Raw genomic sequence first — 112,920 nt, 5'->3', positions numbered from 1 at the left:
AGAGCCATGTGTGCACCTGCTGCCACTGTGCCCTCACAACACTGACCTGAGACCAGTTCTACAAGACAGTGCCACATAGGCAGCCTCATAGGAGAAGGCTTTTATTTCTCAGCATAAATCCACTGCCTGTCACTATCTGTCCACTGAGGTAACCATTAAAACAACCAGGTAATGTCGCAGCTTTTGATAGTAAACAGAGCTACTGTTCCCATAGAGCTGTCCCTGATTTAGAGTGACCCCTGTCAGAGGTCAGTTAGTGGCTTTCAGCAGATGCTCCTCCCACAGCTGTGGCCCCAGCGGGATGAGGAGTGTGTCCATTGTGTGTTCGCGTGGCTAACATAACAACAAACACAGCCGCGGGGGTCAAGAGTGTGAGTCGTGTGACAGGGGTCAGTGGGGCCAGAGGTCGAGGTGACCACAAAGGCCACCCCACTCTGCTGAGGTTAGCAGTCCCTGGGGCCAGCCTGTGGCTTTCATAAGCTTTTACTGGTCAGAGTGCAGGTGACCTGGCATTTATAAGCCTATCCCTTCAGATTTAAAGGACAAACCCACCGGATAAACTGCAGTTAATAAATAAAGGCTCCATTGCCCCCAGCATCACCACCAAAAATAAATAAATATAAATGATCCCAGCACATTTCTCCTTTCAATGCAATGTGTTGTAGCGTATGAGATGGGATGTGAAGCGAGGGAGATATGAAGGTTATAAAGGTAAGGAGCCATAATTTAAGACAGACAAATATCTCTTGTTCATAAATTTTATATACTTTTTAGTGCCTTGTTAGTTCAGGACCAAGGGCATATTAATCACAATATCAGCCCATTTACAAGACGTAATATTTGTTTTATGCAATACTCCCTCAAGTTGTAATGGAAATTGCACCACCTCACCATGCACGAGTGTGAAAGATGCGCATTAACGAACAAGATCACTAGCGTCTGTGGTGTTAATGCCCATTTGGAACGCTTTACTTTAAACATGAGTGAGTGAGTGAATGGGTGAATGAGTGAGTGAGTGAAAATTATAATTATAATTTAAAAAGTTCAAAGAAAAACTAATGCTTTTTTCGAGACAACAGGAAACGTATGTCCCTAGTGTTATCAAGGTGTAATGAAATTTGTCGTGTATCTAAAATGCCTTCTTGGTTACATCACCACACACTGGTGCAGAATATCAACATTCATTAATTCATTCATTATCTGTAACCTCTTATCCAATTCAGGGTCGCGGTGGGTCCAGAGCCTACCTGGAATCATTGGGCGCAAGGCGGGAATACACCCTGGAGGGGGCGCCAGTCCTTCACAGGGCAACACACACACACACATTCACTCACACCTACGGACACATTTAAGTCGCCAATCCACCTACCAACGTGTGTTTTTGGACTGTGGGAGGAAACCGGAGCACCCGGAGGAAACCCACGCGGACACGGGGAGAACACACCAACTCCTCACAGACAGTCACCCGGAGCGGGAAACGAACCCACAACCTCCAGGCCCCTGGAGCTGTGTGACTGAGACACTACCTGCTGCGCCACCATGCCGCCCCAGAATATCAACATTAAACATCAAAGTCACACTGTGTCACTTTGTCAGCAGTGAAGGCCTCTTATGAAGCACTTTGTTAAACATGAGCGATTTAGTGAGTTACAAGCCATTTGAATGTAATACTTGTATCTAAAACATAGTGAACCTGTCTATTCCCCACCACCCCTGTGAAAAGGTTAAAGAACCACAAAGTTAAAGAAACACTCAGAGAAACCATCATTACTGCCACACAAGTCTCTGAATGTTATGTTAAGCTTAGGTCAACACATTTGTTGTAGAGGCTTCTGTTTGTTGTATCTACTATTCTATGTGGTTATATGTCCAGGGAAGTGAAGTGAACAGAAATGTGTGTGTGTGTGTGTGTGTGTGTGTGTCCTCTGGTAAAACTTTATCTCTCCTGCATTCTCCTGGTCTCATCTCCAGTCTGGAATCCTCGCTCCAGGCTCAGACGCCACATTCCTTCCCAGTGACATCAGTTTGAGCTGCACATGCTTTGTAGCCCGTTTTTGAGGCTGGTTTGTTTAAGGTAAAGCTCTGGTAGTGGCGTCACCAGGCCAGCAGCAGTGCCAGGCTGGAACAACAGGCTACTGGTATGTGCAGAATGCTGAAAAACATGGATTAGCTCATCCGCTCCTAGCACCAGGGCCTGGGTTTGTGATTGTTCCCTCCATTAAAAGTTCCACAGGGATTGAGGGGTCAGTTTTTAAACTATTGACCTGCATGACTGAATACAGTAGGAAAGCTTTCAGTTGTGTTTTCATGACTTACGTGACTGACTGAGCTCACTTGTTGATGCAGTATGCAGTGGACTCTGTGTATTTTTTATACCCTTCTTAAGTGTTTCACTGTTGTTTTTCTACACTTTACTGTAAAAACTGTTATATTCATTGATGTTGAACATGTTCCATAGAGTTCTGAATATCATGACCTAACTGCAGCAGCACACCATCATCTTAATGAAAAATATGTGTCGTTTTCAAAGATAAGATTTGAAGGAGTCTAATGTCTAAGCTTATGTAACACTGCCATCTACTGGTGGGAGTATTTACAGTGTAATTGCAATTCTCGAGGACAGGTCGTACTATACCCACCTTTTCAAACCTCTGGAATGACATAGAAAATTCAGACTCCATTAAGATTTTATGTTTATTCATTCATTGTTTTGTCTAGTTATAACAACATATATCATTTAAAATAAATTAATCTTTCTTTCCTGTTGAAAACATATAGTCAATGTCTACCTTTAAAATGTTTTGTATTTATTACATCACCAGGCAACAGCAAACAAGGAAAAATAATTTTAATCAATTAAATATTTCACCTCTCCTCCCAACATCCCAACATATCATTAAAGGCCAACACACTTTATACAATTCATGGACCATTTCCTCACCACTTCATAGCTTCTGTTTTTTATTTTCTTTTATTTTTCTGTTGTTTTATATTGCTGTAGAGACATAATCCATAATCTAGTTTGTGGCTCAGATGTGGATTTCTATATTTCTAACTTTTACTGCAATAGATTTTGAGTGTTCAAATTTTATTTATTTAATATTTATCAAATACACATTTGGTGAAATATGTGGTGTCTCAAAGTGTTCTTTTTGGGTTTCTTATTCCAAATTCAAGAAACCAACATCTGCTTGAAAGTAAACACATACTGAAAGTGCTACAAATCAGTTCGAGTTGCAAATGAGTTTCTGTGGTGATTCAATCTGAGAATAAAAACCTACAGACAAATTAAACTTCAACCACATACTACAGTCAGTTTCTTACTAAAACATACCATTCCACCTTAAAAGATGCAGAAATTTTGAATGAACACAAACTGGAGGGGGAGTGTATTCTCGTGAAACGGTAGTTCTCCTGCTTTAAGTAGTTGTTAAAGACCCCCCCCCCCCTATAATAAGTTTTATGATGGAATATATTATGCAATAATTAATAAATGGCGGTGGTTACATTTATTTAGTCCTTTTCTTCACACTCAAATCATATTACATGTTTTTGGAACATTAGGTAGTCGCCTCAACTCATCAGGGCTGATATGGGAATAAACACAAGTGCAAAAAGAAACATCGCCAAAGAGGAAACTAGAAAGAATAACTGAGCCAATTTATTTGGGATGGAAAAAGTTCGAAGGCTGGAAGTGACCACAGTGGCAGATTTGCCCAAGGAAATGCCCAGGGATCTTTTTATGACCTCAGAAATCAGGACCTCGGTTCACAGCACTCAGCCGTTGGGATCCACAAAAATCACAGGGATATCACTCACTGTTGGCCCCACCATCATCCCTTCCAATTGCCATCCAGGCTTTCTTTGGAGGCCTACTGGTAAAAAAAACAAAAACAAAAAAAACTTGTAAAGTTTGTGTCGACTAAAAGTGTTTGTATTGCTTGTTAAGTGTGACCCCACATGTGATGTTTTATCATTTCCAGGTCCATTCATGCCTTTGGTCCCATGTCATACATTCATAAGATGTGTTTACGGTTTGAATTAAGCTGAATGTCTCTATCAATTCTGTTTTCCTGATTTAGGGGTTCATTAAAAGGAATATATTAAACGTAAAACAGAAGTAAACCTGTCTTTGGTAGCACTGTTTGTACATTCGCAGCTCATTCAGACCTGTGTGATCTGCTGTGCAGAATGACTGCGCTGTTCCGTCTCTGGGAGCAGAGAATCTGCGTAAAGAGAGCTGTGGTTCTTGCAGTTCCGTTTCTGGGAGCCGAGGAATTGAGGAGACAGAGAGCTGTGTCTCCTACAGCTTACTACAGAACTTATACTGAACAGCAGTTTAAGCACAGATGTGATGTTGCACAAGATCTATACATCACAATTTAACAATCGGATACAGTTTGTCATGTTGTTTCAACTCAATTACATAAGAAATTACAAAGTTTTGACGTAGATTACATTTGGCGTCTGTTTATATATGTATTGGCCAGAGGCCCTCCGGATGCTCCAGTTTCCTCCCTCAGTCCAAAAACACATTGGTAGGTGGATTTGTCACTCGAAAGTGTTGATAGGTGTGAGTAAACGTGTGAGTGTGTGTAGCCCTGTGAAGAACTGGTGCGTGGTTTGGACTCACTGTGCTGTTTTTTTATGTAAAGAAACTGCAAAATCAAATAAAATTGCCAGACAAGAAAGGTCACACAAGGATACACGTTCCATCCAAATGACATCACAGTTTTGTTGTTAATTGTAAATTAAATTTAAACCTTTGTTCACATGTAAACAGTGAATCTATGGATACTCTTGCTGTTGACTAATACAGTCTTGATTTATAAGTTGGCACATAACTGATTGTTGTTTTATTTCAAATCATTCATTTTATGGTACGACAGATAGCTCAGGTTAAGACATGAGACCATTATTTTGTACAGAAAATATTTTAAATGTTTTAGCCTCTAGCTGTTTCAGCCTGTGAGAACAGTTAAGTCAGTTTTCTACATAATCCATCATGTCCTTAATTGTTTGACAACCTGAGACGTAGGGTAAATGATACTGCTGTTCATTTGCAGGTCATATAAAAAAATCTCTATTCATTATTACACAGTATGTAGTTTAGCTCATACAGTTAATTACACTGCTCTTATATAGGTTTAAATTGTACAGTTACTGTTCTGTTCTTAGACTCTATAGCACAAAGGTACATTTATCAGTTGGTCAAAAGGGGGCAGTATGTTGTAATAATTTAAATTTGCCATGTCTCTCTTAAACAATATTACACATCCATAAATGACCATAGTTTGATCCAGTGATGAAAAATGGTGTTTAAACAAATCCCAGAATTTCTCAGATTTGAGCTGAAAATTCAACAACGTAAACAGGGATATGCTAATTATACAAAACATTTTTTGTTTTGCCAAGGCTTAGTAACATTTCAAATGAAGGTTTCCATTGAAGGATGTTATCAGAAAATTCATCATCTGTCAGAAAATTGGTCACTGTTTTGGTACCATTTGCTGTTACTCTGGTGTTAGCCTCACGTGTACATTTCAGTACCTTTTGTTAGGGAAAATAAATGTACCATATTCTAAGTTAATTGAAACATTTAAAGTGTTGATTTCATATGCTACATTTTATCTCCAGGACATATATATTATGGTTTTATTTTACACAGCTATAATGAAATCCTACAAATATTCAGGTCTTATTCTAGATAACAGAATGAAATGTACCTTTAGCGCACGGTGGCGCAGCAGGTAGTGTCGCAGTCACACAGCTCCAGGGGCCTGGAGGTTGTGGGTTTGATTCCTGCTCTGGGTGACTGTCTGTGAGGAGTTGATGTGTTCTCCCTGTGTCCACGTGGGTTTCCTCCGGGTGCTCCAGTTTCCACCCACAGTCCAAAAACACATGTTGCAGGTGGATTGGCGACTCAAAAGTGTCCAGAGTGAGTGAATGTGTGTGCCTGTGTTGCCCTGTGAAGGACTGGCACCCCCTCCAGGGTGTATTCCTGCCTTGCGCCCAATGATTCCAGGTAGGCTCTGGACCCATCGTGACCCTAAATTGGATAAGGGTTACAGATAATGAATAAATAAATGTTATATACAGTTGCAAAATAAGCCCAACTTCATAAAGTTTTTTTAAGTTAATATAACACAACCACAAAAAAACTACATAAACACTGATGTGAAGAACTAATGCTTCAGATGTCTTGCATAAGCATTTGGAAATGTCTACTCAGAGTTACTAAGAAACACATCTGTGTTTATCAAAGGTTTTATAACATATACATGAAGTAGCATTTAAATGCCATCTCACTCAGATGTGGGTTTTTTAAACTAAACAAAATACTCACACAAAGGCTTTAACTCACTCACACATAATGCTCTGCGATATGAGCACAAATTAATATCACGATAAATTTTACCACAATTACAAATAATAAAAGATTATTTTGTTTTTGTATTTTTGACCCACATAGTTCAGTGACAAGGCTTCTACTGTAAATATGCTCCAGTATTTAAGTGGGGATATTTTTCTAATGTTGCTCAGAGCTTGTTCCTCTCTTTTTTTCTGAGTATTGTTTATGTTTGGTGTGTGATTGTGCTTTGATCACTAAAAGTGTTTTTTCTCAGAATTTACACTTCTTTTTTCGTGAGTGTCGTCTTAACTGTAGTCAAAATACAGCACGTCCAAGCCACAGACGCTGTGTTTGTCTTTGGTACAAGCTGCTCAAGTTACTTGCTCTGTCTCAGCATTTAGGTTGCTCCCATGTGGCAGATAGTGGCAGAAACACATGACTACAGCTTGGTAGTGTGGTTTTAAAGGGACAGTACATGAACAAACAGTGGAGACATAACAGAATATAAATAATCAATATAGACAAGACTATATCGATTAGAAGTTCTGAATGTCAGTTTCGATTAATTTTCTATTAATTGCCCAGCCCCACTCACACATATGCACAGAGTTCATAAAACAGTATCAGATTGGCAGTGTGACTGTTTCCTTACTGCAATCTTCCGTTTACTGTTTGCAGTGTTTAAGATAAGGAGAACTTGATTAATCCCAGAGGGAAATTCATTTGTCCTTCATATTAATATACGACAGATAACAATAAGTAAAAATAGATAAGCTAGAAAAGTAAAATTTTACTAACTTTGTGGCAAGTGTCCTCTTAGTCAGTGCACAATCTCATTTGGGATTTTGTTGTAAAGTGAAATAGATGAAAGAAAATGTGATTTGCTAATCCTGTAGGATGTTTACTTAAATGACAATAGCAAAAATAGACATATTTTCATAAATTCCACTGCTTCCAGCAACTTGATAATATAACATCCTTAAAAAAAACATCATTTGCAGGGCAGAGGCATTTTTATTTCTGTATTACATCACTTTTATTTTTAATCATTTGGGAACTGGGGATACATATTGTTGTAGTTTTTCAAGTTGAATTTGTGCCCATTCTTGTCCATGTTCAACAGTCTGTGGATGTCATCATTTCACATCAAGATATGCATGAGCTTTTCTTCATAACATAGGAAGAAATGCTCACAGTTCTGTACAGCAGGCAGGCCGGTTTATAAACCTACATTGTTGTATGCATTGCTGAAACAAACATGAACTTTCCAAGAAACAATGTTGAAGTGATAGCTGGGAATGTCTTTCTAAAATCCAGATATACACCTCAGAGTCACATATGTATTAACTTGGTAGCAGTTCTATGCAAAATTGATGTGTGGATCAGAGGGCTCAAAGTATTTCGAATCACCCAAATTTAACTGAATATGTTGCAGGCATTCAACTAATTATTATTTGTTTATATTTGCATAGTACAGCAAAAAGGTTTAATGAAAACATTGGAAAACTTACTCTTTTCCAGTTTAATAAAGGTACAAAATAATGAACAAGATATTAGTTTTTAAATAACTTTTTAAAAATCCCATTTATATTTACAGGTTTTATCATGTAAGGCACAAGACAAGGAGGGAAAAGCAATGGCAGAGGTGGGGATTTAATACACACACACACACACACACACACACACAGAGGAGAAAAGGACCACAAACTCGGAAGCAAATTACAACAAACAAGCACAAACAATGAATGGCAAGCTAAGGAACACAAAAAGAGAGCTAATAAAAGGAAAACCATTAAGAACACCTGTGAGCACTGTCACATGACTTAGGGCTCACAGATGCTTGGCATGGCTAAAGAACACATGAGGGAGTGATTAACCACACGAAGAACCACTTGGCAAGAAGACCAACAATGGATCTTTAGAGGTTTGTATAATTTGTATATATATTTTTTATTACTTCACCATTGTTCAAGATTTCTTTTGGTGAGACAGCTGAGGTAATATTACTTCAAATATATAGAGCTGTTGTGTTCTTTTAAAAAACATTTTGATTTAATAATTTTCTGTCACAACAATTCTGGAAATCCCTCTGATAAACCTCTGAAATAGACATGTCTTGTTTTCTCTTTAAGAAAGAGGGACATTCCATAAGGTGGTTGTTTTAAAAGGGTAAACAGTGCCAGTAGTAAAGGAGCTAAAACATGTTAAATTATTTTTAAGTTAAGTCATTGCCTGCTCTACCCATTTGGACTCTCCCCACCACATTCTTAGTATTACAAAAAGTAAAATTCACAATGTCAAGTCAATCAAAGGTTCCAGGGTAGTTCTAGCAACCCTAGTATAACATTACACTTTATGGGGAGTTTTATTTGACATAAGGGTTTAACACACACTTTTATTCCTTTACTTTTATCTGTATGAAGTCATGATAATTCACCACACATAAATATAGTTTCACAAACTGCCATGTTGATTTTGCAAGCTCTGCTGTAATTGTAATCAGCCTCCAACAGTGACCCAGAAACACATTTACAATGGTGTGGTTTTGCTGTGTTTGGACACCTGAGCCTTCCTTTTTTTTCCTTTATTGTCTTTCAGTAGTGTTATCAAAAGTCCATGACTGGAACATCATTAGTGATGTTGCTTAATCTGGCTAGAATATCAACATGGGGAAAGACAGAGAAGTAATATCAGGGAAACAAAAAAGACATTGCCCTAATTTTAGACCTTTTTTGTGTGAAAACATGGAGAAGAATTCCAGACAGAATGCTTTAAGCCTAGTATAAAGCTTAAATGTCTGAGGCTGCGTTCATCAATGGAGCATAAACTCTGAAGTGTTTAAAGAAATTTTGCATGCAATCCAGTTGAAGTCTGATGAAAATATCTTTATAATTTTTCATGTAGACAGTACGATAGACAGAACTTTTGAGACCACATCTAATATTACAGTACATTTTCTAGACTCAGCTCTGGCATGCCAGGAGGATTTGAACAGAAAAAAACGTCATCAGTAAGGAAGTCCCATTAATATTTGGTTGCATATCCTGGTAGCATGTAAGGACATCCCCAAGTATGTGACACAATGAAACTGAGAGCTTTGTAGTGCATTCTAAGTTTTGGCATGTGAAACATGTGCCCTTTTGTACTTCAAGTGGCTAGCCTATGTTAGTCATGAGAATTCCCATAGGCTTTTTCCCAACAGCACTTTCTTACCTGTCAATTCTGTGGAAAGCAGATATGAGCTTCTAAGCTCTAATCAAAAATACTTAACAAATCCAGTGCCGCTATCTAGCTTATGACTAAGCACAAAATGGGTCTCCTATTAATCTATTCGTAAACTTACACAGGCAGACTATGATCCTTATGTTCCTCCCTCTCATGTATAACTGTTATGACTCATTACATAACGAGCCCTGATAATACTGCATATCTCTTTACATTTACATCTTGATATTACTAAATTACTGTGGTACTGGATAACTTACTGATAATGCCATTCTTGGGTAAAAACAAATTGCATTTTAAAGTTCGGCAAGCATCACTGAACCTGAAACACACTTCAAAGCCTTCATTTGGAAGCACACATTTCACTTTTCCTATTAAATTATAAACCCATGCTTATAATTTTCACAAGCTCTTGGTGAGTATAACTAATAAGCCCCTTAGCCAGGGAACACAAAACAACATTATGGTGACAAACAAAATATATGGAAAACAGGTACAAATATAACCAAAAGAAGTACAACACACCTGTAAACCAGAACTGTGAAAACATCAAAATCCCCAAAATAAACACACACACACACACACACACACACACACACACAAAGTTTATTACATCTACAACTTTAGATCATTAAATAAATAAAATAAAACAAAATTAAATAACTCCAATGGGATGAAATGTCGTCAACAAACTTCTTATCGTCAACAAACAATTACTCAGCATTGTTCCTCATATTTGCATTCATTGTTAATTACAGTACTATAAATATCTGAAGATTTATAGCACTACATTTTTATTTCCCTGTTCACTTGACAGCTTACCATACTACATACGTTACATAGATACATCAGTTCCCACAACATCAAAATTAGGGAGGAGCACTAAACTAAATCCAGACAGGTCACATGTGTACAAGCACAATTTCTTTTATGAGGGTTTGTGAATAAAAGCAAAAATAGTTTAAAAGCGCATTAGTAATATATTAGTGCCTGAATAGTTCTACACCACATGGCATGCCATATTTACTTTAGAGGCACATATTTCACATCACAAAACCGAAAATGTTTCAGGAACCTCTGAAAACTCCCTAGTCTCACTATGTTTCTAAAGCTACAGAATGTAATGTTAAGCTCATACACTACTGTGTCAAAGTCAGAGTCTTCCTTTAACTTCATTTCCAGTGAGCATGACCATCAAAAGCAATCATTCTTTTTTCCATGTCAGAAACCATAAAATTCATTCATTCACTCATTCATCCTCAGTAACTTCTTCAACCTGTCCAGGGAGTATGAAGCCTGCAAGGAATCACTGGACATTATACACTCATCTAGTCACACATATGGATAATTTTACAAAGTCAGTCCACCTATCGGCATGTTTTGTGTTTGAACTTTGGGATAAAACTGGAGCAGCTGACACTGTGCACAAACATGTGCAATATGTGCTTTACCATGGCACTGGGTGGGGAATTCAGAACAGTTCATGATCAGTCTTAAGATCAATGCACTCTAACTTGAAAGTTAAAGTGGTGCTTTTGTTTTGAATTACTTCTCATGGTTTAAGGAGATTTTGATTAAATTTTTTCAGGAGGCATTTCTGGTTAGTTACAGTATATAATATTCCACTTTCAAAATGGTTTGAAAGCACCACTTTTACTTTCAAGTTACAGTGCAGTTACAGTTGATCTTAAGACTGATAATGAATTATTCTGAATTTCCCACCCAGTGTCATGGTAAAGCAGATAGTACACATGTTTGTGCACAGTGTCTGTGTTTTCTTTGCCACTAAAATGTGAAATACACATTCAACTACTGTTAAATGCAACCTAGAACCTAAATACTAACTCTTACCACCAACTCTAACATTTACACTGACATCATCTTGACTATAATACTAACCGTAAACTCTTCACAATTTAGTGGTCTAAAAAACTGGAACTGACACATTGGTATAGGAAGGAATGTGTCTATAGCCCCATTTGGGTTAGATATTTTTTTAGGGGGATGTCTGTAATAAACATTTCACATGTTTCCTCTCAAACAAAACACTCACATCTTGACGGTAATAAAAAAGTAGAGGATGTCCAAGTTTCTAGTTCCCGAATTGTATCACATTGCACATGATCTCGAGCGAGGTTCTAAGTTTCCAAATGATTTTATATGAATTAAAATGTAACACTATATACCATCAGCTGCCATTATAATCCCTCATTTTATCAGGACACCTCTGTGTCCTGTCTTTTCTCATTGACTTTATTCTATTGTATTATTCTTCTAATACTTCTAATAATGCTTTCAGGTGAAGTCCAGAGGACTTTTTAACACCTATTCCAAGTAACCGGTTCAATTCCATATTGTTTTTCCTGCTCTGAAAATATTTTCTGGGACTATTTATGGAAACACATACTCAGAGGCTAGATATTGGGATGCATCAGGACAGTTTGTAATTCAGTCTGTAATTCACTCGAAGTAAGAAATTTGCATTCTGATTCTTGGCTATCTGTCATGCCAAAATAGCAGACTTGCGAGTGGTCCTTTTGCATGTCAGTCAAATTTGTTTTCTGAAGTAGTAGGCAATTCTTTACCATGGTAAGTGCTGAAAAGTACCAGACTCACCCTAGAGAGTCTGGCAATGCAAGACTAGGAAAACACAGATATGATCAGTTCGGAGGGAAACTACACATGAACTACAGATGTAATTATGAATGTGCTAAATAGTTAAATGGCTCAAAAATCAATTTAGGACTCTCTTCTGATTAACTGCCTCATCTAAATTTTTCAGCTTTGTTTTTAACAAATAGCATTGGCATGTCTAATGTCTTGACAGATTCTCTATTGCTATTCTGTGGTGTTTTCCAGGAAGTGATTTCTGATATGGTTTTCACTTTTGGAAGTTAAAAAAGAAATTGTGATGCCTGAGGTATGATGAATGTACTATGGGTCTGTGTTAGACACTTGATGGGAAGGAAACAATATATGTTCTATCACGTTTTTACATATTGCCACTTATACTCTTTACCTGGATCTTAATTCCTTCAGCTCCAATAACAGATCAGATAAGGAAATTAGGCCTCTGTTATCAGTTTACAGCTAACAGGAAGCTCCTGACATTCCCCAGTGTTTAAAACCTGAGCACCGCATTAGCCTGAACATTGTCATTGTGCTCAAGGTACGTCATTTGAGCGTTCAGATAAATTCTCTTCCTCATGTGGCTTCAGCGAAACCAACAAATTTGTTTAGCCTATGGCACAGGGTGTTAACCACACATGTTGTAGTGAAGGATGAATAGTAAACAAGCTCCTAAATACGCCAAACTAAATACGTCACTACGGCATTAGAATGCCTCTAATATTTGTTTACTATGCAGAAGAATGAGGACACACTCTGTTCTAAATTCTACAACAGCATGACTTCAGCATAAACATAACAAGAATAGTGCAGCAGACCAGAACAGTGCTAGACCCAAATAGTCTGATGTTAAAATAGCTGCCATCGGAATTGATCAAAACCAAGCACATATTCTTTGGCTATTTTACAATACAAGTAACTACATGTAACTTTACAGATTCTTTGAATTAGTTTTTCATCATGGCCTGAAAGACCATTCCCAGTTCACTGAAAGACCATTCCCAGGATTTGTGCCATGTGTATAAATTATTCTGATGCCTACCTTGCATGAAAAATCTGCCCTAGACCTACCCTTAACCCTAAATATATACGTAATCTAAACCTATATTTCAAAAGTGAATTCACTTCACTTTTTGACATAATCAGATGTTGTTGTGCTTTGACATTCTTAGTTACCTGAGGAACAACAGCTATTCAGCTATATACTTATACTTTATACTATTATATAATTTATACTACTTCAAAGCATCACATTCATTGAATGTATACTTTCAAACATAATTTTCCATTGAACTTTAGCTACCGCTTTTATTGAAACATTGGCTCTTTGAACAGTGTTATTTCCTGCCATATGTTCCTCAAATATGATCGCTCAAAATCACTTTGATCTTTTCTTATTGTTAAAGGCTCAGCATTGGCATGAGCTAGGCTCGATGACAGCTGATGACTTGTATTTTGCACTGCAGCTGTCTGTAAACATTAGCACTTTTCTTTCTCTTTTTTTCCACTGCATGATTGATGTTTCCTTTGCTTAAATGTGAAAAATGAAACAAGATTGTCAAACAAGCCTAGAAAAGATTAGGTGTCTAATTACAACTTATGCAACCTCTTGTCGGATGAGTAGTAAATCTCTAAATCCTGTATATTGAATGTATAATTTACCTGGCATATAATCCTAAGCATCTGAGCACCCTTGTATGTAATGTCACAGTCACATTGCTCCAGGGACCTGCAGACTGTGGATTCAAGTCCCACTCCGGGTGACTGTGAGTAGTTCTCTGGAGGGTGCTCTTCCTCCCACAGTCCAAAAGCGGATGGTAGGCAGACTGGCTCAAAAGGTGTTGATAGATGTGATTGTGTGAATGAATGTGTGAATGTGTGTCACCCTGTGAAGGACTGGTGCCTCCTTGAAAGTGTGCTCCAGACCCAGGACTAAAGTGTACTGTTCATAGTTGTGTCACCTTGTGAAGAACTGGCGCGCCATCCAGTGTGTGTTCCTGCCTTGCACCCAGTGACTCCGGGTAGGCTCTAGACCCACTGTGATCCTGAAATGGATAAGCGGTTGCAGACAATGAATGATTGAATGAATGGCTTTGATTCCTAAGAAATATTAATGTGAGTCAAAATACTTTCCAAAACTTTTCAGAGTTTGTCTATTTATAAACATTGATATTTCTTGTATCAAGCAACACATGTTAATCAAAATGTTTGACAAAGTTGTTTAAAAAGATAAGACCTTCATAGCTGAACATAGCTGGTCAATATAGGTCAAATGTAGTTCATTCTGTACAGAGTGGTGCTCTGAAAACCCAGAGGAAAAGGAGCAAAAGTGTATATTAAATTGTATATTTAACCATCCTTCACTTTCTAAAAATATGCCTACTCACCTGCTCACAGATTCAAAAGGATATCTGTAGGCAACCAATGATCATGTCTATTCTATTCATCTTTTACTTCCACACACTTTTCTAATGCTATGAAAATGCTTATGAAGCCTGTGCTCAATGTGTGCCTGTAATTGTATAGCAATAGAACATATGAAAATAATACAATGTTAATAATCCTGTCAAGTCTGTGATGCAGATGGAGGCAGTGTTTTTCTATATGATACAGCATAACATGAGATATATATTAATTACTACAAACCGGATTCCAAAAAAGTTCGGACACAAATTGTGAATAAAAACTGAATGCAATGATGTGGAGGTGCCAACATCTAATATTTTATTCAGAATAGAACACAAATCTCAGATCAAACGTTTAAACTGAGAGAATGTATCATTTTAAGGGAAAAATATGTTGTTTCAAAATTTCATGGCGTCAACAAATCCCAAAAAAGTTGGGACAAGGCCATTTTTTACCACTGTGTGGCATCCCCCCTTCTTCTTACAACACTCAACAGATGTATGGGGGCAGAGGAGACCAGTTTCTCAAGTTTAGAAATAGGAATGCTCTCCCATTCATGTCTAATACAGACCTCTAACTGTTCAATCGTCTTGGGCCTTCTTTGTCGCACCTTCCTCTTTATGATGAACCAAAGGTTCTCTATAGGTGAAAGATCTGGACTGCAGGCTGGCCATTTCAGTACCCGGATCCTTCTCCTACGTAGCCATGATGTTGTGATTGCTGCAGAATGTGGTCTGGCATTATCTTGTTGAAAAATGCAGGGTCTTCCCTGAAAGAGATGACGTCTAGATGGGAGCATATGTTGTTCTAGAACCCGAACATAGTTCTCTGCATTAATGGTGCCTTTCCAGATATGCACGCTGCCCATGCCACAAGCACTCTTGCAACCCCATACCATCAGTGATGGAGGCTTCTGAACGGAGCGTTGATAACAACTTGGGTTATCCTTGTCCTCTCTGGTCCGGATGACATGGCGTCCCAGTTTTCTATAAAGAACTTCAAATCGTGACTCATCTGAGCACAGAACAGTCTTCCATTTTGCCACATTCCATTTTAAAAGACCCCTGGCCCAGTGCAAATGTAAGAGTTGTGGAGCTTGCTTAGAAATGGCTTCCTCTTTGCACTGTACAGTTTCAGCTGGCAACAGCAGATAGCACGGTGGATTGAGTTCACTGACAATGCTTTCTGGAAGTATTCCTGAGCCCATTCTGTTATTTCCTTGACAGTGGCATTCCTGTTTGAGGTGCAATGACGTTTAGAGGCTGGGAGATCACGAGCATCCAGTAGAGTTTTACGGCCTTGACCCTTACGCTCAGCAATTGTTCCAGATTCTCTGAATCTTTTGATGATGTTATGCATGATTGATGATGATAACTTTTTAGTTAGGTAAGTCTTTGCTATTTCACGCTGGGTAACACCATTCTGGTATCTTTCTGCGCAACAATGGTGGAATTGGTGATCCTCTTACCATCTTGGCTTCAGAGAGACACTGACACTCTGAGAAGCACTTTTTATACCCAATCATGTTGTCAATTGACCTAATTAGTATTAATTGGTCTTCCAGCTGTTCATTATATGCTCAATTTTCTTTTTCCAGCCACTTATTGCTACTTGTCCCAACTTTTTTGGGATTTGTTGACACTGTGAAATTTTAAATCAACATATTTTTCCTTTAAAATGTTACATTTACTCAGATTAAACATTTCATCTGTCATCTATGTTCTATTATGAATAGAATATTGACATTTGCCATCTCCACATCATTGCATTCAGTTTTTATTCACAATTTGTTTAGTGTCTAACTTTTTTGGAATCCAGTTTGTACTTTAAGGTCAGAAAGCCCCTCCAATTGACTGTCCTCAAGTACAAGCATGTCTGAAATGCAACAGATTTGACAGGCTTTTACAGACTATTATCATAGTGAAAGACATGTGCAACTCAGACATGTTTGCTCTTATCTTGTTGAAGCTTGATGGTTGCGAGTGCCCCTGAGGCTTTAAAGGGAACATAAAACAGCAGAAGGGGATGTGCTTTGTAAAAGAAAATGTCATGAACATTGCAAGAATGATATATAAATGCACGTGTGGTCTTTCTCCTCCTTCTGTTATGACAGCAGAAGGTTTAATGCAGGTGTGGCACAAGGAGTATATAGACCCACCCTTAGTGCTGAAGTAGGGAAGAGGTAATCAGAGTGTATAGAGCTATAGAAAGTTTTGGACTGTAGAAAATTACTTATCCAAAATTTCTTTTCAAATAATGGGTATTCATTTGAAAGTTGATCACCCTTTGCTGAAATAAGAGTTTCTAATTTTCTGGAAGGATTTCAGAATAGATGTTGTAACATTTCTGTGGCAATAAAACATGTGACATTAATGAGGTTATGTGCTTATGTTGTGATTAGGATTGTCTAGGGTGTGATATGGCCTTGTGCCCAGTGATTTCATGCAGGTTCTGCACTCACCGTGACCCCGAACAGATGAAGTTGTTACAGAAGATGAAAAAGAGCAAGAGAGAGAGAGAGAGAGAGAGAGAGAGAGAGAGAGAGAGAGAGAGAGAGAAAGAAAGAAAGAAAGAAAGAAAGAAAAAAAGAAAGGTGCTTATTTTGTATTAATTGTTCAAAACTATTCCAACTGTATTTACTCCAAAGTGTAGTAAATTATGTTCCCTCAGCACCGTTCGTCTTCTTTCATATTCTTCAGCAAGTGCTTAACATTGGCCAAAGTGATTTTAAGCTTTTTATATATAGGAAAACCATATGAGGTTAATAACTACTTCCCACCAGGTCATTTAACCTCTAAATGACACTAATTATAATCATACACAGGATAAGATGTAAAATATCCTATGCCAATTCATTTGAGCTTCACACAGGGCCCACCACACTCTTCCTACATGCAGCTACAAAATTGTTCCTACACCTCAACACTAAGGTTTCTGTGGTCGTTTATCATCTGATCAGCAACCAGCTACACATCTAGCAACATTTTATAGTCTCTTACACCTACCCTCTAGGGTTGCTGTGGACATTTATGATTCGATCAGCAAACAGCTATCCTTAACAACTATGGTTACTCATTGAGCCCAACACATGAGTACCCAAACCACCTACTGCATCACTAGCTCTTCACAGGGGTCATCAGTTAGACACCTCCCCTTGTCTGTGTTTTGCTGAATTAAGCCCACGACACCTCCAGAAGGCTCAACAGTGAAGTCTGATGTCCCAGACCCACCCCCCTCAAAGCCAGCTTTATAGTCCTACCTCACACTTTACCATCAACAATCATAAATTCACACTGACCTTCCAGGTGACTAAGGCTACACCTAGCCCCACTGTCACCGTTAATGTATGTTCAGTGCCACCAGTTCCATGTGAATTTTACGTGCTACATCATCAACAACCACAATAGCACCTCTACAGTGCATTTCCCCAAGTAATCTGTGCTCTCCTTATCTACAACAACCTTTCAGCTATTTCTGATAACTCCTTCACAGCTGCCCTTAGTTTCCAGCCCCTGAGGCCAAATTGCACAAACAGGGATGAGACAGACTTAGCTACAAATCCCCTAACACCTACATCCACCATGTGCCTGCCACTCACGTCTCCTCACCTCATCCACCAAGTCTGCGTATTTCAGCTTCTTCCTTTTGAATGCTGAAGTAGAATTAATCTACTGCATCTTCAAATGGAACTGTTAACTCTATGAAATAGAGCACTATGGCTGGCCTCAGTGTAGTTAACACAATGCACTGTGGGTTTTTTATCCATGTCCACCAGCAATTTCTAAACTTGTGGTTCCCTCATCTACCAATATTTGTAGCCTGCACACATTCTGAAAATATTCCCCCTCATGCACAACAAAAAACAGCCTATTATATTACTACAGCCACTCGCCAATTCATTAACCTCTATGTGTTAGCTGCCTAATAAACTTACTAAAACCCTTAGCACATGATTGTTTCCATGTATACTGACCCTGTGACAAGCTAAACTTACAAGCTGATAGAATATGCTTCAGCGTGCCAACCCCTATACATAATCCACAACTAGGGTCTAAGCCTATCCACTTTTCGTGATTTTTGAGTTGGAAGGATGTCATAAGTTTCTCCTGTCAAATATTTAATATGATTTGTCTCCATCGCCCACAACTCTCGCCAGGAAATCTTCTGCTTCTCTAGATTCTCCCATTGAAGCCACTAGCCTTGTTTTGCCTGTGATGCTGCTGTTGTGCACCATGCCTCCTTTTCCTCTTTGCGAATAAAACTAGTCATTACACAATAGAATAAGTTTTATTCTAAAGTAAGGTTTTCAGTTAATATGTGGGAAAGAAAAATTTACTGAAAACCCTGATTTTGTCTGTACTATATACATGACGTACCATGTTAAATGCCAAAATTATCATCTGTAACTCAACAAGATTTAGTGTATTCCAACCATTTGCTTTTATTTTTTATTTTTTTAAACATATTTTCTGTGCATGTGCACATTTATTCGGGGATTTGGATACCAACAAACAAACTGTGAAATAAGACCACCCAGTAAGTTATTTTTGTTTGCAGTATATTGTGAAAAAAAAATGTAAAACAAAACATAGATAAAATAAATGTGTCCATTTTGTGGTGCTACTTATGTAAAAGGCAGAGACCTTAGAATTAATTATCTCCAATCACAGTGCTGGACCTGTGCTTTTGTGTAATGTTCAAAGGTGAGGAGAAATGGTGCAAAACACACAAGTGCAGAGAAACAAAAAGTAAAAATTATTACAAATTACAACGTCTGCTCTTCATTCCTCACTCCTGGGCTCTAGCAGTGAATTGAGCTGTGGCTGATTCTCATTTAAAGGAGCAAGTGCTGAAACCTGCATTTAATCCAGGAGTTGAAAGTTGTTGTGTTTTTTTATGCTTCTGGTAATTTGACCAAAGCATGTCACCAAAGACCCCAGGGGACTGTGCTAGCTTGTGGAAGAGGGTTATAATTTGTCCCCTTTAAGACAAAATGTTGCAAAAAAAACCTAAAGTAGTGTGTAATTATATGATAAGTGCACCCTTCAATTAGGGATTTAATGATGGTTTTGGAGAGCAATTTTTGTGTTGTGTGTGCTGCTTGTTTGTGGAGAATATGGTGAAGGATTACATTCAAACATAGTTCGTATCTCTGTAGATCATTGCCTAAATTCATCACATCAGTGATGCAAATCTTTATAATATCCTCCTCTCAGCCTGGCCTCAACATGAATTTGTAATTATTTGATTATGTTGTATTATAAAATGATACATAGTTCTTCATTCATGGATACATACATACATTTCTGATGCTTTCCCAGCATAGAAAAATCAGCTTTAACCCTACCCCCAACTGACTCTGCTCCTGTTCTTAAACTTAATACTAACCTTAATCCTATAGTGGAAGCTGCAATTTCTATATAGCCTGATAAACCTGATTATTTTAACTGAACAATACAGAAAGTATCTCATTGTTATCTCCAAAATATATTTTCTCATTTAAATATAAATCATGAATAATTTAACACTTACTATATTTTCAAATGGTACATACTCCATTTTGTTTATATTCAAATGCATTGAATTGTAAGTATAAAAAGGCCATGTACCATATTATTTGGCTATTTGGCTTGATTTTGCAAACAATTTTGTTTGATTTTACATCTCTTTCCTTGTTTACCTCTCGATAACATGTGAACTCATACTGTACTTGTGATAAAAAAGCAGAATATTTGGACATGGCACTGAAAGCCACTCCTTCTCACAACCAGAGTAACAACACCAAACAAAACAAAACCATACATGTGTATGAGCTTGTAGAAGCACATGAAGCATTGCATGTGATAAGTGCTCAAATTATATGAAATATGATATACTCATAAAGTTAAACAGGTCTTTCAGGAGTTCGGAGGTAACACTATCTGAAAGTTGCAGTATTTAAATTACTTTCAAAGCTGGGTTTCAGGAAATAAAACTGCACAAAACATTATAGTCATAGGAGCAAGGAGAAAATGTATGTGTTATTTTTAGATGTTGCACAAAATTTCAGCAATAAAAAAAGTTAAATATTCAGTACTTTATTGAGAATATTCTCATACAAAATGGCAGTGTTGCAGCATATTTACAAATGACCTATACTATATTTACATAAAGATATAAAAAATATCAACAAATGAAAAAAAAATACAAACCACAGTGAATATAATGAAATCCAGGAGATGCATGTAAACACACAATATAAATAAATGCATTCTACACTACATAGGGTAAAGAAATGTTTTAATACATGGCAGTTTCAGCATGAAAATTATTTTGTGTAACAATGGACTTGGACCCTGTTTGTAAGAATCACATAACAATGCTATAAACATGTCATAGCAGATGTCATGCTGCAGTCAGTTGTTTTTGAAAGACTTTGTCCAGTAATAAAACTGTTATCTGATATCAGACACCGATATAAGCCCTTCATGATATAAACACTTTCATTAAGCCAAAGGCAGTATAAATTATATTGTTCAGACAAGCTTATGAATGTTCCACCCAACTTTATGAACCCTCATGCAGTCATTTCATCTTGTTTACAGTTTTACTGTAACATGACACTGTTATCTTACTAGATATCTGTCATAACAGTATATAATATTTGATACAACATGATATAACATGGTTATATCAATGTTATGAAGCAGAGGTCAAGTCTTAACTTTTTTGTTTTTGTTTATTATTTTGAAATAACTGTTGATGTAATGTACTTTATCAGTATAGAAATGATATACATATATGAAACAAGTAGAATCAAGTACTGTTTTCAGTGTACTGCAAACTGTATATAAATAAGGAAATATACATAAAATTAAGTAAATAAACAAAACCAAAACTCAACTTTCCTTCTCAACACAGAGTTACACCTCTAAGAGTTCTGTGGAATCTTTGAGTAGATTGGATGTCTCACAGTGTTTTAACTGAGAGCTTCCTGAGCTGCAGATGTCAAACAGGACCGATGTACTAAGCGGAGCTTTGGAGATGGACTCTTCAGTCATTGGAGAGAAAGAGGCTGTAAAACAGATCAACGATTTAGACAATTTACTGACCTAATAGGTTGTTTGCAGGTGATGTCATGTCACAGCCTGAACCACAGATGGAGGGCAGGAAGTGATTTTCTACAATGGGATCTCTATGACACGCTCTAATAAAGCCTGTGTTTTGCTTTGTGTACGGTCACTTAAAATAATTTCAAACAATAAATCTATGAGGAGAGATTATTTTATTGTGCTCATTTCTATGGGTGTGTAAAAATATATTTTACCTTAAATAAACAGCCATAATGTTAATGAGGCATCACAGCCTTGAATGTTGTTGTTGCTTGGTTAATCCACAGGACAATAAAAGACAACCACACGAGGGTCATTGTGGAGCACCATGATAGTGAGGTCAACCAGTTGCTAAAAAGCAAGTTGTGTGGCCCAATACTTTTGTAAAATTTCATTAGTGCCCTTTAGTTAAAGGGCATCTGGAAAATCTTTGGAACTACGTAACTGAAAACAACCTGTTATTTTAATATTTTTCTCAATTATCATGTCATGAATTTGTGCAAATAGACGAATAACATATTAATAACTTTATATAAGAAGGGTTCATTTTAGTAAAATATAATACTTTTGTCGCAACTGATGTGATACAGACTGTATGGGTAAATCTGTTTGGTAAAATGCACCTAGATGGTTATTTTTTCAATAAAGTGGCCAATTGATAGATGAGAGAGAGTAGTAATAAAATCTGCAAATTTAACAAGAATTAAATGATTGCAAGCAGTAAATACACTACATGTAAAAACCTACATGCAGGTGCATATTTAATGATACAAAAACTTACTCACCTCTGTGAGGCCTTGGTAAGAGTACACTTCCCCTTGTTTTCTTTATCCCTGTAAGCTGGAAAGCTGGAAGTAAAAATCAAAGCATATATAAGAATATGTAACATTCAGAAGGGATTTGGTTTCTCATTCAGTCTTGCATGTTACTTTGCTTCAATGACTGTGTTGAAATATAAATATAAAGAGCCAAAACTCCAAAAATATTAAAGCATCTCCTCTGTTTATGTGTTAGCAACCTCATTGGAGTCAAGAAGGTGTAGGTACTAGATATGAAGTATGGGGAAAAAAAAAGATTTTATCTTCAGGCCTTATAAGAAGAGGCAGTCTATTGAAGCATTTCTTAAAATGTTTGGCAACCAAACTGCAATTAGTGCTTTCACTATCTGCTTTCTGTTCTTTGGTACTGAAAGAAAGATTTGCATCACATCTTCACTTATGCAGAAATAAAGGTGGTGCTTTGAAGTGATCCTGAAGGACCCACCAATGTCTAGGGGTCCCTGAGGAATTAGTTGCCCAAAGAAGCTCTCAGATAACCATGTTTGGAAATGAGGTGTGCAGAAGTGTGAAGAACCTAATATAAACATGAACACACATAAGCTGGGTTGTGTACTGTTCGGGGCCTTGCTGAAGCAATCTAGTTCTTTCCCAAGCAGAGAAACAAACCCTTCTTTACTCAGCACAGGGCAGTGCTGATATCAAAAACAACACACCCTCACTACAATGTTAAAACCAGTGTTTATTTATTATATATGCTAGTGATAATTGTTCAGTAGAAATGACAACAGTGGCATCATTTTTCTGCTATATTGAACATTTGGATAGTATAGTGGGTATTAATCAGTACAGTCATTTTCCCTTAAAACAAAAACAAAAAAAAAAACATTCAGCCTAACAGGCAGCCTAAGCCTGGGTGATCAGAGAAACTGGGTCACCCAACAAATATTTCAAGGATGGCAAAGACAAAGCTGCTACTGGACAAACTTAAAAACATATTTTATCCCAGATTTGCCATATTTAGTCCTGGCTAATTTTTTCCATTAGAAAGGATCCCTCCAGAGACCTGCATTGGCTGGCAGCATGCTGAATGATGGGGTAAGAGGAAGGATATCCTTTGTCTTGCATGCCTTAAGAACAAATGCGTTGTTCTCGTGATTATTGATGATCTCCAACAGCTCAGAACCAGTTTTAAGATTGAGCAAACATGCAAAACAGCTCACCTATCACTGCAATTCCTGTCACAACAGCTACCACGACCATTGCTGTAGTCAGTGTCACAATTGGCACCACAATGTACATTAACTGCCATTCACTATCACCAGGTGTGGATTTGGAGACAGTGATTGCTGCAGGGAACAGAAGAAAACTTACATGAAGTTCACCACAATGTAATCCCGCAGCTTTGTTTACATACTTTTCAAAGGAAGTAAATCAGATTTAATGTTTAAACAATAGTGTGCTTATTGTTTGTGCATGGGGCAAGACAGGAGATGAAAATATGTTGGCTTGGTGTTCTCTAAAAAGAGAAGACTTTCATGAGAGCTTTGACTTGGATGATCTCACCTATAGTCAAATTAGAAATTGTTGGGCAAGTTGGGTCCTGCTCAGCAAGACAAACACTAGTAGTGCTAAATGTCACACACCACCCTTGACAGAAGAGGTGTAATGTTACAGTAGCTTTTCACAGGGATGTTTTGAATGTTTAAAAGTGAAAGTGTTTTTTTTTTTATTTATACTTGGAAAATTTTGTTCTTACTTGAACTTTTAGCATTTACTGTCACAGTTACTGCCACTGAATTAAAAATCAAGTTAAGATGAGGATTCTCAATAAAAACTTACCACATGGGAGATGACAATAGACTGTAGTCACTCCATATTTCACATCAGCTCGCTTTGCCTGGGTGGGTAGAGGAATGAATTATAACTATCATTAAAGGATGGGTAAGTCAGATTTTAGACTCTCAACAGAGAGTCAACAGTCAGCAAACCATCCACAGCCTGTCCACAACCCATATGGTTACAGTCATGAACCAGGTTATCAATTACAACTTGTAAATAGATCCTTAGGTTAAATTTAATTTGTACAGTCCCATCTAAATTTAAAGATGTTTAGTAGATATGCTCTATACTATTAACATTGCCATTTATTATTTTACTTTATTTGGATAGTCCAATTTATAGTTGTTGACATGGAGGAAATATTCCTTAGAGTGGTTGCTCTAGTGCTATCATAGTATTACTTGTCCAATTGATAGATGTACATTTTCAGTAAAGAGGTCATATGCAAAAAATGATCTGGTGTGACAACATTTACTAGATAGGAATAGAAACAGGGATTTATTTGTTTGCATTTGGCAGTTATAATTAGTTGAATGCTGACTGAAATTTGATTGGCATTACAACATAATTGCACCAGAATTAATATGAAGGAATTGAACTGTTGCTAATACAAACTCTGCAGTAGATAAATTGTTGACAATCATTTTAACGTCTTGCATTCTCATATAGTAGACTATATAAGATCTGTTGGTTGAGATTAAGACGTTTGTTGAAAGATCTATTCCCATATTGTTGAGAATCAACTGATAAACTGATTCACAATTGTTGACTGGCAGGTTGTCTACTCAGAACTTCACTACTTAAATAAAGCATGTCAACCATAAACCAAATGATGGCTTAAAGGAGCAAAGCATAGGGCTATACACATATATCTTACTGAAAAATAAAATCTAAACTTGCTAAGCAAATCTATCATCCATAGCATTGTGTGATGTGCATGGAGAAGATTCTGCATTCGAATTGGAATTTGGAATAAAAGCATTCTAAAGTTGATGACCACTGTATTCAGCTATTCACTGAAGTAATGCTTTATTGTTAAGTAAGTCATAACATGTTCTGCACCATTGCCAAGTCTGCAAAGCCCTAATTAAATATTGGACAGGAAAGTGTTCTTAGAAGTTTTGGAGATATATTTACTGAAAAGATTTGGGTGAATATTGACTTTTGTTAAAATAAAATCTTTCTGTCTCTCCCAGTCTCTGAGTGTTTGAACTCTGCATGTGTGTGTTGGGGCAACGTGGCGAGGTGGTGCAAGAGAAGTGAATTTGGAAAAAAAAAACTGGAGTATTAAACTGTACCTTGGGCATTGAAATTTTGCAAATGAGAACATTAGTCAACATTTTGTCTGGCTTACCTTGATGCAGTGTTTAGGTTCACAGAGATCCATGTTCAGATCTGGGCCCACAGACTGAAATTTCTCCTGTAAATGTGGCAAATAAGACCTTGGGTTTAACAAGTATCACATTTTAACACAATAATCCAGCACTTTTCTATTTTGTTAGGTCAATTACTGTGCACAAGAACTTAAAATATACTTATAATTGAAGCCAGTGTCTGGTGGATTCAGTATGTGGTGTTAGCTATGGTCTAAAGATTAAACAACAAGTTTGGGGCCGCAAGGTCTCTGGATTTTTGCCTTGGACTTGCATGAAAAATGAGGAAGGAGAAGTGAAAGAACAGCCCTTTCTTCTTTCCCATTACTGACAGCTAAAATTCCATTAAGCAAGACTCTGAACATGAAGTCAACATGCTTCAGTCAACAAGAAATAAACAAAAAATTGTCCATTAAAACTAACCATGAGGTTGGCATGACAAAACCTCTAAATTGGTAAATTAACATAATAATAATAATAATGTTTTGTTTTCATTCATTCATTCATTCATTCATCTGTAACTGTCTCCAAGAAAACCCACAGAGACACAAGGAGAACACACTACACAGAGTGTCAGCCTAAGCAAGGTTTTAACTCACAACCCCAAGACCTGTTTTGACAGCAACCAAAAGCTACTGATGCAGTAGATATTGGTTAAAAAAATAACTGGGGTTTTCCCTTAAATCTTGATTGCCGTATTGTGACTGCTTCTTTTTTGGAAGAGATCACACTGATTTCCAAGCTTTACTTTCATTTCACATGACTCACTGCCTGTTATCTTATAGAGTTGATGAATACGGTGCAACTTCAAAAAGGCCAAGATTGTGACAGTTAAAAACGGTAGACTGAGCAACAATGATGTCATTGTTTTCTTATGTCATTGTGTCTTATGTGATATTTAAGTTTTACCAACTGCACATTTGTTATAATTGCATTTGACACTTAGTAAAACAAGAGTACATGACTATAATATGAGGTTTTACAACAAATTATAACTAGTTATATTTTTAATATGATGAAACATAATTATTAAAAATATATTACTTTCTAAGCACTACATACATTTTCTGGTTTAGTATCCTAATGAATATGCATATGTGAATATATTGCACATCTAGATATTATACAGCATCATATATGCCAAATAATAACTATTAAATGCCATTTTAAAATCTTATGAATATTGCTTTCATAGGAAGTATTACCAAAATATTTTCCAAAATATTGCCATGCTGTATATTTTTGTCAAAATTAAAAGAAAGAAAAGAAACAGTGTGTTATGTGATGTTTTCCAGGCAATTTTCTGCTTGTCGATTTGATATTGCCAGCTTGTACTTGTGAGCATAACCTAAAAATAACCTCATTAGATCATCTTTGTTCCAACTGTGCTGGAAATGCTGGTCTTTTTAATATGTTCTGTAGCAGTTCCAGAAATATATATTAAAATATTCCAAATATATTTTCCTGTTTTTTCTGGTCATAATTTGACTTTTATAACCACACAAAGATTTACAATTAAAACAACTCATGATAGTCATTAATCCGCACTTACATGCAATGTGCTGTCTGTATCATACTTTTATTCATAAAATGTGAATAATTGACTTTTTGAGTAAATTGAAAGAGCTATTGCAGAAAGGTGCTACAAAAGATTATTTGAGCAATGTCATAGAAGGATGACTTTTGTTTCCATAAAGAACCATTTTTTGCTAATACATTTAAATGGGTAAAGAACATTAAGTTTGAGTGATTGGTTTTTAAACATTTGAAAGTTTTTTCACACTCCGATATCTCTTAAACAAATGTGTATTCAATGGTTTTTCTAAGGCATCAATCAAATAACCCTTTGTAGCACCTTTATTTTTAAGAGTCTACAAAAAACAATCTGTAACCACAGATACACGATTAAGAAGATTAAGAAGATTAAGATTGCAGAAGGAGGTAAATGTAGTGTTAGGAGTCTTGCCCATGGACATGGATTGATATTGCATGGTGATCCCACCCAAGCTGGGAATCAAAATTTAGTCTGCCTATTCTAAAAAGTCCACATAACCATGCATTTCTGCAGCTTCAGTTAAATATGTGACATTACCACTAGAATACAGTCACAGTAAAAGCCAATATGCTACCAATTGATTGGAGAATGTAGAGGCAGGCATGAATAAATGTGAGGTCATTTTTACACATGTGGTATAAATTGGTGCAGTTAACGATGTTATCCTTGTAAGTGGAAAAATACATTCCTATGACTGGATTACACCTACCACTTCAACTATGGTGGTGTGTATGTCCTCACACTCAGTGCCCACAGTTTTCACACACTTGCTCAGAGAGAGGCTGGTTTTTACTCGTGATGTCACAAGCAGCTGTGGATGACCCTCTTCTGTGGCCACTTCTACACTCCAGGCTTAAAGAAAGAACAGAGCAGTTTATGAGTACATATGTACACAGAGTTAAAATATGAACTGAAATTTGATACAAAAAGCCACTTGACAGATCAACATGCTTAGGAACAGATGCTATTCCAGCTAACAGACACCTGTGCTAGTTAGCACTGTGCTTGTAATGAGGGACGAAGGGACCTTCATCTCTCACACTCCAGCCTTGGATGGCTGAAGCATCATTGGGGTCCCACCAGCAATTAGACCATTACATTAATCAGGAGCTCAGCACATATTTTTTTCACACATTTTTGCCATAATTTAGTCTAAAATTTGTGAGGTGGTATTTGTCCCATTCATTCCCCTGATGGTATTTTGAAACAGACACTCTCGAAATTATGACTTAACTGACTTGGACATGGAAAAAGAATTTAATGTCAATTCATTCATTGTTTATAACCTCTTATCCAGTTTGTAATCACCTTTATCCTACCTGGGATCGCTCGCTGCAAGGCAGGATCCCACCCTGGATGAGATACCAGTCCATCAAACGACACCACACACTCACACCTATGGATACTTTTAATGCATGGCCAATCCACCTACACAAGTGTTTTTGGAATTTGGGAGGAAGCCAAAGCACCCGAGCACAACCAAACTCCACAAAGTGACCCAAGGCAGAATTCGAACAAACAACCCCAGAACCCTGGAGCTGTGTAACACTATGCATTGCACCACTGTGCTGCCCTGAATTTAATGTTGTCCAGATTATTTTTTTAAAGACAGTGACTAAAAAGATTTGTCATGTACATGACCTCACAGTGTTAATCACATTACAAAAAAACTATTCAGTACTGTCAGACTTTGCATCACTGCTAAATTTAATACTTCCCACCTTCCATATGATTCAACACATCAACTTATCAGGCATGTTAGAGCAGGGAAAACACTAAGTAATGCAAGACAGGAGTTATTCCAGGAGTAGGACTTGAAATAGGACTCACAGAAGGACACGCAATCGTTGACTAAACTATTTTAGTAATTTGCCTACTACCCATGCACAAAAGCATGAATATACTTTAATCATGTTCCTGTCACTTATATTCACCAACCTGGAGATTTCCAGTGTTTTATTATACCCACAAGTGTTTGTAGTTTTCATTTATTTTAAGGTGCATATCATCAAATGAAAAACATTTAACTGTCAAAATAGTTACTTTACATGAAAGGGAAAAACTTTCTTAACTTCAGTGGAAGTCAATGTAAAAAGATGTTTTCCAAATATATTTGGTGCATTTCTATTGATCCATTGATCATTATATCTCCACACAGCTTCTCTGTTTATGTGATTTATTAAAGTAAAGATCCACAAAAATAGTGATGCAGGATTTTTCAAAAAGATTACCTTGAACTTAATCTCCATAGAAAGACTGGCAGCAGAATGTGATATTGTGGAGCAGCCACACACAAATTTGCCATGTCCAATTTTGTTGAATGTAAAATTTTAAATCTCCCAGTTCTGGATATATATATATATATATATATGAATTTTTCAAACCTGGGGTTGGATCCAGTTTCCAGTCCTAAATTTTGCAGTTATTAATAAGCATGTGCTTAAGTTATTAAGCCATTAATAACCATAATAAACATTAGCATTGTTTAATAAATCAGTATATTATTCAAAATTGATTGTGTTTGTTTATTTTTCATATTATATTTAACTTTGGTGAGCTTTGAAGAATTTTCCATGATGCTGTCAAGGTACATGAACACAAAAAAATATCTAAATGGCTAAAAAAATATCATAGCCACCGATCTAAAGAAATCAAAACAAATGATGTCACAGACAAAACAGGGTGCACAGTTATGACATTTAAAATTTACGTCTTTCTTTGTTGATCCATTCACTGTCGGTTGGCAAGTTTCATGGGGCAGGATTGTGATAAGATAAAAAAACAAACAAAACATGGTAAAACTTCCCCTAACTTTTCAAATGCATCTATAAAGAATTAGAAAGTACATTATATCATCTCTTAATATGAGATTGCTATTTTGACTTATAACATTTATAATGTTCTTATGAACTAATATTCAAAATGCATTCAAGCCTGATTTGTAAGGCTTATGGGCTTACAGAGAACTCATGGCACATGTTACCAACAAATGAACCACAGTTCACTCTAAAATAGAAAAATGAGATCTGTTTTACCTTGGAAAAGATTCCAGGAAGAATCCTGAGGTTTTGCAAGTGGGGTAAATATTCATTCATTTATTGTCTGCAACCGCTTATCCAGTTCAGTATCATGGTGGGCCTGGAGCCTACCCAGAATCACTGGGCGCAAGGTAGGATCACACCCTGGAGGATGTGCCAGTCCTTCACAGGGCGACACACACACACACCTTCACACCTATGGACACCTACCCACTTGTGTTTTTGGACTGAACTCAGAGGAAACCTACACAGACACGGGGAGAACACACCAAACTCCTCACATACAGTCACCTGGAGTGGGCCTAGAACCCACAACCTCCAGGTCCCTGAAGCTGTGTGACGGCGACACTACCTGCTGCGCCACCGATTCTAATTTTAGCATAAGGAAGCATATGTTTCTAGAACATTAATTGCTAAATTACCTGGGAAATTCCCTTCTGAAAATGGGCACTTAACCCATTCTCCATCTTCTGTGATGAACTGAAAAAAAAACCACATATTGTCTTACTAATGAGTGGGTGGATCATTTTCATTTTCCACAGCGATGTCTGTGGTAAAGTAATGATATAGGAAACTGTAAACATTGCCCTTGGCAAATAAGAAAAGATTAAAGACACAGATATGACGTGATAATTACCTTGAGGCAAAGCCGGGGATGGGGATCAACTGGAGAATATGACACCTGTTAAGAGATGCACAGTTGGGTTCAAATGAAATGATGATGATCTTTTTCTTGTTTCTTTTGTTACTAATACTAAAAATGTATTCATGTATTCTTAAAAGGGAACTTACTCTTCCTTTGATGTACTTCTGTGAAGAATTCAAGAGGTCTTGGCACACTCCTCCATCTTGCCGCTCACACAGACTAATTGTAGCTTTAACGTTGCATGAAGCTTCCCATGAGAGTGTCTCTTCCACAGGGTCAAAAGTAATACCAGACCATAACTCTTCAATACCTATGGAAAAATTAGAGTCAGTTATTCCACAGCTTTCAAAGAAGCAAAACAGAACCACCTTTTACAAGCACAGATATTTGAGAATATATAAGATATATGAGATTTATATAAGAAATTATATTCTGAAAATTTAATTAATACTGAGAATAAAAAAACAATATTTTGGTTTGTAACAATATTTTTGTATTTAATCCTTTATTTTGTATTTGTGCTTTTCATTGTGCTTCTTCTCTGTTATGCTTCTCTGTCTCTCGGTCTCTACAAGTTCAAAGAGATTCTCACTTTATATATGGCACTTAGGATATATAGGACCTATTTATCCCTAGCATCTCTGAGCCAACTTCAGGTTCAGTGTAGACTGTGTAGCTTCACCCACAACAATATCTTATGGCTACATGTAAAAAAAATCTTCCCGTTCCACTTCTTATCTTATTACTTGCTTATTATCTCACTCATTGGAAACCATTCCCTGATATTTTCCCTTTTTGCTGCAGGAATTTATGACATTGACAGGGACATAGTATAATTTATAGTAACTGTGTGGACATCAGGTCCAGTGAAATTAAATAGTAAAATTTAACGTAAGAAATGTGTATGTTATTGTAAAACTTATGTAGTACTTACGATTTTTGAAAGGACAGACTTGAACCCGAAGTGCATCCGTCATGATTGACCAACCCTATGTAACAAATACACATTTTTACCAGTGCCAAAGTATAATCATACTCTTATGAATCACTATAATAAGGCCATTAAAACCAAAAAGTAGGTCAAATAGCATATTTTTGCATTTTGTTTCCTGGATAATTTTCATTGCCAAAATTTACAGCATTTAGCAGATGCTCTCATTGAGAGTGACTCAGAAAAAGTGCTTAGTGTTCAGATTGAGCAAGAAATTACCTCAATACACAAGCAGGGCAGGGGTCTGGAATATTTCAGAGTGACGTTTTTTAAGGGATTCTCCTTTTTCAGCTGTAAAAGGAAATAGAACTGAAAGACCTGTCTGATTGGAAGTCACATGACACACTTTCTGTCCTACTTTAGATTCCAACAAAGATCATGAAATATATTTTCCTGGGAAAATTTAGTGTAGTGTAATCTTCTCAGTACTTATGATCCAAGTAATCCCAAACACATTCTCCACATAGACCCAGACCCATAGATTTGAGCTGGCATTTCATAGCTGAGAAAGGACTGAAAAGTCAGACAAAAAAATGTCTTTTCAGATTTGGAGGCAGAGTAACGCTTGTCTCTCTCCTGTCTTGGAAAGCTGCAGCTTCTACACTTTATCTAATGGGCACAGTTTTTGTGGTTTACCCGATCCTGAACTGTGGTTAGGATTCCCCATGTGCAAGCTTCACCTAAAGATTTGGAAGGTGTTTCTGTGCAAGTCTTTATGACTCACCAGGGCTTGAGCTCCGGTGCCTATGCAGATGTAGCCCTTGTGGCAGAGTCTCAGCTGATAGTCTTTATCCTCCAGCATCTCAGAAACAGTCACAGTCAGCTCCTTCTTTTCAAGGTCTACATCATATTGAATCTTCCCCGCTGATTACATAAACAGAAACAGACCTGATGCATTCTGTTTAACAGTCTAACCTGTAAACCATTTATAGTTCCCCAAAGGTTTTAGCACACTACAAAGAACATTTCTTGGACCTTTATATTTGCAGTCCTACAGTTAACAGATTCATAGCTCTGAGTTGGGAATCAGCTGATAATGCAAACTTACTGATGCATTCAGGGACACTTCTTTGTATGTCCTGGTTGCTGCAGTCTGCCAAAAACAATAAAGATATCAGTTAATTTAAATGTGTCAGTAGACTTCTCTAAGAACATTTCAAAGAAGGAGAAAGTAGTTCTCAGGTAATGTATTTAGTATGTACAATGTATTTAGTATGGCATGTTGTCCTTAAATTATGGTATGAAATCTGAAATTTGATGTGCATGATTATAGTATACTGTACAATTTACTGTGAGTTTCTTTAAGAAGCATATCCCAGAATGTTCTGTAATTTTAAACCAAACTATGCAAGATGTTTTGTGGTTTGAAGGCTGCAGAAGTACTGTGAAATGACTGTATAATATCATACAGTACAATACTTTATTTTAATAGTACATGTTGCTAATCTGGATAATAATATGGATATTTGTAGTTCAAGAACAGAAAATTGTTGAAACAATGATTATTACTACTCCTACTACTACCCCATAACTTGGATACTACTAGTAACACACTCTCTCTCACCTGGGACATGATACGACTTAGAAACAGCCCTGTCACAGATGTGTGGCCAGGTTTTAAGAGTCACATGCACATCTTGTCCAGTGCGCACTTCAAGGCAATCATCCTGAACATTCACCTTAGAAAAGCACAAAAACCTACAGTTTCATTTGAAATTCCAAGAAAGGCACACTGCAGGGTACTTCTTAGAAATGCAGAAAAGCATCCAGAGCCTTTATCCCACAAAGAACTGAGTGAACTGACTTGTACTGGCAGGTCAGAGCATTGAAAATCGGCTGCTTTTCATTTTCAACAACAGACAAACTTACTATGAAAAGATACACCATGTACGGTCATGTCCATTAAAATTTACAGTTACAGACAGCAACAAACAACATATTACGTGAATTTCGTTTAGCACTCATTGAAATAAGCAGAGTCTGTGTAAAGTGTGAATACTACAACTTTGCATTGCTGCCAAATCACCTAACATAAACAATACCTGCTGCACTGCTGATTTGTCTTTCCCTGGTCTTAAGATAGTCACAGTTCTGCAGCGTTCCATCATTCCTGCTGTAACCACACACACATAGATACCACGGATGTTCTCTGTAAAAGATAAATTCCCTAGGTTATTCATCTAAACAAATTTCTAAATAATCTATTTCCAGCTGACCCACATTGCTTGAACCATTCAGCTAAACCAGACAGGAAGCATGTGTTGGAGAGGGATTGGGAAATAACTGCAGTAGAACTTCCAGTGAATTTTTCTTAAACTGCACTCTGTTAAAACCCCACTTGCATAACAGTTTATAGCTACTTAAGTGTTGTGGATTGAATCACTCAGATTCTACTCTACAGGAAATCATTCAACCCAGGTTCATTTTTCATATTTAGAATTGACTTAGACACATTTGCAGTACAGCGCAACATTTAGAGAGCATTGTTTATTTCATATCCAGTCCATGACACCAGTTTTTCTAAGGCAGGGGATATGTCTGAAGAGATCAGATATGTGATAATCCACTTGCATATTGATGGGGAGAGCTAAAATAACATGCATGATAATACACAAGACCTGCCAGAATTCCACACTGCCCCCAATCAGATAAAAAGCACTTAAAGATTTTGAGAAATCTTTGAGAGAAATGAGAAAATTAACCCCCACTCTTGCTTCAGAACTTTGGACTGTGGACAAAAATCCCTGCAGAATACTTTGAGAAATATTAAGCAGGTTTCCTAGTGAAAAACCAGTCACATTTATGTTTTTTTTTTAAAAACAAAATCTCAATTGTCTATTGATGATATGCTCATAGCATGACAAGCACAGGCACTTGCTTCTGTCATGTCATTGTTTTGTTTAGAACTACAGTCAGTAACTGTAATCCTATGACGTTCATGCTTGGTGTTTCTGTTAAAGTCCAAGCCAAAAGTGCCTCATTTACATTTGCATTTACATATACGACATTCAGCAGACATCCAGTGAGACTTACAAATGCGTTTTGTTGTATACTTAGTGAGTGCATCCTTGCCAGAACAAACAGGTTCGTGTTCAAATAACCTTGAAATTACGCCCTAACAAATTAGACACAGGAGTCAATTCTGATATGTAAAGAACACATATGTAAAGGCACAGTCAAAGAGGACTTACAAATTACCAGCACCAGGCAGAGGACCAGCTCAAAACAAAAACACACGATCACCTAAAACACACAGCTTGGTGTAAATGCGAGGAGCTGCTTACTGCTGAGCAGTAGTCCAGTGCTGACACGTAGATGAAGGGAACACTTCTGTCTTTCTTCACACTTCATCACTGTGGAAATGCTGGTGTTGCTGAAGACATCTCTGTTGACATCACCTGGCAAGGTCTTGCATTTGTCAAAAGACACTGCAAAACAGCGACACAGATTCATCAGATACAGTTTTCCCATACCAGCTTAGCAGTGATTATTTTATTCTTTTTTGTGGAACAATGGTACTGTATGATGACTGTATTTTAAAAAAGACAATTTAAAAGCCCTAAGACAATTTAATACAAATGTTAATTATTATTAACATTTTAACATTATTATTGGTATATTCTGATTGTTTAGAATTCATAATTCTTGTTATTTGACTAAGTGATCTCTTGTCATTTGGTGGCGCTGTTTAATTAATACACTCAGAAGAACTACAGGTATAGTGTTGTTGCTGTTGTTAGGTGATGAATGTTAAGTTCAGGGTTTAATTTAAGCTTATGTTACATTTTGGGGTAAGTTTCAAGGCTGATTTTCAACACTTCAGCCAGACATTCAAGTGAACATTCACAAATATAATAAGTACATATAATAAGTGCCAGATATACTTAATACACATTGTACAAATCCAGGTAGTAGTTTTTAGTAATATATCTATGATTTTACCTTGAGAGCAGCCTGGCTAGAAACACAGTTTTTCTCCCAATTTATTCTTTGTCTTTAGATTAAAATCAGGTTTTTATTGTTAAAAGCAAAAATGATGATGTCCTTGAAAGCGTAATGGAATCATGCATTTGCATCAAATCATGTTCAGCCGGGAAGTAATCTAAAAGTAGCATATCAGACTTCTTGATATTGTGTTCATTACAGTGTCATGGGAGATTGCATTGTAGAATAATGACTTGTGCATGCAGGTTACACAATGTTAATTGGGGGCTATAAGTTTTAATGACCTCCAAAAAGAGGGAAGTCGATGTAACACTGACAACACTGTTTAACAGTCATAACTGAGGTGATGAGATCACCTCACACATTTTTGTTCTGTTTTGTTTTAAACACATTCCACATAAATATAGCAATTGAGAAATTAAATGCTATGATATTATAAAGAATAAATATTCTATCTGAGTCATTTGCAGGGCTGTAAATAACCTATGAAGCCGTAAATAAATATGCAATATCATTTGGATGGTATGGAATGGTCTAATGCTCTGTTTAACTACTGAGTTCAGAACCTGCCCGCATATGTACATTTGCAGCCTATGCCTGTACTCAATTGTGCATAGTCCTTCACACAGCTCTGCATACACCATGAAAAATGTTAGTGAGCTATGGAGTTGCACAAAAAAAAAATAGCAAAGAAATTACCATACTTATAAGAGCTTGAAGAGCTTGCACTGCTTAACAAATAAAGAGACAATATAATGTGTTACACCTCTATTCAACCCTTTCCTAGACTTCATGACTTCTTCTTGTGCCTTGATTTGTTTTCCCCATGTTATCTGTGTCTGTTTTCATCATGTCCTTTCCTTACGCCTTTGTTACAAATCTTTGATTGTTGTCCAAATATTTTGAATTGCCTAGAGATACTTTATTAAAGGAAATGTTTATATTTAGAACCCTGAACACTCAAAGAAAATTTGTATGACGAAAGGGTTCTTTGCATCATGAAGGAGTTCTTCAGACTGAGGAAGAATGTGCTGTAGATGGCACCATAAATTGTTCTTCTATTGTTACAATGTCAAGCTTTTTACAAAAGAGGAACTGCTTTTGGTGCCATATAAAATCATTTTCTAAAAGGTTTTAGATCCATCAACAGCACATTCTCCATCAGTCTGAAGAACACATTCACGGTGCAAAGAACCCTTCAATCATGCAAGAGTTCTTCGGTTGTTCTAGAACAAGTTCAGGGTTCTATATAAAATCATTTGCTTTACTAATAAACATTTGTATAATCATATTTTTTTTAGGGTGTTCTGGTATTCTACGCTTGTTTTTCAATAAAACACTTTATCCATTTTCCATGTCTCATGATTCCATGCCATCCTTAAATCTCATGTGACACACATCCAGCTGTTGTCAGGCAGTGGAAATTAGCTGGAGCTTATTTTCTGAATTTGACAATATATTGAGAAATTCTGACATAAATATACATTTATAGTAGATTTTACAAAACTCATTCCATATATATATATATATATATATATATATATATATATATATATATATATATATATATATATATATATATATATATATCCTGAGTATATTTATTTTAAATTTATCAGTTCAGACAAATAGCCATAGCACTACAAACATCAATACAATGCAAAACAAAATCATAATACTCACATTGGTAGCTGGCTTCACAAGCCAATCCCTGTAAAAAGAGGCAACAAAAATTCTGGTTTAGCATCAGGCCTAGTGATATGAGGTGGGTAGCCAATAATTACATTTACTCAGTATTTTCGGTTTCCATTTCCAGTTTGAATCTAGTTAAGTTTTATTTATAGCACTTTTTTACAACTCACTTAACAAAGAACTCCAGCAGCAACTGAGCAAGCTGAAGAGAAACATTACTGAGAAGACGTAAGGCACAAAGGGGGCCTCGTCCTTCTCTGGTTCATATCAGGACAAAACAACAAACAAAGAATGTGCAGTGAGTATCTGAGTGTTCAGTAGTCCAGTGGTCCCCAATCATTTTTACTTGGGTCCACTATGAGTATCTAAGGAAGACACCCCACCCAGCCTGCACCAACAGACCAAATTATTAAAATAATTCACTGAAAACCTTTAATTGCAGTAAATGTAACATTTATTTGCAACAATTAACTGAAGCAAGAGCAGTTTGTTAAAACTGTGTAATAAGAATCACAAAGCATTAATTTTATATACATGTAAATTATATTATATTATATTATATTATATTATATTATATTATATATATATTGTATACAGTAAATGTGTTAATTTAATTTCACTGAACAATTTGCAAATATTATTTTGCATTTAAAATCTGTTTAAATAAAGTAAACTATGATGTCTCCTAATACATCTGATCCCAGGTTTTAATTCTGTTAAGGTTTAGCCATTCATGTTAGGCAACTCTATTACGCTCTGCTTATGATATTTATAGCACTTTACAATCACATGTTTATGATTATGTTTGGAGGGATGTCTCAGTAATAGAGGATCATGCCTGGCATGAGGAAGCTGAGAACAGTAGGGGTTTGCCCAGAATTCACTGTACAGGGCAACATCCTGGTTCCATTCATACACTAGCGCAACTATAGCTCACTCCCTTATCAATGAAGTCCACTGACCCTTTGTGCACTAAAAGTGAAGAGGATCTGTTTGTAAACTGAAGCAAAATGCTTCCTTTAACAGCATTAGTTATTCTTCGTGCCTTCCAACTTTTTCCAGCTTTAAACTGCTGACTATCATAAATGTTTAGCACAGAAAAGATCAAAAGGCTATGTTCGGTAAACACATGACTTTGGTTACTGTATGCCACTAAAACTCAGGAATGAAACAGGAACAGGAAATATGCAAAGTAGCATTTTCTTTTTTTTCCATGTGTATGTATCCATTGGAGTTATTTATATATAACAGTGGAGGAAGTTCTGTATTCAAGGTAATATATGGATCCACCCACGTGAAAAATACTATTATTTGTAACAATAGTGTACAGACAGCAAAATATATATTATACATAATTTAAAGATAACAATTAAAAAGCTATTTTAAATCTTGACATATTAACAAATATATGCATTTTGTCTTCTCCAAAAAGTTCCTTTTTTAAATTTTATTGTAAATATGAGGTCTTGTTTTGATTGACAGGCAAATGCAAATGGAACGGGGTATGTGCAAATTGTTTCTAGTGTGTGTATCCTCTAATATTTATATTTCATACTAGAGGAAGTTTGGGAAACTGATGTCACCATCCACATGTAAAATATCACTCCCTTTGAATTGAAAGGACACCATGTGTCATTATGATTTATCTGTGTACCTGTGTAAATCATTATTCAAATTGTATATTTAAGCCCCTCAGGACTGACACCTGATAGCTGAAATGTGTCCCCAGATATAGCTTTAAAAGGAATCTGAGTGCACTTAATTTCATGCATGTTACAGTAAATTACCCAGTGTTAAAGTGTAGGGAAGAATGCAGTATAACGTCATGCTCTGCCGCTTTCGCAACACCTGCGTCATTTTCCATTTCATTCTTTACACATCAGTCAGAAATTGTTTGATCTTTCTCTAAGGGTTTATCATTACATTAAAGCCTTGGATCTGTACTGTGTGCACAAAGGTGACTACACAATTAGAGCAACAATTACACAATTTGTTGCACTCATATAATAATACAGAAACAATGCACATTCATATGCATATGTGCAAATAGACACACACACACATAAACAAACTAACACAAACACACAATATCCTACAGAACAAAATGTGTAAATGTGTAAATTAAGACATATAGTTTTTAAAGGGTTATAAAGTCATGGGTTAAGACTGTCCTAAACCTGTAAATGTATGAAAATGATTAGACATGCACCCATTTACCCAAAGCAGATATTTAACCCAAGGTAAAAGTTCTGTAGCAGAACATAGAAAATATAGACACAGGCGAACAGCATGTAAAATGTCTTTAAAGTGTGTTTTTCTGAGATAATCAGATAAATGAAGGACCCTCTGGAGGCGGTCCATTGCAGTGATGCTAGCTTTATATTTTTCAAGTAAAATACCTGAGAACAGTGGGCTCCACACTGCTCAATCTTCTCTATCTGCTCTCCATGACTTCTAGAGATGAAGACCAACAGCAACAGCACCTCACTCTTCATTCTCAGAGAGTACAGGACAGTCTGACTCAGAGCTCAGTGAGCTGAAGTACACACTTCTCAAGTCCTGGTTAAAGGAAATATTTCAGCTGATATCCCAACCCTTAGATTTGGGATTAGTAAAGTGTGTCTACTGTTTACAGTTTGTGACTCTATTATAATTCTATAACTCTATATTTCTATGTAATTCTCTGTTTCTCTAATCATCTGAATCCCTTCTGAAGCTAAGTAAAGTGAAGGTGAGGAGCCCTTAATATAATCTGTTGGCAAGAGGGGGGGCGGGTGTTTCCTCTCTCTCTCTCTCTCTCTCTCTCTCTCTTTCTCTCTCTCTCTTTCATTTCCTTACTGATTCTCATATACACCCTATAACCATCTTTTCCAACTCTCCATATTTCTCCCTTTTCTATTCACATATTTAACAGCCATACTCTCACCTTATACCTATCTCCACATTCCCTCAGTCTCTATCGCCTTCTCGCTATAATTCATGTAGAATCTTATTTGTAATATATAATGTGTATATGTTTAATTTTACTTCACTTACATCACTTACAGTTTTACAAAATGTAAGAGTTAGAGTGTACCTGAATATGTACTTCTAAGACATTTTAAAAGATGAATAAATAATTGTAATAAAACCAGTACCTTATTATAATGGTTCTGAGTTTACCAAAGGCCATTTTAATGGGTAAGCTAACATTCATATACTCAAATTTTCATAAACTAACATAAGGCAAAATGCCCAGTAAGACTGAAGCATACTGTGTACAACACAATTCACTTTGCCAGAAAGTTTAAAAGAGAATATCTTCTACATTTATTCTTGTGTTTTATTTTTTTTTTCTTTATGGGACTTGTGTGGGTTTATGTTAGGAAAATCATGATTCATTTTAACATAATCAGTTTCCAGTTTCCCCGTATCTTATTAATATAAACAGGCTGATCCTTTTGCCATGCCTTGAAGACTGATGTACTAAGACTGATGACCTATGAGTAAATGGTCTGGTATGGGAAGGATTTCCTTCTTGACCATTGGATAACGACACAAAAACTGTATAACGTGAGTAAACCTGTAGTCAGACATATGTTTATATATATATATAAATGTGTGTGTTTGTGTGTGTTTGTGTGTGTGTGTGTGTGTGTGTGTGTATGTATGTATGTCTTGTTGTTTACACATGATTGGCTGGCGCTTTGTTTGTTTGCTCTGGCTAACTTATCTGTAATTAATTGCTGAAGATGAACCCTAAAGGTGAATGCAAAATAAATCCCATATTAGGACATGGACCTCAGCTGCAGAGATGTTTTATATGTTTTTCCTTGTTAAAATACCCTCTGCACTCATTTAATTTTCTTCAAGATGACTAACAGTGACCCCAAACATTTGGAAGAGGATGTATTCGTGTCATATTGTTTTACAATTGTTTTCAACAGTTTCAAATTACTCTGCTTAGGAAAGGTGCTTGCACACATTAAATTTACCCACAGTTCATGTTTGCCCTAATTATTTTTTTAATTAAATAATAATAATATTTTTTTTAATCAGTAAATACCCCGAATCCTGCGGTAGAAAATGAAAAGGCACAGCCTGGTCTAACTCCTCCACACTGTGAAATATGTGAGGTTTGACATTTACAACCTGCATTTACAGTTCCTCCATCATCATTTCGACCTGTGTTTTAGTACACTGAGTTATCGTCTTCCCCTTTTTGGTCATTGTATTGTAAATTTACTTCGGTATTTTAGATCTATGTCCTAATATGGGTTTCATTTTGGGTTCATCTTTAGGTTTTAATGACCTAGTTTTTCTCCAGAAGTGGTCTCTGTGTGATACTATAATAATTAACGCTTTTGGAACTAAAGCATCAAAACGGGCCAACACATCTATAATAAGTGTATATTGTACCTTAACAAAACATGTAACAATGATGTAAATACTAGTGATATATTGTTTTATATATTGACTACACATGCATTTTCTTCAGTTCTTGCTCGTGCCATGTTTTGTCATTACATAGGTTTCATAGGGAGGGGATAATTACATCTTATGAACTTCTGTTCTTCCAACATACTTAGCTAATTATATCACTGTAATGGAGATTAATCACTTACATACACAGAGCCTTGTCAGAAATGCCAACAACCATGCCAAATATGTTGTGACAGTAGCCATGACTGCTTAAGCATTTGACACTGAACTTTTGGTTTGAGAATAACTACAGTGTTTAAAGACTTTTTAAAAGTTTAATTTACTTCTTTATTGAAAAGGGTTTTTTATGTGTGGTTTGTACTTAGGCTTTGAGACAAATGTTGAATTTAACCACTCTCCACATTGAAAACACCAAATTCCCACCAGTCTCCTCAGTCAAATGTCATGGTTTTGGTGCCACATGTGGGAGATTTTTGGTCATTGCAGCTCTTAACAATGCATAATGTAGAAACGTTCATAGTGTTGATGATAACTAAAGGTGATTACCATCAAAAGATAACAGCCCTGCTTCTTAAAGTTATCAGGTTCTGATATTCAACAGATAAATCTGGTTTTTCATTATTGAATGTGGTATATTTAGCATCTCGTATTTTTTTGATCTAACTCTGGTCTCACCGCGTCTCAAATTGCTTATGTCACGAGGTATATTGTTTTGGATTTAAGCCAGTGATTCCCAGTTTGGCATTTGACACCGAAACCAATGCACAGTGAAAGTCTAAAGGTGAAATTGTAAAACTTGAAACTAAACTGAACCGAATTGACCTGAAACAGAGGAAATCAAGCTGTCATTCATTTGCTATTTCTCTTTGATTCTATTTTAGTTCATATAAATCATGATGACTCAGACCTCTCCTGAAAACGAACACCTCTTGACAACAATGGATGCATACTTACTGAGTACATATCCATTGCAAAATGACACTAGAAGGGTTCCACCTGCGTCTGCATAGGTTCCCTGCGGGGGCTCCTATTTCCTTTCCCAATCTAAGACTTGTACTCAAATACAAGTACAGAAATAGCAACTCAAATAATACGGTATTTTTAACTTACCAGGGACTAATCATAGAGCAGTACACCAACAAAAGAGGATTAAATGTGAAATATACAAAGAGAGATGTGACCATATATGAAAGGCTAAATTATGAGTAAAATGTAAATGACTTACTAATATACCTGAAAAAAAGTGAAAATAATACTTAAAATAAATCCATCCATATTTTCATTTTTTTATATAAACACAGTTGAGTGAACATAACTGTTTACTACTCATCTGTGGTAGATGTATTCAGAGCCAAGCATAAATGTGAGGCTCTTGTAAGGAGACTTTAAGGTAACAAATTCCAGATTACAGCAAGATAAATTCCTTTCAGGCTAGGGTACCTATGTAGTCTCTCACTGGCTGAATGCACACGCTCCTTTTTTATGAAGTGTGTCCACGTAAGAAATGTGTCTGCTGTTTGTATTTTCCTGTTTGGTTCCAGTTAGATAAGTGGTTTTTGGGGTGTTTTTTTTTTTCAAATATTTACAAACAACAGCCATGAAAAGGTAGCCAGCATACTTAATGACTGTGGTTTATGGATGCAGGGCGCCATCTACTGGATGACGTTTGCCATCTCTGCAGACCAGAGGCAGCTACAAAAAGGGACAGCTCCAAGTGGGAGGTACAACTTAACACTAAACCTTACCATAGCCTCCCATTTCCTCTGCCTACTTACTGTTTATGTATCTCCCATTTTCTGGTTTCCCGCATGCAGATACTTCTCAAACTCCCGTGGAGGGAGTTCTGCTCCAGATTGTCCCACGTTTTTCATGTGTTGTCTCTGTGGAGGTTTCTGCACTATTTTAACTAGAAATAGAGCAGCTACAAATTCCCAGTGTCAAGCATTGGCTAAAAGGGGTATAAAGCCCCCCAACACTGAGCTAAAGAGCAGTAAAATAACACTCTGTGTGATTAAATTCTGTCCAGTGTTTTGGATTAATTTGGTGTGGCTCATTTCTCGTATTGTATCTAACTGAATAAATTGATGGAATGGGGTCAGAGTAGGCTCCATGCTATCAACAAATCCGATGGTGCTACATATGGAGAAGTAGGAAGAAACATCAAATGATGCATTTCCTATGTGTCATACGAATTTACGTCACTGGAGGGCGTTATACACAAGCGTACAGTCCTGTCTCTGGCCTTTATACGGCAGGCCATACACTGGTACAATATTAAAAGGCCTGTGAATCTCTGGAAAGATTCGAGGTATATTCCTTTGTTTACAACCACCGCTAGCCTAAGCTCTAAAACTAGAATTAGCAATCATGTGCATCCACTTGGGAAGGACTTCAAAAAGGAATATTCATCCACTGACTTTAAGCCTAGGCTTAGGCTAGATTTCAGAACCAAATTCACAGACTAGGGATCTTGCCAGTTCTTTGTAAGTCCCTACAAGAAACACTCAAACACCTTGTAGATGACAATAAAATGGCACGGCCAGGATTAGCAGCTTGTGCTATGTATGTCAATGTAAAAAAGTGCCATTTTATCAAAAGGCATTTTGATATTTATGAATGTTAAACTACCAAAAACATTAATATTTTCCCACCAACTTACAAAAAATGTCTGTCTGAACTCTGCTTTAGAATGACTGGTTTTTAGCACTTGTCCCTCTTAATGTAGGGTGACCATATTTTGGGTTTAAATAAGAGGATTCTTGAGGCAGGGTAGCAGCATGGGGCAGACAAACACCTACAGGAAGGTTTGGTGGGTGATAGGGGGGACATGTTGCATCCATAACTGTGCAACTATGTTTTGAACTTAAATACATAAATAGATATCCCTTAACAAGACAAGGTCTTTCGACCCATAAAATCCTATTCTATTCCACATTTGGCCCCAAACAAAAATAAAAAATATATATACTATAAACAATACTAAAAACAGGTTTGTTTGTTTTGTTTTTTTTGCATATACTTACTTAATTTCATATAAATATCTGACTGATAAAACAGTCCTGTATGTAATACACAGCCTCATTCTATGCTCTCTGGTGCTCTGGCTAATAATCCAGCATGTTTTCCTTTAATGTTAAATTTAAACAAAAGAAAAACTGTGCAGATGAACTAATCAGAGACTCATTAAAGGTCAGATGTCCAGTGCATTCGTGTTGTTACAGGGAGAGATGTGATGCCTTTCAGTTTTGTATAATAATAATCAGAAAAGGCTCCTGGGTCACAGAGATGCCTCCACACAGGAAGAAACTGATAAATTACCAACAAATGTCAACACATTTCTGTTTGAGGTACTAGTAAAACACTGTAATATTGAGTGGAGGTTGGCTAAAAAACAGAGTGAGGCCACACGGGGCAAAGTGGGTGAATATTCTGCTCTCAGATCTCTGACCCCTTGAACTCTTGAAATCTCATGTTCCCTTTGCTCATCCTTGAGCAATGTCATCATACAACATCAAAGTGCATACATGACAATGCACAGCACCCCCCCCCCAACCCCCCCTCCAAGCAAGCATCTTGGGTTCTATCAGTTCTCCTCTTTCTCTGCTCATGTTTTTCCATTTTTCCTTGTTTATCTGTTCTCTCAGCTCTTATTTTAGCTTGGTACTTGGTATTTCTTGACTCTATGTGTCTGTTTGTATCCTGATGTAATGGTGAAGATGAGAAGTTGGTATAATTCTAAAATACTCTCAGTGATGGAACAAATTGGAATAGATCCCTAAGTCCCTGAACCCACAAAAAACACACTGTGTTGTCTTATGTCACAGTTTGAGGGATAGTAGGAACCCCAGATCCCCAAAATAATGTGCAAAGGAACTGAGAATTCACTTTTTATATATATGTTCCTTTTTAGTTATTTAAATAATATTGTGATTTACAGCTAATTCATATTCAAAACAATCCAAACACTGCTTATTTATTAATTGAATGGGCTCAGCAATCACATTTAAATATCTTTCTTGTTTCTACATTAATTGTCTTTATCAGCTTCACATATCCTAAGCATTTTGTAGTTTGCTCTGCATACATTTTAACGCTCCTTTCACCTTGTTGTTCAATGGTCAGGAACCTAAATATCTAGGTCTAGGTCTAAATATAATCCGATTTAATTTTTGTTCTTGCTTCTCATCTCTAAAACACTGAGGAAAGCTCACTGGGAGGCTAAAAAAGTCATTGAACACAGAGGGATGAAACTAAGCTTAAGTGATTAGAAGGGCGAAGCGACATTTCAAAAGGGGCGTGGTTTACACCAAAGTACCCTGTCAAATTATGGGCGTGTCTTGTGATGTGTGTGTCATGAAACCTCTTACGACATGGACAGGCTTCAGCATCAGATACTGGAGAAGAAGAGAAGGCAGCAGAATTCTAAAATGCACACACTCTCAGAGATGGAACTAAATCAGAACTGCTCCCTGAATCCATTGTGTTCAGGGAGCTACTGAAAAGTAGGTTTGAAGGTATAGTTAAAGTAATGTATTAAGTGGGCTTTTATTTATCATCCAGTAACTAGATTTACCGTTTAATAAATACTTCATTATGTTAAATCAAAAATCCCCTTTGTTTTGTTGTATTTATATTTTTTGTATTTATTCTACTTATTGTAATTTAAAAGCTGAATTGTTTTATATAATAATCTTAGGTGTCAGACATTTGCACTGTATTGTAGTGTAATTATTATTACTACAGTTAATCAGTGCTGTGACACGGTAAATCAGTGGTGAATTTAGTACACACAAGCAGAAATGGGTTTAAAGGTAAAAGTGAAGATAGAGGTTGATGTGGGCGTGTTTGGGGCTTTCGAGGCCCCGCCCTCCTCAGTGTCACCTGACCGCTCCTCGCGAGAGTGTTTCAGGTTCTCGTTGAGCTGAATGGAGAGTTAAGTTTCTGTGTTGACGTCTGTGTGTGTGTGAGTGTGTGATTGAGTGAGTGTGTGAGTTTGTTTCGGTGTTTCGTGTGGTTTTCTCCTCCTCGCGGCGGCTGTGTTTCTGAGCTCTCCGCCGCCCTGGGGGGGAGCGCGGTGAAAGCGGCTAAAGCGGGGAAAGGGAGCCGCGGCGCGCACGAGCGCACGGACCAGCGGCGAACCGGCGGAATGTTGAGCCGAGTCAAATCGGCCGTGGCGAGCTTCGTAGGCGGCATCATGGTGTCCGGTGCGGCGGGAGGAGAGCCGCCCGGATCCGCCGAGCTGCCGCCACGGTTCCCGTACACCAGGCCCACCTTCCTTGCGCTGTCGCCCGACGAGGTCGAATGCTCGGCGGATCACATCGCGCGGCCGATCCTCATCCTCAAAGAGACCAAGAGATTACCGTGGGCCACGGGCTACGCAGAGTAAGTCCATCTTTAATCTATACTACCGCAAACGTGTTGTTGACAGGATTTTAAAGGGCCTGTTTGTTCGTGCACTTTGCAAATCTCTTGACTTTATTCTTGCCAGAAGAAAAAGCCCCATAGGTTATCATTGTGCGCTGGCACTGAGCGCTTCATGTCATCACTCACTGTCCATTAGATCACACTCACTGAATATTTACAGTGTTGAACATGCATTTTTTAAAAATACATATTTCAGAAATTTTATTGCCATTCATTCTCACCAAGAATCAGAAGATAAAGCCTAATGGGTCACATTGCCATTGACCTTTTTTCTACAATTTACAATCATGCAGTCTGCACGCATGGCATATAGATATACTTCAGAGCTTTCCATTTAGAAACACTGTAAAATGCAGTAAAAACAAGAATATGTTATGAGTTAATTCTCTTGATTATTTATTAAACTGACAAATGCACAAAGCAAAGTTTTCCATAGTTTTCACTGACCAACTTGAGTGTATTATGTAAACATCAGTATTTAATTCAATGCCTGTGACAAACCCCAAAACAGCTCGGATAGTGACATATAACCACTGTGGTACATCACCTTTCTTTGTAATGACACTTTTTAAATCATTTGGGAACTGAGGATACAAATTGTTGTCGTTTTGCAAGTGGAATACTAGTACCCCAGACCACCAGCACATATTGTCTATTGTACCATATATATATATATATATATATATATATATATATATTACTGTACATGATTGTTAACTTATTTGTTTTTCAGCATTAAATTTACAAGAGTTTAGTTTGTTCATGATTTATTACAGCTTCTATTGCTTAAAGGAAACAATCATGTTTACAGGTTAAGTGTCTGTACATTTATTTTGATATATTTCCAAAATGTTGTCTTTTTAGACCCACCACAACTCACTGAAAGAATAATTCTTATGAAGCTTAACATTATATTCTTCCACAGAGCACATTATTAGCTTCATCAAGCTCGTATCTTGACTCATTGTTTGTTTTATGAGGTCCACTTACTACAGTTACAGATTGTACTTCCATTTGTTTCCTTTGTTTATTTGTTAGCCCTATGTATACACAATTTAACATTAACAGTAGTGAAACTGACATTGTAGCAAGTGCTACACTCGTTTAAATGGATCAAACGCCAACAGTGCACACTGTTGAGAGTTCTGCACACTGTACCCATTAATGTCTACTGTCAGACACCACTTTGCTTATAAAGTCAAGCAACCTTTGCTTTTGACATGTCACTGCTGTGCTAAGATACTCCCCCACTCAAAATAACACCTGCCCAGTGTACATTTGGTATGTTTTTTCAACTCTGTCTCCTTTTGGATTCTCTTCAAGTATATTTTGATTTCCTGTAGTGGTAAGATTCCTATAGGGTCAAATATTGGGATTTGTTTGATATAAGTGTTCAGTTAGGTATCTTAACATTGTTTTTCAGCTTTGTTTTTAACATTTTCCCAGTGCATTTTCCGCCTTCTTTATTGTTGCCTAGATGATTGGGATGTGTGGCTCTCAGATGGTCAGAAAAATGCCTTGTCATGTCTGTCATTTTTCTTTCAGTGCTATTTGAATCCTGCTGTTTAGTGTAGTGTGAGTTACAAAGTGTTGTAACAGGTTTTGTTGAATTTATCTAATTATGTTTTTATTTCAAGGTCATTGGATTGTTTTCAGTTGTGAGGACACTGTGTGTTACTAGAAAGACTGATGCATCAGTAATATTTTCAGTAGGACTTGATAAGCAAACAGCTGTACTGTTATAGAGGCTGGAATCAACGTGTAAATGTGTCTAGGGTTAAAAAATATGGTCAAAATGTATATCATGATATGTTTCTTAATTTCACTCCATACGATTTATTTATTTATATCGGAAAAACAAAAAAACATTACATCTCTGCTAAACATAAACCTCCTGGCTTTGTCATTATTAAATTTAAAGTTAGTTTTTAAAAATATTGAACTGATGGCAGCACCCTGTAATGAACGTCGCTCAGTGACAGAGGATGTTACTAATGTATATTGAAAATGTGTTTAAAATCATATTACTGTTACTGAAACATTTTATATTGTGATATATATTACTAGCTCCGGTTTCCTCCCACAGTCCAAAAACACACGTTGGTAGGTGGATTGGCGACTCAAAAGTGTGTGTGTGTGTGTGTGTTGCCCTGTGAAGGACTGGTGCCCCCTCCAGGGTGTATTCCCGCCTTGCGCCCAATGATTCCAGGTAGGCTCTGGACCCACCGCGACCCTGAATTGGATAAGCGGTTACAGATAATGAATGAATGAATGATATATATTACTATTGAGTTATTGTCCAGGCCTAGGTGTGTATAATAGGGTGAAGAGTGAGTGGACACCAGTGTTTAAAAACTCCAGCAGCACTGCTGTGTCTGATCCACTTGTACCAGCACAACACACTCTAACACACCACCACCACAACAGTGTCACTGCAGCGCTGAGAACGATCCATAACCCAGATCATTAATGCATAGATTGAAAGGGGCAAAAAAAAGTATGCAGACAGTCTACCAAGAACTACCAGGTGATCCTGTATGGTCAGTGAAGCTGTGAGAGTGGTCAGTGAGTGTAGAAACAAGATGGCCATAATATTATGGTTGGTTTGGGTACATGTAGGCTTTGTGTAGTCATTCGTCTGCAAAGGACTATATAGAGACATAAACGCATACAACATATAGTCTGTTGTGCTTTGCTGTGTCCAAACTGTGGATGTTGAGGACACAAAAGCTTAGTTATTGTGACAGATTGGGTTTCATATGTGCAGGGATCTCATGGCAGCAGAATTTAGAGATTTGTGCCAGCTGCATGTCACATGTTTTCTGCTTTTCTACAGCATGCAAGACCAAGCTCCAGGGTCCTCTCTGACCTGTGTATCCATGTAGCTTACCATAGTGCCTGTAATCTGTGCTATTCAAATGTCTATTATGGTACCACTGCTCTTTTCTAGATTCTCAAGTAAAATGTAGTACATTGTAATTTTACTGTTCTATTTTAAACTCTTGTAGGACCAGCACTATGAGGCATAATGTTGTTGTCCAATTAAAAACATGTATCAATTTTTCTGGATTATTTGTTTAATGCATCCTTTAAACACAACAGCTGTCCTTCACATTGTGTGAAAATGTCATGATGAACCAATATAAATGCTCCAGAATTACTTGAAATATATTCTTTTACATTGACTTCCATCGAAATTAAGGCTTATTCCTTCTCCTGTAAACGTACTATTTTGGGAGATAAGTATTTTTAATTGGACAGCGACAATAAATGGATTCATTCAAGGTCTGTAATCAATTGGGCTTTTCATACCATGAGTTGCATATTATAAGAACAAATAATAAAAAATCTTCAATATTTTGATGGAGATGACAGCTGACTACAATCATTTTTGGCATGTATAATTATGCATTAAGGGCATTATTTGACCTTTTGTGGGTGAATATAAATGTTTTATATCCAAAAAATATCTATTAATACAAAATCTATTTTATAACTTGCTGTTTCATGCCAGTTTATTATTATTATTAATAATGCATCCTTTTATGAAAAGATCATTTCGTGTGCTCAAAAACTGAAACATTAAAGGTATTACTTGAAATATACATCATTTTGTTTGTTTGTTTGCTTTTGGACTTCATTCACCGGTATCAACAGGCAAAACCAGCTGTGCTCTCTCTGCATCATTCTTCATGCCTCAGTGCCTAGGTCCCAAATGGGGCTAAACAGGGGTCTATTTTTGGAACAAACATTGACTGACCAAGTTAAAAAGGCTGTTTCCTTTTCACAGAATATTTAGCTTCATATGCTCACTGGATATTAATAATAGATCAGGTCCATTATGAGTGTAACAGTGCATTAAATCACTGTGGCAGAATCTGGAGATGTTTTTCTAATGTCAGTTAAATGGAAGCCTTTTAATTCATTATTCCTTGAGCCATTACTCGCCTCTTTTCAACATTATATTTCTGTGGTATTGAAAATGCAGTAGTGAAATGCAAAGTATAAAAATCGAGTTGCACTTCAGAAATCACGATTCTGTAAGTAACCTGAGTAAATTTGAACGCACAGTCCAGCTGACATTTGTTTCATCCCATGTTTTCAGACTTAAGCAGACCATAGCATCTGTCTGGGTGATTGTATTTTGCCATATGAGTTGGTTTTCACTCCAGATCCCCAAATGAATGTGCTAATACACTGAAAACGTGATGGTTTGATGTTGAGTCATGGCACCATAAGATTTTGAACTACATTTTGGTCTAAGCTATTGGCTTATTAGACTTGTTTTTGTAGACCTTCTCTTTGTATCTTATGTGGAAGGGGGTTTGTTTCAGTGTATCATTTATGGAAGTGATCAGTAGGAAGTTTGAAGTGACTCTTGCATGAAGGTCATGTGTGTAAATGAAGTCTGTTCTTCATTGTACTAAAGAACTGAACACTGCTGTCACCTGACTGTAGCTTAGCGCCAATATCAATCTACAATTTTTATGAATTAGTTTATGGAAAAGAGTTAATTGAGGAACTGTGCATATGATCTCAGTTGTATCCAAAATTTAGACCACCATTTATAACAGTTGAATTTTTCTTTACATTTAATGCGGAAAACTGTATTAGAAATGAAACATCAGACAATGAAACACCAGATATACTACAAATGAGCTTGGGTTAAAATATGGTTATTATTATTATTATTATTTATATTAGCATTCTACAGTTTTTTAAAAATTGGTATCATTTAGTTGTTTTTTTAATTAGAATTTTATATTTATGTTTACAATGTCTGCAAAACATTCTGTAGTATACAAAAAATAACGCACATGATTTGTTCACCTAATTAATTTTAAACATTCATCAATTCTTAATTTTTAACATTGTGAACACAGCTAACCTTTAGATTTATAAGGATTACTCAGAGTAATAGCCACGTTCTGTAATGTTTCATACATTGTCTGTTATCTATCATTTTGTTTTATTTAAATAATATAAATTGTCCTAAATCTTTACAGGAATTTGCCCATATAAAAGAAGTGTAAGTTAGATGGCACTTAAAGACTGTACAGTATTCCTGGGTTGCACATGCATTTGTCCTATTGTACCTGGACCCTTTCTGACTGTAAAGATCCTGATATGGAATTAGTTTATACCTTTTGAATAGCTTTGAATGAAATTAAACAGGCAGTGTATGAAAGACTTGGATCAGTGTTTCATTTATCTGAGATGCTTGAAAAATATTGACTTGATATTTTGTCTTGCGTTTGCAAGGAAAACTGCAGTATGAGAAGAACTCCCATCTTTTATGTCTTTTGTGTGGTTTTGATTATGCTTAATTCATATGCAGAAGGAAAAAGAAATTCACTGCAAAGTAAAAAACAGGAGTTTCCAAAACTTGAGCACGAATAGATTTAGAATAAATGGGTTTCCTAACCTCCAAAATCCAGTGTTGTACCAAACTTGGCCCCATCAATACATAAAGCTAGGGATAGATTGATCCAACTTTAATTTCCGATACTGATATGATACATAAACTTTGCCTATTGGCTGATACCCGATAATGATCCAGTACCATTGTTGAAGTTTTAAATATTTAGTGTAAACAGTAATTTGAAATAATATCTAGCAGCTGAACCTGATAGTAAACAAGCAATGGAAAGAATGTGTGTGAAAGCGCAGTACTCTTCTGCTATAAATGTGTCCCTCAAGTGCAGTGTTTCTGAAAAGTTATTGAGTGCCTTGTACGTGTTGCTGAACCATGAACCATAGTTCAGCATCATCACAATTCCAGCACTTAACATCAATGAATGTAATGGGGATTAGTTTGATTGTAAGAAGCTGAAAAAAATGAAAGAAGTTTTAATATGTAAAAAATGTATCGCTATAAATCTTAGAAAACTGACAAAAAGAAAGGAAGCCACAACAAAGGCAAAATGTGGACAAGCTAATTACTGAAGTTTGATATTATATTTAATTACTTAGACTTCTGTGTAGTTTCCTGTAACATTGTATTTAAATGATTAAGACTGTAGATTAAATAATTGTTGGTAGTTTCTGAGTTTTGCTGTGGTCTAGGTGGCTTTATGAGTTATCACTTCGGTGTCTTTCTAGAGGCCATTTTGTGAGAGAGCAATAAATGGGTTTAATTTACTGTCAGCAGAACAGAGAAGGGACATAATGCAAGGTCAAATGATTTCAGGTAATGTGCTATTACTGTCTTTTCTGAGATTTTTGGTTATATTTTAAGTGGGTGAAAGTGTTTTAGTGGATTGTGAGGTTAAATGTCCCTGATGGCAAAATTCTTGGGCCTTTCCCTTCAGCAATTGTTTGGAGCTACTGGTTTTTATTAATTTGTTCTATAATATTTGTATTTGGATTTACATTCTATAAACACTAAAGTATAATGGCTTTTGACTCTTAAGCCATTTTTAAACATTTTAAAATTAGAAAGTCACAATTTTGACCTTATGTTGAATACATTTTTGTTGGGGGTGGGGGGGTGAGTGCAATATGCAGGCACTCTGTGTGTATTGAGGCCAGGGGCCTCTTGACCGATATTTGAAAGTATTTTCTCCACTGCAGTGGTCTATTATGTAACCTACTTGTTAAATAACCTAAAAATATATAGCTAAACAAAATACTGGGACATATAATTTGTACACATGAAACTGTTATGTAAGTGAAATTAAGTAAGTTGCTGGCTTCTGTTAACAAGCCTTACTATCTCCGTTGTAGGCCTGAGCCATAGGGTACATTCTTTAACTCTGAAAAGCATCTCATGATTAAAGAACTGTTCATTTACAATTTGCATAATTTCATGAGCCTGAAGGGAGCATAGGAAAGGGAAAAAATATCTTTAAATTTGTCACTGCGAGAAGCTGCGAGGATTGAGGCATTTCACTCTAATGAAGCTGTACTATCTGCAAAATTAACAACAGACTTCCTGGAGGCCTAAGTAATTACTTCTAAACAGAGATTGTCAGTTGAATATTTATCTGCAAACATTTTAACACAAACAGACCTTATTAATTTCACAGATTTGTTTAATATATTTTGCATAGATGTACAAAGGTTTTATTGCAGCAAAAAGTAATATTGGTTGGGTGTGTGTGTGTGTGCCTTAAAAAGCAACTATCTGAGGACATGTCACCTGAGAAAGCCCACAGTGAACTCTTTAGCACTGATTAAACTGCTGCTTCTTTTTGATTCCTTGAGCTCCACCGAGAGAGGCGGGTCAGCTGTACTGTGGAAAACACTGACCATTCTTCCTTCTTTCTTTTGCTGAAAATTTGCCTCTTCACTGCAGTGTGAGTGCAGCCAGGGCTATTTTAACCAGCAATGTGCTGAGACAATGAAAATGAAATAGCTTGAAATCTCTCCCTCTCTCTCTCCCTCTCTCCCTCTCCTTATCTGTCTCAGACGATTGAAATATAACATTATAATAAAATGTTTCTCTGAACTAATTGCTGTTTCTGCCCAGATTAGTTATACATTACGTTAGGTTTATTAAGATACATTTTGCAATTTGAGGGAAAATGGTTCAGTAGTATCTTGATTTCCAAATATTAATTATATTAATAAATAGTCACCAATTATATTTATAGAAATGTAAATAGGGCTGTTTATAGGAGGAATTAAGCAGTTCAGTTCAGTGTTCTCAGGGCTGCATGATATGGGCATGTGACAAATCTATTTCAGCTGTAAATCATCATGCACTCCACTACTTCCCTGAGGCCATCATGTGCTCTGACTATTACATCAGTATAAGATTTGCAAGTGGACTTTATACAGTCTTGCTTAAATATTCAAATCATCTTCCTTTGAATATAATGTAGCAGTTGTGATTACTCTCAGTACTCTTAGTAAATGTAAAAATAGCCAGCTTCTATCATAAATCTACCTCATTATTATGTTATTGATGAAACAGAAGGTCTTCATTTGTAAAGGTTTCTGGTCATGTTTTCACTTCTTCTACAACTGGACCAAAGTTCCCCTTCTTTAGTTGCATTATTACATTAACAGTGGATAAAATCTGAATTTTTAGTGTGGAATTTGAGATTTTCACAGAAAAATGAGTTATGGCTGAATTTTGTTTTAATGTATACTACATGGAGTCGCATTGTAGAAGGTTATAATAAATAAAATGCAGTTTTCAATAATTTATACAAAACAGGAATTAAAAAAAAATGTTGTAAATGTGTTTGAATTTGATTCATAGTAACAAACTAAATCTTGCACAAGAAAATGCATTACAATTATACTATAGTTAAGGAGTCATAGCTCCATGTGAATGTATGCTGAATTTGAAGCTTGCTGCTGATGAAATTTGATATGGTTGTCATGGTTCTTTTGACCAGTCGTCAGCAAGCACATGTACAAAGTGTAGAGAATCAGATCCAGGATCTGGGCATTGTGGAGTCAGTGCTTTTCTGATCTGTGCTTTGGGAGCTTAACTGTAAGTGACGAAGACTTAATGACAGTTTTGACCTAATAGAGTCCTTTTGAGGTTTCTTTAGAATTAAAGGTGCCATTACTTCTCTTCTAGATCCCTCCCAACAGTTGATTACAGTTCAGTTAACTTTTTTTCAAGTTTTGGTGTATTGGTGTATGTGTAAAATTATATACCAAAAGAAGTCCTCAAATGACCTTATTTTTTTGATGCAATTAGCAGTGAGTTAGCTCACCTCCTAAATCCAACCTCCTGACTGACTGTGTGCCAGGCCGCTTTGTGTTTATTTATCACTTTGTAATTGGATCGGATGTTATTGTAAAATCTGCTTGCACATGATTAAAATTAGCATTTTCTCCATTTTCTAATTACAATACTAAATGTTATACAAAGCTTTGCCCTTTCACTTTATTAAAAATAGAACATTGGAGCTGTTTCTATGACTAAAGACATGTGTGACTGCAGTGTATGTGTTAAAAATTTCAAACCTCTAATATAAGTAATTGATATTTTATGTACATTAATGTTACATTTTTGTGTAGGTTCTGTATGATGTAAACATTCGAAATGGCGGCTGCCACATGGGCAAGGCCCAGTAAACTCTGGTTGGGAGGGCCAGACACAGCACAGAATAAAAAATCTAATTTAAGTAGATTGTAGTTAAGGATCCAATTTGAAGCCGGGCCAGAAACGGCAATTTCCACAAACAGTTTCCGCCTACTGTTCCTGCACAGACACAACATTGCAGAAGGAAAGATTTCAGTTGCTTTCCTAAGCACTCATTACTTTCCAAAGCTCTCAGAATGATTGTTTTGCGTTCCTCAGTCTGGGGTTATTACAAAGTTCACAATAGGCCTCTATGCTACTATTATATTGCAGTTTTATTGTTAAAGAGCTCTACTGTGATTTACTGGCAATATAACACAGACACTGCAATGAATCCCTGATGGGGGTTAAAGATCCATCTGCATTACTTTGACCAAAGCCATTTACATTACTTGAATAATATGAAGGCCTTGAGTCATCAGAACACCCGCAGCTGTTTTTCTGAATTTTTTAATAAAAGTGGATGGGCTGTTTGTTTTTGTATGGTTTTATTCTGTTTTTTCTTTTATTATGTTATGATTTTTATTGTGCACAACAGTCTGTTGACTCAAAAATTTTGAATCTTGTTGTTAAGGAAACAAAAGACTGAAAAACTTGAAAAATGTTTCAGTGCCTAAAGATGGAACCTTTGTAAATTTATGTTTTTTTTTTATATTTAAATCTATAAGACTCACCTTCAGTAAAATAATTTGCAGAATTCTTATGCAGCTTAGCAAATTTAAACCAATTTATCTTAACAATAACTGTGTATTTGCATTAGGTTAAATGCAACATGACCCTAATGTAGTAAGAATTTTTTGTTGTAGAAAAATTAGGTTGCGGTATTGAGTCAGTTAGAAGAAAACTTGTTTCAGATGTGTCACTCTTGATTTATTTGAATCAAGAACTGAGATCAGAACTTTTTTGAGAAGATTTTGTGGTAACATTTCAGTAGTAAATATGCTTTAGTCTTAAAGTAAGGGACACATTTCTTTATAGTGGACTTTAACACATGTTTGTGTTTCCATATGTGTTTCTGTTTTTTTTTTCAGGGTAATAAATGCAGGAAAGAGTGCTCTGAATGAAGACCAGGCCTGTTGTGAAGTCCTTATGTTAAAGAAAAGGCCAGGAGGCTCATCCACACCCAACAAAACTCCGACAGCCAAGAGGAGGTCATCCCTGCCAAATGGAGAGGGTCTGGGTCTCAGAGAGGGTTCAGTGAGTGTGATTCTGCCTTTGTAATCTGGTCTTTCATTCAATAATGTAACAGGATTTTATGATACAGGTGAAATACTGAGATACTACAATTGTTATATGCTTTTCATTACATTAAAATTCTTTGGGAAATGAGCCGTGTGATATAAGTTGTGACACGGATTGGTTAGATCCTAGCGTTGCTGTATATATATTTATGGAATGAACGACTATATATATTGAATTAACTTTTATATAAATTGAATGAACATTTGACTCCAGTTTCCTCCCACTGTCCAAAAACACATGTTGGTAGGTGGATTGGCTACTCATGTCCATAGGTGTGAATGTGTGAGGGTGTGTCACCCTGCAATTGGCTGGCGCCCCCTCCTGGATGTGTTCCTGCCTTGCGCTCAGTGATTCGGGGTAGGCTCTGGATCGTAGTGGTTCAGGTCTCCATTAGTTCACCATATTGTTGCATATTATATAGTTTTCTGAGATCAATACAAAAAAAAAACAATATGAATTTTATATGTCATCACTTCCTGACACATACTACTCTTGGTTGATCTTCTGCTAATCCAAACTGGCCATCAACATGCTCTCTCTATACACACATTCATTTCCTGTGCTCTCACAATTCTTTCTTTATTCCATTCCTCAAGTGCACCTACATCTCTGTTATCTCCAGCAGCCCACTCCCAGCTCTTGTGCTGTTCTGTTTTTATCATCACAGTTTATTCTATTCCGGAGTCTGCCCCGAGCAGTCCCATCACACTCGCACTCTCTGATTGGTTTGACCTCCCCCGCGCCCACACATGCTATTGGCTCATGAGTCATGATGCATTTCCCTCACCTCATACATACACATAAACACACACACACACAGACACACACATACACACACACACACACATTAGAATTAGATTAGGTGTAAAATATCCTATGCCAATCCATTAGAGATCCACATAGGGCCCACCACACTCTCTTCCTCCCTGCAGCCACCAAAATATCTGTTGAATCCTACATCTAAAAGGTTGCTGTGGCTGTTTATGATCTGATCAACAACCGGCTATCCTTAACAGCTGTGGCTACTCATTGAGCCCAGACCATGAGTACCTAAACCAGCCACTGTATCACTAGCTCTTCACAGGGGTCATCAGGCAGTCACCTCCTCTCGTTGGTGTTTCGCTGAATTCCATGTGAACAACAACAATCCCAACACCTCCACAGTGCATTTCCCCAAGTAATCTGTGCTCTCCTTATCCACAACCACTGACTAGACCTTTCAGCTGTTTCTGAGAACTCCTTCACAGCTGCCCTTAGTTTCCAGCCCCCTGATGTCGAACTGCACAAGCAGGGATGTGGCCGAAGTCCTCTAACACCTATCTCCACCAGTCTTGCATGTGCCCCACCCGCGTTCCCTCAGCTCAGCCAGCGCATATTTCAGCTTCTTCCTTTCGATTGCTGAAGTAGAATTCATTTACTGCATCCTCAAATGGAACTGTTAACTCTGAAATAAACTAGAGAGAGATCCATCTATCCAAATAATACCTATTCCGTGGTGGTCCTGTTCTGGGGTTCTTCTACTGATGTGTCTTTATCTACCAAAAAATGTTTCTACACTTCAACAGACGACAAAGCACAGTGTGCTAGAAAACGCATAGGAATGGGCTTCTTGCAGTAGGAGAGTTTAAACTATATGTTTATCTTTTCAGCTGTATCTGATATCTGACAACATCTGATTCATTAAAAAGATAATTGTTAATCTGGATTATTTTAAAAATTATTATTATTCCATTCACTACATATCCTTATTTGTTTACTTGTCCTTAACCAGTTGTGTCCTTCACATAACCTCCTATCCCCTAGTGGTGTGTATGTGTGGGAGTGTGTTTTCAGCTAAGCAAAAAGGGTTGGTTATGTATTTGAAGTGCAAGTATAAGGACCATATCAATTTTGCCCTTATAGTAAAGGATGTTTAAGCATGTCCTTTACAACAAGCTCATTCATGCTTCAATGAGATAGTGGGAAGACACTAGACTATATATATATATATATATATATATATAAAGGTACTCATGTGACTTGGTGCCAGTTTACTATAGGTGTGTGTGTGTGTGTGTGTGTGTAGGCTAATCCTCTTAGTGATGCCTCTCTAGGGACAAACAGATGCTTTGCTGGAAGGAATGGCCTTGAGCCAGAGCACGAGCATATTCTTCACATGCCACAAATGCTGTCATACTTAAGTACTTTCACAATGGCACTACACTCTTTTGTAAAAAGCCATTAACTAAATTTACATTTAAGACTGAACTCTGCCTCAAACTCAAGAAAGCTTTTGCTGTTTAAGTATATACGCCTACACTTAATGTATAGTGTACTGCACAAATTGTATCCTTTTTTAAAATGTATATCCTTTGCAGTTCATTGTAGAAATACAAGTTGTTAGTGCTGGGTGATATGACCCTTATCAATATCACAATTAATTGTATATTTGACGTCTGTATCGATTACTGATTATTTTGGTTTTTATTCTTGCCCTCATAATTCACTGACAAGGCTTGTACTATTAATACGCTCAAGTATTAAAGCTGGGAACATGTCAGTAATTTTTTGAGCCATGCATTTTTCATGTTTGGTGATGTGATTGCACTTCAGCCCTGTGAATGACTGGCGCCCCCTCCAGGGTGTATTCCTGCCTTCCACCCAGTGATTCCGGGTAGGCTCCGGACCCACCACGACCCTGAACTGGATAAGTGAATACAGACAATGAATGAATGATTGTGCTTCAAGTTTTGAAACAGACTTGTGGTATTAACCTTGGTCACTGTCAGTGTTTACATTTGATCTGTTTATGTTCAGTGTCATCTTCACTAAAGTCAAAACCTATCCAAACAACAGGCACTTATTTGGTAAAAGCTGTTAGAGTTAGGTGGTTCGCCTCTGTGTTTAAGTTCTTCTCCATGTTGCTTCCATGTGGCAGATTGGATGAGGCAGACTATATGCATGGTAGTCTGGTTTTAGGGGGAATTTACATGAACACACAGTGGGGGACATATTAACCGAATGAACAAAAACGTTGAACAGAATTAATATAGGCATGATTTTAAAAATAACACTAAAAATTACAGAAAACAACATGAAAATGCATTAAGAGTGTTACTGATCCTGAATTATTGGTTGTAAAAAAAGAAATTGTAAAACAGATTGAATGTGATTTTTAAATGAGACCCTTTACTTTATATGACTTTTTCATGTGACTATGATGTTTGCATTTATCCCATGCTTATACAAAACCAACTTTATAGTTCTGAACCACTTGGTTCACTGGAAAATTGAAGAAGTAAATTTGAGGTACCAAACAATAAGCTGTCAGTGCTGTCACCTCTAATAATTTTTTACCCATGTTGGTACAGACAGTCAGGAGAGCTGGCTAGTAGCGGTGCAGCTTCTGTACAGTGATTAATTTCTCTTTTAATCCCATACACTTTTTGCTGTGATGTCACATGATATCCAATTACTATGATACAATTACCATGAACTAATGAACACCTCATTTCCTGTGTGTTTTTCAGGAGTGTGAGGGCCTAATCATCCACTACTGGGCTCTGTTTGATGGTCATGCAGGCTCTGGGGCTGCGGTGGTGGCCTCCAGGCTCCTGCAGCAGCACATCGTGGAGCAGTTGCAGGATGTTCTGGATGTCTTGCTGAACCTCGGTTCTCTTCCCCCCACGGTTCACGGAGAGGAACCCAACAACCATAACTCACCTGGCCCCCAGCGCACTCTGACCCGTGCCGCCTCGCTCCGAGGGTCCGCAGGAGCCCCCAGCTCACCATGCAGCCCCCCGCCTCGCTTCTTCACCGAGAAGAAGATCCAGCATGAGAGCCTGGTGATTGGAGCACTGGAGAATGCCTTCAAAGAAATGGTGAGTTCCAGTTCATCGCATGGATTTGAGCTAAAAACGACCTCTTCTGGGCTCTTTTTTTTAGCTGCTAGAACACATTCTTCCATGTTCTCTGGGGTAAAGAGGATATGAAAGTTCTGTATAGCCTACGTAACCAACACTGTTTCTCCTTGCCTCAAATATAGTATGAGAGACAAGCAGTGTGTCACATTACCTAATGAGCTGCCTTGCTCCCTGTTACTTAAACAGCTGTAGATCTAAAGGATTGTCAACAAAAACAAGAAGAGTGTCCAATTTGTAAGTTTACAATAGTAATTACAAATTACAAAGCACAGCAGTTTGGCTTTTCCCCGCATGTTAAAACCAGTAATTGTATATTATGTGAAGTATAGTGTCTTATGTGAAGTATCTGTAAGTTTCTTGTTTAGAATTCCAACAAACCATGTAGTATGACCAGGGATGCCCATACTGTTCTCGACCAATGCATATTATCATCATCAAAGATCATTACACTCGTTCCTCAACCAACACTGAGTTGTTCAGAAACCTCAAATTGTCATTTATAAAAGTCTATTAAAATATAAAGACATATATTTGTGGTATGTGCACATTTCCAGAGCATCGTTTTAATCATGACTTAATCAGACGAATATAGGTTTTGAACCCTGGAGGGGACATTCCTTTATTACAATGCTTATTATTCATTTACATATTAACTTCATAGTGTCAGTTGAGATCTGATTATGTAAACTTTTAACTGATGACTAGACAATTTTTTTTATCCATGTCAGTTGTGTGGTCGGTGTAATAAGCCGGTAAACCATGGCCCAGTTTGTTTGTTTGTTTGTGTATTTTATTGCATTTTCACTGTGATGTTACATGATTACTTTAGAAGCAAATTCTAAACAGGTCTCATATGAAAGTGACTGTTTTTTTTTGTTTGTTTGTTTGTTTTATAGCCATATGCAATAATTTAACACCCCTGCATTTACTTTCTAGCTAAAGTCTTTTGCAGTAAATCTTTCTGCATATTTTAATAGATAGGTACGGTTAATGTGGGCATTAATCATTTTGAAGTTGAGTTATTTTAGTTTATATGATGAACTAAATATGAGGCTGAAATTGCTTTATTTTCTGATTTTTTTCATGTTGGAAGGAAATAATAAATCTAAATAAATAAAGCTTCATCAGATTTAACTGTGAAAAAATGCAATTCTGGCATGTGGTTTAGTTGCATGCCAGAGGATTGCACAATTCATAACTGCAGCAGTGTTGTATGCAGTGGGAATGCTTTTAAAAGTCTATCGACTGGATTTGTTCTCTTCCGTTTGTTTCCACACTTGTCTTGTGAGCCCTCTGTTGGTCAGTGCTAGAGGTCACCTCCTTCCTGATGCTAGAGGTTCATTCCTGCACATGAAAATCAAAGTTATTTCCAGTATTTGTTTTTCATTATTATTATACACCTACAGTCAGTCATAAAGCATTGACAGTTTTCCAGGCCTTTACTACTGTCACAAAACAACGTTTTTGAGCTGGTGTTTCACGCAGATCTTTATACCATATGATTTTCTTGCCACTAGATGGTAGCACTTATCAGTGTAATAGCGCAGAATCTCTTATGAGTCTCAACTGCTGTATCACTTCATCTGTATTCTGCACTGTGCATATGGTGCTAAATGATGTTTATTTGATGGAGGTTTTCTAAATTGCATCCCACTTTAATGATTTACTTGGAAAAACATCAAATGACATCCACTTTTTTCAAGTTGTATGACTAAACAAAAATATTAACACCCCTTTTCAAATCTTGTTTTGTTGATTTTTCTATATGAAAATATGTGGTGCTATATGTTTTGCATAAATCTGTACATATTTACTGTGCAGTACTGAATAGGTATGAATGTTCTTTCTACTTGACACGTGCATTGATAAGATAATATCTATGAAAATACTAAAAACACTATAGCGCATAAAATAATTTGAGAGATAAGCACACAAGACACATACAGGAAAAAAAAAGTAGCCGTGTTGTCCAAAAAAGAGAAGTGCATTTTCACAATAAACAAAGAGTCGATTCATCTGATGATAGATGACGAAGCCCTTACAAAACCACAAAACACTCCCACAACTAAAAATGATCTTAATGGTGTTTTCATTGCCAGTTCCCACCCATTGTTTAAATCCCACATATCGTGTGGCACCAGTGCACTGCTGCACTTCAAGATGAAGGTGTGGTTCCTCTGATGTTGTTCACTCAGCATCATACTTAAGGATGGCTAATATGGCATTACTATCACAATACTCCCTATGTTTTCGTGCTACACGGTTTGCTATATATATATATATATATATATATATATATATATTTTTTTTTTTTTTTTTTTTTTTTTTTTTTTTTTTCTTCCATCTAATAAATTGAAATAGATGATAGATATTGTGACATATTGTCATGTTGTTTATGATAACGGTACATTTTACTTTTCAGGTATTTGTTACCTATCGACTGCATTGTGAACAACTTAGATAATATTTATGAACCATTTAGTTGTGCAGAAAGTGTCATTCCATTGTATTATGTAATTGTTGACTGTAGGTGATGGACAGTGATAGTTTAGAGCAACTCACACACACACTCCCTGACTAATGTATTAATACACTCATCAGATGGTTCATTAGGAGGCACAGGAGGAAACTGGGCTCTACTTCCTCCCCCCTGCCCTCAGACCTTCTGCCCACTCAGCTGCCTCCTCGCCACTCTCACTGACCCTTTGCTTCTTTGAGGTTTCCACACCCACAGCCCAATAACTTATTTCCGACTATAATACTTAAATTTACAATCCTGACATCACTCACAGCTTCACTCATTTTTTGCACATCCTTTGGCCTTGTAGACCTTGGCGACAGGAATGCAAGTTATACAATAAAAATTCAGCAAGAAATGAAATGGGATGCTTGGAAACAGATGCACATTAGAATAAGGTCCAAGTATTGACTAGAGAGCTATAAAGCCCCCAGGCATGAACTATGGATCTGAAGAACTTTGGAACATGGTGTGATGCTTCTGATATAGAACTAACCGTCCAAAATCAGTACCAGACTTCATTAATGCTCTCATGGCTAAATGCAGTCAAAACCTCACAGACTACCTTTAAATTTTAGAAAAAAATATTAGATGAGCAGGTGTCCACAAACTTTTTTTGGCCATATAGTGTATTTGAAGGTCTGGCTCTGATACACTCATGTTTTGCTATTCATTAGAGCCCTCTTTTAAGACACCCAGGAGTCTTGCTCATAAGATGATTAAAAATAAGTAGGAGGATAATAATGATTCAATCTGAAGTTCTTGGATTGCATCATCTCAAATGTGAAACTTCAGTGAGATTTTCCTCAAAATTCCACTCAGACGGCTGCATCAGAGCCAGGGTTCGGCCTGTAATGATTTTCCTGCAGTAAAAAGCAGATGTCTGGAGAATCACAGAGAGGGCTCATTCATACACTGCTCTTAAAGTATGAGGATTTCAGCTTGGTGACCAGCTGCACAGAAGAGATGAATGAGTTCACATCACTCATCTCATTCTCAACAGATGGCAGGAGGCTTTTACAAAGCGAGAGACACTGTGTAAGAGCGAGATGTCAAGAGCTGGTTTCATCTTTTTAGAATGTTACTGCATTCTGACAGCTTCACAAAAGGTTTCCCCACAAGCAGTGAGGGGCTATAAACCTCTAGCAGTCTCCAATTATCGTGCATTTTATCAGGAAGTCTTCTCTAAGACAGTAAAGGGAGAAGAAAAATGGTCTGGGACTTCCCTGAAGTGCCAACTCTATATGAATGTGTCATATGTTATTCATTATTTTTATGGTACTGTGACTATTAATGGACCATATGACAGTCAAAGTCATAATAAATAAAAATACACTGCTTTTTGAATTCTTCATTAGAAAGGAGAATCATATATATTTAGGGTACTTGCTGATCCAATGTTTCTTCTGCAATTAAGGACATTATTAAGAAGAAAAATTGCATTTGCTTTTAACTGATTGCACTGATCCACAAGAACATCAGTGTGGTCAGGTACTCCAACCCATCCCAAGATATTGACTGGCACTCCATCCCTTGAAGGAATGCAGTTACACTGCTTTACCACCCAATGCTGCTGACTTTTTGTGTATTATCATTACCCACCCCTAATGTGACCTTATCCTTCTGTACACTTTGTGCTGTGTGTATATATCAGGATGCCCAGATTGAGAGGGAGAAAGCTGTGTATAATATCTCTGGTGGATGCACTGCTCTTGTGGTGGCCTTCATTCTTGGGAAGCTGTATGTGGCCAATGCAGGGGACAGCAGGTGAGTCATATTGACTTCATGTAATTATCCTACACACAGTATGTCCAGCTTTTAGACCTCAAACACATGCTGGTTTTCTTATTACTACTCCAAAGGGCAAGTGAAAATAAGGGACGCTGCTAGCAATGCGTCCATTTATTCCAGCCTCTGGCAGTTTAGTAAGGATGCACAGATATGGGACTTGTGGGATGAATATTTAATGTTTGTATATACCAATACTGATGCTAATATGTAAACATGTTATGGAATGTAGAACATGTTAAGTTAGTTATGCAGTGTATTAAAAAAAGCCAGACATTTTAGCACCTAAACATCAGTAGTCAAATTGAGATGGAAGAATCCTATCCCCTCTTGACCTTTTACTCCCAGAATAAGGTTTCAGCATCTTCTGGGCCACCCCTGTTTATTACTTAATATACCTAATGAAAATGACGTAATTGTGCAATGCTCCCAAGTTGTGCAATAGCAGAAGGACCTCTATCAAGGTCAGACTGGAATAATGGCAGTAGTGATAGCAGCCATTATATAGAGAGGTTTTTCTCAAGTTTTCACAGTGTAGCAGCTCTTAATTAAACTGTTATGTGATGCAGGTTTTTTGTAAACTAAATATACCAACATCCTACTGTCCTACTGACTGTTAGCTGGAACCACCCCAGAGAGAGACGCTGTGAAACAAGACCAAACACCAGCATCAGTCGTGTGTGTGTTTGTTTGTGCTCATTAACACACATGTGAATCAGCCTCTAAGCTCAATCAAATACTAATTTTATTTATTTTTTAACCTCATGGGAAAAGCACACTTTAGGCTTTGAGTTTGGTTTTTTTTTAGGATGCTAGTGCTTCATTATCCTGCCTTGAAATGTTCAGCTTGTTTTAAATGAAGCTATAGGGAATTGTTTTACCTGAGGATGCACAGGATAGATATTCCCCATCATTTAGCCTATTTGAGCATCTGCCAGCTGACATGGCTTAATTGGGCAGTTAGGGTTCTCCTTCCAGCATTTTGAGCTGCACAATGACACTCTGTTAACTTCAGTTTGTAAAGATTTCATAAATTCTTGGAAGAAATAAGTGTTAGCCCTTACCCTCCTAAAGTACAAATTAACAATACATGTAATTACTAGTGATATATTCATTTTGTGTGTGTGTGTGTGTGCGTGTGCATTTTATCCCCTCAGAGCCATCATAATTAGGAATGGGGAGATTGTTCCAGTGTCCTCAGAATTCACTCCTGAATCAGAGAGACAGCGACTGCAGTTCCTGGTTAGTTAAAAATTCTATTGTTTTTTTTTAGCAACAATAAAAATGGACAAAAACAGATAACAAACCTTTCTGAAGAAATTGTGGCACTGTCTTCCTTTTTCGTGTTAAATGTTTAAATGGAGACTGGTGTAGAGTTGACTTTGTGCTGCATTTGTGTGTGCGTGTGTGTGTTTGGGGTGAGTTTAGGGGTTCATGCAGCCTCATTTGTTAGGGGGAGAGTTCACACATCTAGAGTTTCCCCGAAGGGTCCAGAGGAAAGAAGTTGGGAAAAGGATGTTATATCGGGACTTTACTATGACCGGCTGGTGAGGACACTGTATAAATGTGTATATATGTGTACAGTTATGTGTATTGGGTGGCAAGTGTGTATTGGCACTTTGTGAATCTGTCTTATTTCAGATGCAAGTGTCCACAGTCTGCATTAAATATTTCTCAAAGGATATACCTTTCGACGTTTTCATGTTTTAACACTAATCTGACTGTTGTTTGTTAAAACTAAAACTGGAGCCATACTGACTTAAAAATCTGACATCTTCAACTGAGAGATCCACATGAGCTGTGATACCTCTTCACTCTATATTCTCTGTATGGGTTTAGTGTTTGGTGACACAAAGCCATGCTAGTAGGGGCCTGTAAAGCATTTGGCTGAAATTAGAAATATTCTGTGAGGATTAAATGGCATTTAGCTACTTTAATGTGCACTCAACTCAAAGTATATCATCCAACATCCAGCTGAATGCCACTTTTTAAAATTTTTAATAAATATACTGTAAAAACTTTACTCTTCATTCTGTTTGCAGGGCTTATAAAACCATAGAGGACGAGGACCTCAGGTTCCCCTTAATTTATGGTGAAGGAAAGAAGGTAAGAGAGAGATGGTATAGATGGGAGAAGTCAAAGAGGGAAATGAAAGAAAGAAAGAAAGAAAGAAAGGATTTATTCATATATTATCAGTAATATATCTCTCACTGTGATGATAAATTATAATCAAACAAACACCATTTCAGTGTTACATGTAATTACATCTTAATAATTAAATGTCTACTGTATGTATATCACAACTGCAAGAATAATTCTAGACTAAGTGTCCATGGGTTGAGAAGTAAAGTGGTATAAAGCAAAGGAGAGAGAAGAGATAGTGAGAGGGAGAGAGCAAGCTTTACTTATCTGCCTGAGGCACAGTCAGATTCAGTGGTTTTTCTCGTAGCAGGATGCTGCAGTGTTCTGGCTGACTGTCATTATATAGAGTTGTCACTCAAACCTTAAAGCCAGCCCCCCATTACCCCAGAGGAACTGTCCAGCTGTACAGCATTAAAGCAGTTCCTCTGTTGTTGGCCATAACACAGACAACTGCACACACACACACACACACACACACACATATTCCTCTGGCTCACTCAGTCCACAGAGGATTAGACAGGGCCTAGTTAGACAGCTCTGTCTAGTTTTGTAGGGAGTAATAAAGACAAGTGCTCTGATGAGGACAGAATCAAGAACTCACAATGTAATTGGTTTTATGGAATTAAGTTTTGTGTGTGAAGTTTTGTTGTTTCTAGTGTTTACACACACACACACACACATATATATATATATATATATATATATATATATATATATATATATATATATATATATATATATATATATATATATATATATATATATATATATATATATAAAATGTTGAATTAGCAACCACCATGTGTTTACTGGTGATGTGTTCATGGTTACTGATGAATTATAGTAATGAAGCTTGTGTAAGAACATGTCAACAGCTCAAGAATGGCTACATTATTGCTTATAACTACATAGCAACATGTGAATATGTTACCTACGTTTATTGACATAAATTGTACTATATTTGTAAAAGTGAATATATCACTAGTATCTACATTGTTACCACATGTATTGTTAACATGTAGCAACTCAGTTATTAGTCACAGTATAAAGTGAGACCTTTATGCTTTCATTTGCAAACAAATATATTTCATTCTATATCTGTTTAATGCTTTGAATTCTAAATTACATTCAAATTATTATTATTTGTGTTTTTTTTTTGCAGGCTCGAGTGATGGCCACAATAGGAGTGACTCGTGGGCTGGGTGACCATGATCTGAAAGTCCATGATTCTAATATTTACATTAAGCCATTTCTCTCATGTTGTCCAGAGGTACGCTAACTCTCACTGTGTGCTAAGGCTTTCTCTGTACTAGCATAGATCTCTGAAATTCTGTAGGCGTTCTTAAGTTGATGTCAAGCCTATATTGGGAAACTCAGATCTATGCTGGTTTTCTGTGAGGGAGACATGTTTTCTAAAATCACTTCTGTTGGGTACTATTGTAAAACTTCTTATGATTACTTGTATGTCTTTTTTTCCTCTGAATGTCACCAGGATGAAGTTTGATTTGTGTGAGCGTATTAAGCAGAACAGCATTCCTGGGAGTTTTTTACACACATTAAACTCACTCCTAGGTTGACAGTGGTCCTACCCCCAGATATCAGACTGAGAGGGTTTAAGTGGTTAAGAACTGGGCACAGATGGCCCACAAACTGTGCATTGAACAGATGGACTCGCTGTCTAGGCCAGATGTATGTACAAGCACAGGTGGAGCACAATATGTGCCCACCAATCATCTGAAAATGATTTTTGATTTACTAAGGCAGTGCAAAGGACTGCCCATCAACTGCTTACTTAAACAAAGGAAACATGTTCAAGCTAAAACAGAAAATGATCTGCGATCTCTATGTTAAGTTCTTTGCCACCAAAACATTTATGGGAGTTGTGCTGTGTGTTAATTACTGTGCTTTATGGCCATATCTCAGCATGTATTGTGCTGCATCTTAATGTTAGTGCTCAATGACATCTGCACAAGACACTGTCCACATAATTAGAAACTCCATGTTGAAATTCCACTTTGCAGCAGAAAATATTCAAAGGTCCTTTGCAGTTGCAAGATAGAATGTATAGCATTATTAGACACTCCACATTGTAATTCCACCTTGCAGGAGTAGTACATTAAGCCCTTTTGCAGTTGCAAGGTAGAATGTAAGTTTTAGCCAGTAAGTGTCATCTTGTGGCAATGTTAGTGCGATCTAACACACAGTACATGACTGCAGTGCTTTGGAAATCTTGCCCACCTCATCTGACTGCAGACAGACTTCTTGAGATCCAAACTCAAAGCTAAAGAACTTCCCCACTACCTTATTCACCGACTCCCTGTTGCCAAGGAGCTTCTGCGGTCTTTCAAATCCTCGCCGTCTCCCTTCTCACCGCAGACTGTCTGATGTTTCTTTTCGCCTCTTCTATTCAGACACCTCTTTTGATTTTTAATTCATTACACCAGCAGTTCAGCTGGAGTTCATGCGGCAAGCCTACTATTTACCTCGCAGACTGCCCTGATTTTCGAGTTTAGCTGAGCTGCTTTCCCTCCCTGTGCGCTTTTCATCAAAAAAAAAAACTCACTGACCTCTTTCCTCCAGAGAAGCTGGAAGGATTGTTAACATATTGTTGCCTCGGTTTTGCCCTGTGCTTGGTACTGTAATGCCACACAGTTTGCTTTATTATGGGACTCCTACTTCAAGCCTAAACTAATTAATTGTAATCAGTGTTCAAAAATATATTTAACAGTAGACATTGGGGACTGGGGTATAGTACATGTTTTTATTCCCTGAATCCCAAAATTTACATAATGCAAAATATAATCAGTAAATGAGACAAGAAATAATAGATATCACTTTTTATTGCCAGTGAAAAACACCCATTAAGAACTTTTACTTTTCTGTTAGGAAGCAGACAAAAATATATTTAAAACATGTGCTACATGCTTTGGTGAAAATACCCCAATATCAAACAACACATCACTGTTCTCCCCCTGTTTAAACAGCCCTCTTCCGAACACATCACAGTCAGGCCTGCTTCCATCCCTCATCAACTATAAGAGATATATTTAATGACTCTTCTTTCTGAGGGGAGTGATTTTGGGATTTAAATGGAAATAGCCCCAGTCATGCATCACAGTAACAGCAGAGGTCATTTAAACATCTGACCATTGTCAGCACAAGTTCCTTAAAATGACGAGCCACAAGCAGCAGCGTTGAGCGAAGCACACAGAAGTGTTTGTTTAAGCTGTTTTAGTTCAGTTCGCTTTTTCTTCAAGCTTGTTACCACTGCTTTTGCTCAGTTCACTTCCTTCTCTGATCTCATCTTTGCCATTTACGCCATTAGTTTAATGCATGAACATTAAACCTCTTGCTGGCCTACTTGGTTTTTTGTGGTTGTGATGTCAAAGCACATGCATATTTCATTGTTTTTCTGTTTTACTCATCTACAGCCGATCACATGCGGTTAATTTGAGCACTTCATAATTGTTAAGACACTGTTGTTGATATTATAGGCTATAATATAAATCCTTTCAGATTCTTATAGCAAAAGGATGGACAGAACCTTTTTTGAGTGGAGCTTGATTTTCTCCTTTCTCTCAAAGGTTTGGTTTGGTTTTGTCTGGACATAATTACTCTTAGCTATTTCAGACGAGCTGTCTTAATTGTGTTTGTGTTGTAATGTTAGTTTGACATTATACTTTTCCTTACATTTATAGTGTATTGGTGCAGAATGGTGCAGATATAAAATGAAGTGACTGTGTGCAGGTGAGAGTGTATAACCTGATGCAGTATGAGCATGGGACAGATGACGTTTTAGTGATGGGCACTGATGGCCTGTGGGACGTCCTGTCTAATGAAGAAGTTGCGGAATCTGTCACCTCCTTCCTCGCCAACTGTGACCCAGATGATCTGCACAGGTGCAGCTCTCCTGCATCATGCAAACATAACATTTTTTGGTGTACAGATATTCAGTTGTTCACACAAAGCTTGTATTATCTCAGAAAGCACCTCTGAAGCCTGAGTTTTAGAATCAATAATTTCAGACTAACTGCCTGTTGAATGATGTCATTTTTGTCATTAGAACAGTTTTACATGCCTCTTACTTGAACCACAAGAAACAAAATGATATCATGTGAAAATTAGATTAGAGGGTTTTATAAGCTTAACACACATGGCCATGGGTTTGCCTTTTTTTTTTGCCATTATTGTCGGCAGTGTTTTTTCCAAGGTTCCATACGTGCTACATAAGTACGTTTACATGACCATATAATATCTAATCTACTTTTATCCATCCCTGATTTCATGGAGTAATTTTCTTCTGACTGTAGGTACACTATGGCTGCTCAGGATCTGGTGATGCGAGCAAGGGGAGTTCTCAGGGACAGAGGCTGGCGTATCACTAATGACCGTCTGGGCTCTGGAGACGATATCTCTGTATATATCATCCCTCTGATGTATGGTAATCGCCAGCTGTAGGGCAGTGAGCAGTAGATCTCTCATGTACACATAGTTGCGTGCAAACGTTTCAACGCCCCTTGTCAAAATACAATTTGACTAATAAAATATGTGTTAATTTTCTGTGAAAATAAGTCAAAACATTTGTTAGAGGAGGCATATTTAAAAATATCAGAAGGATTGATTCTATTTTCTGGCGTTTTTCTGTGCACTATAATTATTGGTCATTATTTGCATACTGAATTTAACACAGTTGGCTTCTTAAAAAATACTGCATGTGTTATGGCATATTTTATTCCTTTTTTTTTTATTATTCTCAATACCTTAAATTCAGAAGATAATTAGTAATTGTTTGTTAAAATATGAGGAAGGGAGGATTCTGTTGTGGATGTGTATATATTTCAAAATCAACCATAGAAAATCAGTCATACATGACACTTGACAAGGGGCACTCAAACTTTTGCACGCTAGTTTATAGCACAGACACAAAACTTTCAGCAGTTGTTTTCCTCAGTTTAGTGCAGTAAGGGATTTACTTAGTCGTTTCTTAAACAGGTCTCCACTCTTGGTGATGTACAGTGTACAGTGTTCTTTATACTGGCATGAGAAAAAAAAATATGTGTACAGTGCTGATGTAACTTAGCTGAGACCTGTCCCAGAATTTTTCCTGTCAATTTCTACTTCCTTCTTTTCTCCACTGCATGATTATGGAGTTATATTTTTGTAAATAGGTTTTGATTTCCTCTGTTACCCAACATGAAAACCACAGTATGGTACTCTTTACCAAATGAAGGCAAGTCTTAATTGTAGTCCAGTCTACCACAAGCATATTTTTTCTTGTTTTTGTTGTTGTTATGCAGTAAAAAATAAGGGTGTATGAATAGTGCAATGATGTCCAAATCTGTACGTTTTGCCAACACTTCCTATGAGTCCTGCATTCATAAGATTTTATAAATATAAACGAGATTTTATGCCATACATGATATTGTATAGTCACTTATAAGTAGGAATGCTTACATGCAAAACACTTTAGAAAACAAGAGTATATGTCCTTATTAACATATACTTATAAACTTGTATGAAAATGTGTTATGTAACCTGATTTGTGACTGCATATATTCTTGTTTAAAAAATGTTATGCACAAAATAAATCACCCTTAAGAGTGCTTATGCCAGGCTCTGTAAGGTCATACGTTTGCCATAAACACTATGAATGTAGGATTTGTAGAAATTGTTACAAATCTTTTTTATTCATCACAGTTTCTTTCAATGTCCATACTGGTGTCTGCATTTAATTTTTGATTAATATTGTTTTGTTTTATTGATTATAGAAACAGGTGGTTTGATTTATATTTCTGTAGTATATTCTCAGTTCAGGAGCCATCTGTCCATGTGTTACACAAAATTTCACATATTTCACTTCAAAGGTACACAACTTTCCAGCAGCTTTGAATTAAATCAGCATAATTCAGTCATTGACGTGTCATCAAATTAACTCTAAGTGGCCTGGGGTAAAATGTTTCTTTGAAGAGGAATACTGACTGAATTCTTTTTTACAGTGGTGGTGACAGTAAACAAGGGTTGTGATGTACACATTGGTAACACGTTTTCTTAGGGGGCTATTTTGCCTTAGAACACATTGTCCATATCTTTCTTCCATTAAAGTTTTTATTATGTTAAGATACATTTTACACCAAAATATTTCCTCCAAATTACCAAGCAGCCAGGCAGTGTATTTTTGATCTTTTCATGCAACGGCAGCTTTTATTACTATAATTTAGAATTGCTTTTTTAGTATTGAGTACTTTGGATGTCTGGTTCCTGTCATTACCACTGTGAGCAATTCTAAAACTATAATTATCGAGAACAGAGTATTTCCCATCAAATAACACTCGAAGAATTTGTTTACAACTTAATGACTGAATTATATGGAAATCTTAAAAAAAAGGGCAGAATTCAACGTTAAGCCTCACCCATTTAGAGGATGTAGATTCCCATCTGTAACCTGTAGTGGTCTTTTCTTTCTTGCTTTTTTTTTTATTAACTCTACCAAAATGGATATCTCAGGGTGAGATTTGATTGGTGCACCTTCTCCATGTTACAAAGTATATGAACTGTCACTCTCCTATGTGCCATTCTGTGCAAGCTGTACGGTGTCCTACAAAGTTTTGTATTACTGTGTGAATAGTCATTTACATATTTGCAACATATGCAGTACAAATACCATTAGAATATGTTGGTCTAGAACCTACAGTAAATGTATTTATTGAGATTTTGTCCATGTTCTTTTCATCTGATGACCTCTTCATCATCCCACTGCGATGCCCTTGCTCCTCTGATCCAGCCAATCCCCTCAGTCAGATTAGAGATGGATGTTGTCTGTGTTAAATGTTATCTGCCACATCCTCAGGCTTAGGAGAACTGGAAGTGTGATTTTAATGTAGAGAATAACTTCATATGCAAACACATTCATAAAAAGAAAGCTGCCTGATGCTTCCCTTCTTTCAAATCTAAGGTACTTTTTTGTAGAACTCAAAGCCTAGATCTGTTTATTTATAAAGAAAAATTTCTGCATAATTTTAGTTGTTAAGATGCAGTGAATCTTTAGGAGTGGTTTAAAGAGAACTGCTATATTTAGTAGGGGCACTCAAGACAGTTAGTGTTCTCCTCCAAACATCTTGAGCTGCCAAATGGCATTGCATTAGAGGCAGTGCAAATGTTTGGTATCAGTTGTCTCGAGGGAATCTTGTGCTAACCCTCAACCTCCCAGATTTTTTGGAAGGGGGAAATGGCAATGACAGAGCTGAGGAGGAGAAACCATACTTGTTCACATTTGTGTTGATAGGATCCAGAGGTCTATAGAGTTTGATGCCTCGAAAAGCTACTCAACTTCAGAACACTATTATATGATGCTGAATGCCTTTGATTCAATCTTAACAGCTGACTTATGCTAAAACATCTGTTGACCTCCCCTTTAAGAGGCTAAAACATACACAGCTACAGTACATTCCATCCCAAAAAAGGGGCTTGTGCTAAATTCAGTGTGTAGTATTTGAAGACTGTTTTATATATAAAAAAAAATGTTCCCATGGAAACTGCTGTTAGTTTTTCATGCACTTGAGTCAATACTGGATGAATTCTGATGGTGTCAGGTTAATTGCTTTCCGTCGTGTGCTTGCTTCATTTTTGAAGTATGTTTGAATTAGGGCATATTTCTTTTCTGTAGGGGGAGGGTGGAAAGTACATTTGAATAGATGAGTGAAAAATGGAAGTGTGTTAATTTTTCAAAAAACTATTGTGCCACAGTAAAATTAACCAGGCAAAAGGAGAAAAGACAATTGTAACTTGGTAAAGATGAGAAACTCAACTCAGGGTCTTTACAGTGAAAATATAAATGCAAAAATGTACGAGATCATAAAGAAATCATAGTTTTTCAAAAACTATGGACTGTGTTCCATGGCCTGGTTTGATCCTAATGGTGAAAAGTGATTTATTTTGCAATTTAGGCTTTAATCCATGTCCAAGAAGCCAGCCGTAAATGTACTAGTAGTCTAGCTGTACACATATAACCTAAAATATTTGCATGTACCACAGTGTGGTACCATGGCAAATAAACAGCAATTGTACAGTAAACATTTCCACAGGCATGGCACCTAAAGACTTCCTCCTGCACTGCCTATTTGTGCTGGGGATTGCTAACAGTTACTTACATGACTCCACCACTGCCCTGTATGTGCAATTACCCCGATTTGTCACCTAAGTTGGCACTTATTTAAAGGTAGAACTGTTGTTTTTTTCCTGACTGGACAGCTTGAGGTTACAGTGACCAAAATTCAGAATGGGTGTCATGTTTGTTTATATAGTAAGTATAGAGTTTAATATACAAATGCTATTTGTCCCCCCCCAGTCATATCAAAGACCATAAGGCTGTCCAAGCACTAAAGGACTGATGTATTATCACCTCCTGAATGTTTTCATTTATTATGATTTCATCTCTATTTTTTCCTTTCATCGTTTCCTTTTCATTTGGAGGCCTAGCTCTAGTCTCACTGTGTGGGAAAGGGTTGGGTATTTAGTTACAGAGTAATATATATATGATATGATTTTGGATAAACGTTACACTTTGTTCTCCCCTGTGAATGTGAAATGTACATTTTGTAAAAGGAATAAAGTCAAAAAATATTTTTAAACGTCAGTATGTATTTTACGTGCGTGCAATGACTTGGGAAAAATGTTTACCTCGTGTTGTTTTTTTTTGTTTGTTTGTTTTCCAAAAATAAAAACAGAACCATTATGATGTCAAGGCTGTCTGTTATTAACTGACCACATTTATCTCAGGCCACGCTATACCTATATTTCTTAAAGATCTGAAACTACTGTTCCATGTCATTTTTAATTGTCTTTAATATATTGTGTCGCATTACACATCTCTTTAACAGTGTCTATTGGTATGGTTCTGTCTGCAAACCATTGCTCTGCGTATGTCTTAGCTACGAACACCACATGGTATCAATAAGAATTCTTGGTCAAGACCCATTCTTCATTCACTTCCATCTGTGAAATGATCAAAATTGTCTTTCACCTGCTTATTTATTTTTTAAATATAGGTTCACAAATTGTTTGTTGCCCATTTGCTCCAATAACATCTGCTTTTTTTAGGAAGGTGTTACAATACTGGCTGAAACCTTTCTGTAAGGATGTGATTGATTGCAGCCTGATTAACATTGGTGAGGTCAGGATATTTAATGTTGCGTGATCCTGAACACAATTCCAACTCAAACCAGAGGATTTGGCATATCATATTCTGTTGGCAGCATTTTGCTCTGACAGTTATATAACCTGAGTGTGCAAATTAAAGGCTGTTTCCACACTGGGTGCACTTCCATGAATCAAATTTCATTAAGGACCGTATTGTACGTCATCCAAAGGCCAGGAATTACTTTGGAGACTGCTGCAGCACTGTTGCGAGAGTGTAAGCGTACCTCTTTAAAACAGATGTAGAGAAGCTGACATATTCTGTTGTGTCCCCCTTTATATTTTTCAGGAATATTTTATACAAATAACAAATTAACCAGGAATTGTTTTAGAGAAGCCAAACAGAATGTTAATTCTATGCAGATTGGTGTATTCATCGTGTTTCTTATTAAAACGCTTTATGTGCTTATCGACTTCTCCACTCGCGTCTTTGAGGGCTTGCCCACTGCCTGTGGTGAATTGCGCTGGTGGAAATTGCACTGCATGCCGTCAGAGAGGCGGGAGTCTTCCGAGTGTTGCTACGGAGACACTGCATTCAACAGTGATCAGGGAGCCATCTGCTCAGGAAATACAACATTCGCTTGGTCCTACTGTGGGCACAATCAGGACTTGCCCAGTATTAACAACACCTTAAACTGAAATCTATACCTTATTTCATCCTGCTTTCATTCGCACTAAAGCACATTGGTTGTGTTTTAGGAAATCAAAGCACAGACTTGTCACTCAATTATGTGAAACTGCTATTTCAAAAAATGCAATTTTCACATCCAGACTGCAACATCCACAATGTCTTATATGTGGAAATTGAACGTAGTAAAAGCCAGTCGATGCACTGCCTGTAGAGGAGTTGGACAAGTCAGAAACAACAAAACACTCACACACTGTGACATCGGAAATCCCACCCAAATAACAACAGAAACCACAATTTAAAGAGAGTAATCTATTTAATAATCTCTAATCTATTTGATAACTTCCCCAAATCATTCAGTCCTAATTCTGGAACATTTTTACACTGGTCTACTCATCATCTCCTAGATGACCGGCTTTGCTCTGGAGGAGGTTTGACATTCTCCAGTTCCGCTGCTGCCCACTCTGATGATGCACGGTCATTCAGAAAAGCATAGGATACTAGCATTCACACAGCCCTCATTGTTCACACTGCCCTTCGTTTTCATTTTCAGTTTCATCCAATCCACAAACCTCTATATCCACTGTTCATAATAAATATTATTCTGGACACATTAGGAAGAGAACCAGTGCTCACTGATAAGACATTTATGCATTGGAGTGGTTCATTGGTGATTCATAAAATGTCATTTTGATATAAAAATATGGGAGGATAAAAACAAGTTTCCAACCTGGCAGACAAACTGTAGAACCAGTGTTGGAGGACTTACTTCAAAAACAAATTTAGAAATGAATTTAAGCACAATATATAAATGAGGCATCCACGGTCATAAACTTCACTGGAAGGTTAACAAAATTATTATCCAATAATAACAATAAATGTCAATAAACATGAACGTATATTATGAAAGAATGTGTAAAGTGTTTATACAAACAATCGTTCAGTCCCAGTTGCTTCCTGGCTCAGTTAGACTGAAGCTGGAACAGAAAGCAGGGACTGCATTAGAAGAGCCCTTATGTACACTACAGAAAGTAGAGAGAACACGTTGGTCACATATGCTCTTAACACAGCTCAGGTGAGACCTGAAAAGATACGAATCTGATCTCTTCACCTTTGTGATGATATTGGACAGTGTCCAGCATCTGTGGAGGACGAGCATCACCAGCTCTGGCAAGGCAGTGGTTTGCGCAGTCATCTCCAAAGCGGGCAGAGTGACGACCCGAAAAAACAGCACAAACTACTACCTCAGCCAGGGCATGGTGCAGACTGTCACACCTGAGAGAGAGAGAGAGAGAGAGAGAGAGAGAGAGAGAGAGACAAAGAGAGAGAGAGAGAGAAAATTTAGTATAACACAGATTTTTTCCCCTGAGGAGACTTTTATAATTGTAATTATTGTAAATGCACTGAGCTCCTGCATTTACAGAAACAAATGAATAGAGCATTTATCAGAAAACAAATATGTTAAGACTGCAATTTGGCATTTCTAGTCAAATTAGATATTGTGATTTCTTTCTTCTGATAGAAAATTAAAAAGGACACATGCCGGCACCTTACTGTCTGCCTGCTAAATGTAAGATATTCAGGACATATTTTGGAGCTAAATAAGGTGACTAGGGAAAACTTTCTAATACATTTTTCATTTGATTCTTTTAGTAGATATTCACTAATGAAAAGGGTCACCACTGTCTCAATATTTTCAGTTAAATAAAAAAATAAATGCAACATAATGTGACCAAGGGTTTCCAAACGCACCTACTGTACTTACAGGAAACAAGCTAACACGGGTTAAAAATAAACATGGTAGAAAATGTGTAATATTTCAATAATTTGTAATTACAGTGTAATAAACTGAACGACGTAATAATCCATGGTGTCAAGAATTTACGGCGTGGCAACGAGATTTTAAACAGTTATTTATTCCATTCCTATGCCTTATTAAGTTATTCCCATTAAGTCTTAACACGCCTTAATATTGAGGCATGTTACGAGCAAGGCTTCCGAACATAGACGGATAGATATTCAATGTATAAAGGAGCCTTATCGTGTAGTAAATTATTAAGGCATTAATAAGAGTTAATGGAAAGCCATTAGAGGCGCCAACTCACCACCAGACATCCAGCATCAGACCTCTGCTTCAGACTGGAGAAATAGGCTAGTGACAGTAATGCACAGCTCTTTGAAGCCTGTTCAAATACAAGAACGGCCAAGAACAATTCTTTCCTCTCACACACTAACTCGTCTATCTTTAACACAGCATAGTCTTACTCTGTGAGAGCTTTCTCTAAATACTGACAAAGAGCAGGCGTCTAATGCAATAAAGAAGAAGTCCATTCAAATTAAACACGTAGCCTGCGCCATTACATGTAAGACATGCCGCACGAAACGATGTTTAATGATGTAAACCGTCCTTTAAATCCCGTTTAAGGTTTTAAAGATTAAGCGTCTTTCCTCTGCTGCAACATTAACGGAACAAAATTCGCGGGAACGTCTTGCAGCAGCGGGGGCGGAGCCTGCGCGTGAGGGCGTGGTCAATGCTCCCATTGGTTAATCTTTTGGGTGCGGCGATCATGACGCATGATCTGTTTCTGGCTGCGTCCCAAACCGAATCACAAGACTGTTGTCAGTGAATCAGATCGATTTACTTCGGCTCACAATGAAGAACCGACTCGCTTCGCTCCCAAACGCATCTTTTGGAGTTTATAGCGATTTATAGCGATAGTTCATATCACTTAAATTTCTATTCAGCCTGAGATGACCGATTCTAATAAACCAAAAATGCAACCATGTTTATAATAAAAAAGAACAGATGTCGATAAGGTGACATGAACTACTTACTATTTGCCTTGTTTCTGGCCAGTGATGCTTCTGTTGTTTGGGGATTTTTATTCACTTAGTTTCTTCTAGACAAAGGTAAAATCTTTTGTGGCAATTAGGTCATAAGTCTGCTATGTAAAAGCCAAACGCTGCGTGTACTTACCAAATTATACCAATAGATGGAAGCATTGGGACATTTTCAATAAAATAAATAAATAAATAAATAAAAAACACACAAATATGAGCAACAGAATACAGAGCCATAAAAAGTAATGGTTCCGGTGCGCTGCACATTCTTGGCAGGTCTTGCTGTTACACATGATTCAGCACATCAGAATTTTAGATAAGAAGATTCGGGGACAGATGGGATGGAAAACAGTGCTTAGATTCGCGAGATGAAGCCAATCAGTGTGCAAAAAGAAAGCACACCGAAACCGTATTCTTTAAATAAAACAAATACGATTTTGACAATTTTGTAAAAAAAAAAAACAATTTGTAAATTGCAGTGTATTTTGACTGGTTTGAGTCTCATTTTCAAGGGAAATCCATTCATTCATTGCCTGTAACCGCTTCTCCAGTTCAGGGTCGCGGTTTAGAGGGACATGGCCACTCCAAAGTCATGGTTGTTCATAAGGCCGATCGTGTGATTAACCACAAAGGGCAAACTGATGTTTTTTTTTCCACATTGCACCAGTTGTTCGTCTTGCCTCTGAATATCACAGTCCGATTAATGATTTATTGTCTGTAACCGCGCCCACCTGGAGTCACTGGGCGAAAGACTTCTTGGAATGTTGGAGAAAACGAGCACCTGGAGGAAATCTGTGGGGTCAAAAAAGGGTCAAAAAGATTTGGAACTTGCAAAATATTCACTATTGTACTGAAATGTGCAGTTGTGTTTGAGTAACTACATACACGCAAAAAACAAATGCACAAATGAATTGGAATGTGCAAATATGATGCAAACAAACAAACAAATAAATAATAATAATAATAATAAATAATAATAATTCATTCATTCATTCATTATCTGTAAGCGCTTATCCAGTTCAGGGTTGCAGTGGGTCCAGAGCCTACCTGGAATCATTGGGCGCAAGGCGGGAATACACCCTGGAGGGGGCGCCAGTCCTTCACAGGGCAACACACACACACACACACACACACACACACACACGGACACTTTTGAGTCACCAATCCACCTACCAACGTGTGTTTTTGGACTGTGGGAGGAAACCAGAGCACCTGGAGGAAACCTACGCAGACATGGGGAGAACACACCACACTCCTCACAGACAGTCAACCAGAGTGGGAATCGAACCCGAGTGGGACCGCGACACTACCTGCTGCGCCACCATGCCGCCCATAAACAATAATACTAACTCAAATTCACAAATGTGTAAAAACATTTTTAAATATATAGCATTTTTAAATGTGTAGAAAATATTGTCGTTTATAAACACACATTGTTAATGTGTGAATCACTATTCAAATGATTTATGATTATGATGATATATTATTCCTACCTGGAATCATTGGGCGCAAGGCAGGAATACACCCTGGAGGGGGCACCAGTCCTTCACAGGGCAACACACACACTCACGCCAAACTCTTTACAGACAGTCACCCACAACCCCCAGTGTGTGACAGTGACACTACCTGCTGTGCCATCGTGCCGTCCTTGATATATTATCCATCCATCCATCCATCCATTATCTGTAACCGCTTATGCAGTTCAGGATCGTGGTGTGTCCAGAGCCTACCTGGAATCATTGAGCGCAAGGCACCCAGGAGGAGGCGCCAGTCCTTCTCAGGGCAATACACACACACATTCATTCACTCTCCAGGTCCCTGGAGCTGTGTGACTGTGACACTACCTGCTGCGCCCCCTTCAGGGTGTGTTCCTGACTTGCGCCCAGTAATTCCAGGTAGGCTCCGGACACACTGCAACCCTGAACTGGATAAGCGATTACAGACAATGAATGAATGAATGAATGAATGAATGAATGAATGAATTAAATGATCGTAAGTCCCTCTGTCAGCCAGTGGGCACTGCTCTGGGTGGGGTTACCAGTGTGCAGTGGATACATAGCAGGCATCAACACTTGGCTTTTCATCTTTGCCCTCGGTCAACGTGTGCGTTAGCGATGGGTACCAAGAGCGATCCAAAGCTTTGAGTAACAGCAGTGCTATGATTGGATAAACCAATCTCGCTTCTGATTGGATTAGTTAAAGCTTTCCTACCGCTCTAGCAATTTGCCAGCAAATTGGTAAAAACTACACATTTACAGAAAGAGGTTCACATACACAAGTGGAGATGTGCACATTTATTTGTACCATCACATTCAAAAACTAATCACTTGGATCTTTAAATCTTCGTGTGATTTTATATGATTTGATCAGTACTGATTCATTCATTCACAAATTATCATTTACAAATTGAATTATCATTGGTATTTTGTTAAAATATTTGCATTTGTCCAATTCATTTTTTTGCATTTGGATTTTACATGTATGTAGTTGCTCAAACACAATTGCAAAGTACATTTGTGAATATTGTTTTACAATCTCAAAATCTTTTTGACCCTGTTTGGCTCCATCGAAAGCCACGCAAACAGGAAGAGAACACACCAAAAACCTCACACAGTCAGCTGAGGCAAAGCTTGTACCCACAACCCAGGACCCTGGAGCTGTGTCAGTGTTTACGCCCCTAGTCTATTCAACGTCAAGGTTTGTTCTGTACAAAACTGCCTCTTCAGTTCAATTTCAGTATGGCTGAAAACCGCCCACAGATAGAGTCACATTTAGGTATTTTTCCTTGCAAACTCTAGAGGCTGCAGTGCAATCTCTATGGGTTCTGGGAGGTCTAACATGTTGAACCTGACTACGTTCAAAATGGCCCCCTACTCAATCCATACATTACTCCATCTAGTGTTTACAGGTCGTATTGCTACATTAGGTGACCATAAAACTGTTCAATGTCAAGTGTTAAGTCTTTTTCCTGCAGAAGCCTAGAGAGCCTGGGTAAAAATAAATATTATTTCGAGTGAACGATTTCCAATTGGTATGTAAATTAATTGGTGATGTTTTAAATAATTCCAGGGAACGATTTATACTTTGTTCATGATTTAATTACATTTATTTATTTTTATGTATTTATCTGACATTTTTTTTATTTTATTTTATTAATTTTCTACAATGTATTTCTTCATTGCTTTAAAGAATGTTTTGTTTATTTAAAGTTTGCTTCAGTTTGTTTACAACTGTACATCATTTTTCATAATTTTCATTTTCTTAGGCTGATGCCTAGATTGGAGCCTAACCAACTTTCACAGGAATTATGTAAAATATGTATATATTTATTTTTTTTAATTTATAAAAAGCACAATTATGGGAAATGTCATGAAAGAGCTTTGGAATTTGCTGCAGTGCAAATAACTATTATTATTATTTTTTTTAATGACAGTGCTATGGGCTCCTAGTTTTAAGCTAAAAAGTTGATGATGCATGAAATTTACTTCAACACTTACACACAATCACTTCATAATTCATTTGTACATCACATGATAAACACTGAACTTATCATTACTTCATGCGCGGTGACTGCAGTCATTAGTACCAGGGCACACACATTGCATGCGGCTATTTTAAAGAGTTTTGGTAAAAGGTTTAACCAAGTGAATTAATTAGTTCTTTCGCATATGAATTAGAGAAAATGTAAGAGTTGTAAATTGTTCCCTCAAATTAAATAAAATTTGTGCATGAATTGTGATTTGCTCTTCGAATAAAAACGTGAAGTGTGCAGGTTTTCTAAATCATTAACTCAAAAACATTTTTTTAAAAAACCCATGGCCCCTCCCAGGCTTCGTATTTTCCTAATGAATGTGTAATTTTCCAGATGGCAGTCTCTTAATTACTCACCTCATATGTCACCTTAGCCATCATCACTGTTTGTCAGGAGCTGCCACTGTCCTCAGTCTGAGAGGACTCGTCCAAAATGACAAATGGCACGAGAGTTTACGGTGGGTGGAGCAAAGAATGATGCTCAACCCACATTCTGTAGCCTTCACAGGGTCTTATCCATGTGTGTGAGTAACTGGGTGAGTGTGTGATGCCCCGTGATAGACTGTCACCCTGACCAGGATGTGTTCCTTTCTCATGCCTAGATTATGTCTGGATAAGTACTGGCAAACCTAAAAAATATGAAATACTTTCACAACACAACATTTAAAAAGAGTTCTTAAAGACAGCAATGGGGATTGTGCATGTTGAAATATACATAGCATTAACGTCTTCATTGAAGAAATGTCTCGCATTATTGTCATAAACAATGACTTTACACTAAAATGGAAAGAAAGGCAACAGCAAGGGCTTTACACAAGTTTATTGAAGTCTGTATATAAATACACATGCACATTTCAAATGTAAACCCAAGTGAACTCAAGTGCAGCCAAACGCTGAATCCTCCATCATGCAAGGATGTCCAACTGAACCTTTAGGAAATGAAAGAAAACTCCAGGTGATAGAGCATTCTTCAGCAGACCTACAGCCTAGCAACCTTTAGATGGCTGGACTGCAGCCCACTAGCATACATATCTTGTTTGCTGTGATCTTAAATACATAAGTTTGCTTACATATAAATAAATAAATTTATCAAATGTGCACTCACAGAGTGAACTCTTATGTACAGTATTTATAAAGCCTATGCAATCAGTCTCACTCAGTCTGATTATCCCTGTGCCCACGTTCCCCTCCCCCAACAGAGGACACATTCAGCAGTATCCCCACTTTTCATATAGCTAATATAAAAAGGCAAAGAAATTATCTGACCAACCTCATAACAACCCCAAACACATTCAACCCCAAAAAAAAAAAAAAAAAAAAACCTGAAGCAGCAGCTCACATCTGCTCCCCTACACTTAAAGGAAGGCTTGGTTCCAAATGCAGGTGAATTAACCTCAGTCAAATACATTCTGGCCACCAATCTAAAGTACTGGCTTATTTCATTCTGATTACAGCATTCACCAGTGCCTGTGTTAGTAGGCCTTATGGTAGAGAGCGAGCATGATAAACTAGTGAGTTTTTGCACATGCATGTACGTGTGTTAGGTGCTAGTTTGTGTTTTGGTTTGTGTATTACGGGGGTGCTGAGAGCCGGCGTGATAATGTTTGTGCAAAGTAAAGGCAACAGTCTGAGATTAGATTTAAGGCTGAGGTGATGGAGACAAAAGACAGAAAATCTATTGCATCACCAAAATGTTCATAATCTCATTAAAAAAAAGCCTCTATGATGAAAAATTATGTGAACAATGAGGCTTAAATCCTGAAGTAACACTAAAGCTATGGGGCCCAGTCACACCTGTAACAGACGCATCGAGTTCTTATGTGGCTGAATAGTCGAGGGGTCAGGAGACGGTTATATGCCAGGCGTTAGTTACCCTAAAATTCTGTAACCAAGCATACAGAAGCTCAACTCACACTAGAGTTTGTACATTAAATATTAGTGCTTCTCTGACACAAGTGAATTCTGCCTGTGAATGCATTTGACACTGCTTTAAAGGCAGCTTTGTAGCAGCTGATAGAGGGGACACTTTTTAGGCATAAACTCTTGCAGTAGGCATGGCACTAATACTAGCTATAAAAACAAATGGAGTGATTGTGCAACAAAACAGTTGAATATCTTTAAAACCTAGAGGTCTGATATCCATCCAAAATTATGTACAAGGCAAAAACGATCATAAAAGAAAAACACTATTTATAAACACATCTGTCTTTCACTATATAGTGGAAATCCAAGGAGCAACACAGCTGAAGGTTCTCCGGATTTGTGTTAAGAACTTCCTATCAAATCCGTTTCTCAGGCTTATGGTTTTCCCCCCATCTGGGATCCGTACGACTATACTTCACTGAGGTGTGGGGAAAAGTACGGGAAAGCCATGTGGAAAACTTAAATAAATGTGAGAAAGAAAGGGGAAAAAAACATCAACCTGTTATGTGGGCCATTAAAACAAGGCCCTGATTGGACGTCCCGGTCTGATGCGTGGCCGCTCTGGCACTTGCAGGCACTGCTGAAGCGGAGGACGAAGCTCTGGACTGGACTCTCTCTCTCTGCTCTGGACCAGACTCTCTGGACTTCTTGCTCTCCGTATGGCTTTGGATGACCCCCATGTTGGTTTGACTCAGTTGGTGTTCATGGTGACGTCATGGTTAGGCTCCAATTCCTCATCCTGTTCGTTGTCATTGAGGTCCTCCTCTTCCTCCTCTTCGTCTTCATCACTCGGCCCGTTGGCCCCTTGTGCTGAGGTGCTCTCCTGCTCCTCTGTGTCCTCCCGGTCAAGGACAAAGTAGCCTGTTCCTTTCACTGTGTCCTGACGCTGGTAGAACAGGACGTACGCTGCCTTGGACTGTCAACACAAAGAGCCAAGCAACAGAGTAATCAGAATGATCGTCCAGTAATAATGGGAAAGGAGCTTTTTACATGCCATGGCACACAGACTCAGCATTACACAATACCAACATTAAATGGTCCAGATCATTATGAATATGAGGGCTCTGAATGTTGTAGATTAGTATCAATGTGGGAAAACACTGATCTGTTTAAAACAATAGGAAAGAATGGAGTAATACTAGAACAGAACCAGTGGAACAACTCTACATGAATCCTTCAGATCAGTATGAATATGAAGGCTCTGAATAGTGGTGTAAGGAATCAGGGATAATCCATGAACTCTAAGGAACACCCTCCATGATTTGGGATGCACAGGAAGCACAGATAAATCGATAAAGTTTAAACATAACCGTGGAATACATTTTTATGCTGCTGTTACTTTTTCCAGCAAAAATTCCCTAGATATTTATGCACAGCTGTAGTGAAAACATACAGGTTGAACAGCTTTGTGTCCTGTGAACTGAGGGTGTGGATAAAACCATTATGGTTTGTAAACACTTTGCCTCGAGAGCCAGATGGCCACTGTGCATGCTGCTGTCATCGGAGAGCAGAGTTCTATCTGTGTGAGGCAAAAAATTCTCATAAGGACAAGGGCACAGTGTAAAAATGAGACATTTTTAGTAAATCAACCTCAAAAGTTTTCAACTCTACTATTTTAAAGTGTCACATAATGAAAGAACATGAAACTGCAATCACTCATCTGAGCCAAATGTGCTACGCATGTTTGAGCACTAAACGTTCTCAAGCTACAACAAGAAAATATGGGGCATATCCCAAAGCAAGTTCATACCAGTCACTGAAGAGATGAGGGGATTATGTGTGTAATTTTTGCAGAGCAAACGTGCAGGTTTTAGGCTTTTCGTCTAATGAAGCTGTTTTATCATTTATTTTTTGTGCAGGGAAACAATTAGGAGCAAATATGTTTAATAATGACTGTTAAGCACAATTACTTATTTTTGTAGTTTTATACAAATAGCTACAGTTTTTAATGAATGTATTAATTATTTTCTAGTGGGAGCTTGGAAGTTAAATATTTGTACATTTGTGATGTGTGTAGGTGAGCAGGGTTCTGACCTCTTTTTTGATGCTCATTACAATCATTGTTGATCAGAAAAAATGATCTGAACTGTGAATCAAAACCTGTGATTTTATCCAAACCACATGTGATTGTGATTGATTTGTGATCCATTACACCACTATCTCTGAATGTTGTAGAGTGAATGGGAACAGCTGAAAAAAATAAACATTTCTTACCACTATCTGATCCTCGCTGACTGGAGACACAATGCTGTCATCAAAGTTGTACCACTTCCCATCATCTTTGTTCTTGGCATATGCTGTATCTAATTAATAAAACAGATTTTGGTGTTTTAACATGTACCAAAGGGATGCTGATTACCACAGGCTCCTGTGTGCATGCAAGTACAGTATGTGTGAAGGAGAACACTTACAGTGACCTCCTCCCATTCCACCATAGTGGTTGGAAACAGCGATGAGATCATAGCGGCATGGCCCAGCGTTGGGATTAATGAGGAACTCGGACATGTCTAGATCACTGCAGATCAACAAAGTATATTATAAATACAACATAATTTATACACATTTTACTAAACATCCCTAGTTGACACACTTATTTGACACAGGGACGGAAAAAGGAAATTTGGTTACATACTACAATATCTGAGATAATGCAAACATTCATGAATCGTGGTGCATTGATGCAGTGTAGAGAAACCTTTTGATTTCTTTAAAGTCAGACAGAATGTTTTGACAGAAATCAGAGGGTGCAATGTCTATAATGTAACTATAGTAATTTTATTTATTATTCAAAACCACCACCGGACAGAGAATGGTAAAAGACTGCATCTCATTAGCATGTCATGTATATAACTCTAGCTTTCAGAAGCACTCAGTCCTTGGGATAGAATGAAGCATTTCACCTCACACCATTCTGAAAGACTTTTGATGACAATGGAACCATGTTATTATGCAGCTGAATGTTTAAGTGGAATTGCCCACTCCAGACTTTTTCGGCAGCATTCTATATGCAATAAATGCAACTGCCCAAAGGAACTACACAGTCTCCGTCTCTTTTGAATCCAAATTAGGGAGTGCCAAAAAGTGCCAACATCAGAGTCAAGTAACCTCTTAAATTAAAGAACAATACCGAAGTGGGAAGTCCACCAAAGAGTCTAGTTTGTCCCTCATATAGCGGCTGTAGGAGAAGCGTTTTAGATGGACTACTAATACTGGTGGCAGGGACCACAAGTCCAGCTTCTTAGTTGCTTGTTGGTGCTGTTTACAGCTGGGACAGTACCTGGGATCACACACAGACAACACTAAATATACAACTAAACCTTTAAACAACATCATTACCCTTACACAGTCACTTCTTAAATAGCTCAAGTACAATTAATGCACTTATTGTAAATATCACCATGGCAATCCTACGTAAATGTAGCACTGTACTGTATAATAGTATTTGATTAATCAGAATAGTAACAATGTGATTACATTTCCCTTTTAAAATTTGTTAGAAAGGAAATAAAAGAAACAGACTTTTTTTATTAATACCTTTAGGGGTAGTTTATTATAAATTAACAAAAGGGACACCCTTATGAAGGGAGAACAGCGTATTCCAAACCTTACCATGGGTCCTCTGCTCCCAATTTCTCTTTGGTAGTAAACAGTTCAATGCAGTCCTTAAGTTTAAAAAAGGCTTTCTTTTGAGGTTTATATTCCATGCTCTCATGCTTATCAAAGTCCTGCAAAACAGAAAGAATAGGGTTATGAATAATATGAACATATTAAAAGTGGTTACAGCAGAAAACAAAGATGTGTCTTTGAGGCTTTGAGTGAGTGAGTCTTACTTCAGCTACACTTTCATCAAAGTATTTTTTTTTAATCTCTGGCTCCCAGTCCAAGGAAAGATATGATCTGTCTGTATGGAGGACACAAACAGAAATATATGAAAAAAAAGTATCCTATTTGTAACAACTGTGAAAACAGAAGAAGCTTGCATAAACAACCAAAGGAAAATTAAATAAATGTATAGATCAACAGTACTGTATTACGTTTTTTTTTTAATTTATGCTATGACAAGTTATTTCTGGTTTGACCATTGAAGGACCATGAGGACCATTGAAACACAGAAGTAATTTCGGAAAATGCCATACCGCTGAGTCGAAGGTGTCCCTCATCGAATCGGATCTGCCGTGGCTCCTCTTTAATGAAACTCAAGTCAGTCTTGCCCATGTTGTTGAACTGGAATGTGAAAAGTCTCTTTTTGTGGCCTGTGAGCTGCTGGCCTTTGGTCGAGTTCTCTGGGCCGACTCCATTCTCCAGGTCATTGTCACCACCCACTGAATCCTCTGACTGGCTGTTGTCATTTTCAGACGGAAGTTCCTGGTCCTGACTAGACTCATCATCCTGCTCATCCGTCTCCATTTCACCTGAAATTGGAAAAACTATTCTTTAAAATAAGGGCCAGTTTCAAGGCCATTCAGTAAAACATTTTCACTCATATTCATTGGTAAATGCTTTGTTAATAACATCACAATCCAAATCAGATGATACGTTTGAAGCAATTGCCTGTTTTACGATTAGGGTCCTATCAAATTCACATCTATGAAAAATCACATTTAAGTCCATGAAATGAGTCTTTTCTCAGGTAATAAACAATTTTCCATGAAATTCTTTATTTTAGTGGACTCTGTTATTGAGGATGCATCAAGACGCTTTCCTAGTAACATTTACCGTAGCAATTTAGCAAATGAGTTAGTACACAAAACAGTTAGCTTACAGCTAGATGTTAAATTCAAAAGTAGAAAAAACATAACTCCAAGGACACAGTGCTTAAGTTTGGGATAATTATTTCACAACGCATTTTTGTACCTGCTCAACTTGCTATTTTGACAGTGGGTTTTAATTCACACAGCACTGCCATTCCTGCACATGACAGCAACAATAGGTTTGAATTACCCATCTACAAACATATCACAAAAGAGGCAGACACTACATTGGTCAGTGCTATGTTTTTTGGCAGTCACTTGAGTCGAAGCTCCCACGTCTTTCTAAACAAGTGTGGCACTGCTTGTCAGTTCCAACAACTGCTGTGGACATAGAGAGGGCTGTCAAAACACAGGCAGGTATCTTCGTCTCAGAAACAGAGCATGAATCTAGAATTGTCGCCAGATGTTACATGCTTTCATTCACCCATTAAGAAAAGCACCTGCTTTGTATGATAGGCTAGGACACTAATTTCTGCAGTAAACAAGTGTTGTTTAATGAATAAACTTACTTTAATCCTAACTGACGCACACAAACATTGAGAAACATCACCCTTGTCGTCCCTCTGCCTCAGCTCTCCTGTATACTGGGAGCAAACTACAGCAGATTAGCAGGGACAAACTATAAATCTGCAAAACAGAGACCTTTGTTCAAATGGTAGAATGTCATTTTGACCTTAAAGTAGCATTTAATATGCAACTTATGTTATGTAATACTTCACAGAGCAGTGCAACCCAAAGAGAGATTTGACTAAATTATATATTGTCCATTACTTTTTTCACAAAATACTGATCATGCATAATAAAAGAATGATAAATATAAAGTATTCATATTGTTTCCTTACAGCCCATGTTCAAATATCTGCCCTAAATTTGCTTGAAGTTTTTCAAAGTTCCTCCTAATTTCAAGCTACACCAGAAGATCTACAGTGTGCTGAGCCATAATTGTTGTAAGCATGTTTACAACACATGTAGCAATGGCTAAATTTTCATTGTGCCTGGAATGTGCCTTTAATCATATTTTGAACTTTTCACTTTCCTGTGTCTGCTTCTACAGAAGTATGTAAATTATTAAAGTTCCAATCTCATCTTACAGGAATATACCTGGCATTACAATGTCAACATCTGCCAAAAAGCACCATAAACAAAATGCAAAATAGCATTTCCTGTGTTCACAGAAAGCAGGAGAAACTGTTTATAAATGAAGCTCCTGGATTGCTTTCATGTTTTAGGTCATGGCTGTGATTTCAAAGCATAAGTTTTGCTGCTTCTCATTTGCCAAACATTACATGATGTGTGTTACTGGATTAAATTTCCACATTTAAAGCATAAGACAACAATGCTGATGAAGTAAGATAGAATATAAAAAAGATTAATCTTTCAAGCTTAATAAAGAATAAACCTGTTTTTGTAACCTGCTGTTTTCTATTTGGAACCACTAGTCTTTACATAATGGCTCAAATGTAAGAATAAACAGCATCTCTCTTTAGAATCTCCACCAACTTCTTCTAAAGCAGTCTAGGAGGAAAGTCAAGCAGGTATGCTCGTTTTGTTAACTTGGGTAAACAGTGTTTCCCTGGTACTGGTTCCGTGAACACAAGGTTGCAAGGTTAAAAGATGCAGTTAGACAGCATGCTTACTGGGCGAGCCCTCCTCCAGTATACCATTGGTGGCGTTGCCGTTAATGGCGTGCTGCTTGGACAAATGTGTCTCGTCAGACTCTTCCTCTTCAAGAGCAGAGCGCACAAAACGACTGCAAACATAACAGAACAAACACCTTGTCAATCATCAACACACAAAAACTACATTTTTGCCACTCAAGAGTGAATCAGCATTAGTTAAACTGCACATGCTCTAGTATTTTGTTTTCTTAACAGCTTAAAACATAGTTTGATTTTATGTAAACAAAATAGACACAATATTTTTTATGAGAATTTTTTAACCTGCCCTTATCCATTAGGTTTTAGCATTTTTAGTTACTATCCCTTTAAGATTGATTTTGTGAATGACCTTGGGTCTAGTTGGCTCCCTTCACCAGCCAAAAAAAAAAAAAAAAAAAAAAAAGAATGCTGTTAAATATATGAAGCTAATACTGTCTGATGGCAAGAGAGAGAATTCTGGGTCTTTAGCAAGTGCATGCATTGTCATGTTTCACAAAAACACTAAGGGAAAGCTCAAGGTCAAATCAAGTTATACTTCCAAATCATAAGGTCAAACAGCTCTCCTACAGACAGATGAATACAGTAACCTCGGTGTGAATGGGCAGCAGAACTACAGCTCTTAGCTGAAAGCACTGTCAGTTGTAAATGTGTGCATGCTAATGTACATCACAGCCATAAAGACACACATTTTTTATTTTTATTATTATTATTATTTTTATTTTTTTTTTTTTTAAAGAGTTTAGCTGAGGTGAAGCATACCACAGTCGAAGGAGCAGGAGGTTGTAGAACTTCTCTTCACTGAGAGTTCGCGGGACAGTTATGAGGAAGGGCTGGCCAAACAGAGGAGTGCTAGTTTGGTTATAACCAGACTGCTTGTATTTCTCTCGAAGGTGCACAGGGATCACCACATGGTCAGTGTCCTCTTGCCTGTTTACTGCCACTTCAAACCTGCACACAGGAGGAAAATTGATGTGCAATTAGAAAAACAAAACGGCAGTTCTTGCTATTCTTTTTTAATGTCCATTTAGGCTTTGTTTAGGTCATTTTTAGAAATAGATTTGTTTGAGATAAACTGCGCTTCGCCTCAGTGGTAGTGTAGAATAAAAGGAGCATAAGGACAGACAGTAGCCTGCAGCCCACATGAGCTCTGACAGATCTTACAGAATTTCAACACATGAAATACATAATTAAAAAAAAAAAGAGCCTGACATTATTACCATACATACAGGGTCTTCAAGAGCAATAATAGAGATTTCCATTTTAGAACAAAAATAAACAAATGTAAAATGTGTCAGCGAAGCTTCTAACCAAGCTTCTCTGGGCTTGAGCAACTGCAGCACCTGGCATATGCCATCAAGCCTAATTTCACACGTACTATTTACATGTACTATTAAATATTTCAACAAATAATCACGCTGAACATTCTGTTGATAATACTCACACATATATATCATCCCTTTCCATTATACTACTCAGGTTCTCATTGGTGGCGAAGATTCTGTGGAACCGATGGTTGTAAATATCTGTGACAATCATCTGTATGGATTAGCAAAGAAAATTATTTCAGTGAGGTCCCTTCAATGTCTCATGTTAACAAAATATTTAAGAAAGCATTTGATAATTTACCTTTTCAGCAGGTACTCCGGATAGTGCAGACAGAGAAGCGCAGAGGTCAGAAATGTAGCCCACTTTGGGCACTGTCAGCTTATACTGCAAAACAAATATGAAAACCACTAATTATTAGGGATGCACTTTTTCCCTTCCGATACAGCTACCGATATTTCATGTTCAAGTATCTGACGATACAGAGTACCAATACCAACTCTACCCATCTTAACTACTAGATAGGTGCCTATAAATCCAGATGTTTATATTGTTATATACTTACAGATTTTATATTGTTAAAGTGTTCTGTATATTTAATAAGAAATAATAAGCTTGAATTAACAACATTTACTTCTTTATTACCTGAACTATAAAAAATTTTCAGAGCCATGAAAAGAATAAATATTTACACAATGCAGTAATAGGTACAAGTAGGAAGACATAGTCTAGCCTGACTGAACAGCTTTTTACACTGTTATGAGGATATTTATTGAAATGCACTTTCTAAGGACTGCAGCTGGCCTGTGTTAGTGTGCTTCTTTGTGTTTGCTTGAATGAAGTCAGTGTTCTTTGGCATGCTTTAATCTGGGGTTACACTACATGACTAATAGCCGGATTTTAAATTATTTTGCCTCAAAATCACGTATCAGGCCATTCGCAGTTTATCAAAGGTTTGATTTTTCCGACGTAGTCATATAGTGTAAACTCTCCACCAATTAAGGCTGAACGAGTCACTTCAAAGGCCAATAAGAACAGAACACAAAGTAAACACAGGCACGTGCAGTGGAGCTCTACAGTGTAAGACAAATTAAATGGTAAAACTATGAATAACTACAATATATTAAATAATGCTGGATGCACATGTACCCAAATAACGAGTAATACCCGTAGGAGAACATAGTGTGCCACACAACTCTGTTACAGCCTTTAATCCAATTGTATTCTAATTTTCCATTCCGCCTTAAATGACACAACACTGTGGCTTGCGCTATGACTACTGCTGTTCCTGAAACATTTAATGTGGAACATAGCTGCAACTATGTGCCATTTCACTGATGACCGCGATGACAGTTGAGAAGTCTTGAGTTTAGCTAGCCTGTGAAGCTCATCAGAAATATAACCTTTGCATCATATGTTCAAAAGTTTGCAGAAACTTTCTAATTAATGAATGCAGCTATTTTAAGTTTGCTGACCTATGTGGTCAGTTGCAAACAACTTTTATATTGGGCATTGACAGGCATTCCTAATAGAATGCAGTGCTCTGAAGAATCAAGAACCAAGCCCAATGTCAAGCATCAGCTAGAGGAGTATACCCCCAGCAATGAGCTGTGGAGCAGTGAAACTTCATTCTCTAGGGTGATGATACATCACCCAATACATGTGGCCTGAGCTAGAGTGCAGCTTGTAATCCAGACCTAGTCAAGCAGAATACGTAAAATGATCTGTAAATCTCTTGGAGCTGAATTTCTAAGTTTAAATGTCTCAACATCTAGCGTTAAACACTTCTGTAATGAGTAGAGACTTACTGCAAAAATGAGGACACCTTAGTAACTCCCTTAATTCCAGTAAAAATAAAAAAAATATTAGAAAAGCAGCATGGTAGAAAATGTGCTTAATTTCACTAATTATTTACTGATTGTATAATTAAGTACACATACTCTTTCTTTAAAGATATTTTTGTCCTTTTTCTGAGCCTGGGCACATCTGTGGAATGTCTTATTGCATTTGGTGTAGGGGAGTCCAACCCTATACACTCATTTTTAGCCATTAAAATGTACCCTGGCTACAAATCTCCTACTTAATCACTATGCATATATTCTGCTGTATATTCAAAATATCTGTTATAACCAATAAAGATTGTGTTCTTTGTTTCTTGTAACCACTCACAAAAAAACAAAAACCTTGTGTTATCTATTAACTTTTTGTAATATCTTTGCTTAGTAGAAATGCACTGGTTTTGAAAAAGGATCATCACTTTGAAAATAAATAGTTTATATAAAAAACTATATTTGACAATTACAACCACAATCTGAAGTTTATAAACTATAACACAGGTTTTGTATAGTGTATAGTTTGTATTTTGAATAGTTTGGCTGTGGGCCTTAATTCTCATATATGTACACTATGTTGTCTACCTGCGTGGGTTTGGCAAGGGGGTCTAGCCGCACAAGGTAGACTTCCAGCGTTCGCTCCTTCTTCATGGGGAGAGGAAGTGTTAGGTAGCAGAAAGGGTCAAAGGTCACAGAGACCTTAGCACAGACCGGACAGACGAGGGTTGACTTAAACAGGCCATGAAAAATGTCCACGATAATGGAGTCGTTTCTTTTGATGTGGTTCTCCCAGGCCTCCTCGGCTACTATCTGAAAGTGGAAAGTTTAGCTTAACTAGTGCTTGGGAATTGTAGCAGTTTGTGCACAAACATTCCACACTTTTACGATTTATTAAAAAATACATACATAACACTGTATGATTGCCAACCAGGGCCATTTGTGGTCCCTTGGAATGCTTGAGCCACCACTTAATGGGCGTTAAGCAGTGAGATGTTACTTTGGTTGAAAAAAAAAAAAAATAAAAATTACACTCCATTTGAAAGTGCAATTAATCTACAGAAGTCTTTAAATCCTTTATTTTGATCCAGGTTCTAAGGAAATGATTTTGCAATGGCCAGCTAGAATTACCCTATATCTGTGAGGTGCATTAGCAGTTGCAGCTATAATGTCAATCCAAATTACCATTTTAAAAATCCGGCCAGCATTGAAGACCTCTGCTCTAGTAGAAGAAAAAGCAGTACCTTGTCTGGCCGGCCATCTGCATCTTTGAGTTGGATGTAAGGCTTCTTCCTGATGCGGTTGAGGTCCTCGTGCAGGCCATCCAAAAGAAAAGCCAGCAGCTCGTGTGAATCCTGCTGCTGATAGCCTGAGAACTGAGGAGCAAAGCGTCCCACTTGTGTCTGTGGCAGAGAAATACAGTGACATGAAATGTGAGCTGACTGCAAAATGTTTTGGAGAATAAATTAGGGTATTATTTTTAAGTAATAGAAATATAATATACAATTTAATAAAAGCATTTACTGAAATATTCCACACTAACCTTGAAAGGTCTAGGGGTGACGTAGCTGTATTTGCCAGACCACAGTTGTTTGATGAGCTCAGCGTAAGCCTTGGCAATCTCCCCTTTCATTCCTAAAGGGTTATCCTCATTCAGTTCATCTTGATATTTGTCCTTCAAAAAGTACTCGGTGAGAGGAGGGATATTGCTTAAACACTGCAGGAGACAAAAACGTGTTTGAATAAAGCAGAGAATGGGCTGGTGGAGCATCAGAATTGCAGTGGCATAAAAATATGCCTTGGCTCTAGCAAGAATTGCACATCTTACCAGCTTGCCTAGTTATACTTAAACTTTGAGTGCCATCATAACAATTGGGTAAAGAAAGTATGCTTTCTGCAGGTTGGTGCAAAGGCATTTGTTTCAATTAAATCACATTTCAACTTGCTAAGGACTTCAATGTGTATTTATTTTTTACATTTTCAAGAAAATACTTTCATGATACTTGTCCTAAAAACATAAACAATATAAAAGACATCTTCAAAATAATTACTTTTAATTTTATTAACATTTTAAACATTGCACACTGCACACTTTCTAAACATTTGTTAAACAGACACCAAAAAGGAAGTTAGCAAACACTGAAGTTCTTGCTAAAGAAGGGGTAGACTGATAAAACTCAGCAACACAAAAATATAAAGCACAATGATGACATACAACAACGACAACAGTCTCCATATAGCTGGACATGACTGGCTCAAGATCGATTTGAACTCATTGCTACATACATCTATCATTAACTAAAAGTCACATAGAAAGCACAACATATTCAAATGTGCAAAATATAGTACTTGGGATATGTGGAATTAAATGAATTATACAGAAAGACTGTAACCATTCAAACCTGTGACAATATGCATGACACATATGTGCCAATGGCTTATAGAAATTAAATATTGCATTAGCTTAATTATGCCATCAAATGCAACTGCATGGCTTGAACATCTCACATCAAATCGTCTGTCTCCAAGCTTCAAAGTCATATGTTTTGCAACAACATGATCATAGTTATGATTTTTTTCACTTTAGCATTGCTCCAAATATAACCAGAATACATTCATTCATTGTCTGTAACTGTTTAACCAGTTCAGGATCGCGCTGGGTCCGGAGCCTACATGGATTCACTGGGCGCAAGGCATAAACACACCCTGGAGGGGGCGCCAGTCCTTCACCGGGTATCACTCTCACACGTTCACTCAAACACTCACACCTATGGACACTTTTGAGTCATCAATCCGGAATCCGGACCACATGGAGGAAACCCAAGCAGGCATGGGGAGAACACAGCAAACGCCACACTGACAGTCACCCAGTGTGGGACTTGAACCCACAACCCCAGCACAAGAATACAGAATAATGAAAAAATATGTACATTGTGAATGATTTCACATTTGGCTAGGCTGTACTTTCATTTGCTTGATTACAAGAGAAAGAGGGCGTATGCAAGCTGATGCCCTCAAAATGGATGGATAAATGAAAGTGAAACATAAAAATGATTCACATCATAGTGATTCTACATACACTGAAAACAGTACTGGTGAATACAAAGTCACAATGGGGTTGAAAGCAGGGCCTACCTGTGTAGCAGAGTTCATGAAGCAGGTGTTGCCCAAATTGGAGAGGCCACACAGGCCTGCTTTTTCACTATGTCTACTCTGATCCGAGTATTCGTAGCTGTTATAGGGGGGGTACGACGGAAGGCTATAACTAGAGTTTTTCACACTGCAGGGAAAGAAAGAAAGAAAGAAAGAGAGCAAGAGGGAGAAATACAAAGACAAGAAATGCAATTATGGACAGGGAAGCACCATCTAGACGCACACATCCAGATGAGCACAAGGTATAAGACATGGTAAAGGAAGCTACAGCATTATTAAAAAAAAAAAAAGTAAAAATACCAGGTACCTAACAAGAATCAAACTTCATGTGATTTTGCAATATAAGGAATTAGTTTATTATGAATTTCCAACAAATATCATATTAACCTCACAATACGTGAGCACAATATGCAATATCATAAAGTTCACTAAAAATGTAAATAGCTTCAACAACTTTTTGCACACAAACAGTAAGTAACAGCATTCTATCTATGTATTCAACACACAAGAACCTGTCACAATTATACAAGTTTAGCTAACAATTGCCTGCAATATGCATCATTGATATTAACAATTAAAAAATTGTAAAGTGCCTGGCAGATTAGCTACTTTGCTTCCTAGCTGTCAAGGTTCCAAACGTGTTATAGGGGTGTTCCAAACAAGCAACTTGTTTGAAACACCCCTATAACAAGCAAATATAAATATCACATCAAAACCCATCCTGCACAGAAAATATTACACAGTCTAACTGAATTACACAACAAGGCATTAGATATTAGATAACTGACCAAATTATGTTCACAAACCCTCAAACATTAATGCCTACATTAGAAATATTATACTTCAACAAACTACTTGTTTACAGAGGCAAACATAAATGCAAACATCAAGAACAATCAAATCAAATTACTCATTGTACTATAGGTAATTCTACAATTAAAGTCTGTAGTTCCCAAATGATCATCACAGAAAGTCAAGCATAAATCCTGATCAGATAAAGCTCTGAGTCTCCCTCTTTTGCAAGTGCAGTGGAAGCACATGGCTTTGCAGCACACCTCTGGGTGCAATGCACGCCTCTGTCCCATTGATCGCCCTGCACGCCATCGCTGCTCAGCACTCTCTCCACCCTCCGCTCTAACTCCACCCTCTCCGGCCTCAGGCACCACCAGCAGCACAGGAGCATCTCCCCTCGGCCGCCATGCCCCAACACCACACACGCTCAGAGACAGACAGAGAGAAATAAACAGAGATAGAGCCAGAGAGAGAAAGAAAAAAGAAAGAGAAAGAGAGAGAGAAAGAAAGAGAGAGAGATGCGCAGGGATGAGAGCAGCTCCCTGCTCACTGCCGAAGCTTAAGAAGTCTGCAGGCCGGGAGTGACATCCTAGCTCATCCTGTGTCCCGTTTTGAGAGAGAGGGGGGTAAGAGAGAAGGTGTAGGGCAGACAGAGAGAGGAGGGGTAGTCAGAGGAAATGAAAGGGAGGGAGGGAGGGAGAGAGAGAGAGAGAGAGAGCGAAAGCGAGTGAGAGAGAGAGAGAGAAAAGGGGAAGATATTTATAGTAACAGCAGCAGCAAGCTAGCAAGGAAGCCTCAGGAGGAGGGGGTAGAGATGCTGTAGAGTGAGTAACACCAGGATAAAGGGGGTGAAAACGAGAGAGGGGGGAGGGGTGTGGGGCAGGAAAGAGACAGAAATCGCACGAGAGAGAGAGAGAGAAAGAAAGTGACCAGAAATCGGAGAGAAGAGAGAGGCAGAATAGAGAGCAAGAAAAAGAGAAAGAAACAGACCAACAACCTTCAACTACACCACTAGCACTAGCTGAGTTTGCACTATGCTAAGCGAGCGACTCTCAGAACAGCAGCATTATTGTGTGACTAAGCATTATTCCTTGGGCGCCCTCTCTAGCCACAGTCCACCAAATGGACAACAGATGATAGGTGACTGCACAACAGCACATCCAGCATGAACGCTGCACTGGGTCGTGCACAAAAATCCAAGGGATCTGTTCCAATACAGTATGAAGGTCACAAAGACTGCAGGAGTATTCAGCGGCACAAAGCACACAAAGAAAATGAGAGAAGTAAGAAAAGAGGAGAAACTGGGGGGAGAAGGGACGAGAAAGAGAAAAACAATAAAAACTGAAAGACAAAAAAGAGCCAGGCCCATAGTCTTAGTCGCCTACAGCTGCAGCAAAGTTAACATCCATCTTCATATCAAGAAAGACTTACATAACTCCTTACCACTGGATCGGCAGTAAATTATGTATTGCATGCTATTTTAATTCACATGATGCTATCAGAAGCTGACACATCTTTTAGAAATGTCCCCAAAAAGTTCAGCACACAAAGCAATTCTGTTAGCGTTGTAATCATTCATTTTATTAGATTGTAGGATTATACAAATCATATCAGTGATCAAATAGTTTCTAATATATGAGCTAACACACTCCAACACATGCAATGGCAACAAAGTAATGAAAACAAACCAAAAACAATCTAAAAGTGAAAAAGAACACCCCAACATTGTTATATTTTTGGAAATGAATGTTATTTGCTCCTGAGGGCTTTCCCTCAGAGATGTATCCTGCATTAGCATGCAACAGAGCAGGAGAGTCGACAAACACACACAAACTAGTGAACTACTGGACACTATAAGCTAAATCTATGCTAACGCTCTTCCCACCACTGCTCAGAGTGCCAATGTGAGGACTGATCTTATTTACCAAAGCAAATAAAATGAATAATTCCCCTAAATCTTCAACTATACACAATCATTCTCCTCCTACAATAAACTGTCAAAAGTCTTAATCATTTCTCCTTTTCTTAATAACAAAGCACACCAAAGTTGAAAAATCCATCACCAAAAGTCTCACAATAAAATGCAAAATGGGATGTATATTTTTGTGTTAGCTTTTAAAAGTAATAAATCAGCCTTTAAATTTATTCTCTGTTCTGTTGTAATCAACAATTAATAGAGACAGAGTATCAGGTTAAAAGCTCCAGAGTAAACTTTCAATAGTCTTCATCTGCAACTTGTGATCAAATTAGTTACTACCAGAACCACAAATCCATAGTTGATATGTGACAGTCTAAAGTCTTTACTACAAGATGATCACATTTTATCAATGCCCCAGTTACACTGCATTCAATTTTGTAACGTTTTGCTAGAAAGGCTGTTGGCTTGTATAGAGTGGGTCAGTTAATTCAAATGTGATAGATACACTAAATGATGAAAGTTTTTATTTTATGAGATCTCTGTTCCAGAGTGTATGGCAATATTAAGGGTGTAGGCTGAAAAAGAAGCATATATAGGAACCTCTTCACCCTATTGTTCAATGATCAGGACTACCACAGAGCAGGAATGATTTGGGTGGTGGATGATTCAAAGCAAAGGAGTGACACTGACGTGGTGGTGGTGTGTTAGTGTGTGCTCTGCTGGTACGAGCGGATCAGACACAGCAGTGCACCTGGAGTCAGAATAGTCCAACCAACCAAAAATATACAGCCAGCAGGGTCCTGTGTACATTGATAAAGACCACATAATGCGCAGTGACAGATGTGCTACTCTCACTTCACATCTACAAGGTGGTCATGTCTATCAGAGTGGACAGTAAATGGACATAAACTCCAGCAGCACTGCTGTTTCTGATCCACGGGTACCAGCACAACAAATACCAACACATCACACCCACGTCAGTATTAGTGCAGCACTGAGAATGATCCACCACCCAAATTATACCTGCTTTTGTAGTGGTCCTGGGGAGGGGGGTCCCTAAATATTTTAAAACAGGGTGAAAGCGGGAAAAAGTATACAGAGCCACAAATGAACTATAGTAATTATAAAACTACAAAGTACTCCTGTGTGGTCAGTGAAACTCAGAGCATGGAAAGTGAGAATAGAAACAAAGAGGTGGACATAATTTGGATGATCTGTTTAGATATCCAAAAATAATCATCTTTATCTTATGTTTGGCTTCATCATCTGCATGAAAATTCATAATCAGAGCAAAAAAATTTAATGCGTTCACCAAGATCTCAGAGACTGATTTAAAATAATAATAAATAAATTAATTAATTAATTAAATTTAAAAAAAATAAATAAATAAGTTCCTATGATCTAACCTTACTTGTTTAAACTGGTCAGCTTTGTAGAAAAAAAAATGCCTGTTTCTAAATTATTTAAAATACAGAGAAAGGCACCAGGACTGATCCTGAGAAGTATATAATTAGCTGTCCCAACGAGCAGCCTTTTGAAATCAACCTCAAAAATCCAGTCAGCTAAATGTAGATTAAACACTGCTATATATCAGATAAAATCAGCACACACAGAGGCACTCAAAGCTGGGCAGAAGAACACACAGAGGCTCTGTCCCAATACTCCAAACTGTTCCCTCCATCCTTTCCCTAGTGTGCTTTGAGTTTGCAAGTAGTAAAAAGGTTGAGAGTCTAGAAAAAAAAAAAAAAGAAAGCCTTCCTAAGAACTTTCTACAAGGACTCTTGGTTTGAGATAGGACGAGGGAAAGGAGGCTATTTGGTGTACTTGGATGGCCGTGAAGCGTAGAAACACACACAAACTCATGCTATTTTGAGTATGTCATCTATATTTGACCCTCCCTCCCATAAGCCCCTCCCACTGAGCCACGCCCAATAGGCGCTTACTTCCTGCTGCTGAAGCTGCTGTTATGATTGTTTGTGAGAGATGTAGGGGAGATCTTTGGTAAAGCAGAGAGATTGGAAGCACCAGATGACCTTCAAAAGATAAGAATATCATGAGTTAGAAAAAAAATCAAAGCTTTTTTAAGCAAGTGTTATCTTCTTATAAAAACAATGAAATGGGTTATGGAAGCAACTGAAGCAAAGTATATACAGCATAGTAAATTTTCAAAAGTATATGAAGAATGATAAACGAAAAATAGCTGAGACTTAGATGCACATAAACAAAAAAAAAGCACTCTGAAGTCTGAAAGGGGGGTTTGAGCATCTGTTGTAAAGATACATGCAGAGAGAGAGAGAATTAAGGACTTTAAGAGATACATCTACCACCATGTGCGAGAGATAAGTAATCCCTTCACTACTGCTAAACAGTGTCCCATAGAGAAGACCCTTCCGTTCTGTCCTCTTACGATGGCAAAATCAGGAGAGTACCATGCTAGTTGCTTACTTTGATGTGGAGGAACCACGAGGCCATGATCCATCCTCGTTCTTTTGCTCTATAACTAGAACCTACAAAAAAGGCAAAGCAGGTTTATCAGTTACTGATTTTAACAAAAACAAATCCCCAATACTTGCATACAAATCTGAAAGAACAGTTCAGCAAAAAACAATATATGCATCTTCCTGCTTACCCCAGGTCTAGCCAATTGACCAAAATCCTTGGTGTCATAATTTTGCTTCTTTACTTTAGTGCTGGAGTTAAACATGTAGCGCTGCTAACAAACCGTAAATGTCAACAGACAAAAATCTTTTCCATAAATATATGCCCAAAACATCAATTACCACCTTCAAAGCACATCCAGCTCTTCACTGAAGTCATGGTCTTGATGATTTAGTTATTTATTAATGCACAGAATAACTAACTGTCAACTACCACTTTACCATACAGCTAATCATTAATCAATATCCACTTAAGACAAGTGGATTAAGGTGCTGTTTTGAATCCTGAATTCACAGCAGAATATGTCTGCCTGTTGTAGAATATGCTGTATGCATCTTGGAAGGAAACGTTTCAAATGTCTGAAAAGAAATCAATCTTTTAACAGAAATCACGGATGGAATCTCTAGCACATACATGCTTCTGTGACATGGGTGCATGTAAAAGGTGTCAGAATTCGACACAATACCAGCTGACTAACGCGCCTACACCCTCTGCCACCCATTCATGCTTGCTCTGAAAATTCCATCTAACCAAATAGCATGTCGTTTTCTGATGTAAAATAAAAAAAAAATTAAAATGTCACGTAAACAGTTTTGGGATTTCTCGCCTGGTTGTGTCACTTTTGTACAGAAGCTGCCCCAAACACACACAGAGATCGGAGGCTATATTTGCTTCTCTTGAGGGCTATGCAAATTACATGTTGTAAAGTCTTCTATAAAATGTCAAATGCCAAATTAGCAACTACAGAAGTGTATCCACTTCACCAACTGAAATTTAGATGTCAATGTATTTCCTACATTACCATAAACCTGCCAAATTTTTTACCATGATAACAAGATCAAGTGTAGTTTTTATATGCTAAAAGATATATCGTGCATCCATTCTGATAAACAGATATTAACATATAGCCAGAGGACACTCAGAAGTAAATAGCAAGGTAAAAATGACACTAAAATCTTCCTGAACATTTAAATACAATTTTAGGATTTAACAGAAGTTCTAGGGGTGAATTTACAGAAAAGATCTAACTCTTTATTTTAAGTGTTTATTATTATTTATTTTAAGTGTTTATTTTTAATTAATGTGACAAAAGCATTCAGCATTCTCCAATGATCGACTAAATTTGTGGTATGTAGAAAATAGCCTTAAGTGCTGGTTTCATTAATAGACTTTTAGTAAATCAGAATATGCTCTAAAATGCTATACAACAGATATTTGACAGAGCCAAATTAGCCACAGACCACATTATTTTGAAACAGAACAATGGAAGTTACTATTCCCTTAGACATTTCACACCTTGTTAAATGTAGGGTTTTAGAGTTTACACTGTCCAAAACGTAGTTATCCCTTACAGCATTAAGGTGTGGAGCAGATTAATTGTATTCTCTAGAGGGACATGACTCTATCTAATATCTTTGGTAGGAGTTGGAGTGGCATTTGAACTAAAAGACCCAACACTGTCATCAGCATGTATGTATATATTTGTGACTGGAGTATATTTACCTACCTGCCCCTGGTAGAGCCCAGCGTCCTGAATGGTGCTGTCTGGTTTGTTCAAAGGCTCAAATGTGTTGCTCATGTATTTGTTCCACAACCTGGTCTCCTTCTCGTCAGGAATGCTAAACAGTTTTCGCATCTCCTTTTCAATAGTGTCTGTAAAAGACAAGTCTCATATTATATTATCTATTATATTATGCTGGGACTACAGTAAATTTGAGTCTTCTCTAAGGAAGCAAATAAGTCCTCATCACAATATTCAGAGATTATGTCCTGCCAGGACATACATACAGTGACTTGAAAAAGAAAAACAATCCAATTTTTGTCAGTACTGTAGAAAAAGACAGAAAAAAAAACTCTTAATTTATTCCCAGTCAAACACACCCTGGAACACTCAATCCATCACAGGAATCAGAGGGGGAGAAAAATCTTACACTGGTTGTCTTATCAACTGTTATTAACTGTTAATGTGAAATGTAAGAAAAATACACGTCAAATTCATGTCAAATATTTTTAATCATATGGAGAGAAATAACATGCTCGTTTTTCCCATAATCTCAAAAGTGTCAGAACTATTAAATTGTCAGTCAAGCCTTCAGTCCCAATAATCAAGCATTGTGAACATTTGTAGAAATGTATGCTTTAAGACATTCTGCTAACGACTCCTGAAGACCAATAACATGTGGAAAATGGATGTGCAAAATTGAGGCTGGTTTGCTTAAAGGGCCAAGATACAGCACTCTACAATTTATGCACACTTAATACTTCATACTGATGTTATGCTATGCAACAGACAACTTAGTTTTAGGTTTTACACTTCTCAAAGAATGGCAAACAAGACTCCATACTCAAGCAATACAAAATGAAGTCAATCCTGGTTAAATGGATTATACAGTTTTAGTCTGTATTTCAGTTGTAAATATGAGAGTAGACGATCACATCTGTGACACTAGTCAAAGAAGTTTTGTAAAGTGCGTGCAAAACATCTGCTTTTTCTGGTTTGGTTCACATATGCAGTGGACCATGAAGAGAAAATTATTCTAAGGGGAATCCTTCAGAGCATTTTCCCATCCAAGTTAAAAAAAATATTCAAATGAACTTTCCTCTGTAGGCATTTATGTATATATACTGTTTGTAATTTTTTGTTTTTTTTTTTAGTTTAACACATTGGAGAAAGAAAAAGAAAAGAAATATTATATATATATATATATGTCTCTCACAATGTCTCTCACAAATCTTTAGAACAGTAGCTTGAGAGAAAACAAGGGTGAGAAGAAGTGAATGAACAAAGGTAAAAAAAAAAAAATGAATGAACGAATGAGAGACGGAGTGTTCTCACATTTAACTAGACCATTCCCCACAGTCAGCCCAACCACCAACACATTCAATGTTTTAACAAAGTAAATTTACCTATTGTGTCTGCTTTGCTGAAGCGTCTGGTGACAACATTGTCCATGTTGCTGTCTTCACATAGTTTCAGCTCAGTGAGGTAGACCTCTACTTTACAGTGCTTCACAAACATCCCCTGCTCAACCACCTGAGAACACAAAATAAAGAGGTTCCTGGCTCAGTTTGGGTCACATAACTTTTCTAGATCTTGGCCAGAATGACAACATTCTAATGTAACATAAAGTCAAAAAAAATTGGATTTTTAAATATAAATCAATCCTTTTTGATTGTTACATTTTCACCAGACTGCTTCTGTGTTTAAATTATGTACAATAATAAAAACAACAAAACAATGATTATGTTTCTTGGACAACATTAAACAGTTTATAAAATATTATACAATATATAATAAAAATAAACATAAAACAAAATAAATACTACAAGGACAAAAGAAAAGAAAATGAAATCCAAAAATGCTGACACTGACCAGAATGGAAAGCACAAAGGTCAAGAGGTATCTATTATATATTAAATATTTTACTTGTGAAATGTTCTAATCACAACCACAATGTAAAGATAAAGTGTAGAGTCATGCTATGAGGGTTTAATAATCCATAATGGCAGCCACTGTATTGAAACAAGCAAGTGAGAGACTCTTAATTTAGCTACCAAACGCAGAGACAGCTGAACTGTCCCATCCTATTTATTTCACACAAGCCCCTGCACTGGGGGCCCAACACCAGAAGAACAAACAGTCTCAAACTTTAGATTCAGACTGTACTGTGCCTTCTATTAGCCAAAGTGTATAAAGCCATATTTTATAACTTGAGCCAATTGATTCCGCTCTAGTCAGGCCTCCAATGCTGTAATGCTTTCTCCCAAACACTCCCTCTCTCTCTCTGACCTCAGCAGGCATTCCTCTTCTTCTGAAACAAGGACACCCAAAATCAGCCAATAAGAGTCAGACCGTAGGCTGCAAGAAACCCCAAACACTTTATAATCCAGCTGACCTCCAGTAAGAACCAGAAACCCCAAAATTGATTAAAAAGGAAGAACCTCTTGCATGTTGTGCCTAGCAGATCGCTCCATGTAGCATTTCAGTCACCCAAAGCTCCTCTGAAAATAGAAACACACCGGCCACTCGATACCCCCGTGACATACATGGCAAAAAGGGGCGGATCACCGGGGTGAAGAGAAACCCCAGAAGCAGCCATGATGCCATGACTGGGTAAATTTGAACAACACCACTGTCCAGGTTAACGGAAGTGAGAAAAGGCCTAAATGCTCATGCCAGTTTCAATATTTAGAATGACAACGAGAAATTATACAGGAGTGCTTCTAATTGACCAATAATGATACTTTACAACTGAAAAATATCTAACTCATTACTCATTTAAATATATTGTTATTAGAGTATTAGGCAATATATGGCATTACACATATATTGACTTATTTTACTAAATTCTTTTGACTTATTTAAGAGATTTCAAAAATGTATACAGATAAATAAATAAAATCAAGCTATCATAGGTCATAAAACGTGAGAAATGAGCTAACAGACACAAGGGTCTGAGGACCTCAGGGAAAAAGAAAACTATAAAATAGAACATAAATAGTATAATGCACTTTCTGTTTTGAACCAGAAAAGAGTTTTTGTTTATAATGAACAGCACAAAGATGACAAATTAAATACAATATTTCCTGAATGTGAAAATATAGTTCAGGACAACCACGACAGTACATGATAATAAATGCAAATATGTATGAAACACATATCCATTCACAAAGGATTTCAGACAGATATGCACTTTTGACAAGGAATATACAAGAATTTACTCAAGATTAAAATGACTATTGATATACATTTCATATTAATTAGCAGCGCTTTCATTTCTACATCATCTATCACCCATATGTACGCATACTCAGACAAATACCTTTCGAGCAATGGGTTCTTGGTTCTCAGTCAGCCCATACCAGCTCACTAATTTATTCCAGCCTTCCGTGGGCACAAGGATGTAGTCCAACTCATCGATGAGATGCTCTTTAATGGCAAGTACATCACCATCTGAAAAAATCCCAGAAGTCAATTCTGGTCAATTGATTAGCTAAGAGCTCACATTTTATTCAGCAAGGTTGATTTCAAATAACATCTTGATAAACAAATAACTGTTTAGATTATACTAGCTACCAGTGTGTTCAAATTTTATTGGTTTCTCAATTATTTTTTTATTACAATTTAAATCAATACATTATTTAATCTAAGGCATCTCCTATGTAAGCCAGGGTGACATCATCTAGTTCAGAAAACCCAACATCAAAACAGATGCTGACCTTTAAGGAGACCCGAGTTATCCACTGGTCCTGGGTAGACATTTTGATCTCCCATCTGGTATTTGTCCCAGCTGTCAAAGCCCACATATTTCTTCCACTGTTTAAACCAGTGACTATCTATTAAGTACCTGCGAAGTAGAAAATATATGGTTACATTTGATGGACTGAAAAAGCAGCATGCACATAAAAAGGTCTATGATTCACTCTGTTGAAGATACACAACCATGCATTTCTCTGAGATAATCTTCTGTGATTAATAGTTACTATAAATGAGAGGAAAATGTCAGAAGTGGGAGTAAATCAAATCCTTGTTTTGTTACTGTTTATGCCAACACAATCTGGCTATCCCAGAGACCACTTTAAGAACGATTGCATACTTATTATATAGGTTTAGTCTAAGATACTATCATCTAAGGCACTGCCACTACTACCTTTGACAGTACTGGGCTATGGCACGTGGACAGGGGCACAACCTACTAGGTGTAGCATCAATAGTGGAATCTAATGATACGATTCCAAAGGGAGATTAAACTCAGATTTAAGATTTTGTCAAGCCCTTTAATCTTTACCAAATAAGATAAATTTGAGATTTAATGGCTGGTTCCAAAGCCAGGCTTAATCTTATGACTAAAGTTAAAGACAATTACATTCTGTATAAAGTTTATGACACTATTTATCCATGTAACTAGCACATAACTAATGTAACAAAGGGAGGAATATATAAGTTAGATCATCATGACTCATTGTCACTTCAAACAGTCAATATATGTAGCATTCACTTCAAACAGTCAAACAAAATATATATATACACATACACACACACATACACACACTTGTAATATATGTACAAGTTTAAAAACGAATGATGTTAATGTTAGGGTTTCTCATAAACTAAATCATCAGTGAAGTTTCAATTGGTTACCTGTCTAAACTACAGGGAACTGACTGAGACTACACTGAGGAGTCAGTGTAGTTTAAACCCTTACATAGAAATTACATTACAGACCTTAGACATATAGAAGTATACTGGACTATTCTCAATCTGGGATATGTGGTGAAATTTCTATGACAAGGTTGAAATTACCTTGATTGTAGTTTCCATCAAATGTCTTTCTAACGCCTGTTAACAGTTCCTTTAGATCTGAAAGCTTTGTTTCTACAGACCTCAGACTGAGTAAATATGCTTTATTAATATAGTCTCAATAGACTCCACGTCTAAAGACTGTGGTGTCAATTCCATTGCAGGGTTTTTCAGATCAGGTCTTCCAGTGCGGATTTTTGTAACCCTATACCTGCATCCAGAACATTAACTCATGATAAGGACTGAAAACTCCTGAAGCTGTACAGTATACCAGGTAGCGAGGACAGTATATGTGACTGAACTTGCTCTATCTTGTCTAATCTGGCGCTGTTTATCAGGAGAGCAGAGCAGAGCTAAATGACAGCTGCTGGTCTTATCTCCGCCCTGAATGGACATGTTAAAGCTTATGAGCTGCTCTAAAGCCTTAAACAAATAAATGAGTCCTTCGTGGCTCTCGGTGGTGAGAGTAAACCCCTCTGTTGATGGTCAGTTTGTGTATCAGCGCTATAAACGCTTTCAATTATAAATACTAGTCTCGGCTAACAGCTAACGGCAGCGAGCTGTCAACACCGCTTCCCTCCGCTCGGTCTCCGCTTTCACCGCCGGGACAAGCCCAGGAACAGTCGGCAAAGTTGCACAGAATTTGGGCCGTGTCTCTTACCATGTCTCGCCCCTGCGGAGCTGCGTCTTCAGCAGCGCCGCGATCTCCCCTCTCTGAGTGTCCAAATCAGCCGCTCCGCCCTCCGCCATCTTCCCTTCGGCATCGCCCGCTGCATTGTGGGATAGCAGCAAGGGGAGCGACGATTACATCACATTCTACTTCAGCCAATCAGCAACTCGTGTCAAACTAGAGTGACAGACAGTTTAGCGAATAAGCGTCTCTTATTGGAAAACGTAACAAACCACTCTTGATCCTCCTCAGGGCCGTCGAATTTATCAACCAATCAACGGCTTTAGTCACGCTTAAACGGCAGGACATTTAGCCAATGAGCGACTCTTAATGCTCTGAATGACAGAACAATTTAGTCAATCGTCTGCGTATATCTCTCAGATGTCTCTAAACGGACAAATGCGCTTAGCCAATTAGCTACACAGAACCGCAGCATAACAAAGCCCCACCCTCAGGAGGCGGTTCCACATAGCTTTACTAGCGAGAGTTATATATAGATAACGTAAACCCAGAGAAGAACTGTATAATGCAGCTATTTTCCTATTTGACTCATTTTAATTGAGGCTTAAATGATCTGAGTAAACGGAGAAATCCTGCTGTTTCAGAATACATATATTTAAGAATAGAAATTATCTCAAATAATTTATCAAGACTGATCAAATTATCCTCTATGTAATTCATTATATGTATTGAACTAACAGCTTGTATAGTCATTCATCTTTTGTAACTGCTTTATCGTGTTCGGTGATTTAGTGTAAGACAGGATCACAACCTGGCCGGGGTATCAGTCCATCACAGGCCATCACCACACATTCAAACAGCACTGGAGGAAACCCACACAGGCACCAGGAAAACACCAACTCTCCACAGATGAGGCTGGCTCCCAACAACTTTAGGACCCTGAAGGTGTGACTGAGACACTGTTGCACCACTGTGCCGCTACAACTTTTTCACCTCTAAAAAGTCATATTCGGTTTGGTGGTACACGACTCCCTGTCAACATCAACATTAAGTTAGCAGATTGTACCCAGCAGTCATGCAAATTGTGCAAGCTTTTATGTCAAAGTTCAATGTGTGAGAGTGCTGGAATATTAAATTAATATTTGCTGTAAACATATAAGAGTGGAAGTAAAGTGAAAGTGGCATGCTTTATGATGATTGTACAACCATTTTACAAACATTTGAGCTCTGCATTTAACCCATCTGTGGCAGTGAACACTCATACTAGTGATTAGGAACAGTTAACACACACATGCCCAGCTGGCCACCAACGTCAAAAGACGTTGATATGTGGTTGAATGTTGGTCGTGACGTCGGATGACCAAAATTTTACGTCAGGGTAACGTCTAATACCGATGTTAAACTGACGTAAGAAACTGACGACATATGACACTGATATTTTGTTAGTTTTAAGTCATGATATTATGTAACCACAATCCAACGTCTAATAAACGTCATATCCTCATGTCAAATAGACGTAAAATACCAACATTTAGTTGTAAGGTTTGGTGACCAAATACCAACGTCTGATTAACGTCTGAATTTTAACGTCAGTTCAACCTGCCATTCTAACATCAATAGACGTTGATAATTTGTTGGTTTTAAGTAGTGATGTTATGTAACCAAAATCCAACATCTTCCAAACGTCACATCCTGATGTCAAATTTACATAAATTACCAACATTAAGCTGTAAGGTATGGTGACCAA

The 112,920-nt window shown here is 37.3% G+C and overlaps 3 protein-coding genes across 5 annotated transcripts; 1 reads left to right on the top strand and 2 right to left on the bottom strand.

Annotated features, from left to right (window-relative positions):
• Positions 1 to 20,720: 20,720 nt before the first annotated feature.
• Positions 20,721 to 40,254, bottom strand: LOC136695516 (interleukin-17 receptor E-like protein). Its single transcript, XM_066669635.1, has 18 exons — positions 39,960 to 40,254; positions 37,552 to 37,579; positions 35,208 to 35,351; positions 33,966 to 34,072; positions 33,488 to 33,602; positions 32,972 to 33,016; positions 32,648 to 32,787; positions 32,143 to 32,214; positions 31,867 to 31,921; positions 31,079 to 31,242; positions 30,924 to 30,968; positions 30,709 to 30,766; positions 27,958 to 28,100; positions 25,675 to 25,740; positions 24,321 to 24,378; positions 23,702 to 23,827; positions 22,488 to 22,550; positions 20,721 to 21,665 (listed from the first exon to the last, which is right to left on the bottom strand). The coding sequence occupies exons 1-18, from the start codon at positions 40,053 to 40,055 to the stop codon at positions 21,514 to 21,516; spliced, it is 1,677 nt and encodes a 558-aa protein (XP_066525732.1). The 5' UTR covers positions 40,056 to 40,254; the 3' UTR covers positions 20,721 to 21,513.
• A 6,666-nt stretch (positions 40,255 to 46,920) lies between these two features.
• LOC136694341 (protein phosphatase 1H-like) lies at positions 46,921 to 76,773 on the top strand. Its single transcript, XM_066667816.1, has 10 exons — positions 46,921 to 47,364; positions 57,484 to 57,649; positions 61,204 to 61,554; positions 65,769 to 65,881; positions 67,060 to 67,144; positions 67,331 to 67,449; positions 67,945 to 68,008; positions 69,207 to 69,314; positions 71,792 to 71,943; positions 72,355 to 76,773. The coding sequence occupies exons 1-10, from the start codon at positions 47,129 to 47,131 to the stop codon at positions 72,500 to 72,502; spliced, it is 1,542 nt and encodes a 513-aa protein (XP_066523913.1). The 5' UTR covers positions 46,921 to 47,128; the 3' UTR covers positions 72,503 to 76,773.
• An 8,274-nt stretch (positions 76,774 to 85,047) lies between these two features.
• LOC136694010 (ubiquitin carboxyl-terminal hydrolase 15-like) lies at positions 85,048 to 111,322 on the bottom strand. Of its 3 annotated transcripts, XM_066667334.1 has the most exons (23): positions 111,204 to 111,322; positions 109,462 to 109,589; positions 109,065 to 109,195; positions 107,149 to 107,275; positions 105,749 to 105,894; positions 104,029 to 104,090; positions 103,527 to 103,616; positions 98,856 to 99,000; positions 97,264 to 97,437; positions 96,965 to 97,123; positions 96,309 to 96,533; positions 94,195 to 94,278; positions 94,010 to 94,104; positions 93,328 to 93,516; positions 92,548 to 92,660; positions 90,296 to 90,571; positions 89,990 to 90,060; positions 89,769 to 89,884; positions 89,287 to 89,436; positions 88,571 to 88,674; positions 88,374 to 88,462; positions 87,553 to 87,678; positions 86,940 to 87,075 (listed from the first exon to the last, which is right to left on the bottom strand). In XM_066667334.1, the coding sequence occupies exons 1-22, from the start codon at positions 111,290 to 111,292 to the stop codon at positions 87,601 to 87,603; spliced, it is 2,841 nt and encodes a 946-aa protein (XP_066523431.1). In that variant the 5' UTR covers positions 111,293 to 111,322; the 3' UTR covers positions 86,940 to 87,075; positions 87,553 to 87,600. The 3 variants fall into 3 exon arrangements, with proteins under 3 accessions (XP_066523429.1, XP_066523430.1, XP_066523431.1); XM_066667332.1 differs by lacking the exon at positions 87,553 to 87,678 and having other exon boundaries at positions 85,048 to 87,075; XM_066667333.1 differs by lacking the exons at positions 87,553 to 87,678; positions 103,527 to 103,616 and having other exon boundaries at positions 85,048 to 87,075.
• Positions 111,323 to 112,920: the final 1,598 nt, after the last annotated feature.

Source organism: Hoplias malabaricus, chromosome 4 (genome assembly GCF_029633855.1).
Source record: "Hoplias malabaricus isolate fHopMal1 chromosome 4, fHopMal1.hap1, whole genome shotgun sequence".
NCBI classification, from domain to species: Eukaryota; Metazoa; Chordata; class Actinopteri; order Characiformes; family Erythrinidae; genus Hoplias; species Hoplias malabaricus.
The sequence above is the reverse complement of the archived record's forward strand: the minus strand, read 5'-3'. Positions and strand labels throughout refer to the sequence as shown.

What these genes read in the sequence shown, in the direction of transcription:
- LOC136695516 (XM_066669635.1), bottom strand. Translation starts at nt 40,055, where the DNA reads ATGAAGAGTGAGGTGCTGTTGCTGTTGGTCTTCATCTCTAGAAGTCAT. An exon ending in GCACCGGAGCTCAAGCCCTG is followed by an intron (nt 32,215 to 32,647) that starts GTGAGTCATAAA and finishes TTCCTTTTACAG; the next exon opens with CTGAAAAAGGAGAATCCCTT. An exon ending in CTATTGTCATCTCCCATGTG is followed by an intron (nt 23,828 to 24,320) that starts GTAAGTTTTTAT and finishes TGTTCCCTGCAG; the next exon opens with CAATCACTGTCTCCAAATCC.
- LOC136694341 (XM_066667816.1), top strand. Translation starts at nt 47,129, where the DNA reads ATGTTGAGCCGAGTCAAATCGGCCGTGGCGAGCTTCGTAGGCGGCATC. An exon ending in TGGGTCTCAGAGAGGGTTCA is followed by an intron (nt 57,650 to 61,203) that starts GTGAGTGTGATT and finishes TGTGTTTTTCAG; the next exon opens with GAGTGTGAGGGCCTAATCAT. An exon ending in GACTTTACTATGACCGGCTG is followed by an intron (nt 67,450 to 67,944) that starts GTGAGGACACTG and finishes TTCTGTTTGCAG; the next exon opens with GGCTTATAAAACCATAGAGG.
- LOC136694010 (XM_066667332.1), bottom strand. Translation starts at nt 111,292, where the DNA reads ATGGCGGAGGGCGGAGCGGCTGATTTGGACACTCAGAGAGGGGAGATC. An exon ending in TCACCCCTAGACCTTTCAAG is followed by an intron (nt 97,124 to 97,263) that starts GTTAGTGTGGAA and finishes TCTCTGCCACAG; the next exon opens with ACACAAGTGGGACGCTTTGC. An exon ending in TTGGTGGACTTCCCACTTCG is followed by an intron (nt 88,675 to 89,286) that starts GTATTGTTCTTT and finishes GTTGATCTGCAG; the next exon opens with TGATCTAGACATGTCCGAGT.